The sequence below is a fragment of the Loxodonta africana genome, chromosome 3 (genome assembly GCF_030014295.1).
Source record: "Loxodonta africana isolate mLoxAfr1 chromosome 3, mLoxAfr1.hap2, whole genome shotgun sequence".
Classification (NCBI taxonomy): Eukaryota; Metazoa; Chordata; class Mammalia; order Proboscidea; family Elephantidae; genus Loxodonta; species Loxodonta africana.
Genome location: NC_087344.1, coordinates 147,360,285 through 147,504,463, shown reverse-complemented (window position 1 = coordinate 147,504,463; position 144,179 = coordinate 147,360,285). Strand labels below are relative to the sequence as shown.

The 144,179-nt window shown below is 38.6% G+C and overlaps 1 pseudogene; it reads left to right on the top strand.

The window, feature by feature from the left end:
- The first annotated feature begins 33,580 nt into the window (after positions 1-33,580).
- Positions 33,581-108,934, top strand: LOC100661376 (asparagine synthetase [glutamine-hydrolyzing]-like; annotated as a pseudogene).
- Positions 108,935-144,179: the final 35,245 nt, after the last annotated feature.

Sequence of the window (144,179 nt, the reverse complement as noted above, 5' to 3'; positions counted from 1 at the left end):
ATCCCGAATCTTTCAACAAATATTTATTGAGAAAATGCTATGTGTCATGCACAGCACTAGGCATTCAGTCTACAAAGATGAATAAGGCCTAGTCTCTGCCCTAGTGGAGCTCATAGTCTAGTCGGGGAGAGAGACTAAAATTATAATTTGGGCTCTGACTGTGAAGGATCTTGGTAAGGAATTTTGATTTTATCCTTTGAGTATGAAGAATTCTTAGAAAATTTTAAGCCAAGTCATGACATGATCTGACTTGGATTTGGAGTGGAGTCAGAGAGACCATTATAAGACTGTGGAATAGTCCAAGGAAGAAATAATGCCAATTTGAACTAGGGCATTGGCAGTGGCAATACTGATACATGTTGTATGTTGACTTGACAAGTCTTCATACCCAGCTGGATTGGGAAGGGGCATGTGCAATAAAGGAATAGGAGAAGTCATGGCTGGCTTTGAAGTTTTTAGCTTGAGTGAGTAGTAGACCACCAAGATAGGGAATACAGAAGGAAGTTTCATAAGCTGTATTTGGAAATGTTAAGTTTGGGGCTTCTAAATGACATTATGGTCAACGTTTTTAGAAAGCAATTGGGAACGCTAGTCTAGAGCTCAAGAGAGAGGTCAGCAATGTGCTTGTTGTGATTCTGTCACACAAAACGTGAATTCAGCCATCAGAGGGCTTCTAGTTAGTATCAAGTTGTGCTTTCTTTCTTCTGAGTGAGAGAAGAATCCAAAGTAGGTTTTGAGCCTGTAAACCCTTTAGATTCTCCATGCTCCTACCCTAATGTGCTGATGTAACCTATTTTGGTTTCCAACTGTTTAATTTTCTGCAAACTCCTCAAGAGCATCAAAAAACAAAACCAAACCAGTGCCGTTGAGTTGATTCCGACTCATAGTGATCCTAGAGGACAGAGTAGAACTGTCCCATAGAGTTTCCAAGGAGCGCCTGGAGGATTCAAACTGCTAACCCTTTGGTTAGCAGCCGTAGCACTTAACCACTACACCACCAGGGTTTTTAACCTCAAGAGCATAGGCTGTGTATAATGAACTTGCTAAATAAAACTCTGGTTGCATGGAATAAGGGAATGGAAAACATGAAGAGACTATATATTCCGTTTTACCAAGAGTTGTTGAGAACCCCACACAGCAAGCAAAGGAAGTGTGACCTGCAGACATCCTCACATCAGTGGGAACAGCGATTTCCCTTCACAGCCTTACTATAATACAATTCCTTTCTTGACATATGGCTTCCTCCTTTTTCTACCTCCCCCAAACCAAACAACTATCAAGTCCTATCTTTTTTTCCTTCTTAATGGCTCTGGAATACACCCATTTTTTCAAATCCCATTTTAATTCAGGCTAGCATCTTTTCACATCTGCATCACTACAGCAACCTCCCAACAGTACTTTCCAGTCCTGCATTCTCTAAGTCATTATCCACACCTTAGCCAATACCACAGTTCTAAAATGTAAATTTGATCACATCATTTGCTTGCTCAAAATACTTTAATGGCTCCTATTATAAGAAGCATAGCCAGAATACTCCTTAGAAGCGAGGATGGCGAGACTTAGTCTCACATACTTTGGACACGTTATCTATCAGGTGGGACTAGTCCGTGGAGAAGGACATCATCTTTGGTAAAGTAGAGGGTCAGTGAAAAAGAAGACCTTCAATGAGATGGGTTGACACAGTGTCTGCAACAATGGGTTCAAACATAGCAATGATTGTGAGGATGGCACAGGACCAGGCAGCCTGTCATTCTGTTGAGTCTTCTATGAGTTGAACCCATTCAACAATACCTAAGAACAACAATTGTAAACAGGGTAATAGCCGAATTCCTTAGGCTTATGATAAAGCCTCTTAACCAAAGCACTTCTGCTTACCTCTCCAGCCTCACCTCTCCAACCACCCTGCCTCCCTCTTCCTTCCCCCATACTCATACTCTCTAGCCATGCTAAACTACATGTGTCCTCCATGTGCCGCCTCCTTTCTAACCTCAAGACTCCTGCACATGCTGTTCCCGCAACCTGTGGAACTGCGCCTTTCCTCTTGTCCCCTCAGCCTGACTAATTCCTGCTCAGCTTTCTGGTCTCCACTTAGGTATCATACCTGCAGGAAGCTTTCCCTGATACCTCAGCCCTTGGCTATATGCCCCTGTATGTCTGTCCATGGAACTCTGCGTTTACTCTCAGAGCAACTTACCACACTGCACTGCATTGGCCTGTGGACCTTTCTTCCTCCATGGATTGTGAGCTCTTATTCTGTTGTTTCCCCAGCATCTAGCGCAGTGCCTGGCACATAATAAGGCTTCTGCAAACATGTGATGGATGAATAAATGTCCTGCAGGGATGGCGAAAATATGAACATGTGGCCTGGCAATACAGCTTACATGCTTTCTCTATATCCTGTCTGTGTTGAGCCTGCAAATAAGGTCAGTATTTAATCAATTGGTCCACTAAGTGCCGTTAAGCTATAGCTTCTTGTACAGAGTCGGAGATGAAAGAAAACTGAAGTTGGAATTTTCCTCACAAAAAGAGCAAGCATTGATATTTCAAAGAGAAGATGCTTAGATGAAACATACCCATCTCCTGGTTTGTACTGGCAGGTGGGATGTTATTAGCATCCCTGATAAGCAAAGAGACGGAGCCCAAGGCTGGGCTTGTGCTCTCTCTCTCTCTCTGCCCAGGCAACAATCTTAAGAGAAGGAAAGTGCAATTACACAGTGCCTGTTTAAAATTTAAGGGAATAAAAATGAGTCGAGGGTCTTTTTCTTTTTGCAGGAAACAAATTAGCCCACAGTAGACTTGTGCCTGCGAGCAGCCCATTTAATTTGGTTATTTCCTACGCCTTGAGGCTAGCCTTTCCCACTAATTCTGCCAACCTCTTCCCATATCAGGGTTTATCTCCTTGCCGTATCCAGAAAAAAATCATATGACAATTGAGAGTCCTGTTTGTAATTTATCTATTTAATCATCTCACCACCTTATTCCAGAAAAAAAATCTAAGGTGGTTAAGCCATTTTTATAAGCAGTCTTTCCCCTAAACTGATGCCCAATGGTTTCAACCAGTGCTTACTAAAATTTCAAATCCACCTCATTCAGCATATAATTGGGAAAATCAGTTCAAAAAGTTTATGTTTCCAATATGTCTGGGATAATCGAGGACCATTAAGACAACCATACAAGGAGTGCCTGCCTCTGGCTGCCTGGTGGCAGATGACCCCTGTGCACATGTGGCTCCTTCATGGCAGAGGAATTTGGATCTCTGTCCCTAGTTCAAGGCGTATGTGTAAAACTGCCTGCTGGAAATTGCCTTTTGATGGTTTCACGGGCATCTTACATTAGAAGAGACGCCCAAAATTTAGCTTGCCATCTTACTCCCAGTACAGAACAGTGGCCAAGAGCACAGAATCTGGTGCCAGACTCCCTGAGTTCAAAGCCTGGCTCTGCCACTTAGCAGCTGCAAACTAGCAAATTATTTAACCCCTCATCTACGAAAATGTGAGTGATAATAGTACGTACACCACAGGGCTATTCTAAGAAATAAATCAGATAATGCGTGTAAAGGACAGGAAGTAGCACAGCCTGCTATGCACATATTGGCTGGTGGTGTTGCTACTGCTGCTGTCCTGGCTGTTAATTCGTCCTTCCCTATTTGGCCAAGGAAACCCTGGAGGCGTAGTGGTTAAAAGCTATAGCTGCTAACCATAAAGGTCGGTGGTTTGAATCCACCAGGTGCTCCTTGGAAACTCTATGGGGCAGTTCTACTCTGTCCTATAGGGTTGTTATGAGTCGGAATCGACTCGATGGCAACGGGGTTATTTTTTGTTGATTTGGCCAGTGGAATCACCATCCACTTGCTCTCCAGAAATGAAAGTCCACTCTTCTCAGTTTCTCAATTCACCCGTAACTGGTCTCCAATCCCTGTTAATTTTACCTTTCTAAAATCTCACCGGTCTACCTCCTCTCTTCAGCTCCAGGGACACTATTTTGGTTCAGGTTTTCTTTTTTCTTCTCCCCGCACCTCCAGTCTTGCTCCCTCCACAAAACTCCCACACAAATCTACTTGAATCACTTCTTCTGCTTAATCCTTTAAAGTGGCTTTCTGTGGAGAGTCTGCCTTCCTCAACTTACTATTCTAGTGCCTTTAAAATCTGCCTCTATATGGTGCATAAAAAATGGTGCATAGTAAGGAATAAAAAGAGGCTACTATTGTTGTTATTACTAATTATTACTGGAAACCCTGGTGGCATAATGGTTAAGTGCTATGGCTGCTAACCAAGAGGTTGGCAGTTCATATCCACCAGGCGCTCCTTGGGAACTCTATGGGGCAGTTCTACTCTGTTCTATTGGGTCACTATGACTAGGAACTGACTGGACGGTGATGGTTTTTTTTTTTTTTTTTTCAGGTTTTACTACTATTAACTAGGATCTCAGACAGTGCCCAGTAAAACTTTGGTAACTTAAAAATAGGTTTTAAGTTAATGAGACACAATGCTCCTACTTGAGACTGGGTTTTGCTGCTCATTACTGGGCAGCCAGTGTTTACAGAGTGCATAGGCCTCACTGCTCCGACTGTTCCATCAGAACGGCAACCTCAAGGAGACCATCAAGGGCTGGTTCCCAGGACAGTGGGCGATGTAGTACAGAAGAAAGAGTGTGCACTGTGGAGTAGAAGTCCTGTATCTGCCACCAAAAAAAAATCTGTAATACCACAATACTCCAGAAAAATTACTTAGTTTATCTAAGTTTCCTGTCTTTCAAACAGAATGTGTACTTTGCAGTGAGTGACATGTGTAAATCAATTAGTCCTGTGTTTGTTTTTTTTTTTTTTTGCATGTAGTAAATAGCACCTGCGAAAGTTAAAAGAGGCCCTTTGTCAGCATTATTGCAAAACCATTCTAACTAATCAAAACTCACACAAAAGTCTTAAAGAAGAAGACATTAAAAGTGAGTATTGGCACAATGTTAATAAGAAGGGGAACAGGATAATGAAAAAGAGTTTCATGTACATATTGAAGTTGAAGAATTTATATAAAACATATTAAAAAAAAAAAAACCACAAACTTTTCTGATTCTATGAGGTGAGATCCTGGCAAGTGAGGTGTTAAACAAGAAGTGTATGCGTGTTGACAATATAAAGCCTATTCTGGTAACTGTCTTTGGCCCATGCTGGGTCTTCTTCATATGACTACAGGTGAATCACACATATGACCATGACTCCTGCACCTACATTTACCCCTGACCTAGTTAGCCAAAGAGGCTGGTTCCCTGCTAATCCCCAGTGCCTAGCCCAGTACCTGGCACATACGAGGTATTCAATAAATACTGGTTGAATTTTTAAATAAATAAATAATCTTTTCATTTATTTAGTCTCAGCTGGAGGTTGCAGCCCTCCTCATCTGCCATTACTGGGAAATTACTTCCTTTTTACTTGTTGGTCAAAAGGCCGTTCACTAGGATGGGATTATACATTACTTGTATGAACTACACGCTACTAGAGCGAGGACACCAAACCTTTCTGGAGCATCAGAATCTGGCCAGAGGAGATAAAATGTTGCCTCTCTCTATTTCAGTTAAAAAAAAAAGACTCTAAAAATAAATAAATTGGTAGTAGACAAGACTGTATGAAGAGGTGAGTAATGATGGAAACAATCTTTGTAATATAAACTCAAAGACAAATGCTACTAAAGGTCTGAGAGATACATCTTTTTCTCATCAAGAAAAAAAAAAAAAAAGAGAATCCTCTGTAACAAAAAACAGAAACAATAAGCACTGAGAGTTTTCAGAGGACAAGTTCCTGGTAAGAATTCCAGAAGACAGGTGCCACTCCCTCCTAAGCAAGCCCTGGCCTCCCTGGGTCTTCAGGGCAATTTCACTGAGCCTTAACCTGCCTGGAGACTGAGAACAGAGAAGTCACCCTTCCCTGCAGACGGCACTACTCACATAACGAATCATGAGTTCTCGGCATCATGGCTACTTTCCTCCAGGGCTTTCATCTCTTATAGAGTTATCCAGTTGAGCATTTTTTTTCTTTTTATTGTTGTATTTTAGATGAAGGTTTACAGAACAAACTAGCTTCTCATTAAACAATTAGTATACATATTGTTTTGTGACATTGGTTAACAACCTACTACAAGTCAACACTCTCCCTTCTCAACCTTGGGTTCCCTGTTACCAGATTTCCTGTCCCCTCCTGACTTTCAGTCCTTGCCCCTGGGCTGTTGTGCCTCTTCAGTCTCATTTTGTTTTACAGGCCTGATTAAACTTTGGCTGAAGGGTGAACCTCAGGAGTGACTTCATTACTGAACTAGAAGGGTGTCCAGAGCCACACTCTCGGGGTTTCTCTAGTGCTCTGTCAGGCTAGTAAGCCAGGTCTTTTTGTGTGTGTGTGTGAGTTAGAATTTTGTTCTTTATTTTTCTCCAGCTCTGTCCAGGATCCTCTGTTGTGATTCCTGACAGAGGAGTCAGTGGTGGTAGCCGGGCACCATCTGGTTGTACTGGACTCAGTCTGGTGGAGGCTGTGGTAGTTGTGGTCCATCAGTCCTTTCAGCTAATCTCTCCCTTGTGTCTTCAGTTTACTTCGTTATCCCTTGCTCCCAAAGGGGTGATACCAGTGGAGTATCTTAGATGGCCACTCACAAGCTTTTAAGACCCCAGGCACTACTCACCGAAGTAGATCATATTCTTTATAAACTATGTTATGCCATTTGAGTTAGATGTTCCCTAAGACCATGGTCCCCACAGACCTCAGCCCAGTAACTCACTCCCTCAGGGAGTTTGGCTGTATCTGTGGAGCTTCCATGATACCTTGCCTTGGACACGCTGTGCTAGCTTCACCAGCATCATTTATTGTATTACCCTTCACCAAAGTCACCACCCACCTATTGTTTATTTAGTGTTTTTCCATCCCTGCCCCTCCTCTCCCTAGTAACCATCAAAGATTGTTTATCTTTCTGAGTAAACCTTTTCATGAGTTTTTATAGTAGTGGTCTCATATAATATTTGTTCTTTTGTGATTGACTGATTTCACTCAGCATAATACTCTCTGGATGCCTCCATTTTGTGAGATGCTTCACAGATTCATCATTGTTCTTTATCATTGCATAGTACTCCTGTGTGTGTACATACCATAGTTTGTTTATTCACTCATCTGTTGATGGACATCTAGGTTGTTTCCATCTTTTTGCTATTGTGAACAATGCTGCAATGAACATGGGTGTGCATGTCTATTGGTGTGATGGATCTTACTTCTCTAGGATATACTCCTAGGAGCAGGATTGCTGGATCATATGGCATTTCTAAGGAAGCTCCATATCATCTTACAAAATGGCTGTATTATTTTGCACTCTCACAAGCAGTGCATAAGATTTCCAATCTCCTGATTTATTATTTTCTGTTCTTTTGATTCATGCTAGTAATGCTGGGGTGAGATGGTATCTCATTGTGATTTGCATTTCTCTAATGGCTAGTGATTGCGAGCACTTCCTCATTTGTCTGTTGGTCTCTTGAATGTCTTCTTTGGTGAAATGTCTGTCCATTTCCTTTGCTCATTTTTTAAACAGATTATACTTCTTTTTGTTGTAGAGGTGTTGGATTTCCCTGTAGATTTTAGAGGTTAGACCTCTGTCTGATTTGTAATAGCCAAAATTTTTTTTCCCAGTCTGTAGGTTCTCTTTTTACTCTTTTGGTGAAGTCTTTTGTGGAGCATAAGTGTTTAATTTTTAGAAAATCCCAGTTATCCAGCTTATCTTCTGGAGTTTGTGTGTTGTTAGTTATGGTTTGTATCCTGTTGATGCCATGTATTAGGGCCTCTAGCGTTGATCCTATTTTTTCTTCTACGAACTTCACAGTTTTGGGTTTTATATGTAGGTCTTTGATCCATTTTCAATCAGTTTTTGTGTACGGTGTGAGGTATGGGTCCCATTTCATTTTTTTGCAGATGGACATCCAGTTTTGCCAGCATCATTTGTTAAGAAGACTGTCTTTTCCCCATTTGATGGCCTTTGGGCGCTTGTCAAAGATCAGGTGACTGTAAGTGGATGGATTTACATCTGGGTTCTCAATTCTGTTTCATTGTTCAATGTATCTGTCATTGTACCAGTACCAGGCTGTTTTGACTACCATAGCTGTACAGTAAGTTCTGAGGTCAGGTAGTGCGAGACCTCCTGCCTTATGCTTCTTCTTCAATAGTGCTTTACTTATCTGGGGCCTCTTCCCTTTCCACATAAAGTTAATGATTAGTTTTTCCATCTCTTTAAAGAATGATGTTGGTATTTGGATCAGGATTGCATTGTATGTGTAGACTGTTTTGGGAAGAATTGACATTTTCAGAATGTTGAGTCTACCTAGCCACGAGCATGATACGTTTTTCTATTTATGTAGATCTCTTTTGGTTTCTTGCAGTAGTGTTTTGTAGTTTTCTTTGTATACGTTTTCTACATCCCTTGCTAGATTTATTCCTAAGTATTTTGTTTTTTTAGGGCCTATTACTAATGGTATTGTTTTCCTGATTTTCTTTTCATCATTCTCCTTATTGGTGTATAGGAATCCAACTGATTTTTGTATGTTTATCTTGTATCCTGCTACTCTGCTGAATCTTTCTACTAGTCCCAGTAGTTTTCTTGTCCAGTCTTTTTTTTTTTTTAATTATTGGAAGGCTGGCAGGCTGAACCCAGTATAAAGTCAAAGCCTTTGAAAATGTGGTTGTTTTGACTTTAGAGTGAGGCAGCCCAGCACCAAAGCTCTGGCACTGGAGTCAGGAGTCTTGGGTCCTAATCCGCCAACTAGTACATCATTTAACTTTCTGGGCCTCAGCCTTTTCATCCATAAAATGAGATAAACTGGTCCAGGTGACCTCCAAGATTTCCTCCAAGACAAAAATGTACTTAAAGCCATGGAAATTTAGTACATCCATCACATCATATATTATTGCTCTTGAATTACTAACATAATGTATCCTAACAGTTCCATTGTGGAAATGAATTTAAAGGTACTTCTTTAGCTTGAAATCTCTTTCCACATTACTTTTCCAAATTACTAGACAGAGTAAACCAAAAGTCCCTGTCCATCTATATTTAAAATGGCCACAAATTTGTGTGTATCTTAACAAATAAGATAAGAACTGTAAATGGCATCTACAAGCAACTAGGGGATATTTTCAACATTTATTGTGACATAAAGAATAAGAACTGTGCTAATGTTTTTGTGTTGAGACTCACTGATAACCTGTCTTGCAAGATAAATGCATAGTGATGCTTGGCAGAGTCTGCACATAAAAGTGAAGCACTTGTTAATAGAATTTCCCAGAAATTAAAAATTAAAATAGGAAACTAACTGATCATGAATGGAAAAGTACTTTTTTCTTTGCCACTGTGATTTCAACTCACTGTAGGGCAAAATAAAAGATGTTAAGAAACAAATCCCCCTCCCCCCACTATTTCCCTTTGGCTCTACTGTCTTATAAACATTTACTCATCCTTCCTCCAGTCTCAAAGGAAGTAGAGGCCTCTCAAAATTCAGTTTCTTCCCCCCCATACTGTTGATTGTATCATTTCATGCCTGATTTCAGAGAGCTTATTGTGTTTCTCTTTAGTATAGCCTTCGTTTCTCCCTTCCCCCTGTTTCTTCCTACCTCTAAATATAATCAGGTATTCCATAAATTTAGAATATTTTGCTTGCCCCTACTGTAATCTCTATTAAAAGTCCTTCTACTTAATACAAAACATCTTTAAAACTTATCCATTTTCTCTGCACTCTTCAATTTCTCAGCCTTCTAAAAGGGAGTCCCTTCCATGTGGGGCCAAGATGGCAGAGTAGTCAGATGCTTCCTGTGGTCCCTCTTACAACAAAGACCCTAAAAAACAAGTGAATCAATTATGTATGACAACCTAGGAGTCCTAAACATCAAAGATAAAGTTGGAGTCAGACTGAGTGGCAAGGGGAGGGAGAGACAATTCAGAAGCAGGGAGGATTTGCCAGACCTGATGTGGCTGGCACCCTGCTGGCTGGACCAGCCAGTGTACACAGGCTGAAGCAAGCAGTAGCAATCAGGATGCATTTTCCACACTCGGAGAAACCGAGCAGCATACAGTCTGCACAAGCTTGTAGAACCGGGGGGAAAGCAGCGCTGGATCTGCAAAAGTAAAGTGCAAGGGTCTAACCTACCATGCAGGGTCAAAAACACTTCCCCCTCTGGGAAGTACCTCTTTCCTATTCACCTGCCCCCTCCCAGCTCTGTTCCAGTCCCAGACTGGCTTCAGTGATTGCCATGTCCCCTGGGCCAGAAGTGGGATCCATTATATGCCCTGAGCCATTCTCCCAGCATTGGAGAGGGAACAAATTACAAACAGGAAAAAATAATCTGCCAGCTTTCCTAAGCCAGGACTTCAGGGCAGGCACAGCCCCTTTGCCTAGGCACAGGCATAAGGGGTCCCCAGAATTTGAATGCCATTCACACCTGCCTAGACCCGAGTGGGCCCATCCTGACAGTGTAGTTGTCAGCCCCCATCTTGCTCAGCACATAAACCCCTACTGCAGATACCTGTGCCTGCTCTAATCACCCCAATGTAGCACTGCCTGTCTATGACTGTAGGTGAGAGCCTGCACCACATACTTGATGACCAATGACCTGGGCACCTGAGCTAAACCTACAAAGAAAAGTAAACGGAATCCTAGGCTCACATACCCATTAACAGCTCTAACCACCTGGTGACAGGATGTGAGAGCTTCAAAGGCAACAATAATCAAAGTAGCTCTTGCAACCAGCCTACTTGGGCATATCAAAACAAAACAAGAAGCTAGGCCACTGTAAGCAAACATAAAATAAATAAATAAGTATAATAACGTACTGATGGCTTGGAAACAAGTCAATATCAAATCACATAAAGAGGCTGATGGTGATGGCTTCAGAAACTGACCAAAACAAATAACTAGGAAACCTACCAGAGTAATATAAGGTCTTGGAATTACTGGAGGTAGAATTCAAAAGATTAATATACAGAGCTCTTCAAGAGATCAGGAAGATCGGGCAAACAGAGACCAAGCCAAGGAACACACAAACGAAGCAATACAGGAGTTAAGAAGGTTATGCAAGAGCAATATGACAAATTTAACAGACTGCAAGAATCCATAGACAGCAAATAGAAATCCAAAAGATTAACAATAAAATTTCAGAATTAGACAACTCAATAGAAAGACATAGGAACAGAATTGAGGCAATGGAAGCCAGAATTAGTGAGATTGAAGATACAGCACCTGACACCAATTTATTTGAGGAAAAATCAGATAAAAGAATTTTAAAAAACGAAAAATCCCTAAGAATTATAGGGGACTAATAATCTATGAGTAATTGCAGTACCAGAACTAGAGAGGTTAACAGAAAATACTGGGAGAATTGTTGGCAGAAAACTTCCCTGATATTGTGAAAGACGAGAAGACATCTATCAAAGAAGCTCATTGAACCCCACACAGGGTAGATCCCAAAAGAAAGTCACCAAGACATATTATAATCAAACTTGCCAAAACCAAAGATAAAGAGAGAATTTCAAGAGCAGCTAGGGATAAGTGAAAAGTCACTGACAAAGCAGAGTCAACAAGACTAAGCTCTAACTACTCAGCAGAAACCATGCAGGCAAGAAGACAATGGAATGACATATATAAAGCCTTGAAGGAAAAAAATTGTCAGCCAAGAATTATACATCCAGCAAAATTGTCTCTCAAATATGATCCCGAAATTAGGGCATTTTCAGATAAACAGAAGTTAAGGGAATTTGTAAAAACCAAATCAAACTTATGGGAAATGCTAAACAGAATCCTCTAGCTAGAGAGTCAATAATATCAAACAAAAACCCAAGACTAGAACACAGGACAGAACAACCAGATATCAACCTGGATAGGGAAGTTACAAAAATAAGTCAAAGCTAAAACACTGAAAATAGGGAAACAGGGATATCAATATGTAAAAGATGACAACATTAAAAAAAAAGAGGGACTAAATAATGTAGTCATAGATCTTTCATACGGAGAGGAAGTCAAGACGATACCAAGAAATAAAAGATTGGTTTAAACTTAGAGAAATAGAGGTAAACTTTAAGACAACCACAAAGGAAACTAATGATCCCACACATCAAAATAAAAAACAAGAAAAACATAAAGACTCAGCAAATATAAAATCAATAACAATGAAAAAGATGACAAGAAAATACATAAGGAAAAATAACTCAGAACAGAAAAGTAACTAGAACACAGAAACAGACAACAGCAACAACACACAGACACAACGCCAAAATGACAGCACTAAACTCATACCTATCAATAGTTATGCTAAATGTAAATGGACTAAATGTACCAATAAAGAGACAGAGAGTAGCAAAATGGATAATTAAAAAAAAAATATATGACCCATCTATATGCTGCCTACAACAGACACACCTTAGACTAAAGACACAAACTAAAATTCAAAGGATGGAAAAAATACTTCAAGCAAACAACAACCCAAAAAGAGCAAGAGTGGCAATGTTAATTTCTGACAAAATAGACTGTAAAGCAAAACACACCACAAAGGATAAGGAAGGACATTATATAATGATTAAAGGATCAATACATCAGGAAGGCATAACCATAATAAATATTTACGCACCAACGACAGGGCTCCAAAACACATAAAACAAACTCTAACACCATTGAAAAGAAAAATAGACAGCACTACAATAATAATGGGAGACTTCAACACCCCTTTCAGTGAAGGACAGAACATCCAGAAAGAAGCTCAATAAAGACACAGAAGATCTAAATGCCAAAATCAACCAGCTTGACTTTATAGACGTACAAAAATACTGTACCCAACAGCGGCGAAGTATATTTTCTTTTCCAATGCACTTGGAACATTCTTCAGACTAGGACACATATTAGGCCACCAGGCCTCAAGAGAATCCAAAGCATCAAAATATTACAAAGCGTTTTTTTTTTACCGTAAATCCACACTAGCAGAAATCAACGACAGAAAAAATCAAGGGGAAACAAAACAAATACATGGAAACCGACCAACACCTTGCTCAAAAACTACTGGATTATAGAAGAAATCAAGGATGGAATAAAGAAATTCACAGAACCAAATAAGAATTAAAACACATCCTACCAGAACTTTTGAGACACAGCAAAAGCAGTGCTCAGAGGTCAATTTGTAGCAATAAATGCACACATCCAAAAAGAAAAAAAGGCCAAAATCAAAACATTAACCCTACTACTCAAACAAAGAGAAAGAGAGAGCAAAAGAAGTCCTTGGGCACCAGAAGAAAGGAAGTAATAAAAATTAGAGCAGAAATAATGAAAAAGAAAAAAACTTACATAGAAAAAAAAAATTGAAAGAGTTAACAAGACCAAAAGCTGGTTCTCTAAAAGGATCAATAAAATTGATAAACCGTTGAACAAACCTACAAAAAAAAAAAAAAAAAAAAAAAACCGGAGAGGAAGCAAATAACATGAATAAGAAATGAGAGGGACAATATCACAACAGACCCAACTGGAACTAAAAGAATCACAACAGAATACTATGAAAAATTATGCTCCAACAAATTTGAAAACCTAGAGGAAATGAACAAATTTCTAGAAACACACTACCTACCTAAACTAACATAAACCAAGGTAGAACAACCAAATAAACCTATAACAAAATAAGAGATGGAAGAAGGAATTTTAAAAACTTCGAACAAAAAAAGCCCTGGCCCTGAGAACTTCACTGGAGAATTCTACCAAACTTTCAGAGAAGAGTTAACACCACTACTACTAAAGGTATTTCAGAGCATAGACAAAGCTGGAATACTCCCCAACTCACTCTATGAAGCCAGCATAACCCTGATACCAAAACCAGGTAAAGACACCACAAGAAAAGAAAAATACAGACCAATATCCTTCATGAACTTAGACACAAAAATCCTCAACAAAATTCTAGCCAATAGAATTCAACAACATATCAAAAAAATAATTCACCATGATCAAGTGGGATTCATATCAGGTATGCAGGGATAGTTCAACATTAGAAAAACAATCAATGTAATCCATCACATAAATAAAACAAAAGATAAGAACCACATGATCTTATCAATTGTTGCAAAAAAGATATTTGACAAAGTTCAACACCCATTCGTGATAAAAACTTTCAGCAAAATAGGAATAGAAGGAAAATTCCGCAGCATGATAAAAGGTATTTATACAAAGCCAACAGCCAACATCATCCTAAATGGAGAGAGTTTGAAAGCATTCCCCTTGAGAACGGGAAACAGACAAGGATGTCCTTTATCACCACTCTTATTCAACATTGTGCTGGAAGCCCTAGCCAGAGCAATAAGGCTAGAAAAAGAAATAAAGGGCATTCAAATTGGTAAGGAAGAAGTGGAAGTATCCCTACTTGCAGATGATATGACCTTATACAAAGAAAATCCCAAAAAATCCACAAGAAAACTACTAGAAGTAATAGAAGAGTTCGGCAAAGTATCTGGATATAAGATGAATATACAAAAATCAGTTGGGTTCATCTATATGAACAAAGAGAACGTTGAAGAGGAAATCACCAAATCAATACCATTTACAATAGCTCCCAAGAAGATAAAATACTTAGGAATAAATCTAACCAGAGACGTAAAAGACCTATACAAAGAAAACTACAAGACACTACTGCAGGAAACCAAAATAGACCTACATAAATGGAAAAACATACCTTGCTCATGGATAGGAAGACTCAACATTGTAAAAATGTCAATTCTACCCAAAGCGATCTACAGACACAATGCCAGCCTATCTAAACTCCAACGACATTTTTTAACAAGATGTAGAAACAAATCACCAACTTCATATGGAAAGGGAGAAGGCCTTGGATAAGTAAAGCATGACCAAAGAAGAAGGACAAAGTGGGAGGCCTCACACTACCTGCTTTTAGAACCTATGATACTGCCACGGTAGTCAAAACTGTCTGGAACTGGTACAACAATAGATACATAGACTAGTGGAGCAGAATTAAGACTTTGGAAGTAAATTCATCCACCTATGAGCAGCTGATATTTGACAAAGGCCCAAAATCTGTTAAATGGGGAAAAGACAGTCTCTTTAACAAATGGTACTGGCATAACTGGATATCCCCCTGCAAAAAAATGAAACAAGATTTATACCTCATAGCATGTACAAAAACTAATTCAAAATGGATCAAATACCTAAATATAAAATCGAAAACAATAAAGAGAATGGAAGAAAAAATAGGGACAATGGTAAAAGCCCTAATACATGGCATAAACAGAATACAAACCATAACTAACAATGCGCAAACACCGGAAGAGAAACTAGATAACTGGGAGCTCCTAAAAATCAAACACTTATGCTCATCAAAAGACTTCACCAAAAAGAGTAAAAAGAACCTATAGACAGGGAAAAAAAATCCTGGCTACTACATATCTAATCAGGGTCTAATCTATAAGATATTGCAAAACCTCAACAACAAAAAAACAAATAACCTAATTAAAAAATGGGCAAAGGATATGAACAGGCACTTCACCAAAGAAGACATTCAGGTGGCTAACAGATACATGAGGAAATGCACACGATCATTAGCCATTAGAGAAATGCAAATCAAAATTACAATGAAATATCATTTCACCTCAACAAAGCTAGCATTAATCCAAAAGACACCAAATAATAAATGTTGGAGATGTTGTGGAGAGACTGGAACACTTATACACTGGTGGTGGGAATGTAAAATGGTACAACCACTTTGGAAATTGATTTGGCACTTCCTTAAAAAGCTAGAAACAGAACTAGCAATCCCACTCCTTGGAATATATCCTAGAGATATACTCACATGAATAGAAATACACACACCCATTGTTCATTGCAGCACTGTTCACAATAGCAAAAAGATGGAAACAACCTAGGTGCCCATCAAGGATGAGTTGATAAACAAATTATGGTATATTCACACAATGGAATACTATGCAATGATAAAGAGCAATGATGAATCCACAAAACACCTCACAACATGGAAGAATCTGGACGACATTATGCTGAGTGAAATTAGACAGTCACCAAAGGACAACTATTTTATGAGACCACTATTTAAGAACTCAAGAAAAGGTTTAAATGCAGAAAAAAAAACATTCTTTGTTGGTTATGAGGGTGAGGAAGGAAGAAGAGGGAAATTCACTAACTAGATAGCAGACAAGAAGCATATTAGGTGAAGGGAAGGACAACGCACAGTACAGTGGAAGTCAGCACAACTGGACTAAACCAAAACCTAAGAAGTTTCCTGAATACAGCGAAACACCTCAAGGGACGGAGTTGCAGGGGCTGGGGTCTGGGGACGTGGTTTCAGGGGACGTCTAGGTCAATTGGCATAAAAAAGTTTGTTAAGACAATGTCCTACGACTCACTTTGGTGAGTGGCGTCTGGGGTTTTAAAAGCTTGTGAGCAGCCATCTAAGATGCATCAATTAATACCACCCGACTCCGAGCAAAGGAGAATGAAGAACACCAAAGACACAAGGAAAATATGAGCCCAAGAGACAAAAGGGTCGCATAAACCAGAGATTCCATCAGCCTGAGACCACAAGAACTAGATGATACCCAGCTACCTCCACTGACCACCCTGACAGAGAACATAACAGAGTCCCTGATGGAGCAGGAGAAAAGTGTGGTGCAGAATGCAAATTCTAGTAAAAAGACCAGACTTAGTGGTCTGACTGAGACTAGAGGAACCCTTGAAGACATGGCCCCTGGACCATCTGTTAACCCAGAACTAAAAGCATTCCCAAAGCCAACTCTTCAGACATAGATTAGACTGGACTATAATACATAAAATGATAGTTGTGAAGAGTGTGCTTCTTAGTTCAAGTAGATGTATGAGACTAAATGGGCAGGTCTTGTCCAGAGGTGGGATGGGAAGGCAGAAAGGGACAGGAGCTGGTTTAATAGACACAGGAAACCCAAGGTGAAGAGGGGGAGTGTGATGTCACATTGCAGGGGTTGCAACTAGTGTTACATAACAATGTGTGTATACATTTTTATATAAGAAATTAACTTGAGCTGTAAACTTTCACATAAAGCACAATAAAAAAGAGAGAGAGAGAAAAAAGTCAGTCCCTTCCAGTCTACTAAAATATCTCTATAAAGCAAAAACCAGTTGCCTTCAAGTCGATTCCAAGTCATAATGACCCCACGTGTGTCAGAGTAGAACTGTGCTCCACAGGGTTTTCAATGGCTGATTTTTCAGAAGCAGATCAGGCCTTTCTTCTGAGGCACCTCTGGGTCCTCAAATAGTCAATCTTTCGATTAGCAGCTCAGCATGTTAACTGTTTGTATCATCCAGCTCCATAGAGAGAGACCACTATAGAGAGATCTCTCAAAACCACTTCCCCTTCTCTACTTTCCAGACTCAGTAAAATGGTGCCAGTTGAACAGACTTGAGACCTTGGAGTCATCATAGGCTTGCCTTCTGAATTCTGGTTTTATATATATATATATATATATATATATATATATATAATATAAATATATATTATATATTTCATATATATTAAAAAAAAATAAGTACCCGCTAAATATTGCAGCTTGCATGTTATATCCATCAAGGCTCCTGCAGGTAAAAAATGCACACCCAAGTTGTACCTGAAGAGAGTTTAATGAAGGGGCTCTTTACATAGAGGTGGGCAGGGTTAGGGGAACCAACAAGGAATGATGACATACTCAGGGAACCTACAAGAGCAATGAGCCATTATCACCTCTAAATTTAAAGAGGAACAGAAGGAAGCTGCTACAAGTACTTGTCAAGAATCATAGCTATGGGAGGGAGGCTATTGGACAGAAGCTATAATCATAGGTAGAGAAACACAGTTGTTCCCAAACTGCACAATAGCAGGAAAAGAACTGGGAAACAATTCCCCAGCCTCTCTGTTGCCTGCTCTCTCATCTGTTTACATCCCATATGACTAACCAGAAGCTGAGGGCAATGGGGAGTTTGGGTAGTGCACTCTTGTTGAGATCAGCTTCCTGGGGAACAGAGCAAAGTAGAGAATGATTTTGGAGGTACAAATAGGGACTATTCAGCAAACATGTCTAGAACTTTTCTCAAACCAAACATTCTAAAACAGAAATGCTGTTTCCCACCAAACCTGTTTTTCCCCTAGTTGTCCATCTCTGTAAATATAGCTCCATTTTTCTGGAGGCTTGGGTCAAAAGTCTGGAAGCCATCCTTCAGCAAATTCCATTTGCTCTATCTTAGAAATAGTCCCAGAATCTCACCATCATCTCCAAATAAATGCTTGTCTCAGCTGATCTCTTGTTCACACATCCTGTCTGCAGCATTCTCCTCCACCACTCCACCCTAAGTTCTATCTTTCCCAAAGCACTGTATTTGAGTGAGGTCCCCCATCTCTATCACCAAGCATATTAGAGGAAGTTTTCAACAAAGACAATCATGTCATCTGAAAATAGGGACAGTTTTATTTCTTCCTTTCTGACATATATGCCTTTTCTTTCTTATTTATTTTGGCACTTTGCACTGGCTAGAACTTCCTGTAATATGCGGAAAAGAGTCATGAGAGTGGACATCCTTCCCTTGTTACCAATTGTCTTATTTATCCAGCACTTCTATAACAGAAATACCACAAGTGGATGGCTTTAACAAAGTGAAATTAATTTTCTCACAGCTTAAAATTCAGGGCACCAGCTCTAGGTGAAGGCTTTCTGTCTCTGTCAGCTCTAGAAGGTCCTTGTTTCTTCAGTTTCTGTTTCTTGGTTCCTTGGTTCTTGGTTCCCCACCCCTGCTTGCTTGCTTAATCTCTTTTATATCTCAAGAGATTGACAAGACACGCCCTACCCTTCCTCTGCCTCATTAACATAACAAAGACAACTCATTCTCAAATGGCATTATAGTCACAGGCATGGAGGTTCTAAGGATTTACAATACATATTTTTCGGAGACACAATTCAATTCCTAACACCAGTCTTGGGAAAGCATTCAATCTTTCACCATTAAGTGTAATGTTAAATCTAGGTTTTTTGTAGATGCTCTTCATGAAGTTGTGGAAATTCTCTTCTATTGCTATTTTTTTCCTAAGAATTTTTATTATAGGTGGGTATTCAATTTTGTTAAATGCTTTTACTGCATTAATTGATATGATCATTCTTCTTTAACCTGTTAATCATGGGTTACATTGATTGATATTTTAATATTGAACCAGCCTTACATCCCTGGAACCCCACTTGGTCATGGTGTATAATCTGTTCTAAATATTGCTGAATTCTACTTGCTAATATCTTGTTAAAGGCTTTTGTGTCTATTTTCACGGTATCGGTCTGTAGTTTCCTTTTTTTGTACTGTATCTGGCTCTGGTACGATGGGAATACTAACTTCATAAAACGAATTTTGAAACGTTTCCTCCTCTTCTATTTTCAGGAAGAGATTGTGTAGGATTGGTGTTTATTCTTTTTCAAACATTCAGTAGAATTATCCAGTAAACAATTTGGCCAGGAGATTTCTTTACGATAGTTTTAAAATAATTAATTCAATTTCCTTAAAAGTTATATCATTGTCAGGTACCCTTGAGTCAGTTCCAACCCACAGCAACCCTATGTACAACAGAATGAAACACTGTCCAGTCTTGCATCATCCTCACAGTCATTGCTATTTGAGCCCATTGTTGAAGTCACTGTGTCAATTCATCTCGTTGAAAGTCTCCTGCTTTTTCACTGACCCTGTACTTTACCAAACATGACGCCTTTCTCTAGGGACTGGTCCCTCCTGATAAGGTGTCCAAAGTATGTGAGATGAAGCCTCGCCGTCCTCACTTCTAAGGAGCATTCTGGCTGTGCTTTTTCCAAGACAGACTTGTTTGTTCTGGCAGTCCATGGCATAGTCAATATTCTTTGCCTGCACCATAATTCAAAGGCATCAATTCCTTTTCGGTCTTCTTTATTCATTATTCAACTTTCACATTCATATGATATAATTGAAAATACCATGGCTTGGATCAGGGGCACTTTAGTCCTCAAAGTGATATCTTTGCTTTTTAACACTTTAAAGATGTCTTTTGCAGCAGATTTGTCCAATGCAATACGTCATTTGATTTCTTGACTACTGCTTCCATGGGTGTTGATTTTGGACTCAAGTGAAATGAAATCCTTGACAACTTCAATCTTTTCTCCATTTACCAAGATATTGCTTATTGGTCCAGCAGTGAGGATTTTTGTTTTCTCTATGTTCAGTGTACTTCATACTGAAGGCTGTAGTATTTGATCTCAACCAGTAAGTGCTTCAAGTCTTCACTTTTTGCAAGCAAGGTTGTATCATCTGTTAAATGAATCTTCCTGCAATCCTGATGCCACATTCTTCTTCATATAGTCCAGCTCTGGGATCATTTGCTGAGCATATGGATTGAATAAGTATGGTGAAAGGATACGACCCTGACACACACCTTTTCTGATTTTAAACCATGCAGTGTTTCCTTGCTCTGTTCAAATGACTGCCTCTGTCTGTGTCCAGGTTCTGCATGGCACAATTAAGTATTCTGGAATACGTAATACATAATTTGTTATGATTCACACAGTTGAATACCTTTACATAGTCAACAAAACAGAGGTAAACATCTTTCTGGTATACTTTGCTTTCAGTCAAGATCCATCTGACATCGGCAATGACTTCCCTCATTCCATGTCCTCTTCTGAATTCAGGTTGGATTTCTGGCAGTTCCATGTCAATGTACCAACTAGGAAGAAGGACCTGGTACTCTACGTCCAAAAAAAAATTGACCAGTAAAAACTTTATGGATGGCAGGGGAACATTAACCATTACAGGGCTATTCATTTTTTAAATAGGATTGTCTTTTTCGTTGTTGTTGAGGTGTTGAAGTTTTCTACAAATTTTAGAAGATTAGACCCGTGTTGGATATGTCATAGTCAAAAATTTCTCCCAATCTGTAGGTTCTCTTTTTACTCTTTTGGAGAAGTCTGTCTTTATGCATAACATGTTTGATTTTTAGGAAGTCCCATTTATCTAGTTCATCTTCCTCTGTGTATGTATTTTTAGTTATGTTTGGTATTCTGTTTATGCCATATATCAGGGCCCCTAGCATTGTCCCCATTTTTTCTTCCATGATCCTTATAGTTTTAGGTTTTATGTTTAGGTCTGTGATCCATTTTGAGTTAGTTTTTGTGTATGGTGCGAGTTATGGGTCCTGTTTCATTTTTCTACAGATAGATATCCAGTTTTGCCAGCATAATTTGTTGAAAAGACTGTCTCTTCCCCATTTAAAAACTTTAGTCCTTCGTCAAAGATCGGCTATCCGTAGATGGATGGCTTTTCATCTGGTTTCTCACTTCTGTTCCTTTGGTCTATGTGTTTGTCATTATACCAGTACCAGGCTGTTTTGACTACCATGACTGTATTGTAGGTTCTGATATCAGGCAATGTGAGGCCTCCTACTTTGTTCTTTTTCTTTAATAAAGCTTTACTAATTCGGGGCCTCTTTTCCTTCCATATAAAGCTAGTGATTAGTTTTTCCATCTTGTTGAAGAATGCTGTTGGGATTTGGATTGGGACTGTATTATATCTATACATTGCTTTGAGTAGTATTGACATTTTCACAATGTTAAGTCTTCCTATCTAAGGGCATGAAATGTTTTCCATTTATGTAGGTCTCTTAGTTTCTTGCAGTAGTGTTTTATAGTTTTCTTTGTTTAAGTCTTTTACACCCCTGGTTAAATTTATACCTAAGGATTTGTTATAGGGCAATTCAAATGATCTATTTTGTATTGGGTGAATTGTGGTAGTTTGTGTTTTTCCAGATTGATGGATTTCGTCGAAGTTGTATGTAGAGTTGTTCATAGTATTCCCTTATTATCCTTTTAATGTCTGTAGCGTCTATAGTGATATCTCCTGTGTCATTCCTGATATTGTTAATTTGTGTCTTTTCTCTACTTTTTTTCTTTGGTCTGTCAGTAGTTTGTCAATTTTACTAACCTTTTTCAAATAACTAATTTTTGTTTCATTTTTTCTATTGCTTTTCTGTTCTCAATTTCATAAATTTCTGCTAGTATCTTGATTATCTTCTTCTGCTTGTTTTCCATTTATTCAGCTCTTCTTTTTTCTGGTTTCTTGAGGTTGGAGTTTAGATTATTGGTTTGGGACCTTTCTTCCTTTCTAATATAAGCAGTTAATGCTATACATTTCCCTCTCAGCACTGTACTAGCTACATCCCACAAATTTTGAGATGTTAGCTGTCTCTGCTTTATTAATGCTTGCATGGTATGTCTTTTTCCAGTCTTTTCTATCAAACTATATCATTATTGCATTATTAATCAAACACGCAATCAAGATGCATTGATAATTACTGGTGACTGGAATGTAAAAGTTGGAAACAAAGAAGAAAAATATGGCCTTGGTGATAGAAATGACGTTGGAGAAGGCATGACAGAATTTTGCAAGACCAAGAACTTATTCACCGGAAATACCTTTTTCAACAACATAAATGGCAACTATACATATGAACCTCACTGAATAGAAAACACAGGAATCAAATCAACTATATCTGTGGAAAGGGAGGATGGAAAAGTTCAATATCATCAGTCAGAACAAGGTCAGGGGCAGACCGCAGAGCTGACCATCAATTGCTCATATGCAAGTTCAAGTTGAAGGTTAAGAAAATTAAAACAAGTCCATAAGAGCCAAAGTACAACCTTGAGTACATATCTCCTGAATTTAGAGACCATCTCAAGAAAAGATTTGACACACTGAAAACTAATGACCAAAGATGAGATGAGCTGTGGAATGACATCAAGGACATCATACAGGAAGAAAGCAAGAGGTCATTAAAAAGACAGGAAAGAAAGAAAAGACCAAAATGGATGTCAGAAGAAACTCTGAAATTTGCTCTTTAGCAAAGAGCTGCTAAAGAGAATAGAAAATTGATGCATTGAAAGAGCTGAACAGATTTCAAAGGGCAGTTGAAGAAGACAAAGTAAAGTATTATAATGAAATAAGCAAAAACCTGGAGTTTGAAAACCAAAGGAAAGAACACAATCAGTATTTCTCAAGTTGAAAGAACTGAAGAAAATATTCAAGCTTCAAGTTGCAATTCTGAAGGATTCTACACGGAAAATATTAAATGACACAGAAATCATCAAAAGAAGCTGAAAAGAATACAGAGTCACTGTACCAAAAAAAATTGGTCGACGTGCAACCATTTCAGGAGATAGCATATAATCAAGAGCAGAAGAAACTTAAGGAAGAAGTCTAAGCTACACCAAAGGCATTGGTGAAAAACAAGGCTCCAGGAATTGACAGAATACCAACTGAGGTGTTTCAACAAATGGATGCAGCACTGGAGGTGCTCCCTCGTCTATGCAAAGAAATTTGGAAGACAGCTACCTGGCCAGTTGACTAGAAGAGATCCATATTTGCACCTATTCCAAAGAAGGGTGATCCAACAGAGCACAGAAATTATCAAACATTATCACTAACATCACAGGCAAGTAAAATTTTGCTGAAGATAATTCAAAAACAGTTGCAGCAGTACATCAGCAGGGAACTGCCAGAAACTCAGGCTAAATTTAGAAAAGTACGTGGAACAAGGGATATCATTGCTGATGTCAGATGGATCTTGGCTGAAAGCAGAGAATACCACAAAGATGTTTACCTGTGTTTTATTGACCATGCAAAGGCATTTGACTGTGTGGATCATAACAAATTATGGATAACATTTCAAAGAATGGGAATACTTACTTGTGCTCATGAGGAACCTGCACATAGACCAAGAGGCAGTCATTCAAACAGAACAAAGGGATACTGCCTGGTTTAAAATTAGGAGAAGTATGTGTCAGGGTTGTATCCTTTTACCATACTTATTCAATCTGTATACTGAGCAAATAATACAAGAACCTGGACTATATGAAGAAATATGCAGCATGAGGATTGGAGGAAGACTCATTAACAACCTGAGCTATGCAGATGATATAATCTTGTTTATTGAAATTGAAGAGGACTTGAAGCACTTACTGATGAAGATCAAAGACTACAGCCTTCAGTATGAATTACATCTCAACAAAAAGAAAACAAAAATCATCATAACTGGACCAATAAGCAACATCATGATAAATGGAGAAAAGTTTGAAGTAGTCAAGAATTTCGTTTTACTTGGATCCACAATCAACACCCATGGGAACAGAAGTGAAGAAATCAAATGACCTATTGCATTGGGCAAATCTGCTGCAAAAGATGTCGCTTTGAGGACTAAGGTGGCCCTGATCCAAGCCAGGATATTTTCAATTGCCTCATATGCATGTGAAAGCTGGACAATGAAAAAGGAAGACCAAAGAAGAATTGATGCCTTTGAATTATGGTGTTGGCAGAGAATACTGAGTATGCCATGGCCTGCCAGAAGAACACAAAAATCTGCCTTGGAAGAAGCCAGAGTGCTCCTTTGGAAGCGAGGATGGTGAGACCTCATCTCATATACTTTGGACATGTTATCAGAAGGGACCAGTCCCTGGAGAAGGACATCATGTTTGGTAAGGTATGGGGTCGGCGAAAAACAGGAAGATGCTAAAGGAGATGAATTGACACAATGGCTGCAAAAATGGGCTCAAACAGCAACTACTGTGAGGATGGTGCAGGACCAGGCAGTGTTTTGTTCTGTTGTATATAGGGTCGTTATGAGTCAGAGCCAACTTGATGGCACCTAACAACAAGAACAACAAATAATTATATTTGAGACTAATTTATTGTAGGCAGTATTTATTTAGATCATGGTTTTAAACCACTCTGACGTCTGCCTTTTAGTTGTATTTATATCATTTACTATAATTATAGACATGTGAGGGCTTAAGCTGAATCCCTGAGTGGCACAAATGGTTGAGCATTTGACTACTAGCTGAAAAACTGACAGCTCAAACCCACCCAGTGATGGTTCAGAAGGAAGGCCTGGCAATCTGCTTCCAAAGGTCAAGGCCTTGAAAACCCTATGGAGCAGTTCTACTTTGCATTCATGGGGTTGCCATGAGTCAGAATTGACTCAATGGCAACTAAGGACAACAACTGGCTTAGGTTTGCTTTTATTTTTTTGTTTTCTCTGTTTTTAATTTCTCTATTTTATTTTTCCTGCCTTCTTGTAGACTACTTGAACATTTTTTTTTTTGAAGTTGTCAAGAATTTATTTTACGTGGATCCACAATCAACACCCATGGAAGCAGCAGTCAAGAAATCAAATGATGCCCTAAAAAAAAAAAAACCTCAGGAATAAATGTAACCAGAGACGTAAAAGACCAAATCAAAGAAAACTACAAAACATTACTGCAAGTAAAACGAAAGAAACCTACATAAATGGAAAAACATACCACGCTCATGGATAGGTAGACTCAACATTGTGAAAATATCAATCCTATCTAACCAAACCTAAAAACCTGTCACTATCAAGTCGATTCTGACTCATAGCAACTGCCCCATAATGTTTTTTTTAACTACTATATTATTTAATTATCAATCATTTTATCATTGTTGCTTTAACATGAGGCAGTATTTTATTACAACAAAGTTATTGCATCCACCATCTTCATTCCACAATTAACATTTCACTATACCTAATTTATCACACACTGATCTGTCTAGCCATCCTCTTACCCTTCTAAAAGGCATTTTATTTTTGATGCATTTCAAATTAAGCTGCAAATATCAAGACAGTTACTCCAGATACTTCAACATGCATATTACTGACTGGAGTTCAGTATTTGTTTTGTATTGATTTTTAAAACCTTTAGTGTACCATTTCCTGAGTTCCAATATATACATAAAGCAATAAAATTCAAAACTTTATAAGGTATGGTATGTTATTATCACAGAAAATTGTTCTGTTATGCCCATTCCCACGCTTTGTCTACCTCTACCCCCCAGCAGCACCAACTGTCAAGATGTTTTTCCATCAATACATTAGATTTTTTTTTAATTTTTATTGAGCTTCAAGTGAACGTTTACAAATCAAGTCAGTCTCTCACATATAAGTTTATATACACCTTACTCCATACTCCCACTTTCTCTCCCCCTAATGAGTCAGCCCTTTCAGTCTCTCCTTTCGTGACAATTTTGCCAGCTTCCAACTCTCTCTACCCTCCCATCCCCCCTCCAGACAGGAGATGCCAACACAGTCTCAAGTGTCCACCTGATACAAATAGCTCACTCTTCATCAGCATCTCTCTCCTACCCACCGTCCAGTCTCTTCCATGTCTGATGAGTTGTCTTGGGGTATGGTTCCTGTCCTGGGCCAACAGAAGGTTTGGGGACCATGACCACCAGGATTCCTCTAGTCTCAGTCAGACCATTAAGTATGGTCTTTTTGTGAGGATTTGGGGTTTGCATACCACTGATCTCCTGCTCCCTCAGGGGTTCTCTGTTGCGCTCCCTGTCTGGGCAGTCATCGGTTGTGGCCGGCCACCAACTAGTTCTTCTGGTCTCAGGATGATGTAAGTCTCTGCTTCATGTGGCCCTTTCTGTCTCTTGGGCTCATAGTTATCGTGTGACCTTGGTGTTCTTCATTCTCCTTTGATCCAGGTGGGTTGAGACCAATTGATACATCTTAGATGGCCGCTTGTTAGCATTTAAGACCCCAGACACCACATTTCAAAGTGGGATGCAGAATGTTTTCATAATAGAATTATTTTGCCAATTGACTTAGAAGTCCCCTTAAACCATGGTCCCCAAACCCCCGCCCTTGCTCCGCTGACCTTCGAGGCATTCAGTTTATCCCGGAAACTTCTTTGCTTTTGGTCCAGTCCAGTTGAGCTGACCTTCCATGCATTGAGTATTGTCCTTCCCTTCACCTAAAGTAGTTCTTACCTACCAACTAATCAGTAAAAAACCCTCTCCCACCTTCCCTCCCTCCCCTCCTTGGAACCACAAAAGTATGTGTTCTTCTCAGTTTATACTACTTCTCAAGATCTTATACTAGTGGTCTTATACAATATTTGTCCTTTTGCCTCTGACTCATTTCGCTCAGCATAATGCCTTCCAGGTTCCTCCATGTTATGAAATGTTTCACAGATTCGTCACTGTTCTTTATCGATGCATAGTATTCCATTGTGTGAATAAAAAAATATATATATACCACAATTTATTTAACCATTCATCCATTGATGGACACCTTGGTTGCTTCCAGCTTTTTGCTATTGTAAACAGAGCTGCAATAAACATGGGTGTGCATATATCTGTTCGTGTGAACGCTCTTATTTCTCTAGGGTATATTCCGAGGAGTGGGATTTCTGGGTTGTATGGTAGTTCTCTTTCTAACTTTTTAAGAAAATACCAGATAGATTTCCAAAGTGGTTGTAGCATTTTACATTCCCACCAGCAGCATATAAGAGTTCCAATCTCTCCGCAGCCTCTCCAACATTCATTATTTTGTGTTTTTTGGATTAATGCCAGCCTTGTTGGAGTGAGATGGAATCTCATCGTAGTTTTAATTTGCATTTCTTTAATGGCTAATGATCGAGAGCATTTTCTCATGTATCTGTTAGCTGCCTGAATATCTTCTTTAGTGAAGTGCGTGTTCATATCCTTTGCCCACTTCTTGACTGGGTTGTTTGTCTTTTTGTGGTTGAGTTTTAACAGAATCATATAGATTTTAGAGATCAGGCACTGGTCGGGGATGTCATAGCTGAAAATTCTTTCCCAATCTGTAGGTGGTCTTTTTACTCTTTTGGTGAAGTCTTTAGATGAGCATAGGTGTTTGATTTTTAGGAGCTCCCAGTTACCTGGTTTCTCTTCGTCATTTTTGGTAATGTTTTGTATTCTGTTTATGCCTTGTATTAGGGCTCCTAAGGTTGTCCCTATTTTTTCTTCCATGATCTTTATCGTTTTAGTCTTTATGTTTAGGTCTTCGATCCACTTGGGGTTAGTTTTTGTGCATGATGTGAGGTATGGGTCCTGTTTCATTTTTTTGCAAATGGATATCCAGTTATGCCAGCACCATTTGTTAAAAGGACTATCTTTTCCCCAATTAACTGACACTGGGCCTTTGTCAAATATCAGCTGCTCATATGTGGATGGATTTATATCTGGGTTCTCAATTCTGTTCCATTGGTCTATGTGCCTGTTGTACCAGTACCAGGCTGTTTTGACTACTGTGGCTGTATAATAGGTTCTGAAAGCAGGTAGAGTGAGGCCTCCCACTTTCTTCTTCTTTTTCAGTAATGCTTTTTTTACTTATCCAAGGCTTCTTTCCCTTCCATATGAAGTTGGTGATTTGTTTCTCCATCACATTAAAAAATGTCATTGGAATTTGGATCGGAAGTGCATTGTATGTATAGATGGCTTTTGGTAGAATAGACATTTTTACTATGTTAAGTCTTCCTATCCATGAGCAAGATATGTTTTTCCACTTAAGTAGGTCCTTTTTAGTTTCTTGCAGTCGTACTTTGCAGTTTTCTTTGTATAGGTCTTTTACTTCTTTGGTAAGATTTATTCCTAAGTATTTTATCTTCTTTGGGGCTACTGTGAATGGTATTGATTTGGTGATTTCCTCTTTGATGTTCTTTTTGTTGATGTAGAGGAATCCAAGTGATTTTTGTATGTTTATCTTATAACCTGAGACTCTGCCAAACTCTTCCATTAGTTTCAGTAGTTTTCTGGAGGATTCCTTAGGGTTTTCTGTGTATAAGATCATGTCATCTGCAAAGAGAGATAATTTTACTTCCTCCTTGCCAATCCGGATGCCCTTTATTTCTTTGTCTAGCCTAATTGCTCTGGCTAAGGCCTCTAGCACAATGTTGAATAAGAGCGGTGATAAAGGGCATCCTTGTCTGGTTCCCGTTTTCAAGGAAATGCTTTCAGGCTCTCTCCATTTCGAGTGATGTTGGCTGTTGGTTTTGTATAGATGCCCTTTATTATGTTGAGGAAATTTCCTTCAATTCCTATTTTGCTGAGAGTTTTTATCATAAATGGGTGTTGGACTTTGTCAAATGCCTTTTCTGCATCAATTGATAAGATCATGTGGTTTTTGTCTTTTGCTTTATTTATATGTTGGATTACATTAATGGTTTTTCTAATATTAAACCAGCCTTGCATATCTGGTATAAATCCTACTTGGTCATGGTGGATTATTTTTTTGATATGTTGTTGAATTCTATTGGCTAGAATTTTGTTGAGGATTTTTGCATCTATGTTCATGAGGGATATAGGTCTGTAATTTTCTTTTTTTGTGATGTCTTTACCTGGTTTTGGTATCAGGGAAATGGTGGCTTCATAGAATGAGTTAGGTAGTATTCCGTCATTTTCTATACTTTGAAATACCTTTAGTAGTAGTGGTGTTAACTCTTCTTTGAAAGTTTGGTAGAACTCTGCAGTAAAGCCATCCGGCCCAGGGTTTTTTTTTTTTTTTTGAGAGTTTTTTGATTACCGTTTCGATCTCTTTTTTTTGTTATGCATCTATTTAGTTGTTCTACTTCTGATTGTGTTAGTTTGGGTAGGTAGTGTTTTTCTAGGAATTCATCCATTTCTTCTAGGTTTTCAAATTTGTCAGAGTACAATTTTTCATAATAATCTGATATGATTCTTTTAATTTCAGTTGGGTCTGTTGTAATGTGGCCCATCTCGTCTCTTATTCAGGTTATTTGTTTCCTTTCCTGTATTTCTTTAGTCAGTCTGGCCAATGGTTTATCAATTTTGTTAATTTTTTCAAAGAACCAGCTTTTGGCTTTGTTAACCCTTTCAATTGTTTTTCTGTTCTCTAATTCATTTAGTTCAGCTCTAATTTTTATTATTTGTTTTCTTCTGGTGCCTGATGGATTCTTTTGTTGCTCGCTTTCTATTTGTTCAAGTTGTAGGGACAGTTCTCTGATTTTGGCTCTTTCTTCTTTTTGTAAGTGTGCATTTATCGATATAAATTGGCCTCTGAGCACTGCTTTTGCTGTGTCCCAGAGGTTTTGATAGGAAGTATTTTCATTCTCGTTGCATTCTATGAATTTCTTTATTCCCTCCTTAATGTCTTCTATAACCCAGTCTTTTTCAGCAGGGTATTGTTCAGTTTCCAAGTATTTGATTTCTTTTCCCTAATTTTTCTGTTATTGATTTCCACTTTTATGGCCTTGTGGTCTGAGAAGATGCTTTGTAATATTTCGATGTTTTGGACTCTGCAAAGGTTTGTTTTATGACCTAACATGTGGTCTATTCTAGAGAATGTTCCATGTGCGCTAGAAAAAAAAGTACACTTTTGTTGGGTGGAGAGTTCTGTATAAGTCAATGAGGTCAAGTTGGTTGATGGTAGCAGTTAGGTCTTCCGTGTCTCTATTGAGCTTCTTACTGGATGTTCTGTCCTTCTCCGAAAGTGGTGTGTTGAAGTCTCCTACTATAATTGTGGAGGTGTCTATCTCACTTTTCAGTTCTGTTAAAGTTTGTTTTAGGTATCTTGCGGCCCTGTCATTGGGTGCATAAATATTTAATATGGCTATGTCTTCCTGATCAATTGTCCCTTTTATCATTATGTAGTGTCCTTCTTTATCCTTTGTGGTGGATTTAAGTCTAAAGTCTATTTTGTCAGAAATTAATATTGCTACTCCTGCTCTTTTTTGCTTATTGTTTACTTGATATTTTATTTCCATCCTTTGAGTTTTAGTTTGTTTGTGTCTCTAAGTCTAAGGTGTGTCTCTTGTAGGCAGCATATAGACGTCTCATGTTTCTTTATGCAGTTTGAGACTCTCTGTCTCTTTATTGGTGCGTTTAGTCCATTTACATTCAGCGTAATTATAGATAAGTATGTGTTTTTTTGTTGTTTTTTTTTATGTGTTTAGTGTTGTCATTTTGATGCCTTTTTATGTGTGTTGTTGAAAATTTCATTTTTTCACTTTTTTGTGCTCAGACTTTTTCTTTGTAAATTGTGTGTTCCTCATTTTCATCGTATTTGACTTTATGTTTGCTGAGTCGTTACGTTCTTCTTGGATTTCATTTTGAGTTATGGAGTTGTTATACCTCTTTGTGGGTACCTTAATATTTACCCCTATTTTTCTAAGTAAAAATCTAACTTGTATTGTCCTATATCACCTTGTATCCCTCTCCATATGGCAGTTCTATGCCACCTGTATTTAGTCCCTCTTTTGGATTATTGTGATCTTTTGCATATTGACTTCAATGATTCCCTGTTTTGAGCATTTTTTTTTCTTTTTAAAATTAATCTTAATTTATTTTTGTGATTTCCCTATTTGAGTTGATATCAGGATGTTCTGTTCTGTGACCTTGTGTTGTGCTGGTATCTGATATTATTGGTTTTCTGACCAAGCAATTTTCTTTAGTATTTCTTGTAGCTTTGGTTTGGTTTTTGCAGATTCTCTAAGCTTATGTTTATCTGTAAATATCTTAATTTCGCCTTCATATTTCAGAGAGTTTTGCTGGATATATGATCCTTGGCTGGCAGTTTTTCTCCTTCAGTGCTCTGTATATGTCATCCCACTGCCTTCTTGACCGCATGGTTTCTGCTGAGTAGTCTGAACTTATTCTTATTGATTCTCCTTTGTAGGAGACCTTTCTTTTCTCCCTGGCTGCTTTTAAAATTTTCTCTTTATCTTTGGTTTTGGCAAGTTTGATGATAATATGTCTTGGTGATTTTCTATTTGGATCAATCTTAAATGGGGTTCGATGAGCATCTTGGATAGATATCCTTTCGTCTTTCATGATGTCAGGGAAGTTTTCTGCCAGCAGATCTTCAACTGTTCTCTCTGTGTTTTCTGTCGTCCCTCCCTGTTCTGGGACTCCAGTCACACGCAAGTTATCCTTCTTGATAGAGTCCCACATGATTCTTAGGGTTTTTTCATTTTTTTTAATTCTTTTATCTGATTTTTTTTCAGCTATATTGGTGTTAATTCCCTGGTCCTTCAGATTTCCCACTCTGCATTCTAATTGCTCGAGTCTGCTCCTCTGACTTCCTATTGCGTTGTGTAATTCTGTAATTTTATTGTTAATCTTTTGGATTTCTGAATGCTGTCTGTCTATGGATTCTTGCAACTTATTAATTTTTCCGCTATGTTCTTGAATAATCTTTTTGAGTTCTTCAACTGCTTTATCAGTGTGTTCCTTGGCTTTTTCTGTAGCTTGCCTTACTTCATTTCTGAGTTCATCCCTGATGTCTTCAAGCATTCTGTAAATTAGTTTTTTATATTCTGTATCTGGTAATTCCAGGATTGTATCTTCATTTGGAAAAGATTTTGATTCTTTAGTTTGGGGGTTGTAGAAGCAGTCATGGTCTGCTTCTTTATGTGGTTTGATATTGAGTGCTGTCTCCGAGCCATCAGTAAGATATTGTAGTGATTTATTCTATATTTGCTCACCGAGTCTTATCTTGTTTTGTTTTCTTTCAATATACGTAGATGGGCTACTAAATTGCGCTGGTTTGATTGTTGTAGCCCTTGACTCACTTATGACCTATTACCAGCTGTCTTGGGCTGCTACCAGATATATATGCCTGAGTCCATTCACTATTCTTGAGTAGAATCTGATTTTGGGTCATCAAGTGTGTGATGCACACTGTCACCTATCCATCTTGAGGAGTAGTGGTGATAGTTGTGTGCACCAGATTCTAGTAGCAGCTATGGTTCACACTCCGGGGGAGGGGCAGGATGCTGACAGGCTTCCCCCAAGTGCCAGTGAGGTAGGTGTGTCTCTATTCCTAAAGCACTTTGGTGGGTGGGCTTTGCAGCTGTACCTTAGGCCCCCAATGCAAGTACCTCTACACATTGGTAGGTGTCACCCTCCTTAGACCCCTAAGGCAGGAGGCTAGGTGGTCTGGGGAGAGCTTCAGCCTTCAGTTCCCTGTTGTGGGTCAGTGAGGGCTCTGTTGAATATGCAGAGATATCAGACCTGGGAAACTTGTCTTTCCAGTAAATCTGCTAAAACAAATGCAGTCAGATCCCTATCAGAAATGCCTTTGCATTATAATAGCCACCTTGTTCCCTGTAGGGATGAAAGCAGGAGACTGTGGATCACATATGCTTGGCTGGAGCTGGTTCTGTGTTTTTAGTCCAATTAGGGAAGGATTTTTGTTCCCTGCGTTTTTTGTGGTTGCTTCTCTCAGGTCCGAAGAATGGGTTAGGAAAAGACCAAAAAAAAAAAAGGAAAAGAAAAACCGCGGAGCAGTTCTCCTTCTGGCTCAGGAAATTCCAATGTTCATGAAGCCGCCTGGGAAAGGGAGGGGAGGGTTCAGAAAAACAGGAGAGAGTAGCACCCCAGAATATAGACAAAGTTACTTATCTTGCTTGGGATGACTGTTTTATCTGAGAATCCCGAGGGGCACGTCGCCTGTGTGCGCTGGCTGGGTCGAGATTGCCCCTGAGGGTCAGGCCTGCGTCCCGTGCTTGTGCTGTCTCAGAAGCCACGGTCAGTTCCTCCGCTGCCAATCCAAAGCTCAGCGTCAAGGCTCCCCGGCTGGGACGCTGCACTCCCAGGTCCAAAAACAGTCCCTGCCTCCCGGTGACTTCTCCTCACGCCAGATGCGTCGCCACGCCACCTGCGCGGACTGGCTGGGCCCCCCCAGGTCAGTTCAGGGGGCTGGGGCTGTGCCCCGTGTTTGCACTGTCACTGGATGTCGTGCTTAGCTCCCCTGCATCCAGTCCAAAGCCCCGCGCCAAGGTTCCCCAGCTGGGACGCTGCACTGCCGGGTCCAAAGCCAGTCGCTGCCTCCCGGGACTTCTCCTCCCACCAGCCGCGTCGCCGCGCTGCCTCCACTGACCAGCTGGGCCCCCTCCTGAGGTCGGTTCAGGGAGGTAGGGCTGCGCCCCGTGTTTGTGCCGTCACAGGATGCCATGCTCAGCTCCCCTGCACCCAGTCCAAAGCCCTGCGCCAAGGTTCCCTGGCTGGGACGCTGCACTCCCGGGTCCAAAACCAGTCGCTGCCTCCCGGTGACTTCTCCTCCCGCCAGCCACGTTGCCCCGCCAACCATGCGGACCGGCTGAGCCCCCTCCCGAGGTCAGTTCAGGGGGGTAGGGCTGTGCCCCGTGTTTGCGCCGTCACCGTATGCAGTGCTCAGCTCCCCTGCACCCAGTCCAAAGCCCGGCGCCAGGGTTTCCTGACTGGGATGCTGGCTCCAGGCTCCGAAAACAGTCCCTGCTTCCCCGTAGTTGTTCGTTCTGGGTCTCTGTCACTCAAGTCAACTCTTTAGATCTGTGTTTGTCGGTCAGGGTTCGTAGATTGTCATGTATGTGATCAATTCACTTGTTTTTCCGAGTCTTTGTTGCAAGAGGGATCCGAGGTAGCGTCTACCTAGTCAGCCATCTTCTACTTGAACATTTTTAGAATTTTAATCTTATTTATCAATAGTGCTATTGAGTCTTCGTATAGCATTTTTAATGGTTGTTCTTAGGTATATACATAATTTATCACAGTCTACTGGCATTGTCATTTTGCCAGTTCAAGTTAAATGTAGGAAACTTACATCCCTTTACGCTCTTTTTAAATACAATTTTCTTAAGCATTTCTTCTTCATATATTTAGAACCACATCTCTTTACAATCTTTGTTTCAACTCTCAAATATAATTTAGGAAATTCAAGAGGAAAAGGAAAATGTGATGTATTTACCTATTAGTTTTACTCTTTCTGTTGTTCTTTCTTCCTTCTTGATGTTACAAGATTGCTTATTTTATTCTTTCCTTTCTGTTTAGAGAGCTTCCCTTAATCATTACTTTAGCATAGGTTTGCTGGCACAAATTGTGTTCGTTTTTTTTTTTTCATGTGAGAATGTCTTCATTTCTCCTTCATTCCTGAAAGATTTTTTTTGTGGATACAGAATTTTGGGTTGACGCTCTTTTCTTTAAATCCTTGAAAAACGCAACATCCTGCTGACCTCTGTGGTTTCGATGAGAAATTCACTGTCATTGTAATTGTTTTTCTATCTGTAGTTTTTTGTTGCCATCAAGTCAGCTCAGTCCATTTTAATTATCATATTTTTGAGTTCTAAAATATCCCTTTGGCTCTTCTTAATATTTTGAGACTTTCTTTTTTTCATTTTTTCACATATGTTCAGAATTGCTCACTGGAGAATTTGTATAATGGCTGCTTTAAAATCTTTGTTAGACAGTGTAACATCTTTATCATCTTGGAGTTAGTGTCTACTGATTGTCTCATTTCACTGAAATTGAGATATTCCGGTTCTTAGTATGACAAGTGATTCTGAATTGAAACCTAGTCATTTTGATTATTGTATTATAAGACTGTGTATCTTATTTATACCTTCTTTTGTAGCTGGCTTCCTCTAATATTACTGAGGCAGGGAAATAGGAGGCCACAGTCTTGCCACTATCAGGTGGAAGCTCAGGTACCATTTGGCCTCAGTTGACACTCATGCGGGGATGGGACTCCTTATTACTGTTGGATGGGGGTAGGAATTCTGGCTGCCAAATAGGCCTCCACTGATACCACCCTACCTGGAAGCATAGCAGTGCCCTATTTCTGCTCCCCATGTGGCCTCCACTGATACCATGTGGCAGGGAGGGTGGCCTCCTTACCATTGGGCAGTGGTAAAAATCCTGACTCTCTGGTAGCCCTCCTCTGACACTAGCCTAGTGGGAAAGTGTTGGTGTGCCTTGTTATAGCTCAATGAGGGGGATGTCTAAGCTTCCCACCTGGCCTTTGCCAGTGTAGGTGGGAGTGGTACCACAATTCTTTCTGAAATATTTGGCTGCAGCACAGCAGTTACTGTCTAAACATTTACCGTCTTGCTAGGCTGCTCCTTTCCTGGTCCTTTGACTAGACAGAACAGTTTTTGATGTTTTTTTTTGTTTTTGTTTTTTCTTTTGTTTTGTCTGCGTGTTAAAATTTCTGGGTTCTTGGCTTCTTCAGTTCTAAATATAGGACATATTAGGATGAAAGAAAGCCCAGGGAACTCATTGCTGTATTGTTGTTGCTCCTTGGGTCACAGTTTTCCTGGCTAGTCTACCTTCTTCTCCACCTTCAATTTTCCTATGTTTGTTTTATACATAGTGTCCAGGGTTTTTAGTTGTACTCAGTGGAAGAAACAGGGAGAAGTATACCTACACCATTTTTCCAGAAGTGGAAGTCTCCCTGTTTTGTTCAATTGAAGATTTGGAATGTTAATGAAATTGTGCTTAATAAATTTAACTTTGGAGAAAGCAAGTGCTATTAAGAAGAATAAATGGACGTTAGTCCCTGGGTGACGCAAATGGTTTGTGCTGGGCTACTAACGTAAAGGTTGGCAGTTTGAACCCATGCATTGGCACTGCAGAAGAAAGGCCTGGCAATCTGCTTTCAGAGAGATTACAGCCAAGAAAGCCCTATGAAGCAGTTCTACTCTGTAACACATTGGGTCACCATGAGTTGGAATTGACTCAATGGCAACAGGTTTTTTTTGTTGTTGTTGTTTATACAGTCAGAAAACACCAGAGATGTCCTGTATACCCCCCACAGTGCCTAACACAATGCTGAGAATATGCCGTATGCCCCAGCAAACCCTAAGGTTTAACGTGTTAGCTCCTGAATGTTCAATTATCATTCCGGTCATACTTCTTTCATCACCCTTCTATGTTAACATTTACTTTGGAGATCATCTGGAAACAAGTTCCTGGAATGCTTTGCCCAGTGGGGTTTTACCGAATATCTTTACATCTATACTCAGGCTGCAAAGTCACAATGAAAACAATAGAACCAGAATGAACCTTGGCAATTGTCTACAGACACTTGGCAACCATCCAGGGATGTTTAGTAGTCTAGCTACTTCTCCTCAACTTCCAGACAGTGTCCCCAGGGGTCCCAAGTGACATGAAGATGTAAGAGTATCGGCTAGGAGGGAGAAGGACAATTTGGGGACAATCAATAATACGGAGGTGCAGTCAGCAGACGTTAACACTCATTGTTATAAGTATTCCTATAATAACATTTCACTCTCTCACTTTTTCTCAAAGGCAGGGTTCTTCCAGCTTCTTTTTTACATCTTCCGTGTGTATTTCAGTGAAGTGATCAGAAACATGCAGTTTGGATACCGGGGCAAAGCCCCTTCTGCAGAGGCCTAGAATGTGCAACATCTGGTTTGACTATCTCTTCTGCCCAGAGAATGAAGCCTTCCTGCAACTGTTCCCTAGGATGTTAAAGCCCTGGCTTCGCTGCTAGTCCTGTGACTTGTAAAGTGTTAATTGGTATTAGCTGAAGGCAGGTCATTTTGGTCTTTGTTAACACTATGTTTCTCTTCCTTTTGACATAGAGAAAGCACTGCTATAATTGAAAGGCAGCTCCACAGCTTCCCAGGTAGGGATGAGAGAAGTATTGCTAATTCGCTCAGTGTCGCACCTGCTTTGTTCTTTGTTATACAGGGGCAGAAAGTCAAAGCTCCTAAGCACCCTGCAGGTGGAAAGAGGTGTGCCTGGTCCCAGCTGTTGCCTAGGAACCCAAGCAATCCCAGAAGGCAAAAGATAGCTCTTACCAAAAAACTTCACGATTGAGTGGAATCATTCCCTCTTTGCGATAACCAAAAAAAAAAAAGACCTAATCCCACTGCCATCAACTCCATTCCAACTCATAGCGACCCTATAACACAGAGTAGAACTGCCACATAGGGTTTCCAAGGCTCAGTTGGTGGATTTGAACTGCCAAACATTTGATTATCAGCTGAGCTTTTAACCACTACGCTACGAGGGCCCCAAGTAATATAGGAGAATGGGAGAAAGAATGAACTAGAGAGATACATTATTATTACAAGGCAGTGTTAAGAGCCCCCCCAAAAAAAAAAAAAAAAAAAAAGAGCCCAATTGAATTGAATTTAGTGATCAAGAATTTAAATAAACATGGTTGTATTTTTCTTCAGTCATGTTTAATTGCATAGGTGCAGGTTCTCAGAGAGTTGACCCAGGGTAATGTTTTTACCAGGCAATATACTACTAAGGGAGAAAGGGCTAAGGGCAAAAAATGCAACCGAGGGTCTATACCGAGTGGAAATTAAATCTGGTAAAGAGAGAAGATCCAACCATTCATTCATTCACCCATAAAAGTATTACTCAACAGCCATGATGTGACAGGTCCTATTCTAGGCCCCGAGGATATAGCTGTGAACAAGCAATGCAAGACTTTCTCCTCAGTTAACTTACACTCTGGTAAGAGAGGCAGATATATAGTAATTTCAATTATGAATAAGAGCATAAAGAAATGTAAAGGAGGGCAAGGTGATAATGATGGGGCAGGAGTGCTATTTTGACAGCCTGGCCAGCATGGCCTCTCAAAGGGGCAACATTTGAGCAGAGGACTGAATGAAGTAAGGGAACAAACGATGCAAAGTTATAGGAGCAGAGATTTCATGATGGAGTGCACAAGTATACAGGCCCTGAGGCAGTATATTGTTCTATGTGTTTGAAAAACAGCAAGGCCAGTGAAGTATCCCTGTTGCATCAGGTGAGAGAAGCTCTTGCCCTCATCCCCATGCTTTAGAAAGCTTTGCATCTCTCTCTCTTCCTTTCTCTCTCTCTCTTTCACACACATACACACAAATAAATGACAGACACAAAGATGCCTCTATCACACACTCCATCCAGATTCCAGGGAATTTGTTCTTCCTATGTCTTGTCCTATGTCCTCAAAACGAAAGGCAACTGTGCTCCAGTATGAAGGTTTGGTGTTTGCTGCACTAACACACAGCTTCAGAATGCAGTGGGTATAGTTTGAGATCTGGAAACACTATGATTTAAAAAAAAAAAAAAAACTAATTAACTTGTTGAATCCTTTCTTTCAGAAAGCATGAATACAATTGAGTCTCGCATGGTAAAGTATTGCTTCCCAGTAGTACCAAGCATCTGTGTTCTTGCCTTTCTTCCCTGGCCCATTTTCTGCCTCTGGCAGTGTTCACAAATTAGTGTGGTATCTGCAACAGTTACATATGAAGCTGAAGACCTTGTTACAGTATTAAACAATACATATTTCTCCTAAGTTTGTATATACCTAAGTCTGAATGTAACAGGTGTGAAATGTGATACTGAAAATTACACACTGAATTCTAGAATTGTGAATATTTTACATTATAAAACTATTGAATAAGATTTCATTAAATTTTGAAAAAATTAAATAAAATTTTGGCTTTATTTAATAATTTGCTTTAAAATTTTCATGCTCATTAATTATAATTTGCATTAGCCTTTTACTTTTAATAACTTTGACTATTTTAAAATTAACCTTTGAAAACATAAAAAAACTAATCTTTTCATTTTATTTTTACAAAACACTCATATGTCTGCAAAAACCCATTGCCATAGAGTAGGTTATGACTCACAGTCAAGAGTAGAACCGCTCCATAGGGTTTCCAAGGAGTGGCTGGTGGATTTGAACTGCTGACCTTTTGGTTAGCAGCCAAGCTCTTAACTACTGCGCCTCCCGAGCTTCTATACTAAATTCAGTTGTCTGATATTTAACAGACCTTCAGTTATTTAAGAACTATAATGCTGATGTTAGGTGCCATCAAGTCGATTTTCGACTCACGGAGACCCCATATGACAAAGTATAACTTCCCCATTATGGGAGCAGATCACTAGGTCTTTCTCCCACAGAGCCACTGGGTGGGTTTGAACGGCCAACCTTCTGGTTAGCAGCCAAACATTTTACCATTGTGCCACCAGGGCTCCTTATAAGGACCATAACCTTATACATATTCTTTTGCTTTTGTCATTAGAAACATATACCTGTCAAAATGAAAGACTAGAACTTATTTTACTTAACAATTTATTAGCTCAATTTATAGTTTTTAATATTTACATATACGGAATGAGATCTTTAATTTTTACTTCTTGCCTGGGCCCCATAAATGTTAAGGGTGAGTCTAGATCAATGATCCTAGAGCCTCACGAGCAAAGGGAAGAGTGGAAATAGACGTATATGGAAGGGTAGGCAAGGGCTAGTCCAGGCCATGGAACAGAGTTTGGATTTTATTCTAAGTTCCATGGGGAGCCATTAGATGGTTCTGAGCTGGGTAGAGGCCATCTAGATGCTCATTCCTATTTTGCAGGACCAATTCAACCGATTTGTTGGAAACCAAGGGATCTTCAAAGATTTCTATGCACTTCCCAACACCCCACCAACTACAAACACTAGAATGATTGATTTATGTGCTATGGAGATTCCAAATCATCTCAGACCAACCATCATGTTCAGTGAGTGGTCTGGCTAACCTAACACATTAGGCACAGCTGAAGTGCAGCAGAGCCATTTTTGGTAAAGAAGGGATTTCCCTTAACTGGGACGCAATTTCCTTCTGGGAGGCCCTGACATTGTTTATGCCGACAATAGGTAGAATGTGTTGACTTACCAGAATGACTGTATGCTATATTTAGACAGTATGTTCTCTGCAGTCAGACTGTCTGTTTTGAATCCTGGCTCTTCCACTTTCTAGATTTATGACCTTGGACAATTTACTTGACCTCTCTCTATTCCTAAGGAGGTTAATGATAGCATCTGCCTTGTAAGATTGCTTCAAAGATTCAATGAAATAAACCACACGCAAAGTTAAGAATGAGACTTAGCATATATTATTGTTGTTGTTGTGTGCTGTCAAGTCAATTCTGACTCATAGTGACCCTATATGACACAGTAGAACTTCCCCATAAGGTTTTCAAGGGTGTAGTCTTTACAAGAGCAGATTGCCAGGTTTTTTCTCTAGTGGAGTGGCTGGTGGGTTTGACCCATCAACCTTTTGGTTAGCAACTGAGTACTTAACCTTTGCACCACCAGGGCTCCTTCAGCATATATTAAGCACTTAAAAATATTAGTTATTTATCATTATTATCTTCTTTGCTATTAAATAATAAAACTGGAAAATTATCCATTAAATACTCAATTCTGTATTTCTTTTTAATCGAGTAAAATTCATGAAGGAGTGGGTTTTCCACAACTGGCAGTATTCAGACAGTTAATTATCTTTGTGGAAATTGGAGAAGTAATTATCTTTGTGGAAGCTGGAGAAGTAATCACAGTCTAAGAGGGAACTTGAACTTGAGCTCTCTTCTGTTGTTGTTAGGTTCCACTATGTTGGTTCCAACTCATAGTGACCATATGTACAACAGAATGAAACACCGTCCAGTTCTGTGCCATCCTTACAATTGTTGCTATGCTTGAGCCCATCATTGCAGTCACTGTGTCAATCCATCTCATAGAGGGTCTTCCTCTCTTTCTCTGACCCTCTGCTTTACCAAGCATGATGTCCTTCTCCAGGGATTGGTCCCTTCTGATAAAAAGTCCAAAGTATGTAAGACAAAGTCTCATCATCCTTACTTCTAAGGAGCATTCTGGCTGTACTTCTTCCAGGACAGATTTGTTCATTCTTTTGGCAATCCATGGTATATTCAATATTCTTTACCCACACCATAATTCAAAGTCATCAGTTCTTTGATCTTCCTTATTCATTGTTCAGCTTTCGCATGCATATGAGGCAATTGCAAATAGCATAGCTTGAGTTAGGCACACCTTAGTCCTCAAAATGACATCTTTGTCACTCTCTTCTAGTGTCTAGAATTCTATGATGATTCTTACTATAAATTCAACTTCCTGAAGGTACACCAGCCTTGCAGAGTTTATCATCTCAATGGAGATTATGAATGACATATGCAAAGCAGACAACAATAAAGAAGAGTGACCCTGATAGTGAGAGTTTCAGGGAAGGGTTTCCTGTGTGGGAAGCAGGCTCAAAGATTTCATGGATTAGGTGGGATTTTCATCAACTCTTATCACAGAGAGATATATTGGTTGGGTAGAGAGGAAGGGGGAAGCTGATCCAGGATGCCTGTGTCAGGGCCGCCAACCTGTCCCAACAAGTCAAAGCTTCTCATGGCCTCTCACTGCTGCTCAGGCTGCATTCAGAGCCACTCCATCCTGCAGCTCTCAGGGAAACAGAGGCCTGGGCTTTGAAAAGCATCATGGATGCTTGGCAGCCAGCAGCAGTGGGGTGAATGTGCCCTTCTGCATTCCTCCTACTGGGCTAGGGACTGCTCCTCACTGTCCATACCCCAGCGAGTTGGTCCAGTTCCATTACTGACAATGCTGCAAAGAACATTGCTACTCATTGTGTGGACCAAGGACCAGCAGCTCTGGCTAGTTAGAAATGTAGAACTTCCAGTCTGAGACCTACTGCATCATAATCTGCAGTTTAACAAGAACCCCAGGTGATTTGTATTCACATTAAAGTGTGAGAAGCACTTTTAGAACAGCGGCTCTTAAATCTGGGAGAGCTGGGAGAGGTTCCACTGGGGAAGCTGTATACTTAGGTCCTTTGTCAAGCCTACTGAATCATAGTCTCCAGAGGCGGGGTCTTGATATCTGTATTTTAAAAATATATAATTTTTTAAATTGCCCAAATTTGATAACCAGGTTTGGAAAACATTGCTTGAGGGGAAAATCCAAGTATAGTCCAGAGCTCAAAGAATAACCAATTGACACCACCTGTGTAAATTTTTTTTTTTTTAATGCTGAGCTTCAAATGTTTATGGACCCCTAAAGAAGTCACCCAATTTCCCTATCTCCCTGCCAGGGCACTCCTTGTAAGACTTGGCAAGCCCATTTTTGTCATCTGTGAAGTGAGAATGTGAAGGTGCCTACCTCATAAAAAAAAAAAAAAAAACCTCATAGAGTTGTTAAATACACACACACATTCAATGAAACAAAGCTCTTCAATTCTTGTTAATATTGAAAAATTAGACACAGTTTGTTGTTGACCTCTACTTGGAATGATCTTCCCCCAGATACCCACCTGGCTCAATCATATGCCTTCAGCCCTGCTCAAACATCATCTCGTCCTGGTCAGCCTTTCCCTGACTAACCCACATAAAATAGCACGGCTTGCCACCACCACAACCATAATCATCATCACTCCTTATCCTTTTGCCCTGCTTTTAATTCTTCTTCACAGCATTCATCATTGTCTAACATTTCAGATATTTATTTGATAACTGACTGTCTACCCCTAACTAAAATTTAAGGTCCACAAGAGAGGGACTTTGTCTTTCTCTTCCTTGTTATATCCTCATTGCTAGAACAGTGCCCAGCATATAGTAAATTAGTAAGCCAAACCGGATGCCATCGATTCTGACTCATGGTACCCCATGGGTATCAGAGTAGAACTGTACCCCATAGGGTTTCAATGGCTGATTTTTTGGAAGCAGATTGCCAGGCATTTCTTCTGAGGCATCTCTGGGTGGACTAAACTGCCAACGTTTTGGTTAGCAGCTGAGTGTTAACTGATCTCACCACACAGGGACTAAACCTACAGTGGGTATCAATAAATATTTATTGGATGATCAAATTAATGAACTCATTTGGCCACAAATATTCCTTGACTCCTTAACTGTTCCTAATTAAAAGCTAATGGGTCTCCTTATAACCCTGCTCGTGTATCACCTTCTGTGTTGTCTTAGTTATCTAGTGCTGCTGTAACAGAAAAAGCACAAGTGGGTGGCTTTAACAAACAGAAATTTATTTTCTTACAGTTTAAAACCAACCCACTGCCATCAAGTCGATTCCGACTCGTAGTGACCCTATAGGACAGGGTAGAACTTTCACCTAAGATTTATGAGGCTGTAAATCTTTACAGAAGCAGACTGCCAAGTCTTTCTCCTAAGAAGCAGCTGGTGGGTTCGAAATGTCAACCTTTTGATTAGGCTAGAAGTCCTAATTTCGGGGTGCCCGCTCTAGGGGAAGGCTCTCTCTCTCAGCTCTGGGGGAAGGTCCTTGTCTATTTTCAGCTTCCGTTCCTTGGCTCCTTGATGACCTTCATGTGGCATGACATCTATCTGCCCCCATCTGCGCTTGCTTCTCTGCGCCTAATCTGCTCTTTTTATATCTCAAAAGCGATTGGCTTAAAACATACCCTACACTGATATGGCCTCTTAACAAAGAAAAACCATGCCAAAATGGGATTATAACCAGAGGTATAGGGGCGAGGATTTACAACACGTATTTTGAGGGGACACAATTCAATCCATAACATATGTGTAGCCTTCCTGACAGACTACTCCTGCCCTAGAGAGAATTAATGATCTCCTCCTGTGTCCCCCTCCTCTGTGCTTCCTTTGTACTTTACATATTCTTTCCTCCTATTGTTCATGAGTCATTATGTCTTTCTCAGCTTCTCTACAGTCTGTGAGCTCCTCAGGAACGGGGATCGTTTCTACCTCATCTTTATGTCACCAGTCTTAGTGTTTATTGAACGAAAAATGAGAGTGAATTTTTCCACCACAAAAGATGAATGGCATACACATACTCAACAAAAGGGTTTTTCTGATTCCAGCAATGTAGGCACGGGAGAAAGAAAGGAAACAAAACAAAACAGATCTTCTTAAAGGGCTGTTGGCTCCCTGAATCCACAATCCTAGATCACATCCCTCTATCAAGATCAGAGTGAAAGCCCATCGCCTTAATCATGAAGAGTGATTCCAGTAAGCTTAGAGCAGGGCAGGAGAGCCCTGGTTCTGCCAAGAGGACAGCTAAGTCCACAATCAAAGAGAGGCCAACAGAATGGTTCCCAAAGCAGTATTGTAGCCCTTCAGTCTCTGGTATAAGAGGACCAACTGAACCGCATCAATCTTTCAGCAGGTCTACTGTTCAATCTGTGAGGAGAAACACGCAAAGTGCATTTATTTCCAAGTGCCCAAGCTGGTGCACTGAATAATAAAGAAAAGGAAAAAGGAGACAGAGAATTCAATTGCTCATTGCTGGCAAAGCTGTTCAGCACTTGCAGCAACGGCCCCTCTACCAGTTCTCACCTGGCACTCTCTCTGGCTCAGGAAGCTTGCTTTCCACAGGGGCTGCTGGTTCTGGCAAGATGGTGCAGTATACCCTCGCCTTCACACATTCTTGAATGTCAATTCAAAGTCTTACATTTCAGCATTTGGAAGGCTTAGTGAAAATCTAATTATGCTGTTTTGAAAGTTGACTTTACTAAATTTCTTTTTTGTTTCAAAATCTAGAGTTTCCTTTTCCTTCTCCTTAAAATTTTGCTTTTAGTACACTCAAAAAGTCTTCTGCATTTTTACTAAAAGATTTATATTAAATGGATTGTCTTACATAAGATGAAAGCTGCTTCCCTGGTTTTTTCGTGCAGTCAGTTACTTCCTGGGTAGATCTCGGTGCAGGACACCTCTATAGGAACAGACAATTTGAGGTTTCTTTCCAGTGGGGGAGACATTCTAGTGCAGGGAAATAAAGATACGCTGATACAGCTGTGATGGAGAATCTACTTAGCCCATGAAAACTAAGGTAAAGAAATGCACATTGTCTGATGATTAATCTGAAAACTGCACCCAATTGCTGGGCTTCTGCTGTTTATATACGTGCCACACATAAATATTTTCTATCTGGTCATCACTAAACAACTCCCAAGTGCAGGTCACAAAATAAACCAGTTTCAAGGCTGGGTAGGGAGAGACAGTCTCAGCCCCAGTTGCTTGCGAGTGATCTGATGAACATTCAGTCGCTGCTTCCCTTTTTAATTAATTTTGATGGGCTATTGATGTACCACAACTGTTTGTCCTAATAATGAGCTCCAAAATTAGAACGGCTGCAACCCACTTAGACAGCTGCCACGGAAAATAAGCATTTGAAAATGCTCTTGGTCAAGGCAATGGGGGTAGAAAAGGCTATAGCTCAGCAGCAAATTCACATGATTATGTCACATGAGTTTAATTTTTCCTTTTCAAGGCTAGTTAGCATACCGTCAGGGATGACTGCAAGAACCATTACTAGCTGGAGAGTTAAGACTGCTCCTTCATATCAGTATAGCAAGGATAAACATGCAACCCGAAGTGTGCTAATTGTGGAGTCGATACAGCAACAGGCATTGAACAATTTAGGTCAGTTCCTTGCAATGTTTAATTAGACTAATATATCTGTTTGCAATTAATAGCAGATGTGACAAGCTAATGTGTCCATGTACAGACAAATTAACCTCTGCCCATCAGCTGCTGGGATTTGTGAGAAAGCTGCTAAGTTTTGCTTCTATTCATCTGAATTGATATAAAACTGGGGGATAATGATAAACAGAAATATTAATAGAATCGACACTTCCCATGAAGCACTGTCCACAGGAAACCATTTTTTCAGGCAGGCTGTCATACTCTAACAACTACAATAAGAATGAACAATTCTTTCACCCTTTACATTTTATAAAGTGTGGTCACATATACTTTTAGTTAGTTGGTAATAGAAATGATTCTGTAAGTTTTCAACTATTGTAAAAGAGGCCTACATCTACTTCTAATGCAGCTGAGGCTGAAGTCATTGCAATTGGGCGTTATGTCCTCTAAATAGCGATTTCCGTACTGAACTTGGAAGCAAAGCCCACTTCTTTACTTCAGTTAATTGCCGTTGCCCAATTCTAAGGGCAGAACTCAGGGAACAAGACAAATCTTCTTCATAGGACAAAACTTTGGAAAGACAGGATTTCTGGGTGTTGGTTTTGTTTGGTTGGGAAGAAGGTCAGTGGCAGGACCCAACAACCATTCATTGCTACTGCTCTCAGCCTCCCTTCAGAAAAGTCTTCGGCCTTCAGAAGAGTCTATGGGGTAAATGCCTAGATTGTCCCAGAGCTGAGCTATCTAGCCTTTGGGGTAAGAGAAGAATTAGGTCTTGATTCTTGATCTCTGGGCCTATAATTGCAAGGAGCCCAAAGTAGTTGCATCATTATTGTTGTTGTTAGTTACCTTTGAGTTGATTCCAACTTGCAGGGACAATGGACCTGGGTCGTAGAGTCTCTCAAAGATGTGACACAGAGCAATCCTTTGTACCTGGTGAGCTGAGCCTAGCTCCTGCAGTCCCACTGGTATCTCTCATCCGTCTCCATCTAATTTAGTAGAAAACGGGGAGGGGGCCAACAGGGAGATGGTGTAGGACACAGCCCTTTTACATTTCCACAGAATCCAATGACATAGTCCTACTCCACTGTACAGTGTTGATATGGACAGATATTCAAAGTCAGCCATGTAGAAGCTTACTTTAGTGTTGGAAACTCCCACAAGTCAAAACTCCTGCCAAGAAAAGAAGCCCAGCTTGAGACATTAAAAACTTCAGAGGAATAGGGGGAAGGGTGAGTGCAAAAAGGATAAATCCCCTGGGAATATTTAGTCTCAAGAAGAGAAAGAAGTGGGTCATTTAATGTCTCCTTAAATACAGGAATGATTGTTATTCAGAAGCTGTATCTAGATGTATGAACATTTCTCTGCTAAAGCTGGAACAGGGAACAACAGGCTTTAGCTAGAGAAGGAAAGGATATATATGTATAAGGAGGGGCTTTTTTTTTTTTTTTCCTGCCACTTGTGGTTATAAAGCATTATAATGGGATACTAGAAAAAAAAAGAGCCTATCAAATCCACTTCCCCACAGAATTTTAAGAACACAACAGACACCTCTTGGTAAAAATGGTTTAGATAAAACCTCCCTGGAGGTTGGAGGATAGCTCAGATGACTTCTCAGGGGTCCTTTCAGCCCTATGTGTTTATCATTTTAAAACTGGACTACAGTGCTCGTTCAGATCATCCCTATCTGGTAAACCAGAAGCTATATCATTCCTTCTCCCCACCCCCCCAGCCCCCATCCAATCAGATTTTCTCTGTTTATACCTGGCTTTGCTGATGCCTACTTGACTCCTGCTCTTTGGACATTGTGCTCGCTCTGTTGTGGCATGCTACGAAGCACACAGACACTATCAAAGATGGATGTGACATTTGCAAGGACAGAGAAAAGTTGGTCTCTCAGTACATTGTGTAAAGGCACTGTAGGCTCTCAGCACTTGGAAATACACTCTCTAACAAAACAAACCCTATTTAAGATTTTTTTTTTTTTTTGCATTGGTTTAAATCTCGGTTCAAGATTTTAAAACATCTTACTTTTATGGGGGGAATCTCATATCATATTCCATTATAGGTTGGTTTTCCTCTGACCTGGTGTCCCTTTGAAGTCACATATCCCATTTACTAATTGTATCATCTTGAGTGTCTGGTGCTGGAGGAGACCTGAGGTGGCTGTAGTGGGCTTTGTCCTCTGTCACACAAGGCAAACTTGAGAGCACGTGAAGGATGCTTCACGGTGTGAAGGGCTCTTCTGAAACCCTGCACTTTTCCAGTTCCAGATGGTCACCTGTCTTCTCTAATGTGGAGTTTAACAAATGTATGTTGGCTTTCCAGGGCAAACCCTAATAAGAGTAGGCTGAAATTTAACGGTCTGGGATTTATAAGGCCAAGAAATTTGTTTAGGTTATCTGAGAATTATTCAGTCAAGGTCATTGGAAAATAACTCAGTATCTAAGCTGACTGCCAACAGGAGAAACTCTACTATATTAAGCAGAAGCAATGAAACCATTAGCTTTAAGTTTAAATGAAACCATTCACATCCAAGATGCATTGTATTTATATGCATAACATTGCATGCACAAATAAACGAGTTCATAAAATGTCACACTTTTATTTATGGAGTAGTAGATAAAAACTTCAGTCCATATACTCATGCATGCAAGAAATATCTTTTTTTAAAAAATATATTTCTACTCATTTTTATTTTCAGCCTTATTTGGTAAGGCATGGGATACAAAATCTTGGGCTAGTCAAGGTCTTTCCCTGTGTTTTCTTGGGAGAACAGGAGTTCCAGGAGACTTACGGGATGTCAAATCATCAGCTAGGAGAGAGCATGTGGTCCTCAGTATCATCTAGTATCCATGCAGGCATCCACTGGCATGTCTGCTGTCCCATCCAGCCTTGGGTCATCAGTGCATGCATGTCACTACAGCATCCTCCTGGTCCCCACTACAAAGCTTCTTCAGGTCTCTCAACCACCACTTACTTCTTGGTGAATAGGGGAGATTATTATACTACCCCTATTCTCTGCTGAGGACTCAGAATTGCTTCCGGTCCCCTTGCATTGACAGGGCTGGCTACATAATTTTTGGGGCCTAATGCAACATGACTATAGGGTTGCTATGAGTAGGAACTGGCTCAATGGCAAGGGGCTTGGTTTGGCTTTTTCAATGCAACATGAAAATGGGGAGACCATCGTTCAAAAATTATTAAGAATTTCAAGATGGCAACAGGGCAGCATTCAACCAAGCACTGAACCTGTGTGACTCCACAGGTCGCATGCTTATGAAGCAGGCCCTGTGTGTGGAGACACCTACTCCTTCTGCTCAAACACCATGCTGAATGTCAGCATTAACAAGATGCGTATTCCTAACCCAGAGTCCCTGGCTGGTGCAAACAGTTAACACACTTGGATGCTAACTGAAAGGTTGGGTTTTGAGTCCACCCCAAGAATCCTTAGAGGAAAGGCCTGGCAATCTACTAATTGATTTGACAGCAAGTGGAGTTTTTTTGTTTTTTGCTCCTAAGGCAAGCATAGGACACTCTATTCTCAGTAACTCAAGCCTATCTGGAGATTCCGTCTCTCCACCAGCACCAGCCTGGGATGGAGGTGGTTGACGCACAGGACACAGGGCCCCTCTTTCAGGCCCATGAGCCCAAGCTGCTTTCTTTACCTTTCCATCTTTCTCCCTCCACATGAACCCTCCTGTGGACTCCATTGAGTCTAGGAGAGTGACAGTCTGGCTCTTTTCTATTCTTTTCAATATAGTGTTCATGGGGGGGTATTCTTTTATGCCCTGTGATCTTTAGGGCTTAGACTTTTGAAACAAAACAAAAAAGAACAGGCTGTCTTGACTCAAAGGTCTTTTCTTTCAATACTATCATATCTGCTATTTGCTGTGAAAACCTATTTTGAAACCTGATAGCCCTGTTTGACTCCCTTCTCTGTCTTTCTACTGTAGCATCCCTTGCTGAAGTCTGTCAGCATCTAAACACTCCAGTTGCTTGAGCTAATGGGAAAGAGGCAAAGGTAACAGAAATGGGGGCGTGGGGGGTGATGGAAAGGGAAGCAACTATTAGTCTTCAGTTTACAAATAAGAGAGGTTAAGCATGTTAAGCAACGTCACACAAATAATTAAGTGGTAGAGCTGGGTGGGATTTCAGCCTACGTGTTTTAGCTCCTGATTCTGAAATCTTAATCATAATGCTATACTGCCTCTTATAGCATGCACTAATACATGGCAGTTTCACTATTTATTATGATGATAAACTACCGATAATTGGTTCCTCGGGTTTCCCAGAAACAAAAGCATATGTAGGCCATCAAATATATTTAAGGTACAAGAAGGGAAATTTTGTCTAGCTTGACATTTATTAGCTTGTCACTGATTTTTAACAAAACATTAAAGCAATAGTAAAAAGTAGTGACCAATAGGAGCTAAGGTGGGTTCTCTCATTTCCTTTCTTGACAGGGGCAGACAGATCACGGAATAATATAGATAAGAGATATCGACCATTATATTCAATCAAGATCCTGCATCTGTAAATTTGTTTTCAGTTTCTAAGTGACATGAATAAAAGTCTAGCAGTAGTCTTCAGACTTTATGCTTCTCTAAGGCCACAGAACTTGAAGGAGAATCTCACAATGTACACAGTTTTATAGTCTGTCAAACACTACTCAAAGTACTTGACATTAACTTGCCCAAGGTCATACAGCTAGAAAAGAACCCAGACTGCCTGGCTCCAGAATCTACTCTCTTAAAGCAACTAGTAAATCATTTTGTTTGTTTGAAATGTGTCTTTTTATTTTTAGGTGACATTTTATCCTCTTGATCTTTAAAGTAATGCAATCTACTAGATAAGAATACAGAGAAATTTTTATAATTTTAGGATGGGTTGTCTTTCCTAAACAAGACAAAGAAGCTTTGACCCATTAAAAAAAAAAAAAGATGGACATAGTGATTACATAAAAATTTAAACCTTATAGGGAATCACAAGTCAAGTTAGAAGACAAGAGACAACGTTGGAGACTATCATAAATAGTCAGAGATAAAAATCTATAATATATAAAGAAATCCCATAGGTTAATAAGAAAAGGGTGAAGAATAGAAAAATTGGCAAATAATATTAAAAGGCAAGTCAAAAAAAAAAAAAAAGAAAGAAAGAAATGACCAGTATCATATGCTCAATCTCATTAACAACCAAGGAAATAATAGTGAAAATAATAATGAGACACCACTTTGTGTTCACTGGATTATCAAAAAGATTAAAAATGTGGAGGCAGAGCCAAGATAGTGGAATAGACAGACGCTTCCACCGAGCCCTCTTTACAACAAAGACCCCCTAAAAAAGTGAAACGAGCATATTTGTGACAAGCTGGGAGCCCTGAGCTTCAAAGGCAAGCTTAGAAAATGAACTGAGGGGCAGGGGAAGGAAGAGACAGTTCAGAAGAGGAGAGGAGTTACCAGACCTGAATCACAGGGAGCCCTCAGGCACCATTCCGGGAGCGGAGGCGGCAGGGTGGTACAAGGGTTCGGCGGCAGTTTGCTCAGGGAGAAGCAGCCAGCCGCACAGCTTACTCACAACTACGGAACCTGAGGAGAATGGCGCTCTCAGCAAAAGCTAAGTACTTGCATATATTTTAACGCGTCCCCCCTGCCCCACCCCAAGCTGGCTTCAGTGGCTGAATTCCCTGGGCCTGAGATACGCATTGTTAAGCACCTACAGCCATCAGCCCGACCTTGGGAAAGGAAAAAATTTGCATTTGGGGGGAAAAGATAATTTGCTAGCTCCGCTAACCAGGGGAGCTCAGGACAGAAGCAGCTCCTGTCCAGGCATAAATGGTCCATGGACTTTGAGCACCTTTCCCTTCTGCTTGGACCTGTGTGGGCCTATTTTGGGAGAATAGGCCCTTGTTGGCAGACTCCAACCATTTCAGCTGTGCGGTGGAGAGGTGGGTGTTTGATGTTTGACATTACTTTGCCTATTTAACAAAGTCCTAACCTAACCACATCAGGGACCTAAAGACTGGTAGCTCTACTCAGGCCACCCAGCCACCTGTGACAGAGGTCCAAAGATAACTGGTACCTCCCAGTCCTTACAACAAAAAACTTTGGGTGCCCATGGTCCCTCTGCAGAGCCCACCGACCTGCATGCTGTAGGGAACAGCGACGCACATTCCTTAGAGACACTCGGGAGTCAGTTCTCTGCACCCTGTCTTGTTCAGAGCATGACCCCCTGCTGCAATCAGATACTGGTATATACACTAATCACCCCTGCCCCTCTAAGACTATAAGACAGAGCCTGTACCACACACTTGATGATCAGCTACCTGGAAACCTGAGCTGAATTCATACAAGAAAACTGAATGGACTCCTGGACTGATAGACCTGATAACAGCTCTAGCCAGCTGGGGACAGGATGTCAGAGCTCCAAGGGCAAAAATAATCAAGCTAACTCACTCAAGCAACCCATAGGGGTATACCAAAACAAAACAAAGCGAGAAGCTACGACACAGTAAGCCAGCATAAACTAATACAATAACTTATTGATGGCTTGGAGACAACAGTCAATATCCAGTCACATAAAGAAACAGACCATGATCATCTCAAGAGGCTTTCAAAACAAAGAATCCAGGGATCTTCTAGATGAAAGTGCATTCCTGGAATTACCAGATGCAGAATACAAAAGTTTAATATACAGAACCCTTCAAGACATCAGGGAGGAAATGAGACAATATGCAGAACAAGCCAAGGAACACACTGATAAAGCAACTGAAGAAATCACAAAGATTATTCAAGAACATAATGAAAAGTTTAATAAGCTGGAAAAATCCATAGAGAGGCAGCAATCAGAAATTCAGAAGATTAACAATAAAATTACAGAATTAGACAACTCAAAAGAAAGTCTGAGGAGCAGAATTGAGCAAGTAGAAGCCAGAATTTCTGAACCTGAAGATAAATCACTTGGCACTAATATATTTGAAGAAAAATCAAATAAAAGAATTAAAAAAATGAAGAAACCTTAAAAATCCTGTGGGACTCTATTAAGACAAATAACTTACAAGTGATTGGAGTACCAGACAGGGAGGGATAACAGAAAATACAGAGAAAATTGTTGAAGATTTGTTGGCAGAAAACTTCCCTGATATAGTGAAAGATGAGAAGGTATCTATCCAAGATGCTCATCTAACTCCACATAAGGTAGATCTTAAAAGAAAGTCACCAAGACATATTATAATCAAACTTGCCAAAACCAAAGATAAAGACAGAATTATAAGAGCAGTGAGGGATAAATGAAAAGTCACCTACAAAGGAGAGCCAATAAGAATAAGCTCGGACTACTCGGCAGAAACCATGCCGGCAAGAAGGCAATGGGATGACATATTTTAAAAATTGAAGGAAAAAAATTGCCTGCCAAGAGTCATACATTCATCAAAACTTTCTCTTAAATATGAAGGTGAAATTAAGACATTTCCAGATAAACACAAGTTAAGGGAATTCATAAAAACCAAACCAAACCTACAAGAAATACTAAAGGGAGTTCTTTGGTTAGAATATCAATAATATGAGGTACAACCCAAGACGAACAGTGGGCAGAGGAACCAGAAGTCAATCCAGAGAGGGAAATCCAAAAAAACAAAGTAAGGTATAAAAAAAAGCTCAAAAAAGGGTAACAGTGATGTTATTATATAAAAGAAGACAACATTAAAATAATAAACAGGGACTAAGAAATGTAATCATACACCTCCCATATGGAGAGGAAGGTAAGGTGATACAAAGAAATAAAACTTAGGTTTAAATTTAGAAAAATAGGGGTAAATAATAAGGTAACCACAAAGGGGACAAACTATCCTACTCATCAAAATAAAATACAAGAAAAGAAAAGAGATTCAGCAGAAACAAAATCAATAACAGCAAATACAAGTAAAGGACAACATATAAAGAAAATCTACTCAGCACATAAAATTAAGAGGGAAAAAGAGCTGCCGAAAACCCACAAAAAAAGACATCAAAATGATAGCATTAAATTTATACCTATCCATAATTACCCTGAATGAAATGGACTAAATGCACCAATAAGGAGACAGAGAGTGGCAAAAATGGATTAAAAAACAAGATCTGTTTATATGTTGCCTACAAGAGACACACCCTAGACTTAGAGAACAAACAAAGTAAAACTCAAAGGACGGAAAAAATGTATCAAGCAAACAACAAGCAAAAAAGAGCCAGAGTGGCAATATTAATTTCTGACAAAATAGACTTTAAAGTTAAATCCATCAGAAAGGATAAGGAAGGACACTATATGATGATTAAAGGGACAATACACCAAGAAGATATAACCATATTAAATATTTATGCACCCAGTGATAGGACTGCAAATACATAAAACAAACTCTATTAGCATTGAAAAGTGAGACAGACAGCTCCACAATAATAGTAGGAGACGTCAACACACCACTTTCGGTGAAGGACAAGACATCCAGAAAGAAGCTCAATAAAGACACGGAAGATCTAAATGCCAAAATCAACCAACTTTACCTCGTAGACATATACAGAACATTCCACCCAACAGCAACTAAGTATGCTTTCTTTTGTAGTGTACCTGGAACATTCTCTAGAATAGACCACATATTAGGTCATAAAGCAAGCCTTAGCAGAATCCAAAACATTGAAATATTACGAAGCTTCTTCTCTGACCATAAGGCCATAAAAGTGGAAATCAATAACAGGAAAAGCAGGGAAAAGAAATCAAACACTTAGAAACTGAACAATACCCTGCTCAAAGAAGACTGCATTATAGAAGACATTAAGGATGGAATAAAGAAATTCAGAGAATCCAATAAGAATGAAAACACTTCCTATCAGAAACTTTGGGACTCAGCAAAAGCAGTGCTCAGAGGCCAATTTATATCAATAAATGCACACATAAAAAAGAAGAAAGGGCCAAAATCAAAGAACTATCGCTACAACTTGAACAAATACAAAGAGAGCAACAAAAGAAACCCACAGGCACCAGAAGAAAACAAATAATAAAAATTATAGCTGAACTAAATGAAATAGAAAACAGAAAAACAGAAAAACGATTGAAAGAATTAACAAGACCAAAAGATGGTTTTTTAAAAAAATCAACAAAATTGATAAACCACTGGCCAAAATGACAAAAGAAAAACAGGAGAGGAAGCAAATAGCCTGAATAAGAAATGACATGGGCGATATTACAACAGATCCAACTGAAACACACTACCTAACTAAACTAACACAAACAGAGGTAGAACAACTAAATAGACCCAGAACAAAAGAAGAGATTGAAAAGGTAATCAAAAAACTCCCAACAAAAAAAAAAAAAAACTCTGGTCCGGATGGCTTCACTGCAAGAGTTCTACCAAACTTTCAGAGGAGAGTTAACACACTACTACTAAAGGTATTTCAGAGCATAGAAAAGGACGGAATACTACCAAACTCATTCTGTGAAGCCAGCATATCCCTGATACCAAAACCAGGTAAAGACACCAAAAGAAAAGAAAATTATAGACCTATATCCCTTGTGAATGTAGTTGTAAATATCCTCAACAAAATTCTAGCCAATAGAATTCAACAACACATGAAAAAAATAATTCACCATGACCAAGTGGGATTCATACCAGGTATGCAGGGATGGTTCAACATTAGAAAAACAATTAATGTAATCCACCACTTAAATAAAACAAAAGACAAGAATCACATGATTTTATCAATTGATGCAGAAAAGGCATTTGACAAAGTTCAACACCCATTCATGATAAAAAAAACCTCTCAGCAAAATAGGAATAGAAGGAAAATTCCTCAGCATGATAAAGGGCATTTATACAAAGCCAACAGCCAACATCACCCTAAATGGAGAGAGCCAGAAAGCACTCCCATTGAGATCGGGAACCAGACAAGGATGCCCTTTATCACCACTCTTATTCAACATTGTGGTTGATGTCCCAGCCAGAGCAATTAGGCTAGATAAAGAAATAACGGGCATCCAGATTGGCAAGGAAGAAGTAAAAGTATCTCTATTTGCAGATGACATGATCTTATACACAGAAAACCCTAAGGAATCCTCAAGAAAACTACTGAAACTAATAGAAGAGTTCAGCAGAGTATCGGGACACAAGATAAGCACACAAAAATCGGTTGGATTCCTCTACACCAACAAAAAGAACATCGAAGAGGAAATCACCAAATCAATGCCATTTACAGTAGCCCCAAGAATATAAAATACTTAGGAATAAATCTTACCAGAGCTGTAAAAGACTTATGCAAAGAAAACTACAGTACACTTCTGCAAGAAACCAAAAGACACCTACATTAAGTGGAAAAACGTACCTTGCTCACGGATAGGAGGACTTAACATTATAAAAATGTTTTTTTATTCTACCAAAAGTGATGTATACATTTAATGCAATTCCGATCCAAATATCAACGACATTCTTTAATGAGATGGAGAAACAAATGACCAACTTCATATGAAAGGGAAAGAGGCCATGGATAAATAAGGCACTACTGAAAAACAACAAAGTGGGAGGCCTTGCTTTACCTGATTTTAGAACCTATTATACTGCCACAGTAGTCAAAACAGCTTGGTACCGGTACAACAACAGATACATGGACCAATGGAAAAGAATTGAGAATCCAGACATAAATCCATCCACATATGAGCAGTTGATATTTGACAAAGGCGCCAAAACAGTTAAATGGGGGAAAAGACAGTCTTTTTAACAAACGGTGCTGGCATAACTGGATATCCATCTGCAAAAAAATGAAACAACACCCATACCTCACTCCATACACAAAAACGAGCTCAAAATGGATCAAAGACCTAAAAATAAAATCTGAAATGATAAAGATCATGGAAGAAAAAATAGGGACAACGTTAGGAGTCCTAATACATGGCATAAATAGTATAAAAAACATTATTAAGAAAGCAGAAGAAAAACTAGATAACTGGGAGCTCCTAAAAATCAAACACCTGTGCTCATCCAAAGACTTCACCAAAAGAGTAAAAAGACCATCTACGGATTGGGAAAAAATTTTCAGCTATGACATTTCCGATCAGCACCTGATCTCTAAAATCTACATGATACTGCAAAAACTGAACTGCAAAAAGACAACCCTATTAAAAAATGGGCAAAAGATATGAAGAGACACTTCACTAAAGAAGATATTCAGGTAGCTAACAGATACATGAGGAAATGTTCACAATCATTAGCCATTAGAGAAATGCAAATCAAAACTACAATGAGATTTCATCTCACTCCAACAAGGCTGGCATTAATCCAAAAAACACAAAATAATAAATGTTGGAGAGGCTGTGGAGAGATTGGAACATTTATACACTGCTGGCGGGAATGTAAAATGGCACAACCACTTTGGAAATTGATTTGGCGCTTCCTTATTTTTAAAAAGCTAGAAATAGAACTACCATTAGATCCAGCAATCCCACCCCTTGGAATACATCCTAGAGAAATAAGAGGCTTTACACAAACAGATAATATGCACACCCATGTTTATTGCAGCACTGTTTACAATAGCAAAAAGATAGAAGCAACCAAGGTGCCCATCAATGGATGAATGGATAAATAAATTATGGTAAATTCACACAATGGAATACTACGCATCGATAAAGAACAGTGAGGAATCTGTGAAAGTTTCTTAACATGGAGGAACCTGGAAGGCATTATGCTGAGTGAAATTAGTCAGTTGCAAAAGGACAAATATTGTATAAGACCACTATTATAAGAACTTGAGAAATAGTTTAAACTGAGAAGAAAACATTCTTTTGTGGTAATGAGAGGAGGGAGGGAGGGAGGGTGGGGGAGGGGTATTCACTAATTAGATGGTAGATAAGAACTACTTTAGGTGAAGGGAAAGACAGCACACAATACAGGGGAGGTCAGCACAACTGGACTAAACCAAAAGCAAAGAAGTTTCCTGAATAAACTGAATGCTTCAACGGTCAGTGTAGCAGGGGCAGGGGCATGGGGACCATGATTTCAGGGGACATCTAACTCAATTGGCGTAATAAAATCTATTAAGAAAACATTCTGCATCCCACTTTGAAGAGTGGCATCTGGGGTCTTAAACACTAGCAAGCAGCCATCTAAGATGCACTAATTGGTCTCAACCCACCTGGATCAAAGGAGAATGAAGAACACCAAGGACATCGGGTAATTAAGAGACAGAGAGAGAGAAAGGGCCGCATGAACTAGAGACTACATCATCCTGAGACCAGAAGAACTAGATGGTGCCTGGCTATAGCCGATGACTGCCCTGACGGGGAACACAACAGCAAACCCCTGAGGGAGCAGGAGAGCAGTGGGATGCAGACCCCAAATTCTCATTAAAAGACCAGACTTAATGGTCTGACTGAGACTGGAAGGACCCTGGTGGTCATGGCCCCCAGACCCTCTGTTGGCCCAGGATAGGAACCATCCCCGAAGCCAACTCTTCGGACATGGATTGGACTGGACAATGGGGTGGAGAGGGATGCTGGTGAGGAGTGAGCTTCTTGGATCAGGTGGACACTTGAGACTATGTTGGCATCTCCTCCCTGGAGGGTAGATGAGAGGGTAGAGGGTGTTAGAAGCTAGCGAAATGGACACGAAAGAGAGAGCGGAGGGAGAGAGTGGGCTGTCTCATTAGGGGGAGAGTAATTGGGAGTATGTAGCAAGGTGTATATAATGTTTTTATGTGAGAGACTGACTTGTAAACTTTCACTTAAAGCACAATAAAAATTATATAAAAAAAAAAAAAGATTAAAGAAAAAAAAACAACAAAAAAACCCATGGTAGCAAACACATGGGTGAAAAGGACATTCTCATGATATTGTGGAAATATAAATTGGAATAGCTTTTTTGGATAAAAATTTGGAAGTATCTTTTTTTTTATCAAATTTTAAAATGTCCACACTCTTTGATTTAGCAATTCCACTTTCAGGAATCCAATCTATAGAAATAGCATGCATTCACTCAAAGCTATACTTAACAATGATGTTCACTGCAACATTGCTGGCAATAGTAATAAAAAAAAAAAGTTAAATCATAATCTAACAAGAAGAGACTGGCAAAATCAGTTATGATGTATCCCTGCAATCGGATAATACAAAGAAGGTAGAACTTCACACACGGACATGGAAATATCTTCAAGAACATTGTTAAGAAAAAAGAGCTAGTCGCAGAACAAGATAGAATATCATTTATAAAAACCCAAACTAGACACACACACACTCACACACATATATACTATACAAATACCTCATACTACAAAGATGTCTTACATAAATATACAGTAAAGGATTTTCAAAGATGCAAACTAAACTGTTGCTGGGAAAATAGATAATATTCATGTTGTGTCTCAGAGGGACGGTATATGAACTTGAATTTGCCTGGATTCCTTAACTGGAAAGGAAGCCTATTTTCAAAATAATACTGGTCAGTACCACAGTGGGCTTTGGCTTTTACTCTGTAACATTTTGTACTGTCTGATTTTTTTATAATGAACATATATTCATTTATTATGTATGCAATTTCAAGATTTTTAAAGAATCAAATAAAAAGAAAAGAAAACATAAACTATAGGAAAAAAAAAACAACATGTGTGCTGTAGTAGACCAAATAAGACCAGACCAGTTGCCATCAAGTTGATTCTAACTCAGGGCAACCTCATGTTGGTCAGAGTAGAACTGTGCTCCATACAGTCTTCAGTAACTGATTTTTTGGAAGTAGATTTCAAGGCACCTCTGGGTGGCCTCAAACCTCCAACCTTTTAGGTAGCAGCTAAGCACGTTAATCTATTTGCACCACCCAGGAACTCCAGGCCCAATAATGTCCCCCAAACATCAGGTCTTAATCACTGGATTCTAGAAATGTTGCCTTATTTGGAAAATGGATCTTTGCAGATGTGATGACGTTAAGGATTTTGAGATGAGGGATCATCCTGTGTTATCTGGGTGGGCTCTAAATACAGTCACATTTATCCTTACAAGAAGGAGGCAGAAGGAGACCTGACTACAAACAGAAAAGAAGATGAAGTGAAGATGGAGTGGATTGAGATTTGATGATGCTGGCCTTGAAAATTAGAGTTATGTAGTCAAAAGCCAAAGAATGATAGCTACCTGAAGATGAAAGAGGCAAGGAACAGATTATCCCCCAGACCCTCCAGAGGGAACATGGTCCTGCTGGCACCTTGATTTGGGTCTAGTGATACTGATCTCGGACTTCTGATCTCCAGAGGCGTGAGAAGATTAATTTCTGCTGCTTTAAGCCTCCTGAGTTGTGGTAGTTTGTTACAGCAGCCGCAAGAAATTAAAACATGTGCATTCTAGAAAATCTAGAAAAACGCATGAAAGTACATAGAAAGAAAATTAAAATCACTTGCGATCCTACTGCCCAGAAATAACTGTTAACATTTTGGGTGCATCTATTTCTAGTCTTTTAGTTTTAAAATGTGATTATATGCATAATCATTTTTGTACTTTTTTCAACATTATTGGATATAATTGACGTCTAATAAACGGACACATTTAAAGTATACAACTTAATGAGTTTTGGCATGTGTATACATTCCTGATACAATCACCACAATCAAAATACAAACATTTTCATCTTTCCGCAAAATTTCTTCATGCCCCTTTGTAATCTATCCCTCTCTACGCCTCCATCCGCAGGCAATCACACCTCGGTGTTCTGTCACTATAGATGAGATTTCATTTTCTAGAGTTCTGTAATATGTTCTTTTTAACCTGCTTTATTGCACTTGGCATGATGATTTTCAGATTGATCCACGTTGTTGCATTTATCAATAGCTCATTCCTTTATAATGCTGAAAAGTATTGTATTATCTGCTTGCTGAAAGCAAAAAGGACTTGAAGTACTTACTGATGAAGATCAAAAATACAGCCTTCAGTATGGATTACACCTCGACACAAAGAAAACAAAAATCCTCACAACTGAACCAATAAGCAACATCTTAGCAGAGAAAAAATTGAAGTTGTCAAAGACTTCATTTTACTTGGGTCCACGATCAACACCCATGGAAGCAGCAGTCAAGAATCAAACAACATATTGTGTTGGACAAATCTGCTGCAAAAGACATATTTAAAGTGTTAAAAAAAAAAAAAAAAACAAAGATGTCATTTTAAAGACTAAGGTGCACCTGACCCAAACTATTGCATATTTAATCGCCTCATATGCATTCGAAAGCTGGACAATGAATAAGGAAGATCAAAGATGAATTGATGCCTCTGAATTACGGTGTTGATGAAGACTACTGAATATACCAAGGACTACCAGAAGAACGAACAAAACTGTCTTGGAAGAATTACAGCCAGAATGCTCCTTAGAAATGATTGTGGCAAGACTCCATCTCATGTACTTTGGACATGTTATCAGGAGCGACCAGTCCCTGGTGAAGGACATCATGCTTGGTAAATTCGAGGGTCATCAAAAAAGAGGAAGACTCTCAACAAGATGGATTGACACAGTAGCTGCAACAATGAGCTCAAACAGCAATGACTGTGTGAATGGCGCAGGACTGGGCAATGTTTCGTTCTGTTGTTTGTAGGGTAGCTATGAGTCAGAGCTGACTCAAGGGCACCTAACAACAAATTGTACTACATGGATTACCACAATTTGTTTATCTACTCACCTGTTGAGAATCATTTGTATTGTTTCCAGGTTTTGGCTACTACAAATAAAGCTTCTGTGTGTATTTGTATACAGGTCTCTGTGTGAACATATGCTTTCAACTCTTTTCCAGAAAATACCTAGGAATGGAGTGGCTGGATTATGGTAAGCACATGTTTAACTTTTTGAGAAACTGCCAGACTAATTGCCAAAGTGTTTGTATCATTTTACATTACCACAAACAGTTCTAGTTCACAAACACTTGGTATGATCAATTTTTTAAATGTTACTCATTCTAATAAGTGAAGTGATAATCTCATTATGGTTTTAATTTGGATTTCCCTAGTGCCTAATAGGAGCCCTGGTGGTGCAGAAGTTAATAGCTTGGCTGTTAACCAAAAGGTCTGCAGTTTGATTCCACCGCTGCTCCTTGGAAACATTATGGGGCAGTTCTACTCTGACCTACAGGTTCGCTATGAGTTGAAATTGGCTCGACAGCAACAGGTTTGGTTTTTTTCTTTGTTTGGTATAATTGCTAAGAATATTTTCTCCCGTTCTGTGGCTTGACTTTTTGATTTCTTTTTTTATTGTGCTTTAAGTGAAAGTTTACAATTCAAGTCAGTTTCTCATACAAAATCTTATACACACAATTATGTGACCCTAGTTGCTGTCCCTGCAATGTGACAGCACACTCCTTCTCTCCACCCTGTATCAGCTCCTGCTGCCCTCTGCCTTCTCATCTCGCCTCCAGACAGGAGCTGCTCACATGGTCTCATGTGTCTACTTGAGCTAAGAAGCACACTCCTCACCAGTTATCATTTTATGTCTTATACTCCAGTCTAATCTCTGTCTGAGGAGTTGGCCTCTGGAATGATTTTAGTTTTGAGCTAACAGAAAGTCCGGGGACCATGACCTCTGGGGTCCCTCCAGTCTCAGTCAGACCACTAAGTCTGGTCTTTTTACTAGAATTTGAGGTCTGCATCCCACTTTTCTCCTGCTCCATCAAGGATTCTCTGTTGTGTTCCCTGTGAGGGTAGTCATTCATGGTAGCTGGGCACCATCTAGTTCCTCTGGTCTCAGGCTGATGGAGTCTCTGGCTTATATGGCCCTTTCTGTCTTTTGGGCTCATATTTTCCTTGTGTCTTTGGTGTTCTTCATTCTTTTTTGCTCCAAGTGGGTTGAGACTAATTGATGCATCTTAGATGGCTGCTTGCTAGCTTTTAAGACCCCAGATGCCACTCACCAAAGTGGGATGCAGAATGTCTTCTTAGTACATTTTGTTATGCCAATTGACCTAGATGTTTCCTGAAATCATGGTCCCCTGGCACCCACCCCTGCTACTCTGTCCCTCGAAGTGTTTAGTTGTAGTCAGGGAATTTCTTAGCTTTTGGTTTAGTCCAGTTGTGCTGAGTTCCCCTGTATTGTATATTGTCCTTTCCTTCACCTAAAATAATTCTTTTCTACTATCTAATTAGTGAATACCCCTCACCCTTCCTCCCCACCCTCATAACCATCAAAGAATGTTTTCTTCTGTGTTTAAACCTTTTCTTGAGTTCTTATAACTGTGGTCTCATACAATGTTTGCCCTTTTGTGACTGACTAATTTCACTCAGCATGATGCCTCCCAGATTCCTCCATGTTATGAGATATTTCGAGGATTCATCATTGTTCTTTACTGTTGCATAGTATTCCATTGTGTGAGTATACCATAATTTGTTTATCAACCACTTTGGAAATTGATTTGGCACTTCCTTAAAAAGCTAGAAATAGAACTACTATACAATCCAGCAATCCCACTCCTTGGAATATATCCTAGAGAAATAAGAGCCCTCACACAAAGATATATGCACACCCATGTTCACTGCAGCACTGTTTACAATAGCAAAAAGATGGAAACAACCAAGATGCACGCCTTTTTGTTTTCTTAATGATATCTTTCAAAAAACAAGAGATTTCAAATTTTCATGAAATCCAATTTATCAATTCTTCCTTTTATGGTTCATGCTTTTTGTGTGTTAAAAAAAACTTTGAATGCCCCAAGGTCTCAAAGATTTTCTCCTATTTTTTTTCTAGAAGTTTTATAGTTTTAGGTCTTACATTTAGGTCTATGGTCCATTTTTACATAATTTTTGCATATGGTATGAGGTAAGGGTCAATGTTGATTTCCTTTCAATATGGATATCCACTTGATTGAAGATCATTTGTTGCAAAGGTTTTCGATCCCTCATTAAATTGTTTTGGCATTTTTGTAAAAAATCAATTTACTATATACTACATACAATGTGGGCCTATTTTTTCACTCTATTCTGTTCCGGTGATCTACCTATCTTTTTTAAAATAATTTTTATTGTGCTTTACATGAAAGTTTACAAATCAAGTCAGTCCCTCACACAAAAACTTATACACCTTGCTATATACTCCCAATTACTCTTCACCACAATGAGACAACCCACTCCCTCCCTCCACTCTCTCTTTTTGTGTCCATTTCCCCAGCTTCTAACCCTCTCTACCCATTCATCTACCCTCCAGGCAGGAGATGCCAACATTGTCTCAAGTGTCCACCTGATCCAAGAAGCTCACTCCTCACCAACATCCCCCTCCACGCCATTGTCCAGTCCAATCCATGTCTGAAGAGTTGGCTTTGGGAATGGTTCCTATCCTGGGCCAACAGAAGGTCTGGAGTCTACCTATCTTTTTTCCAATATCAATCTGTCTTAATTAAGGAAGATTTATAATGTCTTAAAATCAGATAGGACCAGTTCATCTTCGTTTTTCATTTAAAACTTGGTTTTACATTTCCATATACATTTTGAATTAGCTTGTCAATTAAAAAAAAAAAAAGCTTGCTGGAATTTTTATGGGGTTGTGTTGTCTGTACATCCACTGGGAGAGAACGAACACTTAACGGTATTGAATCTTCCAACCTATGAACCATATAACTTCTTAAACGTACTATTTATATATGTAATTCAAGTTTTCTGAAGATTAACTTATGTAAGCTGTATATGCAAATTCATATAGTAAGTCAGTCAACAAAACTTTAAAATGCTTACTATAAACCAGACTCTTTTCTAGGTGCTTAAACTAGTTGCCATTGAGTCGATTCTGACTCATGAAGACCCTGTGTATTTCAGAGTAGAACCGCACATAGGGTTTTCAATGGCTGTGACCTTTTGGAAGTAGATCATCAGGTTTTCTTCCGAGGTGCTTCTAGGCAGATCTGAATCACCAACCTGAGTGCCTAACCATTTGTGCCACCCAGGGATTCTTTCTAGGTGCTTACGATTAAGCATTAAACAAAGAGGTAAGTCTTCACGCTCTAGAAATTTATAGGATCACCCTATTAGTCCCAAACCCAATTATTTTCCGTCTACCTGAGCCCTCAAAAAGTATGATCAGGAACAAATCCTATCAGCTACCCAAGAACATCCTCAAGGCACCACTGTTGTTCCTATCAGCTCTTCTTTCCCTATCACTTTCCTTCACAGTTCAGTCCGTGGTCTGCCACTGTTAAATGCCAAATCCTAAGAATCTCCAGCCCAGGGACTGTGTTCCAGATCTCCTTTTGCCCAGAAGGACAGTGAGGCAGAGCTAAGTGGTCTTATATCTCTTCCTAAGGTAAATGTTCACTTCATCCCTAGGTGACAAATAAGAAACTAAGACCCAGAGATGTTGAGTGTCTTGGCTAAAATCACACAGGCAGTAAGTAAGTAGCAGAATCTGGATTCAAATTCAGATCCATTTACCTTAAGGAAGCTCACTTGTTCTTTCCACTATATGTTGTTGCCTCACAGCCTTGTAGATACGCGTGTTCAGATACCAGTGCATAACCTCAGAACATTACAGGAAATGCGCATTTGTAAATTAAGCCGTCTGTTTCCTGCCAGCTGTGAAAGAAACCACTAGATGCTTTCTACCTTATTCCCGAGAGTCCTAGAACTCTCACACTGAATAATGTCCTTTTATAGCAGGGTTCTTAACCAAGATCCTTTAGGTAGCCTTCAGGGGGAGTCAGGGAACATTCTGAAACTGTGTCAAACGTTTTGTGTTTGTGTATATGTACCTTTTTTTTTGGTAAAAAGTTTTGCTATTTGCATCTGTTTCCTAAAGTGGCAATGCGTCCTCCAAAAAAAAAAAAAAAAAGTTAAAGAACTACTGCTCTACCGATGAAGACCCACCCTGCCTGGAACAAGCAATCTAACTAATCAACAACAACAACAAAAAAACAAGCATTTATTTATTGAGCGCAGGTGGGGAAAGCCATCTCCAGCATTTTGCCAATTGAGGAAGCAGTAGAACATACAAAGTGGTGACTGTGTGGTAAAGAGAGCGCTACAGTTGTTGAGAGGAGAGAAGGACATGATGGGGTCCTCAGGGAAGGCTTTAAGGAGGTGGGACTGGAACTGAAATTTGAAGGATGCATGTTTCCTGGATTTTGCTCTCAGGTGTAAACAAGAATGAAAACTCTTTGCTGCACGTGCCTGATTCAGCATCAGTGGGTAACCAGACAGCTGTGGCCACCAGATTACCATTAAACGCAACTTGGCTGTTACCATACTGCTCAGTCATCAGTATTCAGCTAGTACCATAGCACAAAGAGGAAAGGAAAGCTACACTGAAGAGAAGATAAAAAGAACACAGCAAGCAGAAAATAAAATGCCTTGAGTCTAATTGATCTTTCCAGCTCTAAATTGAGCAACGAACATAGGACATATCACCCAGATCAGTAGTAGCACATAGACATTTTGACATAATCTGGCCATGGAAAATAAAGAAATTTTAAAGAAGTCGTTATGTCCTTTGGCTAAAGGAACTGCCCACTGTTCCACATCTCACTTGCCAAACCTGAGTCAGAATCTTGTCTCAAAACTGAATTTCATTCTGTGCAGACGCTAGGTATGTCCTTTCACTCCAGAATCAAGGAGGCACACTTGATATTTAAAGTAGGTTTTCTATTTTTAGTTGATTGCTGAACATCTGTTGGCCTTTCTCCTTAATAGCCTGTGCAGTAGAAGGAAAGGAGTAGAACAGTATAAAATTCATTTTGTTGTTCAATACCATGATTAGTTTTCTTAAGTTGACAGCCAGTCTTAACAAGATTCTCCTCTTCAGGAAAGGTTTTTTGATGGATGGCGTCCCTGTGGCTCTAAACTGAAATGCAGAAGCAAGGAGGTGGATTCAATAGTTGTAGTCTTTTTCCTGCTAACTCAGGTGTAACTGAGAAAACCCCACACCTCACAGAGCTCCAAAGTGCAAGTCCAAGGGAAAGGCCAGGCTTTTTATTTTGTCCTTTCTTTACTTTAACTTAATTATCCCTGGTTCTACCCATTCTGAACTGAACTTGTGTTTACAAATAACAGGCTGGGACCAAAAGCCACGTTTAATTAAAAAAATTAATTAGGTCATAGTAATTTTTTGGCAGAAAACAAAAACCCTTCCAAATCTCAATTAAAAAAACAAAAACATACGGCATGCTGCATATCAAAATGAAAGGATAAAGCACTGGTTGAGAAATCCAGAGATTCAGGTAGACCTATGGTTGACAAAGTATAAAAGTCTATCTATTACACCGTCTCAGGAAATGTCTTTTTATTTTTATTTTTTTCTCTTGCTTACGAACCCGGAAATAATCAAGACTGAATAAAACTTAAATGCCTGTATAAGAATATGCCACACTCTTGACAGTGTGATGAATCAGTTTTCCTTATTAAACAGGTCCTTTGGCCTTGAGTCACCTGCCCAGGATCAGTGGCAGCCTTGCTCTTCAGGACTGTTAAAGGCAAGCTGAGTGGACGTGTCTTTGACAGGAAATATGAGAAACAGTGGGAAAGTCTGCTGAAGATGTCAGCCTGACAAGATTTTACTTAGGGTTTTAATGACATGAATAACATGGGCTAGAAAACAGCCCCACAGGCTGGAAGACAGAGCTTTGAAATAGAAATAATAATAATAAAACCTCTTCATCTATATCACGTATGTATGTTGTTCTCGTGTGCCATCAAGTTGATTCCAAATCATAGCAAACATAGGACAGAGTAGAACCACCCCATAGGGTTTCCTAGGCTGATATCTTTATGGGAACAACTCACCAGGTCTTTTCTCTCACAGAGTAGCTGGTGGGTTGGAACCAGGGCTTTGAACCTGTTCATTCCAGTTTGAATCCCTGCTGAGAATTTGCATTCCTAACAAGTTCCCAAGCGATGCTAATGCTGCTGGTTAGGGACCAATTCTGAGAACCACTAGTAGAGCAGTGGTTCTCAAAATTTATTATACTTAAGAATCATCTAGGGATCTTGTTAAAACACAGATTCTGATTCAGTATATTTGGGATGGAAATTCAAATTCCCAGCAGGGGTTCAAACCAGAATGAACCCGTTTTAAGCCTTGGCTCAAACCACCAATATTTTGGTTAACAATTGAGTACTTAACCATTGTGCCACCAGGGCTCCTTCATGTCTATATACTTATATATAAATATATAGCCATTATCACGGGAGAAAGATGTGGCAAGGCTGCTTCTATAAAGATTAGTCTTGGAAAACCTATGGGGCAGTTCTTTTCTGTCCTACAGGGTCACTATGAGTTGGAATTTACTCAATGGCAATAGGTGGGCTTATAGCTTGTCTTGGTTATCTAGTGTTGCTATAATAGAAATAACACAAGTGGATGGCTTTAAAAAAGAGAAATTAATTCTCTCACAGTCTAGTAGACTACAAGTCCGAATTCAGGGTGTCAGCTCTAGAGGAAATATTTCTCTCTCTTGTCTACTCTGGAGGAAAGCCCTTGTCATCAATCTTCCCCTGGTCAAGGAGCTTCTCAGTGCACTATTCTCCTGGCTCTTGTTTCCTGGCTGTATGAGTTCCCGCTGCCTCTCTGTTCCCTTCTCTTTTTTATATCTCAAAAGAGATTGGTTTAAATTGTAGATTAATCTTGTAGATTGAGTCTACATAACTGCCACTAATCCCATTTCATTAACATCATAGAGACAGGATTTACAATACACAGGAAAATCACATCAGATGACTAAATGGTGGACAATCACACAATAATGGGAATCATGGCCCAGCCAAGTAGACACACATTTCTGGGGAACACAATTCAATCCATGACATAGCAATTATATACATACTGTAAAATCTACAATTGTATCTATGAAACAATCCAGGTATAACATCCGAAAGGTTCTTATAATGTGGACTAGGACACTGCAGCTTTAGGAAATAAAATGTTTTGTTTTGTTTTGTTTTGTTTGTAGTTTTCTGCTTGAAAACAAGCTTGAATTTGAAGGCACAGCTTCAACAAAACTAATCATAAAAATATATATTTTTTTAAGGCCTAAAATTTGAAACAGAAACATAAACCACACTTAAGTGTCTTAATAATGACAGTTACAAGGTATAATTGTGCCTGGGGTGAAAACAGTTATTGATGCATTAAAAGTAACTTGTTATAAGGCTATTCTCCCATATCATTTTTCTGGGGGAAAAACAGTAAGATGGTTGCACACATCTGACAATCCTGTTCCATTACTGATCATTTCAATCAGCATTTACAGAACCCCTGTTGTTGTTGTTGGGTGCCATTGAGTCAATGCCTACTCATAGAGACCCTATATGGCAGACCCTATATACCCTAGGCTGTAATCTTTATGAGATCAGATTTCCAGGTCTTTCCTCCCACGGAACCACTAGTAGGTTCCAACTGCCAACGTTTTGGTTAGCAGGCAGGAGCTTAACTGTTGCGTCACCAGGGCTCCTTATAGAAACCCTAATATGTGCCAAATAGCATTCTATCCATTGGAAATGTAAAAATGTGTGATGTGAGCAGCTCTGCTTTATTGTTATCCTCAGTTAGCTGATCCTGATGTTTTTTCAAGTCAAGACCTTCCTTTTCTAACCTTCAGAGCACATAACTACAGCACATCTGGTAGGATGCAAAACACTGGGAGCAAATATGCCTATCCTTGAAGCCATCAACTAATAGGTTCTTGTCAAGCAGACTAGCAAACTGAAGTCAGCCAGACACAGAGTTGGAAGAACAGAAAAGTTTATTTGCAGTTTGCAAACTGGGAGACAAGCAGGGTCTCCTGACCGAAGGCTGCCAGCTCCCTGAACCTGGGCAGATTTGCTCCTTTTATAGGGAGTGACATACATATGCATAGGCATCATGGTAGGAAGATGAGTGCAGTCCATGAGTGGCGTATGCCTAATTCTTGATGAATGGATCTTTGTCTATGGTCCTAAAATGTTGATTGCTTACTACTGTCACTGCAGGAAGGTCACATAGTGGGTGAATTCGGAGGCCTGCACATCAGCCTCTTGCCAGGAAAAGAGACGAAACCTGGGGATTCAACCAGTCATGGTGAAGTGCTGTAGCAAAAATGTAACAACAGTAGACTTTCTGAAAAACAACTATTATGGGATGGTTAATGAACTTCTCATGACTGCCTGCTTCGTACTCATCAAAAATTATTTTAACACAATGATAAGTTTTGAGTAGCAATTATCACAAATATAGAATGGAATACCATTAGAATAAATTGTGTTTACCCTGACATCCTATGCACAGTATCCATTCAGATTATCTTTTAATTTTAAGCCATTTATGCTATGTTTTTACATTTTGGGACAAACCTTAATGTTACCTAGTTGGCTGGACAGGGCACTTAAATACACTGGCTCATTTAACCTCACAACAAACTACTTCAAATAAGTCCTATCTTAACCATTGGCATAAACAAGGTATTTTGAGGCCATGATCGGCTAACTAATGTGTGAAAGGTCACAAAGCCGTATGTGGCAGAGATGGAATTCAAACACTGGTCTAAGTGACTCCAAAACTTGGGTCCTTCTGCTCTATGCTAGTTGCACGTCTAGTCTTAACCTTGTCTTTCCAACTAGATTCGATATCTGAGGCATCATTACTCAGTCCTGCCACTTCATGTCATTACATCCTCCTCAACCACTCCAGAAAGGCTTTCACTGCCATTAGCCATCTCACACCATGGCAGCCTTTCTCAGGCCGATCAGACCCCACATGAATAGAAACATTGGCCAGCTAATGTAATCACTAGGTTTAGTGGGAGAAAGATGTTTAATGGCCTAGAAAAAGAGATTCTTGATAAAGTTCATTTACATTTGTAATGAGTAAAAACAAACCAAACCCATTGCTGTCAAGTCGATTCCGACTCATAGCGGCCCTATAGGACACAGTAGAACTGTCCCAAAGAGTTTCCAAGGAGCGCCCGGCGGCTTCCAACTGCCGACATTTTGGTTAGCAGCCATAGCACTTAACCACTAAAAACATTTTAAATGGCTTGCAACTTTTTCACTGGCTCTCAGACTGAGCTTCCAAGAAAGCTTTAGAATTAGTCAATGTTATACTTTGACAAAAACAAAACTAAACAGAATTTCCGCTAAATAAAATATGTGCTGGCTGACAAGAAGTCTTTGTTAGTTAATAAGATATTTGAAAGTACATATGGTAAATTGGTCGGGAGTACACTGTCTACATCCTGACAAGCAGAGATTTGTTAAGTGACTGATTATGGATTGTATGACACCTCACTTCTGTGCACACTTAGTTATTATTAATATAACTGATCATCAATTTCAACTTTAAAAATATGACTGGGTTTTAGACAACCATAGATACAGAAAAATCTCCCAGATGAAAGGCAAACTAGTTGTAATTGATTCACTTAATTTTTCACTCAATGTGTCTAAATATCAAATCAACTAGAAGATAATAAGTTTGGATAAAATACCCACTTTTTTCCTTATAACAAAAGAGAGTCCTTTTTAAATAAAATGCAATCATAATTTGAATTTATTCAACTCACAGTGCTTTTTTTGTTGTGGATGGAGATTGTTGATTAAGCTTTTTAGGGAGAAAAAACAGCTCTGTTCAGTCCTCAGCAGACATGAAGAGCTGAAAGTCTCCCAACTGCACTGACTGTGTATTTATATAACCAGCGAATGTGAACTTCCGTATGGTACACTTTATCACGCAAAGACTGAATTAAAATACAAAGATATTAATGAAAGGAAATCTATTAATATTCACTTGAAATCAAGTGTATATAATTTAAAGGGGAGAATAAAAATGCTAGCCTGTTAAGGCTTGCTGTTTTACTTTAAAAGAGGAGGCTTTAAAACGTTTCTTTTTGTGCCCCTCAATTTTCACATCTTGCATTAAAGGAGTTTTTTTTTTTTTTTTTTTTCATTTTCTCTATGGTGACATAATCAAAGGAGAAATACATGAGAAGCCTGGTAATTTCAGAGTCTTCATTTCAAACCATTAAGCTGAATTGCATCATTTCCTTTCTAAAGATTGAAGCGCTCCAAAAACGAACAGATGAAAGGTCTCAGCTTTCTAGGACGCTTGTTCATCCACTTATACAAATAACATATAATAACATGCATTCAAAGACTAGTTATTTTTCCTTTAGTATCTCAAAACAGTATGAATTGATGCAGTCTACATCAGCTATTAAGCCCCTCCACTGCTTAGGGTCAGCGGCAGAGGTTTATAGAGCTGCATTACCGAGCCACGGTATTACCAAACAATGATCATCAAATGAAATTAGATTCTCCATCAAAAACAAATTTTTTTTGTGTGTGTGGCTGAAATTATGATTCTTGGTGCAGGCCTCCAGCTCGAGCATCAACATTGATGCAAAATTGATGAAACCTCCAAGTGAAATTGCATTGTTTGATCTTCACAGCCCTGGAATAACATAGCCTAAAGCTACAGTTTCTGTAAACTTACTTTGCACAAATGACTTAGCCAGTACGGATGTATTGACATGGAGTGCCCATGAATGACATTAGGGCTACTTAGAAAAGAGACAAAATAACAGCAAAAGAGTGCAGCAATTGGTTCTGAAAATTACCTTTTCCCAGTGAACCTCTCTGAAAAATTACCTTTTTCTGCTGAATCTCACTCAAAAATTACCTTTTCCAACTGAAGCTCTCTCAAAGTGCCTTGATGTTAAGCAATATAGTTTTAAGTTGAAAATGTCACAAGGCCATGAAAAGAAATTGATAGAAAATTTCAGGGTTCCTTGTTGATATTTGAAGCAGCCTGTGGATTTTTGTTCTTTAACACAGATCTGCTCTGCTGTGCTACCACTTTGATTTCTGTATTGCCAAAAACAGCATGTTTCTAGGCTTAATGGTTTCACAGAGAAGAGTATGAAGGCGATTTAATTATTGCTGCTGAGGTTCTGACACCAGTAGGAAATTGGTAAACAGATGTTTTCAAAATCCTCTCCATTCACTGTAGAACTTTAAAAAAGTGCAGTAAATAAAATTCCAAAGTTTCTTTATCCTTTAAAAGAAACCATAATTCTATTTACTACAGTATCCTTTTAGAAAATTATGCACTTTAGGTAAGATTTTTTTTTCCCTGACAGAAGGAATTTTTATTTCTTCAGTCAAAAGATGCAGGAAAGGCAACATGTATCTTGGAAGGATCATTGGACTGGACATCCAGAGACCTGAGTTCTAGCTTCGAGTCTACCCCTAGCAGTAGTATGACCTTGGGCAAGTCCTTGTGGAATAAGGGAATGGAGAGGTTGATAGAGAGGTTCCTTCCAGCTCTAACATTCTACAGTTTTCTTTTAGCCCAGGTTTAACAACTAAACATCTAACAGTGTTTATTGCTCGTTATTAAAGGTGTTGATTTAAGAAAAGTTATAGAACTTTAACTTTTATGCTTGGTTGTTTTCTCTGTGTGTAGGGTGTGTGTGCACCCTTTAAAAATCGATGAAATGCTCCCCAATCAGAGATGCTTTGGATTTTTGGATACGATCTCTTTTACAGACGATGAGATGACCTAGGTGGGGTAGACCCAGTTACAATATTTTGGGAAACTGTTAAAGTAATTGACCCCTCTCTACTTTTTATGAATTGAATTGTGTTCCCCTCAAATTTATGTTGAAGTCCTAGTCCCTGATATTTGTGAATGTGACCTTGTTTCAAACAGGATCTTTAAACATGTTATCGGTTAAGTTAACGTGAGGTCATAGGGGAGTAGGGTGGATCATAATCCAATCTGAGTGGTGTCGTCCTATAAAAAAAGAGAAGAGACACAGAGAGTTAGATAGAGGGAGAGAGGCCATGTGAACATGCAGCTACATGCCAAGGAACAACTGGGGTTAGCAGAAGTTGACAGACAAGAAAGAATCTTCCCCTAGAGCCTTTGGAAAGAACATGGTCCTATTGATGCCCTGAATTCAGACCTCTAAACTCCAGAATTGTGAGACGATTCATTTCTGTTCTTATAAGCCACCTAGTTGTGGTATTTTGTTACGGCAGCCCTAATACACTGCCATTTCGATAATTTATTTTCTCTTTTTTGCCTACTCTTTCTCTTCCTTATCCTCTTCTTTTACCAGTCTCTCTGCCTATCTGCCTCTTCTCCAGCCTCAATTCTCCCTCTCTGCCTCAACTCTTCTCTTTCTCACTCCTTTTTCTTTCTATCTTAACTCATAAGCCTTCTGAAAAGCCAGCCATTGAAAACCCTATGGAGCACAGTTCTACTGTGACACACACGGAGTGACCATGAGTTGGAATCTAGTGCACAATGGGTTTGTTTTCTGGTTTTAATCTTATGGAAGCAGATTACCAGGCCTTTCCTCCAAAGTGCCTCTGGGTAGATTTGAACCTCCAACCTTTCAGTTAATAACCAAGCACATTAACCATTTACGATACCTAGTGACTCCAATTTTTCCTCAGGGCTGCCAGAAGGACTGCTTAACCCTGCTGATAGAATTTAAGATTAAGAACAATATGGCCCTCTATAGTAGATCAATCTTTATTTTTTTCAAATTCAAGAAATCATTAGAATTAGAGGTGCACAAAATGACTAGTTTGGCTAAGTGCTTAATGATCAATATTGCAAGGATCGGAAGGGGAGAAAAACATTAACACTGAAACAAGTGAATCCAATTTTATTTCAGATGAATACCATAATAACACTGAAGGTAAAAGGAAAGAATGAATGGAAAGAAGGAAGAAAGGAAAGGAGGGAGCGAGGGTGTACAAATGTATTCATATAATTTTTGGACACAGACCTTGACCATATACCCTTAGTCTCGAATGAGGAAGGTAGATAGGTGTGGGTAAGAGAGCTAGAGAAAAGTTGCAAAGAAATCAAGAACTCTTTTTAATAGGTTTGTTTATTGAGTGGCATAGGTGAAGCAATTCTGAAACTACATGTATTTTGAGATGGAGTAAATGTGTTGATATTTTTGGGGGCTAGGGTTCTCACTGTGGAAGAATAGACATACAAATTTGGAATGGTGGAAGGAAAGAAAAAACTCTGGAAATGAACTGGAAATCGTGGTATTGTGATTTGTAAAATCTGGCTCCTTAGAAACCCTGTGGGCCAGTTCTATTCTGTCATATAGGGCCGCTATGAGTCAGAATTGACGGCAATGAGTACGGTTTGGCTTTTTTGATATGTATATATGCATGTACATGTGCAACATATATGCATATATATTTGTATCTTTCTATGTAAGCCTCATGTGTGTGTTATTTTTAGGCTTTGCCCATTGAAAGAGTCAAGAATCAAACACACCCCAGTAGCCATGAGCGCATCTATTACCCAGATCTTGGTCTCTAATACTATTCCCCGCTAAAAGGAACCAGAGATCTTCAGGTGAATGGCTGATTCAAGCATTGGGCAGGGTAGATACAAGATGAATCTGGAACATCTTGTTATGCTACAGAGTAAACGAAGTGCTAAAAAAAAGAAACAAAAAAACCAGATGTGGGCATGTCACAAGAACATAGAAATCAGCTTGAGGAGGTATCCACCAACCAAATAGGAGACAATTTGAGGCATAAAATAATCAAATATAGTAATGAACTATAAACAGTGAGAAAATTGGAATTCATGAGTCAATATAAATATTAAATAGATAAATAATTAAATTGGGAAAATGGAAGGCTCTTACAACAGAAGGCCAAATTCCATTTGTTAAATGTGGCAAAAGTGCTAAAACTGGGGAAAAAAATCGACATTCTAAAGGTATCATAGTAGAGATTATTTTGAAATAATTAATTATTATTAAGATACTAAATACCTAGGGGGAGATGTTGATGAGAAACAGGATATTTTGATCACCTTAAAGTGTTTCCCCACAGAGTGCGTATTAGTTACAAGACGGAAAATCAGTAATTACACAGTGGAAAAATAAGAAACATCTTGACCAAATGATGAAAATTAACATCACCATTGAAGCCCATATGGACATCATGTGGTTCCAAGAAGGAAGTAATATCAGCTATGTATTCCAACTGAGAATGGATAAGGTGAACTCATTCATGAGAAAACATCAGCCAAAACTAAAATGAAGAATACTGTTTAAAAGGAGTGAAGGGAAAATATATTCTTCAAAAAGCCAATGTCGTAAAAGACAAAGAAAGGCTGTGAAATTGGTCCTAATTAAAAAAAGGTTAAAGAGACATGACAACTAAATGTAACACCCAACCACTGACTGAACTCTGTAGAGGAGGGAAAAGGCTATGAAGGAAATTATGAGGTCAATTGACAAAGCTGGCATATGAATGATAGTTAAAACTATGGTGTCAATGTTAAATTTAATATTGTCAATCCTAAATTTAAAGTTAATAACTGTATTGTGGAAACCCTGGTGGTTTCCTGGTGGTAAAAGTCCACCAGGCACTCCTTGGAAACTCTACGGGGCAGTTCTACTCTGTCCTATAGAGTCGCTATGAGTCGGAATCAACTCGACGGCACTGGGTTTTTTTGTTTTTTTTTTTTTCTTAACTGTATTGTGGCTTTGTAAGTATAATGAGTTAATACTCCCCCCCCCCCACAAATTCATGTCCTCTTCAGAACCTCAGAATGTTACCTTATTTGAAAATAGGGTCATTGCAGATGTAATTAGTTAAGATGAGGTTATACTAGAGCAGGGTGGGCCCTTAATGCATATGACTAATGTCCTTATAAGAAGAGAGGAGATACAGGGAGAATGTCATGTGACAGCAGAGGCCCAGATTGCAGTGACACATCTACATGCCAAGGAATGCCAAGGATTGCTGGCTACACCACATACTAAGAAAAAGGCATGGAAAAGATTTTCCTCTAGAGCCTTCAGAGAAGAGACAGCAAGGTGCCCTGCTGACACCTTGATTTGAACTTGAGTCCTCAGAACTGTGAGTGAATAAATTTCTGTTATTTTAAGTCACCCAGTGTCTTAGCCATCTAGTGTTACTATAACAGAAAAACCAAAAGTGAATGGCTTTAACAAAGAGAAATTTATTTTCTCACAGTCTAGTAGGCTAGAAGTCCAAAATCAGGGCATCAGCTCCAGTGGAAGGCTTTCTCTCTCTGTCGACTTTAGGGGAAGGTCCTTGTAATCAATATTCCCATGGTCTAGGACCTTCTCTGCACAGGAACCTCAGGTCCAAAGAACACGCTCTGCTCCTTGTGTTGCTTTCTTGGTCGTATAAGGTCCCCCCTGCCCCAACCAGCCCCTCCCACTCCAACCAACCCCTCCCCCCACAGCTCACTTTCCTTTCCTTTTATCTCTTGTAGGATAAAAGATGGTGCAGCATAGACCAATGGAGCAGAATTGAGAACCCAGATATAAATCCATCCACATATGAGCAGCTGATATTTGACAAAGACCCAGTGTCAGTTAATTGGGGAAAAGATGGTCTTTTTAACAAATGGTGCTGGCATAACTGAATATCCATTTGCAAAAAAATGAAACAGGACCCATACCTCATGCCATGCACAAAAACTAACTCCAAGTGGATCAGAGACCTAAACATAAAGACTAAAACGATAAAGATCATGGAAGAAAAAATAGGGACAATGTTAGGAGCCCTAATACAAGGCATAAACAGATTACAAAACATTACCAAAAATGACGAAGAGAAACCAGATAACTGGGAGCTCCTAAAAATTAAACACCTATGCTCATCTAAAGACTTCACCAAAAGAGTAAAAAGATTACCTACGGATTGGGAAAGAATTTTCAGCTATGACATCTCCGACCAGCGCCTGATCCCTAAAATCTATATGATTCTGTCAAAACTCAACCACAAAAAGACAAACAATCCAATCAAGAAGTGGGCAAAGGATATGGACACACACTTCACTAAAGAAGATATTCAGGCGGCTAACACATACATGAGAAAATGCTCTCGATCATTAGCCATTAGAGAAATGCAAATTAAAACTACGATGAGATTCCATCTCACTCCAACAAGGCTGGCATTAATCCAAAAAACACAAAATAATAAATGTTGGAGAGGCTGCGGAGAGATTGGAATTCTTATACACTGCTGGTGGGAATGTAAAATGGTACAACCACTTTGGAAATCTATCTGGCGTTTTCTTAAAAAGTTAGAAAGAGAACTACCATACAACCCAGAAATCCCACTCCTTGGAATATACCCTAGAGAAATAAGAGCCTTCACACAAACTGATATATGCACACCCATGTTTATTGTAGCTCTGTTTACAATAGCAAAAAGCTGGAAGCAACCGAGGTGTTCATCAATAGATGAATGGTTAAATAAATTGTGGTATATTCACACAATGGAATACTATGGCATCAGTAAAGAACAGTGATGAATCTGTGAAACATTTCATAACATGGAGGAACCTGGAAGGCATTATGCTGAGTGAAATTAGTCAGAGGCAGAAGGACAAATATTTTATAAGACCACTATTATAAGATCTTGAGAAATAGTATAAACTGAGAAGAACACATACTTTTGTGGTTATGGGGGGGAGGGAGGAAGGATGGAAGAGGGTTATCTACTGATTAGTTAGTAGATAAGAACTACTTTAGGTGAAGGGAAGGACAATACTCAATACACGGAAGGTCAGCTCAGCTGGACTGGACCAAAAGCAAAGAAGTTTCTGAGATAAACTGAATGCTTTGAAGGTCAGCGGAGCAAGGGCAGGGGTTTGGGGACTATGGCTTAAGGGGACTTCTAAGTCAATTGGCAAAATAATTCCATTATGAAAACATTCTGCATCCCACTTTGAAATGTGGTGTCTGGGGTCTTAAATGCTAACAAGCGGCCATCTGAGATGCATCAAATGGTCTCAACCCACCTGGATCAAAGGAAAATGAAGAACACCAAGGTCACACGATAACTATGAGCCCAAGAGACAGAAGGGGCCACATGAACCAGAGACTTACATCATCCTGAGACCAGAAGAACTAGATGGTGCCCGGCCACAACCAATGACTGCCCAGACAGGGAGCACAACAGAGAACCCCTGAGGGAGCAGGAGATCAGTGGGATGCAGACCCCAAATTCTCATAAAAGACCACACTTAATGGTCTGACTGAGACTAGAGGAATCCTGGCAATCATGGTCCCCAAACCTTCTGTTGGCCCAGGACAGGAACCATTCCCGAAGACAACTCATCAGACATGGAAGGGACTGGACAATGGGTTGGAGAGAGATGCTGACGAAGAGTGAGCTACTTGTATCAGGTGGACGCTTGAGACTGTGTTGGCATCTCCTGTCTGGAGGGGAGATAGGAGGGTAGAGAGGGTTAGAAACTGGCAAAATTGTCATGAAAGGAGAGACTGGAAGGAGGAAGCGGGCTGACCCATTAGGGGGAGAGTAAGTGGGAGTATGGAGTAAGGTGTATATAAGCTTATATGTGACAGACTGCCTTGATTTGTCAATGTTCACTTAAAGCTCAATAAAAATTACTCAAAAAAAAAAAAAGTGGTGCAGGCCACACCCCACAGAAACTCCCTTTACACTGGATCAGGGATGTCACCTTAGTAAGGGTGTTAAAATCACTCTAATCCTCTTTAACATAAAATTACAATCACAAAATGTAAGACAGCTACACAATACTCGGAATCATGGTGGAACCAAGTTGACACATATTTTGGGGGGACACAATTCAATCCATGAGACCCAGTTTGTGCTAATTTGTTACAGCAGTCCTTGGAAACTAATACAGTAAGATAATATCACAATATTTTTTTTCTGAACTACAAGTAATTAGAAGAAAATTATACACATAATACATTCATACAAACATACATACATTTAGAGACAGAAAGAGAGCATGGCCACAAATGATAAAGCAAATGCAATAGAATGTTAACAATGCTTGAATCTGAGGAAAGGGTAGGATATAGGAGTATTCTTTGTATTGTTTTTACTTTTGTAATATTTCTGTAAGTTCAAAATTATTTCTTCTTTGTATATCATAAACCAATGGACACAGAATGATTTTGAAAAGTAGAGAAGACAAAGCTAAATGAAGAATATATCAATATACTATATTTGAAGGAAGCAGTCTATTTCTGTGACCATGGGGAAGGATTAGAGATGTAACACTTTGTATTACAAAAAACACACAATTGCCCATACTTATTTTTTTTTTATTGGCTAGGAGAATTAAATGCTAAATAAACTCACACAAAAAAATATGGATCAGTAAAAGTATATTCCAGCTAGCCTGGAACATGGCTCTGGTCTCTCCCCAATATAAACCTCTAGAAAATTAGACAGTCCAGGGAAACATCACCTACTTCAAAGATAAGTAATTCAAATGAAGCCAGCACAGAATGTATACAAAGATACTTCAAAGGAAAAAAAAAGTGTGAGCGTGAGGAAAGGAATAGGAAAACACAAATAGCCGACAAGGAAAACTCATCAAATAATGTTGTCATGAGAAGATTAAAATTGGGACCAATGTACCATCAGTTAAAAAAATAACTTAATGAAGCAAATATTTATATAAAACAAGATCACAAAGCAGGTATGCAAAGTCTCAAGGAAAAGATGGTAAGACCAAAGAAGCAGGCGAAATGCAAATTGACAGAGTTCAGAAAGAAGTCAGATGACAAGTAAACCATTGCAGAGATAAAAAGATACTGCTGAAATTGCAGCATAGGGGATAGAGAATAGAAATGAGAAAACCAGCAAAATAAAGGAGCTCAAAAAAGTTTTTAAAGAAAATAATAACTATGACGGTTAGGCAAGGGAAACCCAATACACACCTGATTGGAACACCAAAAGAATAAAATTTATATTATAGAAGAAAATAAATATTTAAAAATATAATTTAAAAATTAGAGGAGTTAGATAGTGGGGAGGAGATGGGGTCATTGGACATGCTTGGCAGAATGAGAGAGAGCAAGGAAATGCATGCTCAGATCACCCAGACATGTTCCTAGGATCTGAAACACTTGTGCGTAGACCTTTGCATCAGTCCCCTGCCTTTGCCAGGAAAAGGGTGCCTCCAATGACGGGAGTTAGAAACTAATCCTCAATGTAGAAATGTACTGAATGCTTTTATTTTTTTTAATTATAATTACTTTATCAAAATCAAATGTAATTTCTGCACATTTTCCCTAAAAGTTGAACTTTTGTTTCATTTCTTAGCAAAAAAAGAGATGCAAGTTTGAGTATTTATCCCTAATTTTATGGTGAACCAAAATAGATCCCCAACAGAGGCAAACAATTAAACTGAACTTGTCACACCACGGATATGCTTCGATCTACCAGAGACTCCCCCTAACACATTGAGAAGAAGGTAGGTAAACAGTTTAACAATTATTTTAGTTAGAAACTTAAAAATCAAGTTGTTTTTAGAGAATTTCAGCAGGCAAATATTATAAACTTCAAATTATACTTATTTTGATGCTCACTATCTTCTTGAAAACATAACAACAATCTTCTTGATAATCACAGATGAGAAAGAATGCTTTCCTGCTCTTTTGTAATCCTCAGTTTCTCAAGATATGAGAAATTAGTCCATAAAAAAAATATATTCTTTCTTTATTTACGTACCCATTGCCGAAAAAACCAAACCTGTTGCTGTTGAGTCTATTCCAACTCATAGCGACCCTATAGGACAGAGTAGAACTGCCCCATAGAGTTTCCAAGGAGCACCTGGTGGATGTGAACTGCCCACCCTTTGTTTAGCATCTGTAGCACTTAACCACTACAGCACCATGGTTTCCTATTTACCTACAAGGACAAAACAAAAAAAATTGCTGTTGAAAGCTGGATTTCTCTTCAGTTTCTTAATTTAATCCATGAGTTTAAGTATTATTTACTAGGTCATCGTGGGCACTACCTTTAAATCCTTTTCAACAAAATCTATGTATTGAGTAATTTGATAAATAAGTGAAATGGAGGGGCTTCAGTTAATTATACTATTAATTATTGAAAATATTAAGTATTTAACATATGTTTTAGTTCATGGCTTAAGAAATGTTTACAAAATTATAATTATATAATAATAGATCACATTTGCATAGTTAGCTCATTATTAATAAATAAAATTATTTATTAACTTATTTAAGACTTACAGTGACTTTGTGAATTAGGAGGGATTGATATCATTATTTCCATTTTATAGAAACATATGAGGTTTAAAGAACTGAAGTGATTTTCCCAAGATTACATAGCAAACCCATGTCTTCTGACTTAAAATCAGGAGTCTTTCCTTATATATTACACTGTCTGTTACTGAATGTCATTATAGGCTCCTGTAAACAAAGTAATTAGAAATTATAGTCCAAATTTTACTGCAGTATTTTTGAGATTTACTATATTTTAAAGAATATTTTAAACTCACCTCTTTGCATGAGATGTCACTATAAGTAATGTAGACTGTTACTTATACATATATCAGAACATGTATTTTAAATAAGTGTTGTCCTTTGTCCCTCAAGCTTAAAATTAACTTTTTCAATTATGTCACTATTAATTTAGAACTCTTGTAACTCACCTTTAAGAACTGCCCTTTAGGAGCTATAGCATATTCTTTTGAGCTATCCTCTATGGTGGCTCATCTTTGTCCTTTGTAGGGGCATTTGGTTTTTAAAATTGAATTAAAGTGATTCCACACTGTAGCTAGTAAATAAATGAAGACCCAAGCAAGGAAATACCATCTGAATACAGAAGACTATCAACTAACTATATTCCAAGAACTCAAGAGGAGAAGAATCGTCTATTATATTACTGAGTTTCTTCCATTTCTTTTGCTCCTTCATTCTTGAGATTTCAACTTTCCCTCTGGTATCATTTTCCTTCTGTCTGAAGAACTTCTTTTAGCAATTCTTTAAGAGCAAGTCTGTTGGCAACAGATTCAATACGCTTTCCTTCTTCTGAGAATGTCCTCTTTTCATCCTTATTCTTGAAGGATGAAAATGAAATTTTCTCTGGATATTAAATCTTGGGTAACAGTTCTTTTCTCTATGAACTTGACAAATGTTGTGCAACTTCATTCTCGTCTCCACGGCATCTGATGAGAAATCTGCAGACATTTGTATCGTACCCAATAAATAATAAATCATTTTGCTCTGGTTGCTTTTAAGACGTTGTCTTTTCCCCACCTAGCAAACCTCGACAGGGGTCCAAGGATAAGTGGTTCCTCCCAGTCCTTACAGCCAACAGCATTGGGTACAGATAGTCCAACTGCAAAACCCATCCACGTAGGTGATCTAGGGAACAGGAACACACTTTCCTCACAGACACTTAGGGGCAGTTGTCAGTCCTCTACTGCAGCCAGATACCTGTGCCTACCCCCATCACCCCTGCTCATCTAAGACTGTAGGTGAGAGCCTGTACCACATACTCGGTGACCAGTGACCTGGACACCTGAGCTGAATCCATACAAGAAAAGTAAATGGACTCCTGTACTCATACACCTAGTAACAGCTCTAACCACCTGGTAACAGGATGTTAGAGCTTCAAAGGCACAAATAATCAAACTAGCTCACTCAAGCAGCCTATTTGGGCATATCAAGACAAAACAAAATGAGAAGCTAGGACATGATAAAAAAATAAGCAAACATAAAATAAATAAATACAATAACTTATTGATGGCTTGGAGACAACAGTTAGTATCAAATCACATAAAGAGGCAGATCATGATGGCTTCAGAAAGTGACCAAAACAAAGAATCAAGAAACCTTCCAGATGAAGATAACAGCCTAGAACTACCACAGGTAGAATACGAAAGATTAATATACAGAACTTTTCAAGAGATGAGGAAGGAGATTAGGCAAAATGCAGAATGAGCCAAGAAACGCACAGATATAGCATTAGAAGAACTTCAGAAGATTAGAGAACAGCTTAATGACAAATTTAATAGGCTGCAAGAATCCATAGAGAGAGCAAAAAGAAATTCAGAAGATTAACAATAAAATTTCAGAATTAGACAACTCAATAGAAAGTCAGAGGAGCAGAAATGAGGAAATGGAAGTTAGAATTAGTGAGACCGAAGATAAAGCACTAGACATCAACATATTTGAGGAAAAATGAGATAAAAGGATTAAAAAAAGTGAAGAAACCCTAAGAATCATGTGAGACTGTATCAAGAGAAATAACCTATGAGTGACTGGAATACCAGAACGGGGGAATAACAGAAAATACAGAGAATTGTTGAAGATTTGTTGGCAGAGAACTTCCCTGATATTGTGAAAGATGAGAAGATACCTATCCAAGAGGCTCATCAAACCCCACACAAGGTAGATCTCAAAAGAAAGTCACTAAGATGTATTATAATCAAACTTGCCAGAACCAAAGATAAAAGAGAGAATTTTAAGAGCAGCTAGGGATAAACGAAAAGTCACCAAAGGAGAGTCAATAAGACTAAGCTTGGACTTATCATCAGAAACTAAGCAGGCAAGAAGGCAATGGAATGACATATATAAAGCCTTGAAAGAAAAAAAAAAAAGTCAGCCAAGAATTATATACCCAGCAAAACTGTCTCAAATATGAAGGCAAAATTAGGACATTTCCAGATAAACAGAATTTTAGGGAATTTGCAAAAACCAAAACAAAATTACAAGAAATAGTAAAGGGAGTCCTCTGGTTAGAAAATCAATAACATCAGATAACAACCCAAGACTAGAACACAGAACAGAGAAACCAGATATCAACCCAGATAGGGAAATCTCAAAAATAAATCAAAGCTAAAACACTCAAAACAAGAAGACAGAAATGTCATTATGTAAAGATAACAACATTAAATCAAAAAAGAGGGACTAAAAAAAAATTTAGTCTCAGATCTTTCATACGAAGAGGAAGTCAAGGAGATATAAAGAACTAAAATTTTGGTTTAAACTTAGAAAAATAGGGGTAAGTATTAAGGTAACCACAAAGGAAACCAACAATCCTATACATCAAAATAAAAAAAAGAAAAACACAAAGACTCAGCAAACACACACACACACAAAAAAAAAAAACTATGAAAAGGAGGAAAAGCTAATGTATAAAGAAAAGCAACTCAGCACAGAAAATGAAGTGGAAAAAAGTAAAAGTCAACAACACACACACACAAAAAAAGACATCAAAATGACAGCACTAAATTCATACCTATCAATAATTATGCTGACTGTGAATGGACTAAATACACCAATAAAGAGACAGAGAGTGGAAAAATGGAGAAAAAACACGATCCATCTATATGCTGCCTACAAGAGACACACCTTAAAGACACAAACAAACTAAAACTCAAAGGATGGAAAAAAATACATCAAGCAAACAACAATATTAATATGAATTTCTGACAAAATGGACTTAAGAGTAAAACCCACCACAAAGGATAAGGAAGGACACTATATAATGATTAAAAGGTCAATATACTATGAGGATATAGCCATAAAAAATATTTAGGCACCCAATGATAGGGCTCCAAAATACATAAAGAAACTCTAACGGCATTGAAAAGAGAGATAGACAGCTCCACAATAATAGTAGGAGACTTCAACACAGCACTTTCAGTGAAGGACAGAACATCCAGAAAGAAGCTCAATGAAGACATGGAAGATCTAAAAGCCACAATCAACCAACATGACCTCATAGACATATACAGAACACTCCATCAAACGGTAGCCAAGTATACTTTCTTTTCCAATGCACATGGAACATTCTCCAGAATAGGCTACACATTAGATCATAAAGCAAGCCTTAACAGAATCCAAAACATCAAAATACTACAAAGCATCTTTTCTGACCATAAAGCCATAAAAGTAGAAATCAGTAACAGAAGAAGCAAGGAAAAAAAAAAAAAAATCAAACACATGGAAACTGAACAACACCTTGCTCAAAAATTACTGGGTTATAGAAGAAATTAAGGATGGAATAAAGAAATTCATAGAATCAAATGAGAATGAAAACACTTCCTACAAGAACTTTTGGGATACAGAAAAGCTCTAGTCAGAGTAAATTTACAGCTATAAATACACACATCCAAAAAGAACAAAGGGCCAAAACCAAAGAATTATCCCTACAACTTGAACATATAGCAAGAGAGCAGCAAAAGAAGCCCTTGAGCACCAGAAGGAAGCAAAAAATAAAAATTAGGGCAGAATTAAATGAAACAGAGAACAGAAAAACAATTGAAAGAGTTAAAAAGACCAAAAGCTGGTTCTTTGAAAAGATAAACAAAATCGATAAACCACTGGCCAAAAAGAAAAACAGGAGAGGAGGAAAATAACCCAAATAAGAAATGAGATGGGTGATACTACAACAGATGCAGCTGAAATTAAAAGAATCTTAACAGAATAACTATGAAAAATTGTACCCTAACAAATTTGAACAAATTTGAAGAAATGAACAAATTTCTAGAAACACACTACCTACCTAAACTAACAGGAAGAGAGAGAGAACTACTAAATAAACTCATAACATTAGAAGAGATTGAAAGGGCAATTAAAAACTCCGAACAAAACAAAGCAGCCCTGTCCCTGACACCTTCACTGGAGAATTCTACAAAACTAAAGGTATTTCAGAGCATAGAAAAGGATGGGATACTCCCAAACTCATTCTATGAAGCCAGCATAACGCTGATACCAAAGCCAGGTCAAGACACCACAAAAAAAGAAAATTACAGACCTGTATTTTTTATCCCTTATGAACTCAGACACAAAAATCCTCAACAAAATTCTACCAATAGAATTCAAGAACATATCAAAAAATAATTCACCACTACCAAGTGGGATTCATACCAGGTATGCAGGGATGGCTTAACATTAGAAAAACAATCAATGTAACCCATCACATAAATAAAATGAGAGACAAGAACCACATGAGCTTATCAATTGATGCAGAGAAGGCATTTGACAAACTCCAACACTGATTCATGATAAAAACACGATAAAAAGCAAAATAGGAATAGAAGGAAAATTCCTCAACATAATAAAGGGCATTATTAAGCCAACAGCCAACATCATCCTAAATGGAGAGAGTCTGAAAGAATTCTCCTTGAGATCAGGAACCAGATAAGGATGCCCTTTATCACTGCTCTTATTCAACATTGTGCTGGAGGTCCTAGCTAGAGTAATTAGGCTAGATAAAGAAATAAAGGGCATCCAGATTGGTAATGAGGAAGTAAAAGTATCTCTATTTGCAGATGACATGATCTTATACACAGAAAACCCTAAAGAATCCTCAAGAAAACTACTGAAACTAAAAAAGAGTTCAGCAGAGTATCAGGATACAGCACAAACATGCAAAAATCAGTGGGATTCCCCTACACCTACAAAGAGAACATCAAAGAGGAAATTATCAAATCAATACCATTTACAATAGCCCCCAAGAAGATAAAATACTTAGGAATAAATCTAACCAGAGACTTAAAAGACCTATACAAAGAAAACTACAAGACACTACTGCAAGAAACCAAAAGAGACTTACAGAAGTGGAAAAACATACCTCGCTCATGGATAGGAAGACTCAACATTGTGAAAATGTCTGTTCTACCCAAAACAATCTAGAGGTACAATGCAATCCCAATCCAACTTCCAAAAGCATTTTTTAATGAGATGGAAAAACAAATCACCAAATTCATATGGAAAGGGAAGAGGTTCTGAATAAGTAAAGCATTACTGAAAAAGAAGAACAAAGTGGGAGGCCTCACAGTACCTGATTTTAGAACCTATTATACCACCATGGTAGTCAAAATAGCCTGGTACTGGTGCAACAACAGACACATAGACCAATGGAACAGAATTGAGAATCCAGACGTAAATTCATCCACCTATGAGTAGGTGATATTTGACAAAGACCCAAAGTCTATTAAATGGGGAAAAGAAATTCTCTTTAATAAATGGTGCTGGCATAATTGGATATCCATCTGGAAAAAAATGACACAAGACTCATACCTCACACCATGCACAAAAACTAACTCAAAATGGATCAAAGACCTAAATATAAAATCTAAAACGATAAAGATCATGGAAGAAAAAATAGAGACAACACTAGGAGGCCTAATACATGACATAAACAGTAAACAAAACATTACTAACAATGAGCAAACACCAGAAGAGAAACTAGAGAACTGGGAGCTCCTAAAAATCAAACACTTATGCTCATCCAAAGACAGGAAAAAGACAACCTACAGACTGGAAAAGAAATTTTGGCTGTGACAAATCCAATCAGCTTCTAATCTCTAAAATCTATAAGATACTGCAAAACCTCAATGACAAAAAGACAAGCAACCCACTTAAAAAATGGGCAAAGGATACGAACAGACACATCACCAAAGAAGACACTCAGGCAGCTAACAGATACATGAGGAAATGCTCACGATCATTAGCCATTAGAGAAATACAAATCAAAACTACAATGAGATACCATTTCACCCCCATAAGGCTGGCATTAATCCAAAAAACACAAAATAATAAATGTTGGGGAGGTTGTGGAGAGACTGGAATACTTACACACTGCTGGTTGGAATGTAAAATGTTACAACCACTTTACAAGTAGATTTGACGCCTCCTTAAAAAGGTAGCAATCCTACTTCTTGGAATACATCCTAGAGAAATAAAAACCCTCGCACGAATAGAAATATGCATGCCCATGTTCATTGTAGCGCTGTTCACAATAGCAAAAAGATGGAAACAAACAAGGTGCCCAGCAAGGGATCAATGGATAAACAAATTATGGTATACTCACACAATGGAATACTACCCAAAGATAAAGAACAACAACGATTCTGTGAAACATCTCATAACCTGGAGGAATCTGGAAGATATTATGCTGAGTGAAATTAATCAGTCAAAAAAGGACAAATATTGTATGAGACCACTTTTACGAGAACTCAATAAAAGGTTTAACACAGAATAAAACATTCTTTGATGGTTTTGAGGGTGTGGAGAAAGGGAGAGCGGTATTCACTAATTAGACAGTAGACAAGAATTATTTTAGGTGAAGAAAAGGACAACACACAATACCGGGGAAGTCAGTACAACTGGAGTAAACCAAAAGCTAAGAAGTTTCTTGAACACAACCAAACACTTCGAGGGACAGAGTAGCAGGGGCAGGGGTCTGGGGACCTTGGTTTCAGGGGACATCTAGGTCAATTCTCATAACAAAGTGTTTTAAGAAAACATTCTGTATTCCACTTTGGTGAGTGGGGTCTGGGGTCTTAAAAGCTAACAAGCAGCCATCTAAGATGCATCAATTGGTCTCAAACTACCTGGAGCAAAGGAGAATGAAGAACACCGAAGACAAGGAAAATATGAGCCCGAGAGACATAAGGGGTCACATAAACCAGAGACTTCATCAGCCTGAGACCAGAAAAACTAGATGGAGCCTGGCTACCACCAATGACTACCCTGAGAGGAAACACAACAGAGAATCCCTGATGGGGCAAGAGAAAGTGGGATGTAGACCTCAAATTCTAGTAAAAAGACCAGACTTAATGGTGTGACTGAGACTAGAGGGACCTCAGAGGTCATGGCCCCCAGACTCTCTGTTATCCCAAAACTAAAACCATTCCCGAAGCCAACTCTTCAGACAAAGATTAGACTGGACTATGAAACATAAAATGATACAGGTGAGGAGTGTGCCTCTTAGCTCAAGTAGACACATGAGACTATGGGGGCAGGTCCTGTCTGGCAGTGAGATGAGAAGGCAGAGGGGGACAGGAGCTGGTCTAACGGACCCAGGAAATACAGGGTCGAGAGAAGGAGTGTGCTGTCATATTTAAGGAGAGCAACTAGAGTCAGATAACAATGTGTGTATAAGTTTTTGTATGAGAACAATAAAAAAAAGACTTTGTCTTCAGTTTTCAGCATTATGACATTTCGAGGCTTGGATTTCTTTGGGTTTATCCTGTTTGAGGTTCACTGAGATTATTGAATGTGTAAGTTTTATGCCTTTTTCCAAATTTGGGAAGTTTTCAACCATTATTTCTTCAAATATATTTTCAGCTCAGCTTTCTTTCTCCTCTTCTGGTAATCCAATGATACAAATACTAGACTTTTCTTATTGTGCCATAGGCCCCTGAAGTTCTGGCCATTTTCTTTCAATCTTTTGCCTCTTTGTTATCAGATTAGATCATTTCTACTAATCTATCTTCAGGGTCACTGACTCCTCTGTCATCTAGTCTGCTGTTGACCCCAACCAGTGAAATTTTAAAATTTCATTTATGATATTTTCAGTTCTAAAATGTCCACTTTGTTCTTAATATATTCTATTACTTTACTGAGAATTTTGATTTTAACATTTGTTTCAAGAGTGTTCGTGATAGCTTATTGGAAGATTTGTATAATATATGCTATAAAGTCTTTGTCAGATAATTCTAACATCTGTGTCATCTCAGTGCTGGCATCTGTTGATTATCTTTTCCCATGTGAGTTGAGCTTTTTCCTGCTTCTTCATATACTAATACTTTGGATTTTTACCCTGGAAATTTTTAATATTATGTCATGAGATACTGGGTCTTGTTTAAATTCTGTTTAAAAATGCTCATAAGTAAAACCAAACACTTCAAGGAATTAGTGTTCTTGATTTGCAGGTTTAGGGTCATGGCTTTGTACATCTATCCACTCAATTGGCCTAAAGTGGTTTTTAGAGTTTCTGTCCTACCTCCTAGTTCAGTGAGTAGCAGCTGGGCTCTTAAAATCTTACAAATGGCCACTCAAGATAAAACAATTGGTCTCTATTTGCCTGGAACAGCAGAGAAAGAAAAAGATCCAGGAATCAGAGAAGAAAATTAACTAAAGGTTTAGTTACCTCTAAAAAGTACTGCCTCTTCTGCAATGAGATCAGAAGAAATGGATGGTGTCTGGCTACTATTACTGAACATTTTAATCAAGGACCCAATAGATGGATCCTGATCAAAAGGAGGAAAATCGGGAAACAGAAATTCAAATTCATATGAAAACTAGACTTATTGGATCCAGTGACAATTGGGAGGGGGGATAAATCTATTAATCAGAAATAATCTTTAACCTGAAACTAAAACTATCCCATGAAGCCATTGTTAAACTAAACAGTTTAGCTCAATTAATAATGTTTGCCTTAAGCACTGCACTCTTACCTACATGAGTTCAAAATGACAACAATCTAAAGCACAGATGAGAATGTTAAGGGGAAGAGAGTCTAAATTTATGGTAATGTAACAATATGGGTAGAGATAGTGAGAATTGTGACACATTGTGAAGTATTTAACCAATGTCTTCGAACTGCATATGTAGAAACTGTGAAGGGATGTATGTTTCATTGCGTATATTGCCACCAAAAATAAATTTAAAAAAATTTTTTAAATGTTCACATTTTTCTTTGTGCAGGGAATTAATCTGATTAAGTTTGGGCTAGAAGTTCCAACCCATTGAATTCAGTTTCATTCTAGTATCAGTTCAGTTTTCAAAGCCTTTATACTACTATTTGGATTTACCTTGAATATGTGCAACTCAGTGGCAAATCTGAGACCCAGGTGGTGGTGTATCTGTTAGTTTAGTTTTCAAAATCTTTAGCATGCTGATTAGCATCAGCTCAGGTGTGAGCTCGGGAGTTCAAAAACAACACTATCTGGTCACCTTCCTCAAGCCCACTCTATTAACTATCTCCCAGTACTTTTAGGTCACCTGGGGATCCCCTTTTCAGTCCTTAGCCTAAAACCTGGGGTTTTAGTACCATGCCCTATTGTATACATCTACGACTGTGCCCACATCTAGGGACAAATGACTGGAAGACAAAGAGAGAGATAAAAAAGGATCATAGTTTCCCCACTTTCTTGGAATCACAGGCCTACTTATCAGAGAGGAAGCTGCTTCTCTCTTAGAGCTTTGGCTCCTGTGGGCTCTCATTGCTCTCTCTGCCACCTCTGCCATAGATTTCTCAAGGGCTGGGCAGTGAGAGAGTGAAGAGAAGAAAAAAATGAAGTTTCTGCAATCTCTCTGAGTGTTAGATGTTCCTTTTCCTGCTCTTTGAGCCAGAACTAAAGTGCTTCTCCTGAATCTCTTTTTGTGCTGAAGCCAACTTTTGGTTTTAGGCTGTGTTGTGTTCAGTCAAGGAGAGAGCAAAGGGAAAAAAACAAAAAAGGTAAACTCACCACCAGTTTGGTGGTACTTCAATTCTAGTCTTTCTCCCTAATCTACTTGATACTATTTACTTTTCAGGGTCATAAAATAGCTGCTCTGGGTTTTATAGTTACATTCTGAGGGGTAGACACAGTGGAGTGTATTTATTTCATCTTATCCACAACCAGAAGCACTTTATTTTCCATATTGATTTTTAATTTAATTCAATTGTCAGAGAATATTTTCTGTAACATTTCAGTATTTTAAAATTTATTAATCATTGCTTTGTGGCATAGCATATGATCTATTTCAGTAAACATTTAATTTCCACTTGAAAAGAAAATGTATTCTAAATTTGTTGGATGCAATGTTTTATAAATGTCAATTAGGTCAAGTTGATTAATAATGTCATTCAGATTTTTCTGTATCTTTTTTGATGTTTTTGTCTAATCTAATTGTCCTTTAAGTTTTTGTGAGGTGGGCGTTAAATCTTCAACTGTGATCAAGAACTCGCTTTAATTCTTTCATCTTTTGCGTTATGTGTTTTGAAGCTCTTTCATTAGGTGGATACACAATTAAATTATGTCTTCTTGGTGTACCGGTTCTCTTATTATTATAAAATATTCCTCTTTATCTTTAGTGGCACTTCCTGTCTTGAGATAGATTTTGTCTGATATGTTTATTCTTCTCATATCTTTTTTCATGCTTTCACTTTCCACCTATTTGTTTCTTTTTATATAAGGTACATCTTGTGTAGACAGTATATATTTGGGCCTTTTTTAAAAAACATAGTCTGAAAACCTTTTCTTTTATCTTGAGTGTTTAGACTAGTTACATTTAAAAGAGTTGATATGGCTGGATTTAGTTCTACCATTATATTTATTGTATATTTTTTATTTGTCTCATTGATTGTTTTATTTGTTCCTCCTTTTGAATTTTCTTTTTGTTTTTAAATACTTTCAGTATTCCATTTGAAGATACTGCTTTACATTTTTTAAAGTGTAAATTGCTTGACACAAGATATATACCTCTTCATAATCTGTCTTTAAACTGCCTTTCTAACCTCATCTTCTACCACCCTTCCCGAGCACTTCCTCTGTGCCCTCTATATTTTGTCCACTTTAAACTTATCATGTCATTTCATAACTTTATCTTATTTTATGCCTTCTCAGTGCCATAATAGACTCACAAACACAAATGATATTATTAAAATTCCAGCCACTGCAGCTGGTATGGGAACATTTTATGATATGACATAGGAAGCGAGTATGGAGTAGGGGTTTTAAACCTTTTTCCTTCTCCCTGCATCATCTTATTTACTTCCAAATGTCAGTGAGAAGGTATTCTTGGGCTACTGCTGCACAATCTTTTGCAGAGTATACATAAAGGGAAATCATACCTCCAGTACTGCATGGATTGATGTAAGAGTAAATAAAAATAGCCAGTTAAGGCTTTTCATACTGAGTTGATTATGGCTTTCTACCTTCAAGTGTAAATTTTGACCATAAACAGAATTTGAATTTCTCTGTGTTCAGTATAATAGTGATAACACAAGAAGGGGTCAATCTGAAGTGAATCCATGTGGATCAGCAGGGGATGCAGAATTAGAGGAATTACCCAGGATATGACAGCTAAAGAAAAAAAAATCCAGACATGACCAAGGTATATTTCTTCCAGATCCTTCTGAATAGAGGTTACACTAATTCACTAGTGAAAAGATTAAGAAGCAAACTGTGGTTATGGCATTCTCTTGTTGTAGATTGGTGTCTATATCTGTATCAGTAGCTATTCACTTAACCATTTATTAAATTGTATAGAATTATTCCCATAGTGTGTACTGAGATCTCCTCAACTAATGATTTTATTGTTTAAAGTCTCAAGTTAAAAGGATCTTCTCAAGCACTGTTAAAAATGAAACACTTAAATCAAATGGACTCAATTATTAATGCATTCAAGATTATATTATTCAGCCTGGTCAGATCAGTTAACTGTGTCCATTACAGAATAATGTATATACAAGACCAATTTTTGTTTGGAGCCCTGGTGGTGCAGTGGCTACGAGCTATGGCTGCTAACCAAAAAGTCAGCAGTTTGAATCTACCAGCCATTCCTTCAAAACCCCATGGGGCAGTTCTACCCTGCCCTATAGGGTCACTATGAGTCGGAACTGACTGGATAGCACCTAACAACAATATTCCTGTTTAGGCGTATTACACTTTGTATTTCCTTATGGAGTTTTCCAAGGGAGCCCTGGTAGCACCATGATTAACCACTTGGCTGCTAACTAAAAGGTCATCAGTTCAAACCCACCAGCAGCTCTGTGGAAGAAAAGACCTAGCAAACTGCTCCAGAAAATATTACAGCCTAGGAAACCCTATGCAGCAGTTTTAATCTGTCCTGTGGTCACTATGAGTTGGAATAACACAACGGCACACAACAACAACAACATAGTGTTTTCCCTGCCTAGCCAGCTCTTTCCTCACTTCTGTGGTTGGGCAGACTCTACTCATTTTTCAAGGCCCAGCTTAATATTATTGCCTCTGTGAGGCCATTCACAGACAGCATTAAGTATTTTTAATTTTTTCTTCTATCTTCCCATAGCACTGTGTTCTTACCTCTAAAAAGGACTTATCATTTATATTAGGTTTATCCACTTCTCTGTCTATTTGCCCCCAGTATATGACCTTCCTCCTAGCATTTATTGCAGCTGAGGGAAAAAGGAAAGTAAGAAGCAGCAAAGGGTGGGAAAAGGGAGAGGGGAAGAATAGCATATTTTGTTCAATTAAAAATGAACATTCTTTTTCTTATTTTAACCTCTTCAAAATAAGGCTGTGTCTTACACTCCTTTGTCTCTTACAATCATGATCTTATGAAGCAATCACAATACAGTTTTCGTTGCCTGCATGCACATGAACTTGGTCATTACAAGTAGCATGCCTAAACAACTACAAACCCATTTGAAGCCCATTTTACAGAAGACTACAAGTCCTGGTTGTTGTCTGAAAACCTTCTTTTGTCACCTTCAGGTAAGTTTAAGAAAGGCTCAGCATCAAAACTTTAAGAATTTGTTCTAGCAAGTTGGAGGAAAATCCCAGAGACAACAGTAGAGCATTCTTCTAAGAAATGCTGTATCATCAGTGCTCTTCATAAAGTATTACGTAGATAAACACTAATATTGATTTATTTTAAAGTCAAAAAGGGACTTGGATGAGTATGACTATATGTGGAGAAGTTTAAAAATACTTTAACCAATTTATTTCATTTATATTTTCCTCTTTGAATATTTACAAGAGTAATATGTGATTTAAAAAAATCTATATACCCAAATGTGATGTAAAAGCTAGCTCAGGAAGCATAAGATAAATGTTCTGCGTATTAAGAAGGCATTTGGTCATAGTTTAAGTGATCTTTTTTTACATCTTACAATCAATGGAAAGAGAGATTCAATGAAATATATTAAATAGTACCCATGACGGTACTATTTAATGAGGATTGGGTAACAAAATTGGCTAACTAAGAGGAATTTTGCAAAATTGTCTGTAATGTCTGGGACCTCTATACTTTATAGAGCCAATTCAGAAAAGTTTGGTTAGCTAGGGAAAATTCTCCTAAGTAAAATAATATCTAATATTATTTCTGGAGTCCATGGGTAGTACAAACAGTTAAGTGCTTGAGGAGAAAGTAGCCCAGTTAGTTCAAACCCACCAAAAGGTGCCTCGCATCTGCGATCTACTTCCAAAATGTCACAGCTGTGAAAGCCCTTTGGAACACAGTTCTGCCCGGCAACACATGAGGTTGCCATGAGTTGGAATTGACTTTGGGTTTTGGTTTGATATTATTATTTTCAATATCATATTATACTGAACCAAGTGGGGAATCGGAAAATAACTTAATTCTCCAGAGAATGTATTAATACTCTGAAGAGTCCCTGTGATGAAGAACATTTCAGGATCAACTAACATTGTTTAATTCTCAAGAGGGCAGCATGACAGCTAAGAAAATACTTTTGTTTCAACTATCACATACGTTGAGCTGTTCTTATTTCATGTTAAAAGTCTTATCATCATCATTGCAACTACTTTGTTGAATGCCTCCCATTTAACTTTAGCGAGAAAAACACATGACAAACACCTTCCCACAGTAAACATTCAAATTAGTGGAATGGACAAATGCTCTGTTTGAGTCAGTTACGTTCACAAATATAAAAGCCTGAATGAGGGTAACAGAAAGAAATACATTAAGGTGGTAAATTTAAGAATCGTTAAAACAAGAACAAAATTCCAGATACCACTCAAATTCGGCACTACTTTAAGGAGAAGTACAGCACATGAGTGGAGTAATTCATATTTTCTGAAATTGCTTTCCTTTGCAACTTTAACGAGTCATGAACCTTTTCCCTTCTCTCTCTAAAACACCTAATTGACACTACTAAAGGCCCAAATGGGAACTTCTACTTCTGTCTACAACGGAGTTAAGAAATTTCTAACTTGACCTCCCACCATAAACAATTAGAAACTAGACAAAATACATGAAACAACTGTTGTCAGACATTGGATAGCAGATAGTGCAAGACTGTGATCCCAGAGAGAGGAACGAACAAGGTAAGCCACGTGATCACACAGCTGACATCCTGGCAGCAATTTTCAGGTTATTAGGGCTGGGAGAAGAGAATGAAATAGAGCCCAGTGGCCTCACTGAGTTAAGGATATGGAATTTGGAATTCAGAGAGGCTGAAGTGTTTGAAGGTTGCAGGCAAGAAAGGAGGGAGCAACACGAAAAAAGCACCAGAATTCAGCATTTAAGTCTTTGTGATTACTAGGTCATACATGCATATAGTGAAACTCTACAACACTACCCAAGGCAGAGTTTTAAGATGAAAAATTCCCAGGAGCCACATAAAGTAGGGAGAAGTTCAAATACAGAAGAGTACTGCTTGGTGATAACCTGTGATATTCACAGGAGAACCTATAAGGGTCACACCTTAGTAGTACGGCTGAATTATCCCTGAAGTGAAGAATATTCCACACCTGCCATAACAAATCTTAAAAGCAGGCCTGAAAGAGATGAATGGGTGGGCAAGTAACTGAGTTGCTTGCCTAAAAAAATCTCAACACTTTGTAAGTCAGAAAACAGAATTAGATACTCAAATATGTAACATCACAGTGCCCAATATTCAATAAAAAATTAATAGAACATGCCAAGAAGTGGGAAAATGTGACCAAAAATCAGAAGAAGAGAAGAATCAGTAAACAGAAAAAGAAGCAGAAATGACACACATCATGGAATTAACAAACTAAGGAAATGATGAACACAATGAGGACAGAAAAAAAGTAGATTTAAAAAGAACCAAAGTAAACTTCTAATGATGGAAAATGTAATATCTGAAATAAAAACTTTATAGGTTAGACATGGCAGAAGAAAAGATAAGTTAATTTGAAGAGATAGAAATAAAAACTATCCAAAATGTAGCACAGAAAGAAGACTGAGAAAAAAAACAAAGCCTCAGAGACCTATGAGACAATATAATTTAACATGCATACAATTGGAGCTTCAGAAAAAATAAAAAGAAAAATGTTTGAATAAATAATGGTCAAAATTATCCCAAATGTGATTAAAATTATAATTTCAAGGATTCAAGCTGTTGAACATACCCTCAGCACAAGAAACACACACACACACAAAAATCTACAAATGTTAATCAAAATGCTGAACACCAGGAAAAAAATAAGAAAAATCTTAAAAGTAGGTAGTGTAAAAAAGTCATATTACATACAGAGGGACATAGGAATTACAGACCTTTTGAGAAAACACAGTGAATGTACATCTTTTAAGTGCTAAGAGAAAATAACTGTGAGCCCAGAATTACACGCACAGAAAAACAACCTTTAAAAATGAAAGTAAGTTAAAAGCTTTTCAGACAAATTAAAGCCAAAAGAATTTATTTTCAGCTGACTTACATTACAAAAAAAAGTTAAAGAAAGTTCTTTAGGCTGAAGGAAAATGATACCAAATGGAAACTTATATCTTCACAGAAAATAAAGAACACCATAAATTGTAAATACTTGAATAAATATGAAAGATTTTTCTCATACTTAAATTTCTCCAAGAGATAACTGAGCATTTAAACAAAAATAAAAATTATATGAGTAGTGGGTTGAAAATTCACATCTACCTGGAACCTCAGAATATGATCTAACATGGAAATAGGACCCTTGCAAATGCTATTAAGATGATCTCATACTGGATTAGTGTGCACCCTAAACCCAATGATTGCTGTCTTTATAAGAAGAGAAAGGAGGTGGGGCCAAGATGGCTGACTAGGTAGAAGCTACCTCGGATCCCTCTTGCAACAAAGACTCAGAAAAACAAGTGAATTGATCACTTACATGACAATCTATGAACCCTGACCATCAAACACAGATCTAAAGAGTTGACCTGAGTGACAGAGACAGAGAAGGAGCAACCACGGGGAAGCAACGACTGTTTTCAGAGCCTGGAGCCAGTGTCCCAGTCAGAAAACCTCGGCACCAGGATTTGGACTGGGCGCAGGAGAGCTGAGCACGGCATCCTGAGACAGTGCAAACACAGGACGCAGCCCTAGCTCCCAGAAGTGATCTCAGGGGAAGCCCAGCCAGGGCATGCAGGCAGCGCAGCAATGCGGCTGACAGGAGGAGAAGTCACCGGGAGGCAGTGACTGGTTTTGGAGCTTGGAGTGTGGTGTCCCAGCTGGAGAAGCTTGGCGCTGGGCTTTGGACTGGGAGCGGAGGAACTGACCACGACTTCTGAGACAGCACAAGCACAGGATGCGGGCCTGACCCTCCGGGGCAATCTCGACCCAGGCAATGCACACAGGCTACACACCCCTCGGGAATTCAGATAAAACAGTCATCACCAAGCAAGATAAGTAACTTTGTCTATATTCCGGGGTGCTACTCTCTCCTATCTATCTGATCCCTCCCCTCCTCTTCCCAGGCGGCTTCATTAACATTGGAATTTCCTGAGCCAGAGAGTGAAGTCTTCTGCATTTTTTTTTTTTTTTTTTTTGTCTTTTCCTAACCCATTCTCCTGGCCTGAGAGAAGCAGCTACAAAAAACCCAGGGACCAAAAATCCTTCCCTGACTTCCCGAAATTGGACTAAAAATACAGAACCAGCTCCAGCCAAGCATATGAGATCCACAGTCTTGGGCTTTCATCCCTACAGGAAACAAGGTGGCTATTATAATGCAAAGTCAATTCTGATAGGGATCTGATTGTAATTGTTTTAGCGGATTACTGGAAAGACAAGTTTCCCAGGTCTGATATCTCTGCGTAATAAAAAAAAGCCCTCGCTGACCCACAATGGGGAACTGAAGTCAGGCTGAAGCTCCCCCCAGACCACCTAGCCCCCTGCAATAGGGGTCTGATGATGGTGACACCTACCAATCTGTAGAGGTACATGCATTGGGTGCCTAAGGTACAGCTGCAAAGCCCACCCACCAAAGTGCTTTAGGAAAAGAGACACACCTACCTCACTGGCACTTGGGGGAAGCCTGTCAGCATCCTGCCCCCGCCCGGAGTGTGACCCCCTGCTGCTACTAGAATCTGGTGCACACAACTATCACCACTACTCCTCCAGATGGATAGGTGACAGTCTGCACCACACACTTGGTGACCCAAAATCAGATTCTACTCAAGAATAGTGAATGGACTCTTAGGCTTATATACCTGGTAATAGCCCAAACCAGCTGATAATAGGACATAAGTGATTCAAGGCCTACAACAATCAAGATAGCACAATCTAGTAGCCCATCTACATAGAATGAAAGAAAACAAAACAAAATAGGACTCAGTGAGCAATTATAAAATAAATCATTACAATATCTTATAAATGGCTCGGAGACAGCAGTCGATATCAAACCACATAAAGAAGCAGAACATGATTGCTTCTACAACTCCCCAAATTAAAGAATCAAAATCTCTCCCAAATGAAGATACAATCCTGGAATGGCCAGATGCAGAATATAAAAAACTAATTTACAGAATGCTTCAAGACATCAGGGATGACCTCAGAAATGAAATAAGACAATCTACAGAAAAAGCCAAGGAACACACTGATAAAGCAGTTGAAGAAATCAAAAACATTATTCAAGAACATAGTGGAAAAATTAACAAGCTGCAAGAATCCATAGAGAGTCAGCATTCAGAAATCTAAAAGATTAATAGTAAAATTACAGAATTAGACAACTCCGTAAGAAGTCAGAGGAGCAGAATCGAACAATTTTGAAATGCAGAGTGGTGGAGCTAGAGGATAAAGCAATTGACACCAATATAGCTGGAAAAAAAATCAGATAAAAGAATTAAAAAAAATGAAGAAACCCTAAGAATCATGTGGGACTCTATCAAGAAGAATAACTTGCGTGTGATTGGAGTTCCAGAACAGGGAGGGATAACAGAAAATACAGAGAGAATAGTGGAAGATCTGTTGGCAGAAAATTTCCCTGATATCATGAAAAATGAAAAGATATCTATCTGAGATGCTCATCGAACCCCATATAAGACTGATCCAAAAATAAAATCACCAAGACATATTATCATCAAACTTGCCAAAACCAAAGATAAAGAGAAAATTTTAAAATCAGCCAGGGAGAAAAGAAAGGTCTCCTACAAAGGAGAATCAATAAGTTCAGACTACTCAGCAGAAACCATGCAGTCAAGAAGGCAATGGGATGACATATATAGAGCACTGAAGGAGAAAAACTGCCAGCCAAGGATCATATATCCAGCAAAACTCTCTCTGAAATATGAAGGCAAAATTAAGACATTTACAGATAAACACAAGCTTAGAGAATTTGCAAAAACCAAACCAAAGCTACAACAAATACTAAAGGAAATTGTTTGGTCAGAAAATCAATAATATCAGATACCAACACAACACAAGGTCACAGAACACAACATCCTGATATCAACTCAAATAGGGAAATCACAACAAATTAAGATTAATTTTTAAAAAGAAAAAATGCTCAAAACAGGGAATAATTGAAGTTAATATGTAAAAGATCAGAATAATAAAAAGAGGGACTAATTACAAGAGGCATAGAACTACCAAATGGAGAGGAAAACAAGGCTATATAGGACAATACAAGTTAGGTTTTTACTTAGGAAAATAGGGGTAAATATTAAGGTAACCACAAAGAGGTCTAACAATTCCATAACTCAAAATAAAACCCAAGAAAAACATAACGACTCAGCAAACACAAATTCAACTACTATGAAAATGAGGAACACACAATTTACAAAGAAAAATATCTCAGCACAAAAAAGTAAGTGGAGAAATGAAATTGTCAACAACACACACAAAAAGGCATCAAAATGACAGCACTAAACACATACTTATCTATAATTACGCTGAATGTAAATGGACTAAGTGCACCAATAAAGAGACAGAGAGTCTCGGACTGGATAAAGAAACACGATCCGTCTATATGCTGCCTACAAGAGACACACCTTAGACTTAGAGACACAAACAAACTAAAACTCAAGAATGGAAACAAACGATAAGCAAAAAGGAGCAGGAGTAGCAATATTAATTTCTGACAAAATAGACTTCAAAGTTAAATCCACCACAAAGGATAAAGAAGGACACTACATAATGATTAAAGGGACAATTGACCAGGAAGGTATAACCATATTAAATATTTATTCACCAAATGACAGGGCTGCAAGATACATAAAACAAACTTTAACAGAACTGAAAAGTGAGATAGACACCTCCACAATTATAGTTGGAGACTTCAACACATCACTTTCGGAGAAGGACAGGACTTCCAGTAAGAAGGACAGTTAGAGACATGGAAGGCCTAATTGCTACAATCAACCAACTTGACCTCATTGACTTATACAGAACTCTCCACGCAACAGCTTCAAAGTATACTTTTTTTTTCTAGCGCACATGGAACATTCTCTAGAATAGACACCATATTAGGTCATAAACAAACCTTTGCAGAATCCAAAACATCGAAATATTACAAAGCATCTTATCAGACCATAAGGCCATAAAAGTGGAAATCAATAACAGAAAAATTAGGGAAAAGAAATCAAATACTTGGAAACTGAACAATACCCTGCTGAAAAAAGACTGGGTTATAGAAGACATTAAGGAGGGAATAAAGAAATTCATAGAATGCAATGAGAATGAAAACACTTCCTATCAAAACCTCTGGGACACAGCAAAAGCAGTGCTCAGAGGTCAATTTATATCGGTAAGTGCACACATACATAAAGAAGAAAGAGCCAAAATCAGAGAACTGTCCCTACAACTTGAACAAATAGAAAGCGAGCAACAAAAGAATCCATCAGGCACCAGAAGAAAACAAATAATAAAAATTAGAGCTGAACTAAAGGAATTAGAGAACAGAAAAACAATTGAAAGAATTAACAAAGCCAAAAGCTGGTTCTTTGGAAAAATTAACAAAATTGATAAACCATTGGCCAGACTGAATAAGAAATGCTGGAAAGGAAACAAATAACCTGGATAAGAAACGAGATAGGCCATATCACAACAGACCCAACTGAAATTATAAGAATCATATCAGATTATTATGAAAAATTGTACTCTAACAAATTTGCAAACCTAGAAGAAATGGATAAATTCCTAGAAAAACACTACGTACCTAAACTAACACAATCAGAAGTAGAACAACTAAACAGACCCATAACAAAAAAAGAGATTAAAAAGGTAATCAAAAAACTCTCAACAAAAAAAAAACCCTGGCCCGGATGGCTTTACTGCAGAGTTCTACCAAACTTTCAGAGAAGAGTTAACACCACTACTACTAAAGGTATTTCAAAGCATAGAAAATGATGGAATACTACCTAAGTCATTCTATGAAGCCACCATATCCCTGACACCAAAACCAGGTAAAAGGTAAAGACATCACAAAAAAAGGAAATTACAGACCTATAACCCTCATGAACATAGATGCAAAAATCCTCAGCAAAATTCTAGCCAATAGAATTCAACAACATATCAAAAAAATAATCCACCACGACCAAGTGGGATTTATACCAGGTACGCAAGGTTGGTTTAATATTAGAAAAACCATTAATGTAATTCACCATATAAATAAAACAAAAGACAAAAACCACATGATCTTATCAATTGATGCAGAAAAGGCATTTGACAAAGTCCAACACCCATTCATGATAAAAACTCTCAGCAAAATAGGAATTGAAGGAAAATTCCTCAACATAATAAAGGGCATCTATACAAAGCCAACAGTCAACATCACTCTAAATGGAGAGAGCCTGAAAGCATTTCCCTTGAGAACGGGAACCAGACAAGGATGCCCTTTATCACCACTCTTATTCAACATTGTGCTAGAGGTCCTAGCCAGAGCAATTAGGCTAGACAAAGAAATAAAGGGCACCCGGATTGGCAAGGAGGAAGTAAAATTATCTCTATCTGCAGATGACATGATCTTATACACAGAAAACCCTAAGGAATCCTCCAGAAAACTACTGAAACTAATAGAAGAGTTTGGCAGAGTCTCAGGTTATAAGATAAACATACAAAAATCACTTGGATTCCTCTACATCAACAAAAAGAACATCGAAGAGGAAATCACCAAATCAATACCATTCACAGTAGCCCCCAAGAAGATAAAATACTTAGGAATAAATCTTACCAAAGATGTGAAAGACCTGTACAAAGAACACTACAAAGTACTAGTGCAAGAAACTAAAAAGGACCTACTTAAGTGGAAAAACATAGCTTGCTCATGGATAGGAAGACTTAACATAGTAAAAATGTTTATTCTACCAAAAGCCATCTATACATACAAAGCACTTCCGATCCAAATTCTAATGACATTTTTTAATGTGATGGAGAAACAAATCACCAACTTCATATGGAAGGGAAAGAAGCCCCGGATAAGTAAAGCATTACTGAAAAAGAAGAAGAAAGTGGGAGGCCTCACTCTACCTGATTTTAGAACACATTATACAGCCACAGTAGTCAACACAGCCTGGTACTGGTACAACAACTGGTACAACAGCCTGGTACTGGTACAACAATGGTTAAGTAAATTATGGTATATTCACACAATGGAATACTACACATTGATAAAGAACAGTGACAAATCTGTGAAACATTTCATAGCATGGAGGAACCTGGAAGGCATTATGCTGAGTGAAATTAGTCAGAGGCAAAAGGACAAATATTGTATAAGACCACTATTATAAGATCTTGAGAAATAGTATAAACTGAGAAGAACACATTCTTTTGTGGTTACGAGGGGGGAGGGAGGGAGGGTGGAAGAGGGTTATTTAATGATTAGATAGTAGATAAGAACTACTTTAGGGGAAGGGAAGGACAATACTCAATACATGGAAGGTCAGCTCAACTGGACTGGACCAAAAGCAAAGAAGTTCCCAGGATAAACTGAATGCTTTGAAGTTCAGCGGAGCAAGGGCAGGGGTTTGGGGACTATGGCCTAAGGTTCTAAGTCAATTGGCAAAATAATTCTATTATGAAAACATTCTGCATCCCACTTTGAAGAGTGGCGTCTGGGGTCTTAAATGCTAGCAAGCAGTCATCTAAGATACATCAATTAGTCTCAACCCACCTGGATCAAAGGAAAATGAAGAACACCAAGGTCACACGATAACTATGAGCCCGAGACAGAAACGGCCACATGAACCAGAGACTTACATCATCTTGAGATCAGAAGAACTAGATGGTACCCGGCCACAACTGACGACTGCCCTGACAGGGAGCACAACAGAGAACCCCTGAGGGAGCAGGAGATCAGTGGGATGCAGACCCCAAATTCTCATAAAAAGACCAGACTTAATGGTCTGACTGAGACTAGAAGAATCTTGGCAATCATGGTCTCCAAACCTTCTGTTGGCCCAGGACAGGAACCATTCCCGAAGACAACTCATCAGACATGGAAGGGACTGGAGGGTTGGAGAGAGATGCTGACGAAGAGTGAGCTACTTGTATCAGGTGGACGCTTGAGACTGTGTTGGCATCTCCTGTCTGGAGGGGAGATAGGAGGGTAGAGAGGGTTAGAAACTGGCAAAACGGTCATGAAAGGAGAGACTGGAAGGAGGAAGCGGGCTGACTCACTAGGGGGAGAGTAAGTGGGAGTATGGAGTAAGGTGTATGTTAGCTTATATGTGACAGATTGACTTGATTTGTAAACTTTCACTTAAAGCACAATAAAAATTATTTAATAAATAAATAAGAAGAGAAAGCAGAACCACAGACACAGAGAATTCCATGTGAAGACGGGGACAAAAATGGAGTGATTGAGTCTACAAGCGAAGGCATGCCAAGGATTGTCAGCATCTTCTGGTAGCTAGGAGAGAGACATGGAACAGATTCTCCCTCAGAGCCTCCAGAAAGAACCAACTCTTTGAACACCTTGACTTTAGACTTCTAGCCTCTAGAACAGTGAGAGGATAAATTTCTGTTGCTTTAATCCAACAAGTTTGAGGTAATTTGTCACAGCAGCTCTAGGAAACCAATACAGTGAGGTTTATAACATATGTAGAAGTAAATTGAAGTAAAATGTTGTAAGAGCCTTACACCATATATTAAGTGGTATATAGATGCAATGGTTAAGCACTGGCTCTTAACCAAAAGGTCAGCTATTCAAATTCACCAGCCGCTCCTTGGAAGCCCTATGGCACAGTTTCTACTCTGTTCTGTAGGGTCTCTATGAGTTAGAATTGACTGTATGGCAGTGGGATATTTTATATTATTATTTAAAGGAAAACTGTGGTAAGCTACTAACCTTAGAGCAATAACAACAACAACAACAAAAACACCTGCATAAATATATAAATGCATAAATAAATGAGATATTAACAATAAGCCAGAAGTGGAGACAAAATAAAATACTAAAAATGCCTAGTTAATTAAGAAACGGTAGTTGTTGTTGTTGTTAGGTGCTATCCAGTTGGTTCCCGCTCATAGTGACCCTAACCACAACAGACCAAAACACTGCCCGGTCCTGAGCCATCCTTACAATCCTTGTTATGCTTGAGCTCATTGTTGCAGCCACTGTGTCAGTCCACCTTGTTGAAGGTCTTCTTCTTTTCCACTGACCCTGTACTCTGCCAAGCATGATGTCCTTCTCCAGGGACGGATCCCTCCTGACAACATGTCCAAAGTATGTAAGATGCAGTTTCGCCATCCTTGCTTCTAAGGAGCATTCTGGTTGTACTTCTTCTAAGACAGATTTGTTCATTCTTTTGGCAGTCCATGGTATATTCAATATTCTTCGCCAACACCACAATTCAAAGGTTTCAATTCTTCAGTCTTCCTTATTCATTGTCCAGTTTTCATATGCATATGATGCAATTGAAAAATACCACGGCTTGGGGCAGGCGCACCTTAGTCTTCAGGGTGACATCTTTGCTCAACACTTTGAAGAGGTCCTTTGCAGCAGATTTACCCAATGCAATGCGTCTTTTGATTTCTTGACTGCTGCTTCCATGGCTGTTGATTGTGGATCCAAGTAAAATGAAACCCTTGACAACTTCAATCTTTTCTCCATTTATCATGATGTTAATCATTGATCCAGTTGTGTGGATTTTTGTTTTCTTTATGTTGTGGTATAGTCCATACTGAAGGCTGTGGTCTTTGATCTTCATTAGTAAGTGCTTCAAGTCCTCTTCACTTTCAGCAAGCAAGGTTGTGTCCTCTGCATAACACAGGTTGTTAATGAGTCTTCCTCCAATCCTGATGCCCCGTTCTTCTTCATTTAGTCCAGCTTCTTGTATTATTTGTTCAGCATACAGATTAAATAGGTATGGTGAAAGAATACAACCCTGACGCACACCTTTCCTGACTTTAAACCAATCAGTATCCCCTTGTTCTGTCTGAACAACTGCCTTTTGATCTATGTAAAGGTTCCTCATGAGCACAATTAAGTGTTCTGGAGTTCCCATTCTTCGCAATGTTATCCATAATTTGTTATGATCCACACAGTTGAATGCCTTTGCATAGTCAATAAAACACAGGTAAACATCCTTCTGGTATTCTCCGCTTTTAGCCAGGATCCATCTGACATCAGCCATGATATCTCTGGTTCCACATCCTCTTCTGAAACCAGCCTGAATTTCTGGCAGTTCCCTGTTGATACCCTGCTGCAGCTGCTTTTGAATGATCTTCAGCAAAATTTTGCTTCCGTGTGATATTAATGATATTGTTCTATAATTTCCACAATCAGTTGGGTCACCTTTCTTGGGAATAGGCATAAATATGCATCTCTTCCAGTCAGTTGGCCAGGAAGCTGTCTTCCATATTTCTTGGCATAGACGAGTGAGCACCTTCAGCACTGCATCCCTTTGTTGAAACATCTCAATTGATAGCCCATCAGTTCCTGGAGCCTTGTTTTTCGCCAACGCCTTCAGAGCAGCTTGGACTTCTTCCTTCAGTAACGTCAGTTCCTGATCATATGCCACCTCTTGAAATGGCTGAACATCGACTAATTCTTTTTGGTATAATGACTCTGTGTATTCCTTCCATCTTCTTTTGATGCTTCCTGCGTCCTTTAATATTTTCCCATAGAATCCTTCACTATTGCAACTTGAGGCTTGAATTTTTTCTTCAGTTTTTTCAGCTTGAGAAATGCTGAGCGTATTCTTCCCCTTTGGTTTTCCATCTCTGGCTCTTTGCATATGTCATTACAATACTTTACTTTGTCTTCTCGAGACACCCTTTGAAGTCTTCTGCTCAGTTCTTTTACTTCATCAATTCTTCCTTTTGCTTTAGCTGCTCGACGTTCGAGAGCAAGTTTCAGAGACTCCTCTGACATCCATCTTGGTCTTTTTTCTCTTTCTTGTCTTTTCAATGACCTCTTGCTTTCTTCATGTATGATGTTCTTGATGTCATTCCTTAACTTGTCTGGTCCTCAGTCACTAGTGTTCAATGTGTGAAATCTGTTCTTCAGATGGTCTCTAAATTCAGGTGGGATGTACTCAAGGTCATACTTTGGCTCTCGTGGACATTCTGATTTTCTTCAGTTTCAGCTTGAACTTACATATGAGCAGTTGATGGTCTGTTCCACAGTCGGCCCCTGACCTTGTTCTGACTGATGATATTGAGCTTTTCCATCGTCTGTTTCTACTCAATTTGATTCCTGTGTGTTCCATCTGGCAAGGTTCAGGTGTATAGTCACTGTTTATGTTGGTGAAAGAAGGTATTTGCAATGAAGAAGTTGTTGGTCTTGCAAAATTCTATCATTCAATCTCCGGCATTGTTTCTATCGCCAAGGCCATATTTTCCAACTACTGATCCTTCTTCTTTGTTTCCAACTTTCGCATTCTAATTGCCAGTAATTATCAATGCATCTTGATTGCATGTTCGATCCAGCCTGGTTGCTGCCACCCTGTTTAAGTAGCTAAAAGAGGCCCAGGTTCAGTACCCTCTCCAGACATTTGCGATCAGCATTGAAGACAGCCCTGATTTATCGGCTGAAAGTAGCAAATCACTTTGGGAGTGAACATCATGAGGTCTTCTTTAATTCTGAGAGGGGAATTCAGGCCCTGGGTGAAGTCATATTTTCCTTGGAAACTTATGAGATTACAACAGTTGGTGCTTCAGTAGGTATGTATTTAATTTCCAAGTATATCGGAGGAACACAGATAGTGTGGTGATCTTCTCTGGAGCAGGTTCAGATGAACTTACACAGGGCTATACATATTTTCACCAGGTTCCTTCTGCTGAAAAAGCTGAAGAGGAAAGTGAGAGGCTCCTGAAGGAACTCTATTTATTTGACATTCTATGTGCTGATCACACTACTGCTGCCCATGGCCTTGAACTGAGAGTCCCATTCCTGGATCATCAATTTTCTTCCTATTATTTGTCTCTGCCACCAGAAATGAGGATTCCAAAACATGGAATAGAAAAACATCTCCTGAGAGAGACATTTGAGGACTCTAACCTGATACCTAAAGAGATTCTCTGGCGACCGAAAGAAGCCTTTAGTGATAGAATAACCTCAAGGAAGAATTCCTGGTTTAGGATTTTACAGGACTATGTTGAACATCAGGTTGATGATACAATGATGGCAACTGCATCAGAAAAGTTTCCCTTCAATACTCCTAAAATTAAAGAAGGTTATTATTACCACCAAAACTTTGAACGCCACTACCCAGGCCGGGCTGACCGGCTGAAAAGGTAGTAGAAGAGGGAAAAAGAGAACAAAGAACATATGGGAATAAAAGAAAACAAATAGAAAAATGGTAGACATAAACCCAACCATATCAAAGTCACATTACATATAAATGGTCTAAACATTCCAAGAACAAGACAAATGCTGTCAGATTGGATTGAAAAGCAAGATCCTACTACTGTTCTCTTCATTCATAGTAGTTATGCTCTGCAAAGACTAATCTTAATGATTTTACCTTTACATCACTGATCATCAACTGTGGTTGCCTACTGGAATCACACAGGGGCTTTAAAAATAAGAATGCCTGTGTCCTAGCCCCAGAGATTATCATTCAATTGGTCTGAAGTATAGCCTAGCATCAGAATTTTTAAAAAGCTCACCAAAACCAAAAGCTCACCAGGTGATATTAATTCACAAATCATTGATTTCATTCATTCATTGAACAATCTCTTGATGGAATTAACAAGAATATCCAGATGCACTTTAAAATTCACAAAAGACTTTCACCTGTGTTATTCAATATAATTCTCACAGTTATACCAAGTGATGAGTTATGGAATCATTACCATTTTCCTCATGTACACATAAGTAAACACATTTGTAAGTTGAGTGATTTTCCTGATGTTACACATATATTAAGTGGTAGAGCCAGAACTGTACTCCAGGTCCTGTGAATAAAAGATTAGACTTTGCATCTAGGCCAAGAACTTACAACTAAGTGATTGTCTTTATGTAGCACCAGAAACACAAAGCATTGGCTATGGGCTCTTGTCAGCATTTGTTTAGACTAAGTTTCTCCCACATCAACCTCCTTAGAAGGCTGAGTCTGAAATAGAGTTAGCTTAGACATTCTGTGACCTTAGAATACTTATTCAGTACCAATATAACTTCAAATTGGTCTACTCACCCATAAAACATTGGGGTTTCCCTAAATGATCACTCAGAATGGGAGAAAAGAAGGCCTGGACAGAGCTCTATCAATTCTCTTAGAGGAGGAAGATGAAGAAGACAAAGCAAATGCCATGAAAGTCTTGGAAGGCAACAGAGAGACCTTTAGAAGAGCAAAGGACCTCTAATACTGATAACCAAACTTTCTTCAGAAGAGAAATCTTACCTGAAAATGATCAAGGGGTGGAGTCCAAGATGGGTTCCCAGAGAAAAGACTGGCCCTTCTTGGTGGTGGGGGGTAAACTGACCCCTTGAATTTCCAGTACAGTGGTGCAGATGGCATAGAGATGTGTGTTAGCAGCTGAGCAGAGGCAGAGCAACTGCCCCTGGTCAATAGTAAATTCTCAACAAATGTCAAGCAAATGTTGAATGTAGAAGACAAAGGGGCTGAGCATTACAAAAATTTTGCAGAGTTTTCTTCCTAAAACTTTTTGCTCTGCCTGCTACCTGAAGGGAAGGATTCTTCTCCAAACTGGCCTCTAGAATATTGAATATACCATCAACTTCCAGAAGAACAAACAAATCGGTCTTAGAGAAATAAACCCTGAAAGCTTCTTAGAAGAGAGGATGGCAAAATTTTGCCTTGTTTACTTTGGACACGTCATCAGAAAGACCAATCCCTAGAAAAGGGCGTCATGTTTGGTAAAGTGGAGGGCAAGGGAAAACATCAAGGAGATGAATTGACACAATAACCACAATAATGGGCTCAAACATTTTAAAGATCATGAAGATGGCACACGGCCAGGCAATGTTTCATTCTGTTATACATAAGGTTGCCATGAGTGGGAGTTGACTGGGCAGCAACTAACAACAACAAAAAGTTTAAGTAATATTGGTGAGGTCATGGCACAGCAGCCAGATTCTTTCACAAGAATCTCCGTAGCTTGATTTTATAATCAATTGCTTTCTCTGTTGGCAAGATTTGCTCATCCTTAAAGCAATATTAATGATTTCTGATTTGGTTGCCAAATATTTTTCAGAAATTCTAAAGTCATTTCTTTAACAAGCACTTATGTAACACTTTGTGCCAAGTACTATGCAAATATTAACTCATTTAATTTAACAGCCCTTCTTTCTGTGGAGTCCCAGTGTCATCCCCACACACACTGCAATTTAACTGGCCCCACACTATCTGGAAACATCACCTTGTCTAGTCCCCACCAATTGTGATGGTTCTCCACAGTGTGTTCTCCAGGGCTTTGTCCTGTCAGGATGTAAATAACTTCTGTCACTTCCCCAGGGAGGCTGGCCATTAGAAATGTTTTCCTTTACTTGAATTGATCCCAGTACAGGTAGTGAGAAGACATTTGCCCACCTGACTCTTTCATCTCATCTCCCTCCCTGATGTTTTCTACCTTCGCAATCCTCATACCTGACAAGCATATTGTAAGGCAGATAGTCTGTGATAGAGATGTCTGGTTTTCAAAAATCTTCAATCAAATTTCAGTCCCTCGAGCCCTCTTTTTCTGCCTTCCATTCTTTCTTATTGGTTAACACCTTTCTAATAAACAGGTGTCCAGAACTGTATCATCTTATCACTTTGCAGGTTCAGCTTGCAGGTGCTGTTTACTGTGACTCCAGGGCTTTTGAGGCATTTCTGCCTTTCACTGGATATCTCATTTCCAATCATTTATCTCCAGGCACTTAGTTCCTTCCTATTTTAAACTTTATTTTCTGCTTCAAATTTCTAGTCTTGCTGGGTTTCTTTGTTATTGTTTTCAATCTGTAATACTTAAAACACTTCCAGATTTAGAATTACCTGATAGTGTAATTCCTATGCTACTTAATTCTCCAAAATCATTTTTTAAATGCTAAGAAATGCCAACAACAATTAACAGTATATTAATAATTACAATAGAGCCAACGTTATTGACCATTTTATACGTCAGGTACATGCTAAGCACTTTTATGCATAATCTGCTAGTAAACCATACCCCATAGGTACTAACATCATCCTCTTTTTACAGATAAGAAAACTTGAAGTTTAGAAAAATTAAATTACTTAACAAACGTCACAAACCTAGTAAATGAAAAGACCCAGATTTGAACCCAGATTGCCTACTTAGAATTTGAACACAGGTTGCTTGTGGACCATTAAGGTACATTGTTTTCACTTGTACTTTATAAGAACCCTATGTAAAGATGTTTTATTTAGCTTTTGCTAATTATTTTGAAGTTAAAAAAATGAAAGCTAATTTCATTGTTTCTAACAATGAAAAGGAAGCCTTCATAATTAACTTAGTCTTTAAAAAGTGTACTTTAGTTATTGTGGTGTAAAGGATTAAGATCTGGTTCCTCCAGAGAGACTCACCAAACCTAAAAACTGAACGAGACTTCAGCCTAAAGACCTCATTTGAAAGGGAGGGCCGTTAGGCACAGTTAAGTAAATGACTTGCTAGAGGTTACAGAATTTGCTCATAGCAGAGCTAGGATTCCAGTGTACTTCCCCCACCAGGCCCTACCTCCATGGAGAGGGGAAGCAGCTACCTGGGAGCCATCTGAGTCCTGATCTCCCGAGCCTGCATGGCTCTCTCTGAGCCAGTGGACCAGAGCCCACTGTTGTTGTATCTAACTTGCAAATGAAGTCTTAAATGTTGCCCTCCCAATGTTGCCTCTGCTGTTGTCCACCTACTCATCTTCAATTAAGGCATAGGCAAGCTTCTGGCCATGTGCCTGGCCCCACATTGACAACAGTCTGTTGTTGTCACCGGTTGCCATGGAGTCAGCTCCAGCTCATGGTGTTTTATGTATGATGGTCTGGTGCCATCTTCATGATCACTGGTATGTTTGAGTCCATTGTTGTGGCCAGTGTGTCAGTTCACCTCACTGACAGTTTCCCTTGCCTTCGCTGGTCCTCCATTTTGCCAAACATGATGTCCTTCTTCAGAGACTGGTCCCTCCTGACGATTCATCCAAAATAAGCGAGTTGAAGTTTCAGACAATATTCTGTTGTGATAATAGGGTTTTCACTGGCTAATTTTCAGAAGTAGACCAACATGCCTTTCTTACTAGTCTTAGTCTGGAAGTGCCTCTGAAACCTGTCCACCATGGTGGCCCTGTGGTATTTTTGAAATACCATTAGCATAGCTTCCAGCATCACAGCAACTTGAAAGCCCCCACAGTATGACAAACTGACAGATGGGTGTGGGTGACAGTCTACAGAGGCTGCTTACTTGCTTCCCTGGTCAGATAACCAACCCCATACTATCCCTTTTTACTCTATTTCCTCTGCCCAGCTCTCCATACGTGTCTTAAACCATCAATCCTCTAAGGTCTAGGTCATCTTCCACACATTCCCTGAAGCCCTCTTTAACCACCTCAGGCCAAAACAATCTCTCCCACCTCTGAAATATTAGAACTCCTATATCCCAAGTCACTCATTTACCACTTAGCATATGCTGCCCTGTATTGTCTGTTTGGGATCTTTTTATCTAAGAGCCTGGCCTGCCCTGAGGGCACAGATCATATCTTATTCATCATTGCATCCACCACATTGCTTAGCCTAAGGCCCAGTACAAAATAGGTGTTCTATAAATGTTGATTGATTTATTGTACTTGGAAATGAAAACGACTTTCTTGCTTCCATGGTGACTCAAGAAAAGAAACTTCTCTGAGACCTGTGAGATCAACTGAGAAAATACTTTGATTCCTAAAAAGTACTTGAAGTACTTGTAATTATATGAACAAGACTATGTTAGCTAAAAATGTAAAACATGTTTTATGGTATCATACAGACAAAAACAATCACTCTACAGATTTGGGTGGTTGAATGTATTTTTCACTGAAGTCTTTCAAACCAGTTATACATATATACATGGCATGAAAATCATTAGACAGGTTGCTTACCACCGTCAGATTACTAACACTAAGGAAAACCCAAAATTTGTAATCCTGAAGTTCTCAATATAAAGTGCTCTTATTTCTTTTGAGTTTGAACATTCTGATGGGATGAGTTAACATATTTTCATGACCTCCCTCATTATGGTAATATCTTAAGTAATGAGACACCAAAACTCTGGATTATATCCACAGAAGTAATCTAACCTCTATTAGACAAGGCTTTATTTTAAAAGGAGATAGAATCTTTCACTTGCTTTCTTCCAATGGCTTTATTTGGCTTATTCTTATCTTTCTACGATTGATGAAAACCTTTTGACAATTTTTTTCTGATATCTTCATATCGTTTTTCAACAGACCGACAATTTGGACTGAGACCAGTTGGATTAATATACTACACTATTTTTTGGTTGGCAACTATTGAAAAATTGAACGTTGACATTGTCTAATACATTTCCCATCCCTAGAAAAAGGCATCATGTTTGATAAAGTAGAGGGTCAGAGAAAACCTGGGAAACCGTCAGTGAGACTGTGATGGTTAAGATTGTGTGTCAATTTGGCTGGGCCATGATTCTCAGTATTTTGGCAGTCGTACAACGTTGTGGTCACTTCCCTGTTGAGATATGGTATGTGATCACCCTCATGATGGGATCTGCCTTGAGTAGCCAATCAGTTGAAAGGGAGTTTCCTTGAGCACGTGGTCTGCATCGAATATTAGCAGACATCCTATCAAGGCTTGGAAGCTTTTTGCTCGTGCTGGATCCTACAGCTGTCTCCTGTTCGTCTGGCCTCCAGTTCTTGGGACTTGAGCTAGCAGCTTACCTGTGGTCTTACCTGATGATCTTGGGATTCTTCAATCTTCCTTCACAGCCTTGAGTGAGAGCCCCACTTTCTAATCTGCCAATCTTGGGTTTGCCAGCCTCTGTGGCTATGTGAATCAGGAGAAGCCTCTATCCTGACTAGGGATGTTCCAGCCTCTACAACTGCATGAGCCATTTCTTTGATATAAATCTCTATATATATTTACACACTTTACTGGATTGACACAATAGCCACAACAACACTGGACTCGAACATACCAATGATTATGAAGATGACCCAGAACTGGGCAACATTGGGCAAATTTATGCATATGTTCGCCATGAGTCAGAGCCAACTCGCCAGCAACTAACAGCCACTATGCATCTCCCACTCTGTAACACAGAAGAGTAGAAACTTAGAACTAGAAGGGATTTTAGAAATCAACTAAACCAGTTCTTTAATTTTATAGGAAGATATGGAAGCCAAGGAACATTAGACTACTTGCCCAAAGACATGCATTTCTACTGACCACAGTCAATGAAGCAGATGTTTTTTTTATTACAGAATGGGTTCTACCTCATCCACAAATTAGCCTGATAGGCAATAAATTTAAAAATTTTTCCAAGATTATTCTCTTTTAGAAATGCCTACTGCTCTCTGTGTAAAATACAGACATAATTTCAATCCATGGATAATGAAACTAATAAGGAGTATTTTAAGGATGTGGTTGGAGGGGGTGAGACAGGGCCATATGATGGCTTTGGGTTCCCAGCTCTTTAAGAGAATGGACCAACCTAAGCAAAATGTAAAATCATTTCAGTTTGTACTCAGCATTCCAGTCTCCCTTTCTTCATCCTTCTTCTCTCACTAGTAAGTGCTCCTCTGCTCACCCCGTATTTTAGATATTCTATGCCATTATACATTGGGTTGTGTCTCCCAAAAAGGTAAGTCCTAATCCCAGTACCTGTAAATGTGACCATGTTTGGAAATAGGATTTTTCTTTTGTTGTATTAATTCATTCATACCAGAGTAGGCTGAGTTCTAACCCTAATCCCAGACAAGGAGAGACATACACAGGTGGGAGACAGATACCATGTAAAGATGTATCTATGAACTCAGGGATGCCAAGGATTCTAGGCAGCTACTAGAAGCTGAAAGAGACAAAGAAGGACATTTCCCTAGAGTTAATGTCTTGAATTTGAACTTCTAGTCTCTAGAAGTGTAAGAAAATAAAATTCTGTTCTTTAAAGCCACCCACTTGTGATGTATTTGTTACAGCAGCACTAGGTAACTAAGACGTACAGCCAGCTGACCTCTCCCCTCTATTAAAGCAGGAATTAGACATTCACTTCTTTCACTTCTTTAGTGTGCATAAATTTTAATCTATTATATTAATTAGACTTTTCTGTCTTAAGTGAGTCTTTGGTTACCCTTACAACAGCAGCAGGTGGAAAGATGTTTTTGGAATTCCTAGCAGGTGGAAAGATGTTTTTGGAATTCCTGAAATCATACTATTCATAAGGCCATTGAGGTGAGTTAGTTATACTTAGGTAAAAAGCTATCAGGAGGGACTAGTCCCTGGAGAAGGACATCATGCTTGGTAAAGCAGAAGGTCAGCAAAAAAGAGGAAGACCCTTAAAAAGATGGATTGACACAGTGGCTGCAACAATGGGCTCAAACACAGCAACAAGTATGAGGATGACATGGGACTGGGCAGTGTTTTGTTCTGTTGTACATAAGGTCGCTACAAGTCAGAACTGACTTGACAATACCTAACAACAACAACAGGTAACAAGTAAGAATCTGCCAGAGGAATGATCTGTCCTTTCCCAACTCTTGCCCTGCAGATGGCAACTTCTCCCACCGGAAGGATAAAACAGGATTTCATAACTATTTCTCGGAATGTTTTGAGACAGGAGAATTTGTGCTTCGTTGTCTCCTGGATATGAATTCCATCTTTTCTTGACCCACTTTCACTTGGCAGGCATACTTTTTTCCACCAATTTTTCTAGCTGATTATAAGCCAGCCCCCAACCATCTTCACTATTAATTTCTCATCTACCCCCAAATTCACAATTTGTGCCTTTCAGCTATATTATAATGAATACTTTATTAATAGTTTCATGATGTGATCACCATATCTTTTGCAACGTTCTAGAATAAAATACATGCCACTTCTTTTATTTCCACCTTGGTAATAAGTTCGGATAACAGGATGTGACATTGGAGAATATATCTTCACCCATAGATGCTATCTGCAGCCCTGGTGCCTCAGTGGTTAAGAGTTTGGCTGCTAACCAAAAGATCGGCAGTTCAAACCCACCAGCCACTACTTGGAAACCCTATGGGGCAGTTTTATTCTGTCCTACAGGGTCGCTGAGTCAGGATCGACTTGACAGCAATGGGTTTGGTTTTTGGTTTTTTATAGAGATTATTGAACTATATCTTATAAATAAGAGCAATACATTTACATGGTTACTATATAACGCAGAATTACAGTGATAATAACTCACATTCCCCTAGTACTTTATAATTTACAGAGTTCTTTCACATTGGTTATTTTACAACTTACAATGACTCCTTGAAATAGAGGAAGTAGGGCAAGTATTTTTAAGCCCATTTTACAGTTAAAAAAGAGACTGAGACTCTGAGTATGTCACTTGGTCAAGGTCACACAGTTAGTAAGTGGGTGATGCTGGCCTCGCTTCCTTTTTTACCTCTCCTAGAAGAGAGAAAGGAAAGAAAAATAGCATTTATTGAACACCTGTTACGTGCCAGGCACCATGCTAGAAACTTTTCACATGTAATATTTTTAATGTATTATCCAGGATGGAACTGCTAGTAAATAGTGGACTGGACTTGTTCTTCCCCCATCCTGTACTTCACAACTGATCATCTGAACAACTGTTATTCCCATTACTTTTCTGTACTTCCACTTAGTTTATCTATTTAGGAAAACCCAGCTCATCTCACTCTTACAATTTACTGTCTTTTTTTCTGTACCCAGTCATCAATTTGCTGCTTAAGAAAAAATCATGCAACCACAAATTGATGTTCTCTGAATGCAGCTCTGCCCTACCTCTATGTATTTATTCTTGGCCAGCTTCTCCTTAGCTCTCCTCCTCTGTTACCCGACTCTTCCTGCATCACTGCTCTCCTTCCTAGTAGATAATCAGAACCCCTCTTCAGCACAAAAATTAAGCCATCAGTCATGATCTTCCTCAGCTCACAGATCACTTCACTACAAATTTAAATGTAATAACCACAATATACTTCTCTCTTTCCTTTCTTTTTTCCAGTCTCAGAAAATGTGTCCCTTCTGCTAGCCAGGATAAATTCATTTGTTCTGTTCACGCATCCTTATTCTCAGGATTCATGGAGTCCCCATTTTCTCCCACTGTGGGCTTTAACCCCTTGGTCTCAAACAAGCTCAAAGCTCTCGTACTTGGAGAAAAATAAACTCCTTTTGGGCTGAAGGCCTCACTTGCTACTATAAAACCCCCTTTTTCCTCTTCCCAAACAAAGCTGAAAAAAACTAGTCTACAGTTACCATAAGGTTTTCACTGGCCAATGCTTTTCAGAAGTAGACTTCCGGGTCCTTCTTCCTAGTAAAAGAACTGAATAGAAGATTTCAAAGGGCATCTTGAGAAGACAAAGTAAAGTATTATAATGACATATGCAAAGAGCCAGAGATGGAAAACCAAAAGGGAAGAACATCCTCAGTGTTTCTCAAGCTGAAAGAACTAAACAAAAAATTCAAGCCTCGAGTTGCAATAGTGAAGGATTCCATGGGGAAAATATTAAACGATGCAGGAAGCATCAAAAGAAGATGGAAGGAATACACAGAGTCATTATACCAAAAAGAATTAGTCGATGTTCAACCATTTCAAGAGGTGGCATATCATCAGGAACCAATGGTACTGAAGGAAGAAGTCCAAGCTGCTCTGATGGCATTGGCGAAAAACAAGGCTCCAGGAATTGATGGACTATCAATTGAGATGTTTCAATAAATGGATGCAGTGCTGGAGGTGCTCACTCGTCTGTGCCAAGAAATATGGAAGACAGCTTCCTGGCCAACTGACTGGAAGAGTTTATGCCTATTCCCAAGAAAAGTGATCCAACTGAATGTGAAAATTATAGAACAATATCATTAATATCACATGCAAGCAAAATTTTGCTGAAGATCATTCAAAAGTGGCTGCAGCAGTATATTGACCGGGAACCGCCAGAAATTCAGGCCAGTTTCAGAAGAGGACGTGGAACCAGGGATGTCATTGCTGATGTCAGATGGATCCTGGCTGAAAGCACAGAATACCAGAAGGATGTTTACCTGTGTTTTATTGACTATGCAAAGGCATTCGACTGTGGATCATAACAAACTATGGATAACATTACAAAGAATGGGAATTCCACGACACTTAATTCAAGTGCTCATGAGGAACCTTTACATAGATCAAAAGGCGGTTGTTCGGACAGAACAAGGGGATACTGATTGGTTTAAAGTCAGGAAAGGCGTGCATCAGGGTTGTATTCTTTCACCACACCTATTCAATCTGTATGCTGAGCAAATAATCCGAAAAGCTGAACTATGTGGAGAAGGATGCGGCATCAGGATAGGAGGAAGACTCATTAACAACTGCATTATGCAGATGACACAACCTTGCTCACTGAAAATGAAAAGGATTTGAAGCACTTACTGATGAAGGTCAAAAACTGCAGCCTTCAGTATGGATTACACCTCAACATAAAGAGAACAAAAATCTTCACAACTGAACCAATAAGCAACATCATGATAAACAGAGAAAATATCGAAGATGTCAAGGATTTCATTTTACTTGGATCTACAGTCAACACCCATGGAAGTGGCGGTCAGGAAATCAAACAATGTTATTGCATTGGGCAAATGTGCTGCAAAAAGACCTCTTTAAAGTGTTAAAAAGCAAAACTATCACTTTGAGGGCTAAGGTGCACCTGACCTAAGCCATGATATTTTCAATTGCCTCATACGTATGCAAAAGCCAGACAATGAATTAGGAAGATTAGGGAAGAATTGACGTCTTTGAAGCATGGTGTTGGTGAAGAATATTGAATATACCATGGACTGCCAGAAGCAAAAACAAATCTGTCTTGGAAGAAGTACAGCCAGAATGCTCCTCAGAAGCAAGGACTGTGAGACTTCGTCTCATATATGTGGGACATGTTATCAGGAAGGACCAGTCTCTAAAGAAGGACATCATGCTTGGTAAACTAGAGGGTCAGCGAAAAACAGGAAGACCCTCAATGAAATGAAACGAATTGACACAGTTGCTGCAACATAGGATCAAACATAGCAACATTTGTGATGATTGCCCAGGACCGGGCAGTGTTTCGTTCTGTTGTACATAGGTTCGCTATGTATGTATATGCCATTTCTAAATATACAAACACAGAATTTATATCTATACATATATATATTCATACATACATACATATGTACTTACACATACACGTTGTTGTTGTTGTTAGGTGCCATCGAGTCAGTTCTGACTCATAGCGACCCTATGTACAACAGAACGAAACACTGCCCAGTCCTGCGCCATCCTTACAATCCTTGTTATGCTTGAGCTCACTGTTGCAGCCACTGTGTCAATCCACCTCGTTGAAGGTCTTCTTTTCCGCTGACACTGTACTCTGCCAAGCGTGATATCCTTCTCCAGGGACTCATCCCTCCTGACAACATGTCCAAAGTATGTAAGACGCAGTTTCGCCATCCTTGCCTCTAAGGAGCATTCTGGCTGTACTTCTTCTAAGCCAGATTGGTTTGTTCTTTTGGCAGTCCATGGTATATTCGATATTCTTCGCCAACACCACAATTCGAAGGCATCAATTCTTCTTCAGTCTTCCTTATTCACTGTCCAGCTTTCGCATGCATATGATGTGATTGAAAATACCATGGCTTGGGTCAGGAGCACCTTAGTCTTCAAGGTGACATCTTTGCTCTTCAACACTTTAAAGAGGTCCTTTGCAGCAAATTTACCCAATGCAATGCATCTTTTGATTTCTTGACTGCTGCTTCCATGGCTGTTGATTGTGAATCCAAGTAAAGTGAAACCCTTGACAACTTCAATCTTTTCTCCGTTTCTCATGATGTTGCTCATTGGTCCAGTTGTGAGGATTTTTGTTTTCTTTATGTTGAGGTGCAATCCATACTGAAGGCTGTGGTCTTTGATCTTCATTAGTAAGTGCTTCAAGTCCTCTTCACTTTCAGCAAGCAAGGTTGTGTCCTCTGCATAACGCAGGTTGTTAATGAATCTTCCTCCAATCTTGATGCTCTGTTCTTCTTCATATAGTCCAGCTTCTCATGTCTGTCAGTTTGTCATACTGTGGGGGCTTGCGTGTCACTGTGATGCTGGAAGCTAAGCCACCAGTATCCAGATACCAGCAGGGTCACCCATGGAGGACAGGTTTTGGCTGAGCTTCCAGACTAAGAGACTAGGAAGAAGGACCTGGCAGTCTACTTCTGAAAAGTGTTAGCCAGTGAAAACCTTATGAATAGCAGCTGAACATTGTCTGATATAGTGCTGGAAGATGAGCCCCCCAGGTTGGAAGGCACTTAGAAGATGACTGGGGAAGAGCTGCCTCCTCAGAGTAGAGTCGACCTTGATGACGTGGATGGAGTAAAGCTTTGGGGACCTTCATTTGCTGATGTGGCATGACTCAAAATGAGAAGAAATAGCTGCAAACATCCATTAATAATCGGAACCTGGAATGTACGAAGTACACACGTTAGCTCTCCCTTCGTAATTCTTAACATTCTTGTTCATGGCTTCCTTTACAAAAACAGTTCATCCCAACATGCCCTGGAAAATAGTTAACTAGTCAAATCTTCAGTAAAGAAGAAGAGATGCATAGAGTGCCAGATGATGAAAATTGCCAGGAGTCATTTGTATTTGGTTTGGCTTATTCAGAGATACTTTCTCATGTAACAACCACTCAACCTCCTCAGAACAATGTAACCATGATGCCTGAGATGCAAATAGATAAGAAGGAGACACATGGACACTCTCTAGGCCTCTCGGAGGCAGCTAAACATAGCTTCTATGGAAGTCTTATATCTTTAAGGAAGTCCAGTTTTTATGAACTGCTGATAAAAAATACAACTTCCATTCAAAGGTCAAGCACAGCATACGGCATCTGGTCCCTAAACAGGGCAGCTCTATTCCTCTATGACAAGATGTATTAAATAGATTTTTTCCTTGTTGTGTGAACTCACCATTGGTATTCACTAGATTCAAAAGTGCAACTGTACAAAGGCAATATGCTAGAGAGGAACTGTCAAATCTTTCTGGTTATAGAAATAGACCTGTGTATAATATTTGAAGAGGATAGTTTTGTTTTGTTTTGTTTTAAGCCTGGCTAGGTCAGTAAACTGCAAAGAGAAGCTTTACAAGTTTTCTCTAATAAGTGTATTAAACGTGATTATTTGCTGGAAGCCTCTGTAATGTTGCCATATAAACGAACACAGACTCCTCTTTTTTAATTTATATTTTGATGCAACTTCAATTGTACATGTAACAATAGAAGAATCAATGTACTTGAAATAGATTTCGGGTAATGATGGCTCCGTGGTTAAAGCGATCGACTGCTAACCAGATATGTTGGTCTGCTTCTGTAGAGATTTACAGCCTCAGAAACCCTGTGGGGTTGCTATGAGTTGGAACTGACTCGACAGCAGTGGATTTGTTTTTTTTTTAATGTGTTATAACATAAATTTGTTTAATTATTACATGTACTTATATGTACATATAATATATATGCATCATATGTAATTAAAGTTATTTAAAATCTGCATGTTGTGTTATTTCATCATTGAGACTAAAGAATGAAAAAGTCATTAGTTTTGAAAAAAAAATAGGCCAACTAATCAAGAATAAAATATTTTCATTTAGGTAGAGACTGTGGAATCCTGGTTTTTAAGGGGGAATCTTAAATCCTAAATTTGTCTCTAGTAAAATAGTTTGAATTGGAAAAGTACTTTTCACGTGACAAAACAGCACCTCTTACAGTAGATTCTAAAAGCATTTATATTTGAAAATACAAGACTTTAATATTAGAACAGAAGATCAGGACACAACCATTTAAAGAAATATAGTGCAGGTATTCATTGATTTTTTTTTTTATCATTGAATCATTGATTTTTAACTTCAGAGGTTAAAGCATTAAATTCAAAAAACAGATTTTCTACAATCCAGGATGGTTTTAAGAAGAAGAGGATGCATTTTTGGCCATCTCAGTATGTGGCGTGCCTCTCCTATGCCAAATCTTATAATATTGAGGAATAGCAGCTACATGGATATTCACTTTAACCCTTTCCAGGCCTAACATTCATAAGCAGAAATAAATGTCCTCAATGATCTTACAATGTGATCTAAAGCAAAGCACCTCATACCAAAAAGGTAACGTTTAATGTTGGCAATTCATGAAGTTATATTGAAAGATGGTCGAAAACAAAGAATATGGTACAGGCAGTTGCCAGGCTACGAACGTCCAACTTGAGGGCAACTTTACTTAAGAACCACACCAAAACCAAACCCATTGCCGTCAAGTCAATTCCAACTCATAGCAACCCTACAGGACAGAGTACAGCTGTCCCATAGTGTTTCCAAGCAGTGCCTGGTGGATTCGAGCTGCCAACCTTTTGGTTAACAGACATAGTTCTTAACCACTACACCACCAGGGTTTCCTGCTTAAGAACAGACTGCCATAAAGCCTCTTGTATTAAAAATTTGAGTTAAATACACACAATGGTTCATAATAACGAACACATGCACTACTTTGTGATACTCAGGAAAACGTTGCTGGTTTGGAAGTATGTTTTGCGCATAAAAAATCCATTGCCATCAAGATGTTCCAGACTCATAGCAACCCTAGAGGACAGAATAGAACTGCCCCCACAGGGTTTCCAAGGAGCAGCTGTTGGATTCGAACTGCCAACCTTTTGGTTAACAGCCAAGCTCTTAACCACTGTGCCACCAGGGCTCCCTTATAAGCATAGAAAGGTAAAATATATACTATATACAAAGACAAACATTTGACTAACTGACATTAAATAAGAACCTTAGGTACCTGTTCCAACTTACCTACATACTCGACTTAAAGAAAGTTAGGAATGGATCTTATTCATAACCCGGGGACTGTCTGTATATTTTACAATGTTTCATTATTCAATTGTGTATTCACTCATTGACTCATTCAACAAGCATTTACCAAGCATCTACTACTCTCTTCCAGACACAGTTCCAGCTAGATGCTGATGCACAATATGGAATCAGACAGACTCAGTGTTCTCGGTGAGGTTTCAGTGCGATGAGGAGGCAGACTATTGCAAGACAGGTAAATTATAACTGTGTGGAAAGGTCTAAAACAGACGCATGAATAAAGAACCTCACAGCCACTGGGAACCACTGGGACAGAATATAAGTCAGTCTGCATCCGGAGCTGGTGGTTTTTGAGATGAGTTTCAAACGATGAGAAAAAATTTTCTAAAGACATGTTGAAAGGTATTTCAAACTGTGGCAACATCATATGCAGAGGCACTGAAATGTGGTAGGGTCTGGAAAATTAAGTTCCATATGCCTGGAATGAGATGGGGGTACGGAGTTCAAGGAAGAAAATTTAAAAAAATAAATAAATAAAATCAGGCAGAGGAGGTAGCTCAAGTAAGATTATGAGATTTTATATATTTAGTCAATGGACTTTGTTGCTCTTACATGCATAAGAAATACTGAAAATTCGCCCACGAGGAAAATGGTGAGAGAGAAGAAAGCATGGGGAAGTATATTATTCCATTTTTACAGTGTCTGCTTTATAATTTTCTTCCAGGTCAGAGTCGCATGAAGCAGGCCTTTGCAGAACAGTTCCTTGATGGCCAGCTCTCCAGCAGAGTCCAGGGAGGCTTTCTCTCTCCTTAATATTTTAACATTTACTGCCTCATTTTGTAATCAAACATCAATTGCCTTATTAGTAGTAGTAGTGGTTGGTAGTATTGCGGTAAAAAATACATATAACAAAGCATTTGCCACATCAGCCATTTTTACATGCACAATTCAGTGACATCAGTACAACCATCACCACTATCTGTTTCCAATGTTTTTCATCACCCTCAACAGACACTCAGTGCTCCCGAGGAATAACTCCTCCTTTTCTCTGTCTTTTGACGAACCTATTGTCTTGAGCTGTTACATAAATGTAATGTCATTGTATCTTTTAGCATATCTTTCTGTCTCCCCAATTATAATGCTAACTCCTGAAGGACATAGATTGTCTTATATTTATTTTCCTCAGCAACCAGCACATTTAGACATACCAGTATGTCTCATTGTTCCCAATTTAATGTATTAATTGGTTCTAGAAGAGCAACTTTATTGACTTTTTTGAATTTGTATATTTAAGGCTATTTGATGTCTTTAAAATGAGCTCTTGCAACAAAAAAAAAAATTATTTATTTATTTTTATTTTGTTTAGATGATAGTATTAAATTACAGTAGGTAGAATAAATTAAGTATCCATGGATCAATGTGGCTATGTATATATACCTATATAAATGAAAAGAGGCCATCTCTTTCTTTTCCTTGTAATTAAAAAAATTTTTTTATTAATTTTTTTGTTGAGAATATGCACAGCAAAACATACCCCAACTCAGCAGTTTCTACATGTACCATTTAGTGACATTGATCATATTCTTCAAGTCATACAACCACTCTCACCCTCCTTTTCTGAGTTGTTCCTCCCCCATTAACATAAATTCCCTGCCCCCTAAGGTTCCTATCTAATCTTTTGAGTTGCTGTTATCAGTTTAATCCCATACAGATAGTTCTTAAAAGAGCATAATGTTCAAGGCAGGCATTTTTTACTAGTTAAACTAAATTACTGTGTGGTTTTAAAAAGACTTCAGGGGATATGTTTGGCTTAAGGTTTAAAGAGTATCTCAGGGCAATAGTTTCAGGGTTCATCCACCCTCCATGGCCCAGGAAGTCTGAATTCCAGGAGAATTTCAAATTCTACTCTTCATTTTCCCCCTTTTGATCAGGACTCTTCTATAAAGTCTTTGATGAAAATGTTCAGTAATGTTAGCCAGGCACCAGCCAGTTCTTCTGGTCTCGTGGCATACGAGGCAGTTGTTCATGGAGGCAATTAGCCACACATTCCATATCCTCCTCCTACTCCTTCTTCTACTCCGACTTCTTCTCATATCCTCCTCCTCCTCCTCCTCCTACTTCTTCTTCCTCTGTTGCTAGAATCAGCTCTTTCTTAATGTAGAATTCCACTTAATAAATTATTAAATAGTAAAAAATCACTATTAGGAAATAATCGTCACAGGCAATAATCATCACAGATGTTAAAATTAGTGGGTAAAAGTATGGAGAGTAACTGAATATTTGCATAGTCTCAAGAGTATCTCCCTACAAGATATCTACTAATTAAAAAGGGAAAATAGTAACTCGATAGTGGAGAAACCTGCCAGACACCACCTTTGCCAACTGATTCCAAGTTACCATCACCAGTAATAAGTTATATTGACATCACACCTCCTGATACGATGCCACAGTATCATATTTGATACCTCACACATTATATAATATACACAAGGCTACGTAATCAGAATGGTTCTTAGAAGCCATTTGCTACCAAACATTTAAATGCCATTTCACCAAAAATGGATTTGTGAAATTCAGTGTTTTATATTCACAAGACAGAAGATCAAGTAATTATTTCACTTTCAATGAACCATACTGTTTCACACTTAGCTGTTAATTTAATATTAGAGTTATAAATAATGAAGTGGATAATTAAACTTGTTTTTACTACAGTTTTCATTTTATAGATGTGGATGATACCAAAATTTCGTGAAATTTTGATGCTACTTCAGTAATTCCACATCTAATTTAATATTTCATATGTTTACCACTATTTCTGCAAACCAACATCACTAGTGTAATCAAGGCTACTGGATATCAAAAGCAAATGAGTCTTTCCCTCAATGATGGTATAATAGGAATGGAGTAGGCAGCATGAGCAGTAAGTATATACTTTTATACACAGATTTGTATACTTTATTTAAAAATAATTTAAAAAAATGGAAAATAGTATCCACTTAATTTATTTAAGACATTAACACATCATATTACAATTTTTGTGACTGATCCTTTTTTATAAATCATAAGTATTCATACAAACATGCTACATAATTCTTACATGTCTTATATAGACTTTGTCAAACTTGTCTTTGTGGACAGCAACAAAACATAAGCTATTTCTGAATTACTCATTTGTTAGTGTTCAGAAGTAGAAAGAATCCTTTGGCAATAATTAACAAGGTATGCCCATGCATATTAGCACATAAAGATTAAGTTTTTAACACTCAACTTCATTTCATGCTGAAACAAATCCTATTGTGCTAACTCTATGCTAACCTATGGCATCTCATTCATTATTACCTAATTAACCTACTAATAGCCACATCATAGGATTCTGTGTCCATAATTATTTTAGATATTGGTTTAAAAAGCTATTAAAGGAATGTGATCATACTGATTTTGGAAATTGATTTGGAAAACCAAATTCTTGCCTTTGTGCAGATGAAAATGCCCTTCCTGTTGGATATTGTTTGTTGCAGCCTGTTATTCATTTCCTAGAGATTCCATTTTACCTACATATAACATACTGAAACTGTATGTTGGAGAGAAAATTTGTAATATTCATGAATATTTCAGAGCAGAAGCTAAATAACTGGTAATAAACAATAAGCATATTTATTGTTTACTGTTTTAGATTGTCTTCTTAAAAAAAAAAAACAACTCTGCCCAAATTAAAAAAAAAAAAAGGTAGAAAATTCTGAAAACAAACTCTGAGAACAATATAAAAACTGAGATCATTTATAAAGTCCATCACAATGTGTAGGAAAGAGAAGCTCTCCGGGAGAATCATAAAACACTATCAAAATTAACATTAATCATGCAACATTATCAAAATTCAAAACTTGTGGCTTTAACGATCACCTCTTTCACTCAGAGTCCTCCTTCCACTCAAATTACAGATGTCATTTACATTGTTAAAATATAACCGATGAGATTGTATTTCTCTTCCCCAAAAACTCTGGAATTGGGTCAGATGGCCAGTTTTCTAGCCCCCAGCAGCGCAATAAAGAAAAGATTGGTGATGGAAAATGCTAACATGGGTCTCGGCAAATTGCTGCTACTGCACCGTTTACCACTAGATGTCCTGTGGACTAAGCAAGAAGAAAACTGGTGCGTACATTTGAATCCTTATTTCAGCAATGAATGTTTCTGATTTTAATAATATAGCTCTGGTTTTCCAAAATCGCTTGGTCAACCATTTGGTACTATACTTCCTATTGACATGGGCAAAAGAAAATACGGTGATGTAGGTTATCTAATGAAGGCCAGTATGCCATTTGTCATGCTTGCAAATAATTATAAAAGTATGATTGAAATATGTATCTTAATATCTTTCATAGTGAGGGAAGTACACACACATACACAAATATAATTTCCTTATTGCAAAGATAAACCTTTTCATCAAGCTTCATATTTCTCATTAGCAAGCTCAACACATTGTCTGGTTACAGATTTCCTTCCATTTCTTAGAAGGGTACTACGCGGGTATAACAAAACAATTACAGCTTATTTGAAGGAATCATTCACACTGTGTTATCTTCCATGGCTGCTAAGCAAAGTAAAGTTGAAATTTTACTGTCTGTCAATTTGGGTGATTATTATGATGAATCTGTGAAATGCAGGAGGTATTTAAAAGCACTGTGATGCTTCTCTAAAATTTCACCTCTTAAAAAGGCATGAAAGTACTTGGCAGATACCAATCCTGTGTGCCAAAGTTTAATGTAAAAGGATGTCTTTAGCTCCAATCGTCTGAGAATGGCACTCAGTACAGGGAAACCTCGCAAGGCATGCATTCAAATTCCTGGTGCTGTCAGAAAAGGAAATGGAGGAATAAGCTGAGCTCAATGGTGCTTGGTAAGAATCCCACAGAGATGAGGGCAAACAGCAAATGCCTTCTTCAGCAACAGAGTGGCAGGCTGGCAGGACAGGAACCTGGACATGAATGTCAAGGCTAGGGATCATCATCATCAAGGTCTATAATTCCTTAAATCCACTCTTTTAGGAATTTGATTAACTGTGGTGAAAACCATTTTTGAGTGGAATAATAAAGGAAATGAAAATGACTTAAAAAATTTTAAAACCCTTGTAGTATGTTACTAAATACAACTTTTAAAAATGTTATGGGGGGGCGGAGCCAAGATGGCAGAATAGACAGATGCTTCCCTCGAACGCTTTTTACAACAAAGACCTGAAAAACAAGTGAAACGAGTATGTTTGTGACAAGCTGGGAGCCCTGAGCATCAAAGGCACGCTTAAACAATCAACTGAGGGGCATGGAGAGGGAGAGGCCATTCAGAAGTGGAGAGGAGTTACTGGGCCTGAATCTTGGGGAGCCCTCAGGCACCATTCTTGGAGCAGCGGCGGTGGCGGCGGGCTAGTAATAGTGTTCAGCTGCAGTTTCCTCAGGGAGAAGAAGCCAGCCACACAGCCCACTCACACCTCCGGAACCTGAGGAGAATGGCACTCTCAGCAAAAGCTTAGTACTTGGGAATACTTTACCGTGCCCCCCACCCCCCAACCCCAAGCCGGCTTCAGCGGCTGAATCCCTGGGCCTGGGATAGACCCTGGTGAGCACCTGGAGCCATCCTCCTGGCCTTGGGGAAGGAAAAATTTGCAACTGAGGGGAAAAGACAATTTGCTAGCTCCATTAACTCGGGGAGCTCAGGACAAAAGTGGCTCCTGTCCAGGCATAAACCGTCCGTGGACCTTGAGCACCTTTCCCTTCTGCATGGACCTGTGTGGGTCTATTTCGGGAGAATAGGCCCTTGTTGGCAAACCATTTCAGCTGTGTGGTACAGAGGTGGGTATTTGACGTTTGACATTGCTTTGCCTATTAAACAAGGTCCTCACCTACCCACATCAGGGGCCTACGGACTGGTAGCTCCACTCAGGTCACCCAGCCACCCGTGACAGGGGTCCAAATATAACTGGTACCTCCCAGTCCTTACAACAAAAACTTTGGGTGCCCATGGTCCCTCTGCAGAACCCACCCACCTGCACGCTCTAGGGGACAGAGACATGTTTTCCTCAGAGACACTTCGGGGTCGGTTCTCAGCCCCCTGCCTTGTTCAAAGCGTGACCCACTGCTGCAGTCAGATACCGATATATACGCCAATCACCCCGCCCCTCTAAGACTGTAGGACAGAGCCTGTACAACACACTTGATGATCAGCTGCCTGGAAACCTAAGCTGAATTCATACAAGAAAACTGAATGGACTCCTAGACTGATGTACCTGATAACAGCTCTAGCTAGCTGGGGACAGGACACCAGAGCTCCAAAAGCGAAAATAATCAAGCTAGCTCACTCAAGCAACCCATAGGGGTATATCAAAACAAAACAAAGCAAGAAGCTACAACACAGTAAGCAAGCATAAACTAATATAATAACTTCTAGATGGCTTGGAGACAACAGTCAATATCAAGTCACATAAACAGACAGACCATGATCACCTCAACAGGCTCTTAAAACAAAGAATCCAGGGATCTTCTAGATGAAAGTGCATTCCTGGAATTACCAGATGCAGAATACAAAAGTTTAATATACAGAACCCTTCAAGACATCAGGAAGGAAATGAGGCAATACGCAGATCAAGCCAAGGAACACAAAGATAAAGCAACTGAAGAGATTAGAAAGATTATTCAGGAACATAATGAAAAGTTTAATAAGCTGGAAAAATCCACAGACAGACAGCAATCAGAAATTCAGAGGATTAACAATAAAATTACAGAACTAGATAACTCAATAGAAAGTCAGAGGAGCAGAATTACGCAAGTAGAAGCTAGAATTTCTGAACTTGAAGATAAATTACTTAGCACTAATATATTTGAAGAAAAATCAGATAAAAGAATTAAAAAAAAATGCAGAAACCTTAAGAATCATGTGGAACTCTATCAAGAGAAATAACCTATGAGTGATTGGAGTACCAGAACAGGGAGGGATAACACAAAATACAGAGAAAATTGTTGAGGATTTGTTGGCAGAGAACTTCTCTGATATTATAAAAGATGAGAAGATATCTATCCAAGATGCTCATCGAACTCCACATAAGGTAGATCTTAAAAGAAAGTCACCAAGACATATTATAATCAAGCTTCCCAAAACCAAAGATAAAGAGACAATTATAAGAGCAGCGAGGGATAAAAGAAAAGTCACCTACAAAGGAGAGCCAATAAGAATAAGCTCGGACTACTCGGCAGAAACCATGCAGGCAAGAAGGCAATGGGATGACATATTTTAAAAAATTGAAGGAAAAAAAATTGCCTGCCAAGAATCATATATTCATCAAAACTCTCTCTTAAATATGAAGGTGAAATTAAGACATTTCCAGATAAATACAAGTTGAGGGAATTCGTAAAAACCAAACCAAAACTACAAGAAATACTAAAGGGAGTTCTTTGGTTAGAAAATCAATAATATCAGGTATCGACCCAAGACTAGAACACTGGGCAGAGCAACCAGAAGTCAACCCAGATAGGGAAATCCAAAAAAACAAAGCACGATTAAAAAAAAAAACCCCAACACAGGGAGCAGCGATGTTATTATATAAGACAACATTAAAATAATAAAGAGGGACTAAGAAATGTAATCATACACCTTCCATATGGAGAGGAAGATACGGAGATACAAAGAAATAAAAGTTAGTTTTAAGTTTAGAAAAAGAGGGGTAAATAACAAGGTGACCACAAAGGAGACAAACTATCCTTGTCATCAAAATAAAATACAAGGGAAAAATACAGACTCAGCAGAAACAAAATCAACAACAACAAATATGAGGAAAGGACAATATATAAAGAAAATCTACTCAGCACATAAAATTAAGTGGGAAAAAGAAACTGTCAACACACAAAAAAAAGACATCAGAATGATAGCACTAAATTCATACCTATCCATAATTACCCTGAATGTAAATGGACTAAATGCACCAATAAAGAGGCAGAGAGTGGCAGAACGGATTAAAAAACAAGATCTGTCTATATGCTGCCTACAAGAGACACAAACAAACTAAAACTCAGAGGATGGAAAAATATATATCAAGCAAACAACAAGCAAAAAAGAGCAGGAGTGGCACTATTAATTTCTGACAAAATAGACTTTAAAATTAAATCCATCAGAAAGGATAAGGAAGGACACTATATAATGATTAAAGGGACAATACACCAAGAAGATATAACCATATTAAATAGTTGTGCACCCAATGACAGGGCTGCAAGATACATAAAACAAACTCTATCAGCATTGAAAAGTGAGATAGACAGCTCCACAATAACAGTAGGAGACTTCAACTCACCAGTTTCGGTGAAGGACAGGACATCCAGAAAGAAGCTCAATAATGACACAGACAATCTAAATGCCACAATCAACCAACTTAACCTTGTAGACATATGCAGAACACTCCACCCAACAACAACCAACTATACTTTCTTTTCTAGTATACATGGAACATTCTCTAGAATAGACCACATATTAGGTCATAAAGCAAGCCTTAGCAGAATCCAAAACACTGAAATATTACAAAGCATCTTCTCTGACCATAAGGCCATAAAAGTGGAAATCAATAATGGGAAAAGAAATCCAACACTTGGAAACTGAACAATATCCTGCTCAAAAAAGACTGTATTATAGAAGACATTAAGGATAGAATAGAGAAACACAGAGAATCCAATAAGAATGAAAACACTTCCTATCAGAACCTCTGGGACTCAGCAAAAGCAGTGCTCAGAGGCCAATTTGTATCAGTAAATGCACACATCCAAAAAGAAGAAAGGGCCAAAATCAAAGAATTATCCCTACAACTTGAACAAATACAAAGAGAGCAACAAAAGAAACCCTCAGGCACCAGAAGAAAACAAATAATAAAAATAACAGCTGAACTAAATGAAATAGAAAACAGAAAAACAATTGAAAGAATTAACAAGACCAAAAGCTGGTTCTTGGAAAAAAATCAAAAAAATTGATAAACCACTGGCCATACTGACAAAAGAAAAACAGGAGGGGAAGCAAATAGCCCGAATAAGAAATGAGAAGGGCGATATTACAACAGGCCCAACTGAAATTAAAAGAATCATATCAGATTACTAGGAAAAACTGTACTCAAATTAGAAAACCTAGAAGAAATGGATGAATTCCTAGAAACATACTACCTACCTAAACTAACACAAACAGAGGTAAAACAACTAAATAGACCCATAACAAAAGAAGAGATTGAAAAGGTAATCAAAAAACTCTCAGCAAAAAAAAAAAAACCCGTGGTCCGGATGGCTTCACTGCAGAGTTCAACCAAACTTTCAGAGGAGAGTTAACATCACTACTACTAAAGGTATTTCAGAGCATAGAAAAGGACTGAATAATACCAAACTCATTCTATGAAGCCAGAATATCCCTGATACCAAAACCAGGTAAAGACACCACAAGAAAAGAAAATTATAGACCTATATCCCTCATGAACGTAGATACAAAAATCCTCAACAAAATTCTAGCCAATAGAATTCAACAACATATCAAAAAAATAATTCACCATGACCAAGTGGGATTCATACCAGGTATGCAGGGATGGTTCAACATTAGAAAAAACAATTCATGTAATCCAAGACATAAATAAAACAAGAATCACATGATTTTATCAATTGATGCAGAAAAGGCATTTGACAAAGTTCAACACCCATTCATGATAAAAAAAACTCTCAGCAAAATAGGAATAGAAGGAAAATTCCTCAACATGATAAAGGGCATTTATACAAAGCCAACAGCCAACATCACCCTAAATGGAGAGAATCTGAAAGCATTCCCATTGAGGTCAGGAACCAGACAAGGATGCCCTTTATCACCACTGTTATTCACCGTTGTGCTGGAGGTTCTAGCCAGAGCAATTAGGCTAGATATAGAAATAAAGGGCATCCAGATTGGCAAGGAAGAAGTAAAAGTATCTCTATTTGCAGATGACATGAGCTTATACACAGGAAACCCTAAGGAATCCTCGAGAAAACTACTGAAACTAATAGAAGAGTTCAGCAGAATATCGGGATACCAGACAAACACACAAAAATCAGTTGGATTCCTCTACACCAATAAAAAGAACTTCTTCCTTGCCAATTTTTTTTTTTTAGCACGGTGTATATGGGTTTTTGTGTGAGAGACTGACTTGATTTGTAAACTTTGACTTAAAGCACAATAAAAATTATTAAAAAAAAAAAAGAAGTGGAAAAAAAATGTTATTGGCCTCCCTGGGCAAATGCATCTGCTACATTGAGGTGGTACAGAATTAGCCCATCAGACATATGGAGGGCATGGAGCTAAGTTGACTGAGATTCCAGGTGACTGTAACCCTGCAAGCCCAGGAAGCAAGAGGTCTCTTTTTTCTTAAACGAGTGGATTAGAATTCTTCGAAGACAATTGGTTCTGTTTTCCCCCTTGGCTAGCTTGCTTTCACTGCAGCACCCTTAATTATGGTCACGGTAGACACAGGCAGTGTCTACCTGCACAGCAGTGACAAAAGAAAGAGATGTGATGAACTGCAAACTTTCTCAGCTTCCCTGAGAACAACCTCAGGAACTAGACTGCGATCTTCCTTTAGCATAACCGGAAGCTGCCACTAACTAGGTACCGTCCATAGGGATCGCAAGCCTGAGAGGTCCTGCTTTAAAATGACTTTCTCAATCACTTTCCTGTGTCTCAGACCCTTGAGCTGCTGATTTCTCAGAGCAAGAAAAGATACTGGAAGCGAGGGGAAGAGGGGATAGGAAACGGAGATTAGATCTTTTATTCATTTATTGGATAATATTTCTTGAGCACCTATGTGTAACACATTGTATCAAAGTTGATTCTACACTCCCTTACATTGGTGCGGGACAGTTAGAGAAGAATTCAAAAAAGCACTTTTTAAAAATTCTGTTATACAAGGAGGAAAATGGGAATACTGAAATACTCTGGGTGAAGAAAGGTTAAAAACGCTTCATTCTGTACTCTGCACAGGTGTGGGTCACTGAAGTTGATATACACTTTTCTGCCTCTATTTCTTTGCTCATGGTGAGCTATCTTCCTGGAAACCTCCATTTTTCCCTCTTCGCATCTTCAGATTTCATCTACTTCCAATGCCCATTTTGCATGCTAGATCCTATGTGGTGCTTTTGTTAGATTTACTCATCTCTCTATGATTTATATATCATTTCAACAATGATAATGCCTAGTTGATATTTCTTTATGACTGATTTTATACCATAATTAATATATAATATATATCATGTAATATGTCATTGATAATACTGTTTTTTCCTCATGAATAAATGGTAATGTCCTTAAAACCAAAAAAAACAAACAACAAAAAAATCCAAACCCATTGGTATCAGATTGATTCCGACTCATAGTGACCCCATAAGACAGAGTAGAGCTGCCCCATAGGGTTTCCAAGGAATAGCTGGTAGATTCTAACTCCCAACCTTTTGGTTAGCAGCCCAAGCTCTTAACTACTGTGCCACCAGGGCTCCAATGTCCTTAAGGTCAGGTCACTTTTTTAAAAAAAGATTCAAATGCCTTACAGTAACTAAACTCTTGCTTAGTATTTATTGAACAAATTGGTTTCCTCACAGTTTCACAGATAGTTGTAGCAAAACCAATGCTAAGAACCAGGCCTTGGAACTCCCAGTCACAAGCTCTGCCTATTCTATCCTCTATTCCTCAAGATGATATGCAAATTAACTATTTAATATTACAGCAAAAGCACTTTTCCAAATGTGAGATTTAAATCTATCTAAATATACTGAGGGTAATCCGGGTGGTACAATTGGTTAACACACTCAGCTGCTAGCTGAAAAGTTAGAAGTTCAAGTCCACCTAGAGGCACCGCTGAAGAAAAGCCTTGTATTCTACTTCTGAAGAGTCAGCCATTGAGAACCCGAAGGAGCACAGTTCTACCCTGACACACATGGCGTTGCCATGAGTCAGAGTCAACTCCACAGAAACTGTTTTTTTTTAAACTGGTTTAAATATACTAGATAAAATCCAAACTACCTATAGATAGTAAATTTTTTTATCATTGGGAGAAATTAGAGGACTATACATGTAATAATTCATTATTACCTTGAAAGGATATCCTCCAAGATTCATCTTTAAATGGTGAGAAGTCCAAGTTCTTATTTTCAAATAACAATATTTTACTTTATTCAAATTGTTTAAATGGCTATACTTAAAAATATCAAAAAATACCATTTCAGGCAAGAAACGATTACAAAATATGTTAAAAATATTTTTTTAACCAGACTTATAGGTCTTATATCAATAGGTGATAAATCAATCGGATTACCCCACAGTTAATTCAATTACCCTACTGTTTATTTAATATGCTAAGATAGCTGTCCACAACTGGTCTGTCAGTTTGTCTTACTGTGGTGACCTGCACATTGCTATGATGTTAGAAGCTATGCCACCAATAGTTCAAATACCAGTAAGATTACCCACAGCGAACAGGTTTCAGCAGAGCTTCCAGACCAAGAAAGATTAAGAGGGACGACTGGCAACCTACTTCCGAAAATTAGCCAATGAAAAAACTATGAATCATAAGAGAATACTATACTATACAGTGCTGGCAGATGGATCTCCTAAGTTAGAAGGCACTCAAAATACATGGTGGCCAAAACAATGGACTCCACCATACCAACGATCATGAAGATGGCACAGGACCGAGCAACAGTTTATTCCACCATATATGGAACCTCATGGCAACTAACAACAAGATAACTGAAATAATGAGACGATGATTCACTTTGTTACTCAATTATCAGCAGCTTTAAAAAAAAAAAAAAAATTTTTTTTTTTTTTTATGATATGGCCTGGCCCTGATGTGACTAATTTGAAGGAATTTCAAGTTTTTATAATAGCACTTCGGTTCCTTCATAAAAGTTATTACAACTTGTTATTGTTCTTGTTTTCTTTCCTTGTTTCCTTAATTAGAGTGTAAATTCCATGGGGTAGGGGCTTTATCTGTTTTTCTCATTGTGATTCCCATGGTGTTTTCTATAGGGTATGCACAATAGGCGCTCAGGTAATGTTTTGTGAATGAATATGAAAGAACGGATGAATGAATGAATGAATGAATGAAAGATGCAAAATTTTGGAAGCTAAAACTTCTATATAGATTCACTATGTAATCTTGTTATTAGGTGTCATCCAGTCAGTTCCAACTCATAATGACCCTATATACAACAGAACACAATAGCGCCCAGTCCTGCACCATCCTCACAATTGTTGCTATGTTTGAGGCCACTGTTGCAGCTACTGTGTCAGTTCTTTTCACTGAGAGTCTTCCTCCTTTTTTTCTGAACCTCTCTACTTTAGCAAGCATGATGTCCTTCTCCAGGGACTGGTCCCTCCTGATAACATGTCTAAAGTATGTGAGACAAAGTCTCGCCATCCTCGCTTCTAAGGAGCATTCTGGATGTACTTCTTTCAAGACAGACTTGTTCATTCTTCTGGCAGTTCATGGCATATTCAATATTCTTTACTAACACTGTAAAGGCATCAATTCTTCTTTGGTCTTTCTTATTCATTGCCTAGCTTTTGCATGCAAATGAGGCAATTGAACATACCATGACTTGGGTCAGGCAAACCTTAGTTCTCAAAGTCACATCTGTGCTTTTTAACACTTTAGAGAGGTTTTTTGCAGCAGATTTGCCCAATGCAATACATCCTTTGGTTTCCTGACTGCTGCTTCCATGGGCATATGTGGATCCAAGTAAAATGAAATCCTTGACAACATCAATTATTTTCTCCATTTATCAAGATGTTGCTTATTGATCCAGTCGTGAAGATTTTTGTTTTCTTTATATTGGGGAGTAATACATACTGATCTTTATCTGTAAGTGCTTCAAGTCTTCTTCACTTTTGGCAAGCAAGGTTGTGTCATCTGCATATTGCAGGTTGTTAACGAGTCTTTCTCCAATCCTGATGCCACGTTCTTCTTCATAAAGTTTGGCTTCTCAGATTATTTGCACATATTTCCTGACTTTAAACCATGCAGTATCCCCTTGTTCTTTTTGAAGGACTGCCTCTTGGTCTTTGTACAGGTTCTGCATGAGCACAGTTCAGTGTTTTGGAATTCTCTCCCACTCTTTGCAAGGTCATCTATCATTTGTTATGATCCACTTGGTGAAATGCCCTTGCATAGACTGTATAATCTACATCTATCAAATGTGGCAGATGACAATTAAAAAGTGAAAAATTCAGCCAATCAACTAATTGTTATGTATGACTCTACCAAATAAATTATTTATTTGGATTATTTAATTATTTAATTGGATTATATCCTTTGAGTTCATATCAACCAAGTCCATGGAGAAATGACTCTCTAGTAAGCTGGGCTATATCTGATAATATAAGTGGCAAGACCTTTTAGAAACTTTAGTGCAAACAAGATGTTCACGTAGTCATATTGGAAATTTATGTGTATAACAAAATCGATATTTCTGCATTTTAAAAATTCCATCTTCACTTAATCAATGAATCTCCATTACAAGGATTAAGTAAATCAGAATCAATAAATGTAAAGAATTACTTGATACTGCAAAGCCATTAAATAGTTTAGAGTTATACATAACATATACAGCTACTCTTCACTTATCGACATGGTTAGGTTCCAAAGACCAGGTTGTTATGCAAAAATTGGCATTATGGGAAAGTGGAGGATAACCACATCAGATCACAAAGTGGAGGATGACTACATCATTACATAACGGTCAAACCACTGAGAATCATGGCCCAGCCAAGTTGGCACATAACCTTAGCTATCACAGCCAGTGTTACTCTAGTCTTACACCTCAGTGTTTGTTACCACAAGACGAGAGAGACAGAGAGAGAGAAAGAGCAATATGTATCAAGAAGAGAGGACAGTGATAACATAATGTATATTATATATACATATATATGAATATAAGTGGAAAGAAAATAGCAGTTGTCCCTCACACACACACACATTTTTAAAAAAAAAGGACATTAGCTTGGCACGCAAAGGCTGACAGGTGAACAACACAGAAACAACTTTTGTTTTCAATTAAAATGACATCCAAGGTTTTATAGTGGAGTGAAAAAAAGAATCTATTTTAAAAAGACAAAACTTCAGACATGCCTGTGATTGTTTATTGTCTTGCTGTTTCATATTTATGGACTGAGGAAAGCTCATTAGAGCAATGTTTAAATAGAATACCATAAAATAGATGCAGCACATTTAATTCCACACTTCAAAATGGTCATCTAGTTCTACGTGAACAGCAGAATATTTGGGTACTATTAATAGAAAATCTAATAGAGAAGCTATTAATAAGACAGGCTTGAATATTCTTTGTTTTTCCAGAACAGTGTTTTTTTATTTTTTTTTAAATTTTTTTCTCTCTTATGAAGAGGAAAAAGGAAGCAAAGCATAAAACTAAAGCATAGCCTTTGTTAACATGAGTAGAGACTTCAGCATTCCTTGTATGCAGTCTGGATGTCCAAGTGTGCCCTTATCATTTCAAGCAAGTGAAAATTGAGAAGCAAAAAGAAATGTAATATGTATTATTATATTTTAATGTGATGTCCTACTTTTCTGTTTGTAGTTATTGAAGTTTTTGTCTTACTTCATTAAACATTTAATAAATCACCACCAGCTTTGTGACAGATTTTAACCATAACACAAACAGTAGGAGGTACAAACCCAGCTCAGTTCATATAGGCATATAATATCAGTGTCTACATCATCAAGCCCTGCAGGCATATTGGCAGAGTGACCAATGGAAGGTAAGCTTTTTCTGACAAAGCTTCGAAAATAAAGTTTTCTTCTTTTATCTTACTACAAATCAATTGGAGCCCTTACAGCAAAATCCTATAAAATAACTTCAAACACCACTTCTTAGTCTAAAAATTTGTATTACGGCTATAACTCTTTGAAGTATTATGACTGAAGTTTGGAGAAAAATGATTTAAGTGCTACCTGCTAGACATCAGAGCTTCAAAAATTCTCTCAGTTTTTCTTGACACATAAACTGCTCCCCTCTGTATGTTTTTAGGATTTTTTTTTCTTGCTTTTAACCGCCTAACCCAGTTTGCTTGATAAAAGTTATTTCACTGCAGTTTATCCAATTGAATTAATACTCTTTAAAGGTTCACCAACTTGCAATTGATTATTTTACTTTTGTCAGATTTCTTTTGTTTTGTTTTTCATTCTACTAGAGTATCGTTTTTGTTTTTTAAGGAGAATTTTCAGAATCTCAAGCTTGTTAATTTTAAATTAAGTAAAAAACAAAATCATGGAGGAAAGTGTAAAACATGGGGTTAACGGAACCTGTGATTCCCGCTTGGAAGTTAAATACAGAAAAAGAAAACTGAAAATTTTTCTAATGTCTCCCTTACACAGAGAGGCTGATGAGGTCAACGGTATCTTCTGCAAAGGGCACAAGATCCACCAGGCCTCTCCAGCAACGGGTGACAAGGTGTCAGGGATTCAAGTCACTGCATGCTCAATGACACTCCTCAGAAACCATAGCAGAAACTTTGGTGGTTGAAATTTCTTTAAACAAGACACAGAAAAAAAGTTTAGTTTGAGAAAAGAGGATCCCATTCAACAAGCTTTTACTAAGCACTCACCTTATGCCAGTACCTCTATTAGATGTTATGTTAGGCAAGGGGTACAAAAATGCAAACAGAGTCCTTGACCTTGATAGGCTGCTTTTGGCTCAATATCTTTGCTCAATACACCTAGTTTCTATTGGCTTTTTTTTAAACAAAAACCTCTTATTCTGTTTCCAGTGAAGCATCTAGAGATTTTTAATACTAGCCCTAAATATGGCTACTATATTATATCTTTACAGCATTAATGAAATCAGCCTGAAAGTAAATGTTTGAAATATTTGATTATGTTAGGTTTATTTCCTACCGAAGAACATAGTATGATAGTTATTAAGACTATTGTGAGTAATAGTGGACCAAATTTTTTCCTAAAACGTGCTAAATTAGCACATCTAATTTGTACTGCCTCAAGATGAAGTCGAGTTTATACTAGCACAACTATACAGCTAATAGCAAAGATTTGAATCTTGCAATATAGATTGTATAAAACCAAAAAAAACTCACTGCCGTCAAGTTGATTCTAATTCTTAGCTACCCTATAGGACACAGTAGAACTGCCCCATTCCATTGGCTTTTAATCCCATTCTCCCTGAGGAATAATTTAGATTGAGTCCTTTTTAAAAGAAGATAATGCTTTCTCAGAGTCCAAAGCAAATTAACATAACTATTATTGCCAAATTGTTATTCCTTATTAATAATATTCTAACTTTTGTAGAAAATTCTGGAAAGCAACAAATTTACATTAAATCCACTGCTGCTCAAAATATCAGTCTGCAACTAGATAAGGAACTTGCACCAAAATGTAAATCAATGGACCACTTCCTTCACTGAGAAAGTTTTACAATCCCAACCCAAAAAAAAAAAAAAAAATTTCAGTTGAGCTAACCATTGTGCTTAGTGATACGGTTGATTTATATTCTGGAATACACCCCTTATCTCACCTTAGATCAGTAACAAACAGTTTAAGGGCTGGCAGCTTGTCCATGAACCTCATTTTAAATAACTCTACTCTTCACAACACATTTTAGATTTATAACCACCAACAACAAAAGAAACTGTACTATCGGAAAATATAAACAAAAAAAAAATTACTGAAGAGTAGATGTTATAGCCCCCACGTGTCTGTCAGTTCATCTTACTGTGTGCGCTTGCATGTTGCTGTGATGCTGGAAGCTATGCCACCAGTATTCTGATACCAGCAGGGTCACCCATGGAGGACAGGTTTCGGCTGAGCTTCCAGGCTACGACAGGCTAGGAAGAAAGACATAGCAGTCTATTTCTGAAAAGCATTAGTCAGTGAAAACCTTATGAATAGCAGCGGAACACTGTCTGATATAGTGCTGGAAGATGAGCCCCCCCAGGTTGGAAGGCACTCAAAAGATGACTGGAGAAGAGCTACCTCCTCAAAATAGAGTTGACCTTAATGGCGTGCATGAAGTAAAGCTTCTGGGACCTTCATTTGCTGATGTGGCATGACTCAAAATGAGAAGAAACAGCTGCAAACATCCATTAATAATCGGAACCTGGCATGTACGAAGCATGAATCTAGGAAAATTGGAAATCGTCAAAAATGAAATGCAACCCATAAACATTGATATCCTAGGCATTACAGAGCTGAAATGGGCTTGTATTGGCCATTTTGAATCGGTTAATCGTATAGTCTACTATGCTGGGAATGACAACTTCAAGAGGAATGGTGTGGCATTAATCATTAAAAAGAACATTTCAAGATCTATCCTGAAGTACAAAGCTGTCAGTGATAGGATAATATCCATACGCCTACAAGGAAGACCAATTAATACGACCATGATTCAAATTTAGGGACCAACTACTAGGGCCAAAGATGAAGAAATAGATTTTTACCAGCTGCTACAGTCTGAAATTGATTGAACATGCAATCAAGATGCGTTGATAATTACTGGTGATTAGAATGCAAAAGTTGGGAAAAAATAAGAAGGAGCGGTAGTTGGAAAATATGGCCTTGGTGATAGAAACAATGCCAGAGATTGAATGATAGAATTTTGCAGGACCAATGACTTCTTCACTGCAAATACTTTCTTTCACCAACATAAACGGCAGCTGTACACATGGACCTCGCCAGATAGAACACAGAAATCAAATTGACTACATCTGTGGAAAGAGACGATGGAAAAGCTCAATATCGTCAGTCAGAACAAGGCCAGGGGCCAACTGCGGAACAGACCATCAACTGCTCATATGCAAGTTCAAGGTGAAACAGAAGAAAACCAGAGCAAGTCCACGAAAGCCAAAATATGACCTTGAATATATCCCACCTGAATTTAGAGGTCATCTGAAGAATAGATTTGATGCACTGAATGCTATTGACTGAAGACCAGACGAGTTGTAGATGACATCAAGGACATCATACATGAAGAAAGCAAGAGGTCACTGAAAAGACAAGAAAGAAAAAAAAGACCAAGATGGATGTCAGAGGAGACTCTGAAACTTGCTCTCAAATGTTGAGCAGCTAAAGCAAAAGGAAGAATTGATGAAGTAAAAGAACTGAGCAGAAGATTTCAAAGGGCGGCTCAAGAAGACAAAGTAAAGTATTATAATGACACGTGCAAAGCGCTGGAGATGGAAAATCAAAAGACAAGAACACTCTCAGTGTTTCTCAAGCTGAAAGAACTGAAGAAAAAATTCAAGCCTTGAGTTGCAGTAGTGAAGGATTCTATGGGAAAAATATTAAACAACACAGGAAGCATCAAAAGAAGATGGAAGGAATACACACAGTCATTATACCAAAAAGAATTAGTCGATATTCAACCATTTCAGGAGGTGGCATATGATCAGGAACCAATGGTACTGAAGGAAGAAGTCCAGGCTGCTCTGACGGCATTGACGAAAAACAAGGCTCCAGGAATTGATGGAATATCAACTGAGATATTTCAACAAACAGATGCAGCGCTGGAGGTGCTCACTTGTCTATGCCAAGAAATATGGAAGACAGCTTCCTGGCCAACTGATTGGAAGAGATGCATATTTATGCCTATTCCCAAAAAAGGTGATCCAACCGAATGTGGAAATTATAGGACAATATCATTAATGTCACACACAAGCAAAATGTTGCTGAAGATCATTCAAAAATGGTTGCAGCAGTATATTGACGGGGAACTGCCAGAAATTCAGGCTGAGTTCAGAAGAGGATGTGGAACCAGGGATATCATTGCTGATGTCAGATGGACCCTGGCTGAAAGCAGAGAATACCAGAAGGATGTTTACCTGTGTCTTATTGACTGTGCAAAGGCCTTTGACTGTGTGGATCATAACAAATTATGGATAACATTGCGAAGAACGGGAATTCCAGAACACTTAATTGTGCTCATGAGGAACCTTTACATAGATCAAGAGGCAGTTGTTCAGGCAGAACAAGGGGATACTGATGGGTTTAAAGTCAGGAAAGGCGTGCATCAGGGTTGTATTCTTTCACCATACCTATTTAATCTGTATGCTAAACAAATAATACGAGAAGCTGGACTATATGAAGAAGAACAGGGCATCAGGATTGGAGGAAGACTCATTAACAACCTGTGTTATACAGAGGACACAACCTTGCTTGCTGAAAGTGAAAAGGACTTGAAGCATTTACTAAGGAAGATCAAAGACCCCAGCCTTCAGTATGGATTGCAAGTCAACATAAAGAAAACAAAAATCCTCACAACTGGACCAATGAGCAACATCATGATAAATGGGGAAAAGATCGAAGTTGACAAGGATTTCATTTTACTTGGCTCCACAATCAACAGCCATAGAAGCAGCAGTCAAGAAATCAAAAGACGCATTGCACTGGGTAAATCTACTGCAAAGGACCTCTAAATAGTGTTGAAGAGCAAAGATGTCACCCTGATGACTAAGGTGCACCTGACCCGAGCCATGGTATTT